Here is a 140,799-nt window from a genome sequence, read left to right as displayed (position 1 = left end):
CCTCATCCTCCTGACACCCACCCTGCAGATATTTAGAGGCATTTCTAAGGTCCCCTCTCAGCCTTCTCTTCTCCAGGCTGAACAAGCCCAGCTCCCTCAGCCTCTCCTCGTACGAGAGATGTTCCAGTCCCCTCCTCATCCTCGTAGCCCTCCACTGGACTCTCTCCAGTAGCTCTTCATCTTTCTTGAACTGGGATGTCAGCGTTGAAGCTCTGACTTGGTTTGGTCCAGCTCGAATACCTGGGAGGGGCAGTAGAGGTTCGCAAACGCACCCTCCCCTTCACGCGACTGATACGGGGATGCTCCCGGGGGAAATAACTGGTTCCCCAACCCATGGGAACTCTGTGCTTTGCTCCCAGAAAGCCTCAGGGGCAGCGTAAAAGGAACGTCTCAAACCCAGCCTGTGTTTGTGGAGCCTGAGGAGGGTTTTCAGGAGGTGGCTGGTGTTCGGGTCCCGGTGCCCCATCGGAGGCGGCAATGCCGTGCTGCCCAGGACTGGGTCTGAACCGTGCTCTTCAGCTCAGCCAGCCAGAGCTTACAAAACTATTGGCAGTTTATTCTAATGGGAGAATTATGCAAATATTAAGCAAAATTGGTGTTCGAGTACTTCGTAGAAAGTACTTATTTTGCCAGTTCATAGTGAGAAAGATCTTAGAGGAATCAGAGAAGAATAAAACAAACCAAAATAATTAAAGCAAATATGCCACTACGTTGCAAATGAGTCTGCAGCCTGGACCAAAGCACTTTTAATTGGATTCTGAAGTCCCAGGGCGCACTCAGGAGCAGCTGGGGAACCTCTTTCATTAACTTTGCCTGAATACAAACAGTGAGAAAAGAGGGAAGGGAGCGGACGGTGCTGGAGGGAGGAGGTGGAGGTGAGGAAGAAGAGGAGAGCAAAGCACCTGGAATCAGCGAGCAATCCCGGTGGGGCGGTGGCTGCTGGTATCTCCTCCTGGCCGGGATGCGCTGCTGTGGGTTGGGCAGTGACTGTTCCTGTGGATGGCATCTCCCTGCTCCGCTCCATCGCTTCCCTGAGCACCCGGGGCAGTTCCTGGCTCCTTCCTCATCTTCATTTGCCATCCCCTGGGGAGGAGGTGCTGCAAACCATTCGTGTGCCTTTCGCTTGTCGTAACTTGGACCATTTTGGCACTGCTGAGCGATCCTCCTTGCCGGCTTCACTGGCCGCAGGGGCCAGGCTGGTAGGCAGGGGAGGGATGGCGAGCTGCTGGGGAGAGGAGCAGGCTTTGCAGGCTGCCTGTTGGCACATGAAGGGTCTTCTGAAGTGCTGGGCTGCTTTTCTATCAGCTACGCAATGGCAAGAGCAGCTTTTGTGATCTCCAGCTTTCCGTGCCCAAGGCATGCAGAAATAAGCCCAAGTTCCGCGGCAGTAACGTGGCCGTAATCCTCCAGACCTGCCTTTTGCTAATGGGCACATCAAGAAGAGGCAAAGGCTGTCAGAGCCATCAGATTTTTTCAGGAGCTGCTCAGTGTAAACACAGATTCTTGAATATTGTGGGTGGTTTTGCTTCAGACAGCTTGTGGCATCTCACTTTCCGTGACTTCTTAAGAGATTTCTCTCCTCCTGGGAAAGGAATATTGCTGAACAGGCCCTCATCATCCTCCCAGGGCGGCCGACGTGAGATGCTGCTGTGGGAGTGCAGAGGCTGAGCTGAAGCCGTGGGCTCACCACGTACTCGGACCAGTAATTCCTGGAGAGCTTGGGTGGGAAAATGGTTTCCTGTGGTCCTTCTCCAGCCAGATGCTTTTAGTCCTGAATTCTAGAGCTCCTGAGCTGCCAGATCAGACTTTTTTTTTCACAGCTTGCACTAATACAGCCTGGAGAAATGTTTTGTCAGCTCCTTTGGGGTTTTTGCAACCTGATGCTGATCTGGACACCAGCCCTGTTCCCACACCAGCCCTGCCAAAATCTGCCTTCTCCTCTGGGGCTGTCAGTGGGAAATGACAAAAAGGGATCCTGGTGTTTCTGTCCCAGCACTGCCAACACAATCCCGATACCTTTGTAGCTTTTTACCCCTAAATATATAACCTTTTCTGAGGGCTGTTGCTGCATGCACAGAGATGCTACAGGAAACAGTAAGGCAGAGAAATAAAAAAATATGGTCATGGCAGGCTGGCCCCGGCGTGGGGCCAGGCTGGATGATGATGGGGAGCTGTGCTGGGACTGAGCTACTGGGACCCAGTGAAGAAGCGGCTCCTCACCGAGCAAACAGCAGCTACCGGTGACCCGCGGGGTCCCTGAGCCAGATGCTGGGAGCCCTTGACTTCGGCAGTTCATCTCAATGGCAGATGCTTTTCTTAGCCTCTGACAAAATCGTCTCAGTGCTATTTCTGGAGATCGTTAGGAGCGCTTGGAGTTTGGCTGTGTCTCTCAGACAGCCTGACTGAGGGAAACCGAGGGAGACGGGGCGGGATGGAGTCATGCATGGGTGCAGGCACGCACTTATCAGCGTAAACGCAGTGTATAAAATTTAGATTGATCCAAACCAGGCCACAGAAATGCAAATCAGCTGTGTCCTGCCTCATTAGCATGCTTCAAAACCTGCCTGTGCACCTATCAGCGGGAGCAAGGGGGGAAGCACGCGGTGCTGCGGTCCTGGCGTGCAGCAGGGGCCGAGGCTCCACGGCTCGTTCTGCGGCGAGTCAGACTCTGGCCCGGATTGTGCTTTGCGATGGAGTCAGGGGTGTGAAGTCAGTGACTGTGTCACTGCGTGTGGGGGAAATTCCTGCCCGATAAAGACCCTGCTCGTGTCTCTGGCGATGCCCTGAGATGCATCTGCTCGGGAGTGCTGACTCTGCTTAGTGCCGTGCTCCTCCGGGCTTCATTCCTGTGTATTCTTCTCACGGTGTTCTGTTTGCTGAAAATAATATCAAAAAGAAGGAGGAAATACCCCCCCAAGCTCTCTGCTGTCCAGACGGGATCTGAGCGTTTTAATCCCCGTTTTGGAGTCGGACGGTCTCTGCGGCTCCCTTCCCACCGCTTTCCCTTCCCAGTCCCCCGGGACCCGACGTCCCCGTTTCTGGAGAGCCTGGGCAGCGTTGCCTCCATCGCAGGCTGCCTGGTGCAAGCCGCCTTTGCGCTGCCCAACCCAGCCCCGCTTTGCTGATGCTCCTAAACCAAGCAATGCAGAACTCCTGTGCGATTGCGGAGGCCTCTGGAAATTCTGCTTTTTCTTCCCGAAATAGCAGAAGACAGTGTTTAGCAATAAGAATGCCTTCTGCAATGGGAATGACTGACAACAGCATCTCCCGGTGAGAGATACGAGCGCCGTATTTCAGACAAAAGGAGACATTTCCATTCCTTCAAGAACTGCAACCTGTATTTTGCAAGTGAAATTGCTCCGATCTGATTGAAATCCGCCCGGCGACGTGCTCGTTATTTAGTGACACACTGCTCCAAATTACACACCTGATACTTTTGATATTTCCCAATTACTTGCATATTAGAAATTAATCCTTAAGAAGGGCAAACACTCAGCGTGCTGACAGCCTCCGAGTTCACCGCCACCCCCTTCAATAATTAAGAACTTTGCGGCGTAGCGGGAAGGGGGAGCGCAGGGAAGCCTTGAGCGATGCATTACCCTTCCCGGCGGTTCAAGGCTGCCAGAACCCAGGGGAGCGTGCACAGAGGAAAACGACTTTTTTGATCATCTGGACGTGGTGATTTTTGTAGCGTGGGTGGTGAGTGAGCGTGCACGGGGCTGGCAGCGGGCGCGGAGGCGGCGGAGAGCCCTCCTCCATCTGCGCTGGATGGGAGCCTGGGGGTCTCTTCCCAGATTTTGCCGGCAGTGTGTCTCCCCAGACTCGCCAAGGCAACAGAAGGGAAAATTAATCACGAGGAAGGCTTGTTGGAGCTGTGCTGGAAAGCAGGCACAAGCCATGCGCTGTGTGTTGGGTTCATCTGTACAATCTCCTAAACTGAATTTTAACCGCTTCTGTTACCTTTTTATCTCTACTGCAATTTGGGGTAGATCTACCCCGAGGCAGGGATTGCAGCCCATCCACAGAATCACACAGAATCACACAGAATGGTTGGGGTTGGAAGGGCCCTCTGTGGTCACCCAGCCCAACCCCCTGCCCAAGCAGGGTCACCCAGAGCAGGCTGCACAGCACCGCGGCCAGGCGGGGCTGGAATATCTCCAGAGAAGGAGACTCCACAGCCTCCCTGGGCAGCCTGGGCCAGGGCTCCGTCACCCTCAGAGGGAAGAAGTTCTTCCTCATGTTCAGCTGGAGCTTCCTCTGCTTCAGTTTGTGCCCGTTGCCCCTTGTCCTGTCGCTGGGCACCACTGGAAAGAGTCTGGCCCCGTCCTCCTGACCCCCACCCTGCAGATATTTATGGGCATTACTAAGGTCCCCTCGCAGCCTTCTCTTCTCCAGGCTGAACAAGCCCAGCTCCCTCAGCCTCTCCTCGTAGGAGAGATGCTCCCGGCCCCTCCTCATCCTCGTAGCCCTCCGCTGGACTCTCTCCAGTAGCTCCTCAGACTTGACTGAGTCCCCCATGTCCCCACCTCTGCCAAGCAGGATCCTGCCTGGAAGCAGCTGCAATTCCGTAATTCCCATCTTCTCCCCTCTTTTGTTACCAGTTTCTGGTGCAACCAGAACCCTCTGGTGCAACCTTCTCCTGGGCATCACCTCTGTAGAGCTACCAAAAAGGGAGGTTTGTCTTTGTGCCCCGCTTATGTCCCCTGGCTTCCTGGTGCTTGCGGTCCCCTGGGATGCTCCTGGCCAGGAGAGCACCCTCTGCAGAGACAGAAATCCCCGCTGACAGGCAGCAATAAACATGTCCTCACTCTGCACTCTTTTCCAAGAGCAGCGATCGTGTCGGGGCATGGCAGCCCCAGTTGCCACCAGGTTTTTGGGTGGAGAGGAAGTTGTCTAATGTCTTACTGCTGCCATTTAGAAAATTGCACGTGGGGAGATTGCCAGCTTGCAGCTCCCAAAGCCCTGGAGGCAGCTTTTTTTTTTCTAATCAAATTTGAGGGTTTTTCACCCCAGCGTGTGCCTGTGATCTAGAGTTTTGAGAAACTGCAGAGTAACGTGGTGCTCAGCAGATGCCTGGAAGTGCTCGATGCAGCGATCCACCTTGCCGGTGCTACTGGAATCTCATGAGATCACTGAAAATGGGCCAGGAAGGGATCTCACCCACCTTTAATTTCCTTTGTTAACTTATTTATTGCACGGGAACTTCACCCTTGTTTTCTGTATCATCACTTTCTGACTTACTGCGCCAGAGTTTGGCTTCTTGGAGCCACGGATGGGTGAACCATCGGAGCTCGCAAGTCCACTCATTGCAGCACAATAAAGAAGCCCAGTTGGACTTGCCCAGTATACTGATTTCAGCAGTGACTGCACCAAGAGACACCTGTGGAGAAAGCACCGTGCTGCTGGAGAGGAGCTACGTGTGGGGCTGGGGGTAGTGAACCAAACTAGAAGGTTGCCTGGTCACTGGCAGGAGATGTGCTGGGCTTTCCACATGGACCTATCTGCCCTGGTGGGCTCAGTCATTGCTATTAAAATGAGATTTAGCATTTCTCTCACCTCCTGTAGTTTGATTTGAGATGCGCAAGACAAATCGGGAACAGTTGGCAACTCTCTGGAGGGGATCTGCCATTGAGAAATCTCAGTTTTGAACGAGAGGCGCGCATGACAGCTGCCTGTCTCCGGGTTTTATACAGCTGCTCATCAACTTAATGGCAATAAATGAACTCCCAGGTGGTCTTCATGGTGTCTCTGGGATGTCCCTGTGCTTCGGAGCTGCTTGGGTAGCCGGGTTTAGCTCTTCTTTTCTCTCTGCTTCGTGCTCAGACTTTTAAAATAGCCTCAGTTTGCCCTTCAGCTCCAAGGCTAGAGGTGCCATATGGTCCCTGAGCTTCACTGTACGATAGTTACAGCTCAGTCACAAAGGTAGGAAAAAATATGTCTAATTAGCAAATGCATGAGCCGTAACTGTATAGAAAACCTTCACCGAATGTCGCTCTACGTAAGCCCTGCTGTGGTTTAAGCACGCAGGAGTTTACCTGCAGCCCCCATCCCATTTGGGCTCGGGCTACATCTCGTGGCAGCATCCCTTCAGAAACGCAGGCTGGGGACTCCTGCGGGAGCACGGAGAGCCCTGTGTGGGGCAAGACCCCCCAGCTTGGTGGGTTTTTTTTGGAGGGCATCTCTCCCCAAGCTGCCCTGTATGCTGGGCATCGTGCTGGGGTGTGGGGCTGGGGTGGGCAACAGCCCAGCGCCGCTGGCTGCGGGTCGCGATGTGCCGAGCGCGGCCGTGCCCTGCGATGCCTGCCGGGAGGAGCAGACGGCAGCTGGAGTGGTGAGCAAAAACACAGCTCCGGCGGGTTGACTCACGCCTGGTGGTGTTACTTGCCGTGTGTTATAATCACCGAGAAATGCTTTGCCTGTGGAGTCGTTTGCTTTAAATATACCATTAGAAAAAATGACAGCCCAAATTGTGGGAGGATGCTAATGGCTCCGGAGTGGCAGACAGATTGCAGAAAATAGTTCCCTGCAAACACGTCGCAGGTGGGAGCCCGCAGAGGAGGAAAGGAGCCGGGTCGGGCACGTGGGTGCGAGCAGGCAGCGGTGTGACGATGGGGCACGGCCGCTAGCCTGGCACCGGGACAGCCCTTCCTCATCCCACGGCCTTGGAAAACCCTTCCCTGCCTTTCTGCTGCTTTTCAGGGGATTGTGGAGGGAGTGGGGTGAGGAGGAGGCGGGTGCCCCAGACTGGGCTGTGCAGGCTCACTGGAAAGGTAAAATGGTTTGAACACCGAGCGCTGGAGCGATGCCTTGGCAGAGCGCGGCCAGGACTGGGTTGTCCCGTGGCTGCCTGCTGCTCGGTCCTGCGCGCCCAGCACAGGGTTTGTGGTCCTGGCCCCCTGTCACACCTAACAGGAGGTCTGGGGAGGAAAACCCTCCTCCTCCTCCTCCATCAGAAAGGCCTTGTGGTCCCCAGGACTGCCGAGATGAAGCTCCCGGTGTGCAGCGTAGCACCAGGTCTCTTCCCACCCCTTGCACGAGCTGTGCTGCCACCGTGTTTTTATTGCATGGAGAACAGCAAGGAACAAAGTGTGTTTTGAACTTTGTAGCTCTCATAGTTTGTTGTTTTTATCACTCTTCTGTCCTAAAAATCTTATATTTACGCTACATCTCTGTAAGAGACAATAAAAAAGAATGACGTTTAATTTCCATGCGGCAGCCGCAGTTCCCGGGGATGCTACACGAACACCATGTATCCAGGTGGATAAAGGTCTTCTGCCTTGTACTTCAAAGATATCATGCTTTAACTCGATTGCACTTTAATTTTTATTGAAATTATTCCTCTCCAAGTGTAATTAGCAATGCGAGTTGCTCTCACGTCAGGACAGCTGATTGCCCCAGCCCACACGCTGCTCAGATCAAACGCCGAGGGCCACGTGGAGCCCTGCGATGCCCTTTACGTCAGAAGCCTGGTGCGGGGAGGGGGGCTCTTTTGAAGGAAGACCCTTCTGGAAATGGTGCTTCTCTAACTAAACCTGCAGCTTTGAGCCTGCCTGGGAGTGAGGATGGCTGGACACTGCATCATTGGGAGTGCTGAAGCCATTTCTGACCATGGCACAGCCCCGTCCACCGATGGGATTTGTCACCCCACTGCTCTGATGCATAAAGCCCCATCTCTCATCCACCTTCGTGCTTCAGCACACTCAGCTCTCCTCCCTTGGAGGATTTTCCCTTTTCTTCTGCACTTGTAGCAATCAATCCGGTCTCCGCTCATAAAAAAAGTTATATTCACTCCCTCTGCATTTAATTTCTTGTTTTATGCCTGGCTCTCCAGTTCCCTGCTCTGCTGGGGACCTTTGTGGTGCCTGGGGAGGCTTTGGTGGTGCCTGCACTGCAAGGATGTCCCCCCTCCAAGCCTGCGCCCGCATGGGGGGCTGCACGGACCAGATGCTCGCTGCCATCAGCCCCATGGCCCCGCTGCCCTTCACCTCCGGCAGCCCAGGAGGCATCTGCCACCTTCCAGACCTCCCTGGTGCCACACGGAGCTGCCGGCAAGGCTGCTGGGCTCGCTTCTGCCGGCTGTATTTCCTAAGGACTGAAATTACTCTTTATTTTCCCTTTTCTACTGCTAAAGAGCCACCGGGAAGACCTGCCAGTGGCTTGCCGTGAGGTGGCCGGGGAGGGATGGGGACTGGTAACAGGATCAGGATGGGTTTAATGAGCTGTCAGGTGTGAAGTGTGGCAACTGGATCCCCTCCGAGCGAGGTGCTGATCTGCGGCACCTCTTCTGCTCTTATTTCCCCTTACATATAATTAAATCACTTTCCCTTTCTGGCAACTCATTTCACTTGCAGAAAAGGAAAACCTTAGGGCTCCTTTTATTGATTTTGAGGGCATTTTCTGTGCTACCTTACCCTTTCCTTTCTGCTTGCCTGGTGTCACAACCGGAGGAGCCGCACGCATTTTTCCGTGCAGCTGCGTGCAAGGTGGGGGCCAGCTATGAGATACCCGTCCCCAGGCTGGTGGCACCGTCGGACACGGGGCTGCCCTGGCTTTGGCTCTTCCATGGGTTATTTTCTGCGGCTGGATGAGTCTGTAACTGTTAGTGGTAGAGCTGTGGTGAGCAGGTCGTGTGTCCTCCAGCCGAGCCTTGGTACATACCTGCAATGGCCATAGCTCAGCATGGCTTGGAAACGCTGCAGCTGGACACAAAAATCACTCCAGCAGAGGAAAATTGCCTCATTTCTCCAGAACTGGCCAATGCAAGAGAATCACTGGGAAATCCCAGAGTTTCCCTTCAGGGAGGTGGAAATGGTGCCCTGTCCCTGGCTCCCGAGGAGACACGGGGACGTGCTGGTGGGGTCTGGTGGTGGGACCAAGAGAAAACCCGGTGCTGAGCGAGGAGATGGCAGTGGTGGTGGGGAGATGGTGGCTGTGTGCAGCACAACTTGCAGCCACCCCAACCGAGCATCCTGGCCTCTTCCAGCCATCCCTTTATCCGCTTCAAGTGGGAAACTGCTTCCAGCTCTTGTATCTCCGGGTGGTCTGGGCAGAGTATTTCATCGCTGCAGCGTAGGCTGAGAGCTGAGAGGAATGGGAGGGGGAGCGATGCACCTACCCAGGAGGTACTGAAGGGGTTTATTTTTAGTTTCTGTAATTATTTCTTTGCATATTCACATTTCTGAGAACGTGACATTGCTTCTGGCGCTGATCTGGGACGAAGGGCAGATTTAAGCCTCCACTGAGTGGGATGCGGCCGTGCCTTCCCCAGACGTGTCTGGTTCTTGGGTAGGAATATTTATAACCCCCATGCCAGCTGCACTATGTCCTTGCCTTCGATGGTGCTACAGGGGTTTCCAGCTCTCCAGTGAAAAGAGGGACCTGCCGCACCACCTTCAGCATGGCAGATGGAGAGAAAAGGGATTTATTTACTATGAGCGAGCTGGGAACATCCCCAAACACTCCCCTCTGCCAGCAGCGGCAGTTGGGAAGGGAAAGCACTTAAAAATGATGGAATTTGTTGCCTGTCATTAATGTTTTATCTCCTCCGTGACTGCTGCGTGGAAGTGTTTTTCCTGCTAGCGGTGCTCCCGGGCAGGGAGTTTGCGATGGGATAAATCAGATCCTATTCCTGACGTAGCACCCCAAGGAGACACTGTGGCCAGTTTCTCAGCTTTCTGTTGTTTCTTCCTTCAGACTTGGCTCAATGAAATGAATTTACTTTAAAAAGAGTTTTCTTCTGAAGCCAGTGGGAATTTAACTGAAATGGCACTGAGTCGTCCTGGTGCATAGAGGAGGGATGGATCCATCACAAGGAAAGTGTTTTCTTTTCAAGGGCTCATCAACAGCCTGTAATGTGAATAACTCCACACATTCGAGTAAGGCTTGACCCTCTGAGAAGTTATTTAAACATGGCTCAGTGAATTAAATCACATTTCTATAAAACTACAAAAAAAAAAAACAAACAAAACCAGTGTGAATCTCACGTTGCTATTCAGAGAGTACAAAAGTTGTTCTGTGTTGAACAAAATTTGAACGACCTGAAATGGCTGTTCAGGAAAAACGGGTTGGCTGTTTGGAACTGGCTGGGAAATGATCAGGGAGGAAGGGTCAGTCTGTCCCACCTGCGCCGAATTCCTTCTGGCTCTTCTGAGTTGGTGAACCTGGAAATAATTACAAGAACTGTGAAAAGCTGATGCTGCGAAGCAGACGGGGTAGGTGACCTGAGAGAATCTTCCATCCCTTGAGACTTTTCTCACCGCGCGGGTACGATACGGCTCTGGTGAGAGAAATGTGAGCATGGGAAAGCTACCTTTGCCTGAGCTATTTTTACACGCATTGGCTTATGAATCTAATTCTACCTTAATTTTCCTTCGGCAGTTCTTCGTGCTTGGCGTTTGATGTCGGAGGCGTGAGATGCTCTTTGACGCAATTACAGCTACAAAGCGGGAGCAGGCTGGAATACCTGATTTAGATTCCGAGCCTACTGCGAGACAGATGAAAGCAGTCACTTGGATAGCTGCCGGCTCCCGAGTTTTGTCTCTGCTATCAGTGCACGATCTCCGATTTGCTCCTTGGCTGGGTGATATCACCACGCTCCCAGCTCAAAGCTGCCTCATGGGGGTTTGGGGTTATTTTTTTCAATCTTTTTGCTACTTAACTGCAGTTGAAAAGCGTCCAGCACTGTCTCTGATCAAGGGACAGCTGGGTTGATGAAATGGGTGTTCTTTTGCTGTTGGGCAAGTGTCATTTGTGGCAGCTAGTGAAGCTACACCAGGTCACTTCATTAGCTACCCGAGGGCAGGAGAAAGCCAGAAAGCCAGGTGGGATATGAAGTTGGTTAGTTCTGCTCTGAAGCTGAAAGGAAAATCTGCAACAGGGGTTGTTTGGTGGACAATCACCTCCACGTGCAGTGCTCATCCTCGAGGAAATAATGTATAATTGAAATATGATTTGCAGCTAAACTGATGATGGCCTGATTATAGCCTTCAGTTCGGCTTTCCCTGCTTATTTCATCCTTCACCTCTTTAAAAGGTCAGTAAGCATGTCAGGTGATTTGCTCACCCTCCAGCTGTGCACACCAGCCCTCCTGCTCAGTCTGTGTGTGCTCCCCAACCTTCCTCCTCCTCCTCCAGCTGCTGCACGAGGGACTCGGCTTCTGGCAGGACCAGACGTGCTTCTGGAAACCTCTAGCGTCTCAGCTACTGCTGATGTCTCACCATAGTATGTCTCCTTTCATTAATTGTATAGCTAGGACTGATCCACATGGTTGTCAAGAAAACTAGGGATGGAGGAGGTAGGTAATAGTAGAAAAAACCCCTCTTGTAGGTGTAGAAGTTCTGTCCTGAAGTTCAGCCATCTGGCCAGCATTAACCATATCTCCCATTGGTACCTGACATCTGTATGGGATCATCCTGCTAAGACACCTCCGTGTTGCAGGGACACAACAATGTGAAACAATTACTGATTAAAGCAGTGTAAGAATGTAAATAAGGATGCCACAAAACATGGTGGGGAGACACCAAAAAGAAGTCGCCACTCCTCGTTTTTCTCTAGTCTCGCCTGTATTTCTAACATCTCAAACTTCACAAGTCTTTAAGGCAGGGCTGAGTGTATTCTGCTGAAACCAGCAGGACCGTGGGAGGCCCTGGGATCGGCCTGGGGTGACCCACACCTCTTCTCACCCCACACCTCTTGTCGAGTCAGAGGTGCTGCCCTGCAAGGGAATTCCCCCTCCAAGGCGAACGTGCCTGCTGTAGCTCTGATTTCGTATCACCCTGAAAAACAAATCAAAGAATCCACAAAATGACTCACCGAACTGAGGGCAGGTCGAATTACATGTTATCCTATGCCTTGCTGAGATGTTTTGAATTAACAGAATTAGCTAATTGGGCAAGCTGTCGGCTCTGTCCTGCAATTAGCAGCCCCAGGCGCTGGCGGGTGGGAGCAGCCTGCGGAATACGTCCTGCTCCCGAGTCCGGAGGAGCCGTGGAAGTGACAACAAGAGACTCCCACCAGACATTGATGTCTGTGCGGGTCACGAGGAGTTCTCGTTTAAAAAAGGCAAACCAAAAATAAAAAACCCACCCTGGCTTACATCTGCATGGAGAAGAGCAGATATTCAATTAAGGTTCTAATCTCAATGTGCAATTACTGTGGCGAGAGCAAACTGCCTGGTTATCTGTAAGCGTTGATAACTCGTCTTGCACCTCGCAGGCAAATTGCCAGAACTGGGGAAGCTGTAAAAGCTGCTGCATCAGGTCCCGGGCTATGCTGAGCCATGCGGTGCTGAGCTCCGCTTTAATCGCCCATGGAGGCTGCTGCCTGCACCGTGGCTTTGCCCGGGGACCCCTCTGGATGCCCCCGAGAGGAGAGAACCCCCAGCAAAGCGCGTGGTTTCCGTGCGGAGGAAGGCAGGGCTGTCCGGAGGAGACGTGGGGTGGAGGGATGAGCGTGGTGGAGTCTCCTGGACCATCAGGGTGAACTGATGGCAGAGAAGTGTTTTGGGCCACTTAGTGAAGGGTGTAAACAGACAGAAGAAATTAGCTGTGTTCCTCTAGGAGCTGCATCTGGCACACAGCACAGCTTTCTGCAGCGGGGCGTGAATGAAGAGGGCATCTCCCTTCACATCTCACGGTGAAATGGCCTTCTTGAACGGCTGTGTCTGCCCCAAGCGGTGCCCTGAGCCCTGTCTAAGCCTAGGAAAGGGGTTGGGGAGAGGGAAGGAGGGCAGGAGGAGGATGCTCTGAGGGGGCTCATGGCTGCCCGTGCTGCCAGACTCTCCCCAGCGCTGCAGAGGGAAGAGGCTGTGCAGGTAAACCAGCATCTCCTCTGCCCTGCAGTGGTTTCCTCTGCGCTATCCTTCGTGCCGATGACTGATGCCGGGATGTAACTCGTCCCAGTGTGGCTCTGTCTCAGCAGCTCCTGGCCTCTAATGAGAGCTGCAGGCTGTGGAGGTGCCAATTAGGGGCTATTTATAGAAAGCCATTCCCCCGCTCAGATCCACGGGGAATTGCTGCTGGTTTCTGAGGAGGGTGGGAACAAAGCTTGAGGGGATCACAAAAAGGTGGGAGTCACCCAGGTCGTTCTCTCTCATGGAGGCAGTTACTCCATGAGACCATCAGGGGATGAACTGAAGTCCTGCTGAGGTCCTGGTGACTTGCTGCAAGCGTGAGGAAGCTCTTGAATCTCGCTGAATCAATGAGCAACTTCTCCCGTTTCCTTCTAACCCATAAACAGGAGGCGAAACCTCCCTTGCCCTCCGTCCTGGCTGAGCAAGGCAGCGATGCAGCTTGGATGGAGGCTTGTGGGAGCTCCCAGCCCTGCAAGAGCATCCAGCTCAGGCAATTTGTCATTATTATTGTAACAACTGAAAAACGAGCTGGCAAAACTCGCCAGGAAGGAGATTTGCCTCCTCGGCAACAGGCGGAGAAGGGATTCGCCTCATCTGTCTGTTCTGGTGCTCGTCTCCAGCAAAGGAGCTGGGATTGGAAGAACTGCTGCGCTCTGTGGGGTGGCTCTTTGGAGAAGGACAGTGGGAAAAGCTTCCCCTAGACAAACAAGGTCCTAGTCTGGACACTCTGGACTGACTCCTGGTTTGGCGGCGGTTTAGGGACAGATCCTGCCCGAGCAGGGCAGCCCTGGGAGCCGGGTGGGTGCTGGTAAGAATGGGTCTGTGCTCTTCTGCGCTGGGCTCTTCCCTAAAACCAGCTGGTGATGGGGAACTTCTGCTGCCTCTGGCTGTGTAGAGCAAAGTATTCCTGTTTTAATACAGGTGCTTTTTTTTTTCCAATTGCTCTTCACTAAAGAAAGCATTTTCCTGCCTCTCCAGGGTGACTATAACATACCATGAGCCGCTGTGAGAAGAAGTTATGTTCTGTGGCAAATCGGTTCTCCTGTGTCCTGCTCCCACCTGCAGCAGCTCTGCAAGCCGGCATGGGCCTGGGGAGGAAAGCAAGGCATCAGCCATATGGTCCCACGGGGAGAGAGGTGCAATGCCAGAGCTGCTGGAAACAAAAATGTACCTTTTCTTCGCGATACGTCCCCGTCTGCATGCAACGGTGAAGAGCTGACGAAGCGGGCAGGGTGGGAAGCAGGGTGAGAGCGGGCTGGTGAGCTGCTCTGCTCCGCATCACCAGCAGCCTGGCCTGGGGGAGTTATTCCTGACATATTTCTGGGCTTTCATTCAATTTGCAAATTAATTTTACCGTTCTCAATCGCATGAAGTGACTCTGGCATGTACCTGTGACTGAGACCAGGGTAACATCCAGGTACTGAAATTGTGAAATCCCTTAAGCTTATTAGTGAGTAATGGTGTCAGCTTTCCATGCAGCAGAGTTGGAGTAGCAATAGCATTTTAATTTTCCTAAAAGGTCCATGTAACACAACGCCTGGCTTGCTTAGTATAGTACGAACAACAGAGAACTCCTTGCCAAGGAAAGCTGAAAGTTGTTTTCCAACAAACTGACTTTTTTCTTCATTATTTCTTCAACTCTTATCTCTGATTCCAGGCAAAGGGATGCTAAACTTGAAATATTTGAAACATTAAAAGTCGCGAGAAGCAGTCAGAAGTGGTCCCAGGATATGAGGTGCGGACGGTCGTGTGTGTCTGCAGGAGTTTTATGGTAATCGGGGGAGATATCGGCTGAAATAAACTTTATTGGTGCATTGCTGCGTGGCCTTCCCATGGAAGCTGTGCTATGAATCAAAAGAGCAATGAAAATTTCAAATGTCCCCTCCAGGTCCTGTAAAATGACAGCAGATTCTTTGGGTCTCGCTAGCCCAGGCTGCAAAGTGCCTTTCTCTCGCTGAGCTGTCGTGGCTATAGCGATGCTCCTGCCACAAAGTTGGGATCATTTTGGGACTGGGTTGGAGACTTTATGGTGGGAATCACTCGTGTCCCAGTGGTTCTTCTCCAGTTTTGAGCAATTTCAATCTTTGTGGGTTTGCTGGAAACATCTCAGCCTACCAGCTCTGCCCTCATCTGATGCAGTTGTGATCTGAGCCAGCACAGGGAGAGCTGCAAATCTCCCGAAGATGTGCAAGATTGAGATTTTCCTTTGGCAGAAGCTCAGCCTTCGACTTCTGTGAACGCTTCTGCCAGGAACAGAAAGGCCAAATGGAAACTGCGGCATGGGGGGAATTCGCTCTCCTGCCTGCTTTCACCTGAGCTTCGTGAGTCAGGGGCTTGCCTTTCAAACCACAATAATAACCAAAGAGAGTAAATACCGGTAGTTAAGAAACATCAGGGTTTGGTGGCTACCAGCAATAGCCTCATTTTTCTGGTTTATTAGAAGGATGGAGAGGGTGTAATTGGGAGTGCTGCTCCTGCCTCTCCCCTGCAGTGCCTTTCACTTGACAGATTATTAAGCAATTCAGGGAGACCATGCACAGGCTATTTGTTTTGCTCTGGTTTTCCCACTCTTTTTATTTTGTTTTTATTTTGTTTTTTACATGAACCTTTGGGAACATAGTGCTAAAAATGTTATTAAGAAGGCATTGACCATACATTCCCTGCAGATTTCTATTGCTTTAGCGAAAGGAAGATTAAATACAGCCCAGCTGAAAATATATTCCTGGGAAGAGTGGGTGAAGTTGCTGCAGAAAAGACCTTTGGTCTCTTAGTGATGTCCTCTGTGGCTGGCATGATCGCTCGAGGACTGCAGGGACACCAGGCTCCCCTGGAGAGCTGTGGCTTCGTAGAAGGCTCTCGTCTGCAGAAAGTGGAATTCGACGAGAACATTGTGGCCTCAAAGCTTTCTGAATAACTCAATGCATGCCCTATGCTGCAAGATGTTGCCTGGAGGGCTCATGTCCTGCATGCCTCAGGGAAAGGGTGATGGGAGACCTGCTGCACAGGAGGGTGTTGAGGCCAATGCCAGCAGGGTGATGGGAATGAAGGTAACTACAGCTGGACTGCAGTTAAAAGAGTAGCTAACTCTCGTCTTAACAGGAAAAAGGGTGTGACGTGGTGACCTGGGAACAAGGAGTCTGCAGCATTGTCCATCTAGCAGAGATGTCCCCTTTCCACCTCCTCGCTGGCTCTTAGGTAGCTTGGCTTTCCTCCTTGAATGTACCCAACCCAAATTTTGTGATGTTGGTGAGTAGCTGAATAACTAACTGCTGGATGCTGTCCTACCCTGGAGCGAGGTGTGCTTGACCACTGATGAACAAGAGACAGGCTTGCACCGCACCTCCCAACCTCCATAGCATTGATCTGCTGGCTGTCGGTGCGCGGACACCCTCTCTGGGTTGCAGAGCTCTGCGGATGGAGCCCGTACCCTGTTGTGAGCACTGAGAGCATGTTTTCTAATCAGATGCAGAGCCCTCGTCAGCCCAGAGCTGGTCATTTAGCCCATGCATTTAAAACAAGCTGCTCCCCGTTTTAGTTCATGAGTATTACCATTCACACATTTGAATAGAGAAAAATCCTGCCTGAGCCGTGCATGGAGTTTCTGTGGATGGAGTGATCTGTGCAAACACAAGGGCTGAGATGCATTACCTGATCATTAGAAAAATGCAATGAACTGGATAAAAAAGCTCTGCCTCTCTTCCAGGGGGCTGCTGGATGCGTTTCACCAAAGCCTGGAGTTGTTATTTTCCTCTCTGGCTGTAAATTGTTCTGAGCAACAGCGTATGAAAGACACTATATCAAACTAAGTGGAATCAGATAGATAACAGGCCTTCCTGGGGAGCTGAAATTACTTGGTGTTTGACTCTGTGGCTCTCAAAACTCATGAGGCATCTTGTGTGTCCTGGGTACCAGCTCACCTGCTATGTCTCTGTGCTAATCCAGTCCTATCCCTCGGTCTGGACGTATCCAGGAGCAGCGTGATTGAAGTGCCGGAGCTTTTGGTGTGGTGTGCGGTGGTGACATTCCCTCGATGTCACAGCTGGATGTGGGTACCCTTTTTCCCCCTCCTGTGGATGGGGATGGAGTATTCACCCTCCTGGTGCTGGAGGATGGAGTATTTTTGGGGAGAAGATGCACAGATGCTGCTCAGATAAGCACCTGTGTGAAAAGCAGTGCCAATCCCGGCTCTGAAGTTGTCCCCCACTGTGGTGGGAGGGGGGATCATTAACTCTGATTAGAACATTTGCGATTCCAACGAGGCCGTTCATTTACATCCTGGCTTCTGCTCTGCATATTTGATGCCATTCTCTAACGAGAGAGTGCAAATGTTAAGATGTCAGAATAATATTGCCCCAAGGTTCACACACCAATGACAAGAATTATCACCATCTGAGTAGCTCAGGACTTAACAAAAGGTACAAAACAATTAAGCCGTGATTAACAGTCAAGTGTTTCTGTAATTACAGAGCTAGATTTTGTGATTCTGTTTACTGCCTTTTCCAAAACAGAAGAAATCCAGTTGCAGAGACTGGTTTACTTTAAAAAATCCAAACCCACCAGTGATACATGGAAAAGCAGAGACAGTGCTGCTGGCTCCTGAGAAAACCCAGCCCTGCCTTATGGTGTAGAAACGGGGCTCCCAACGGGATGTGGGGCCTCATTAATGCACATTGATGAGATGATTTGGTACCTTGAGGTGACAGATTGTGTTGCAGTGCCAGGGACTATTAAATGGAAAGAAAAGCATTAAAAGATGATTTTTCTGATGCCCGACATGGCAGAGCCTTGTAATCTCCCTTCTACCCAGCTCTTCTTGAGGCGGGATCCACGCCTCAGTATCTTTAAATGTGAAAGGATGAATTATTTATACATGGGGAAACAAACTCACTGAACAGAAGAGAGTGTAACTTGACTTTTTACATACAAAGACTTCTGAAAGCAGTTTTCAAAATTAAATGAGAGTGAGGGAATTAGATTAGGCCAGCAGGATAGAGAAACGAAAAGGTTTAGATCGAAATCATGATTTTTCTGCGAAGAGGGAGGAAGCGGGGTTGGAGGTCGGTTCTGCGGGGTGCTGGGTGCCCTTTGCTGCCCGCGCAGCCGGGAGGTGCCGCAATGTAAATGTACCGGAGGGCTGGATCGGTTGCACCCCTTTAACTTGTCAATCTATAAAGATCTGTCAAACGTATGGAAGAGGAAGCTGGGATAAATCACGAACAGTTTCATTATCGGGCAGTGCCATAAATATTTCCACTTGCCTACTGGGGATTAAAAAAGGTCTTGTTTTCTCTCTTGCCAGCAACAAGATAAGAGGCTGAACAGATCTTCCTCAGGCTGAAGCTCCAGCCTGGCTGGGTTTTGCCCAGGGACTGGCGAGTCCCGTGGGATGAAGGGGAATGCGGCAGCTCGGCGCGGCTGTGTCACTCCCAAGTCTCGCCTGAAAGCTCCCGAGGTCATTGGTAGGTTATTTATAAGCAATCAGAAATCAGGAGTGATTTGTTATTACTGAGAGATGGTAATTCAGATTCTAGAGGGGATTCATTAGCTGAAATGGCTTTACTGGATGCGAGTTGATAACAGCCTTCTGGGTGCAATGCTTCTGGCTTCCGAGGGGTCTCTGGCGGCCGTGGGAGCAGGAAGGAGCCCGAAATAGAAGCACTCTGGTACCGATGGTTATTTGACTCCCCCTTGCCATTTTTTTCCCCTAGATATCTTAACGTGGGGTCAACGATCCCAGCTCATCCTGGGGTCTCCCGGATGGCCCTCGAGGAGGGAATCCTGTCTCCAGAGAGGATGCTTCCCTGTCATAACCTAACCCTTTTCACACTGTATTTTTAGCCACCAAGTGCCACAACAAGGCTGTGGAGTGCTTCTTGCAGGAGACAGCCCCACCAGTTAGGAGCCAACTGCAAGACAAGGGCAGAAAAATGCATAAAGTAATGAAATATATAGGCAGCATGGCTACAAATGGTTTTGTTCCTCTTGGCAGAGGAGTTGTTAACTATTGAAGAAAATTGGGCAATTGGTGTTGCTGCCAGCTGTACAGTGCTTTTGGACAGACAACGTGGCAGAGCTAATTTTCAACCCTGCTGGGATGGAGAGAGCTGTAAATTGCAAAGGGTGGAAAATGCCACAATAGTGAGACTAATAGAAGGAAAAAAACCTGGTTTCTTCCCTTGAAAGATTTCTAGTGATATGAAAGAGACCTAGTTCTGAGCTAAAAATGGACTAACCATCCTACTTGTGTTTCACAAGTGCTCACTTACAGCTGGCACAAATAAAGCAGGCACACCTTATTGCTGAGATACACCGGAGAAAGGAGAAAAAAACCCTCTGCCTTTATTTTGCCCCTTCCAGTTCCTTCCCGGTGCAGCTGGTTTCACTGACTCCTCCATAGGATCAGCCCATTAATCAGCCACTGCTGCTCTTTCTGTAGGTCATTCGCAGAAAGCCGCAAGGAGAAGAAAGGTGGATATAAAATGGGGCTGTCAGGGGACGGCAGAGCAGAGGGGACGTCATCTCCTGTGGAGCTGGGACCTGCCAGGGAGTCTCAGCTCTGCCTGCCACGTCTGGGATGCTTGCAGCATTTCTCTCCCTTGTTGATTCCCTTGTGTTTGATAATAGGGTTGAGCTTCCATTTGGTGGTGGATGTTAGTGGAGGCTTCCTCCTCTATCCAAATGCCTATTTTTGTGAACATTTTAGGAATGTAATATTCTGGAGGTTGTGATTCTCTTTTCAACTGAGGCTGACATTGTACCATGTTTGAAAGAGTTGAGTGCGTGCAGCACGTCGTCAAACTGCCGACACCATTAACCCGTGCAAGCACTCCAGCACGATGTCCCGCGGTGCAGCTGGAGCAGCTCGGCCAGCTGAGTGGGCATCGATGGCCGGAATGTGGGGTTGGATCAGGGAGCTGCTCCCATCCCCAGGGCTGGATCAGGGAGCTGCCCCTGTGCCTGGGACCAGATCAGGTAGCTGCTCCTGTCCTTGGGGCCAGTGGCCTGGAGATCAGCCCCTGCTTGCTCACATCTCTTGTACCTCCCTGGCTGCAGCCTGGCTTGCTCTGACTAGCAGGGTGTTAGAGATGCTCCTACCCGCAAATAAAATCCTGCTCCATTTGCCACTTTAAAAATAAATGGAGAGAGAAACACATGTGAGAATGAGAGTGATGCTTTCAGCACTGTTTTTTGTTTAGTGCGAGCCCTGTCCGATGCAATTGGGCGATGAAGCATGCTGCATGGCCTTTGCTTAATGTTTGCCCGGCTCTTAGGAGATGAATTAGCTCAACATAGATGCAATTATTCCAACAGGATGATCACTTGTGCGAGGCTCCAACTGAAATTTCTCTGATGCAAGGACTGCAGGGAGAGGGGGTGAGGCAGGAGTGTGAAGGTGATGGGCAGCCCATCACGTTAACGAGCCTCACAACGCCGAGGGAAGAGCTCAGCATTTCAGTTTGGCTGGTGGAGGGGGGGCTCATTTGTTCCAATGGCTTTTGGCCCATGAACAGCCTCTGAGGTAAGCCCAGCTGGAAAGACAGATACCTGGGGACTTTCTGTAGCAGAAATAATGTCCCAGGCTTGGGATGCTGTGGAAGCTGAAGAAGTGTTTTGCTCCTCTGAAGCCTTCCCTGCCCCATTTCCAGGTGAGATTATTCCCTGTTCTGTGCCAACCCTGGATTATGGCTTGAGGGGGCATGTGGAGAAAGGGAGTGGATCCAGCTTGGACTTCACTAAGAGAAAAGCTCACTCACTTTAGTAGAACTGGGGCATTTGTTTTGGAAGGCATCCAGTCTGGTTTTAGAAACATAAAATGTTCGTGAATATGCCATCTCTCGCAATGACTTGTTTTACTATTGAATTATCTTGAATGTGAATAAAACCTTGGTCCAGGTGTGTTCCGATTGTGCCAGTATTCAAACTGCACATTTGAAAAGGCTTTCCTGGCCTGTTCTTGAGTGGAAAGAAAAAGCACAGCAAAATGCGTCCCTACTGTTCTTTTGGTGCTATAAGTAATTACAGAGTTGTGGTTCATGCCCGACTGTGCCATTTCCACCCCCCAAACCAGAGGATGTCCCCAGGAGCTGCCGGTGGGAGTCTGGCATGCCAGGGGCTGGCAATCCCCCCTTGGGGCAGCGTGACCTTGATGCAGGTGGGAATCACTGAGACGATGTGTCCTGTAGGGACCCTTTCCTCCAGGAGCATCAGGACGGCTTATTTTAGGGCTACAAAATGATCTGAGGGCTGGAACACCTCTCCTGTAAGGAAAGGCTGAGAGAGTTGGGGCTGTTCAGCCTGGAGAAGAGAAGGCTCTGGGGAAACGGAGCTCTGAGCAACCTGGTCTAGTGGAAGATGTCTCTGCTATGGCAGGGGTGTTGGAACCAGATGATCTTTAAGGTCCTTTCCAACCCAAACCATTCTGTGATTCTATGATTCTGTGAAATCTTATAGTAGCCTTCCAGTACCTGAAGGGACCTGCAAGAAAGCTGGAGAGGCACTTTTGACAAGGGCATGGAGTGAGAGGACAAGAGGTAATGGCTTTAAACTGAAAGAGGGGAGATTTAGATTAGATATAAGAAAAGTTCTTTACTGTAAGGGTGGTGAGGAGGCACTGGCACAGGTTGCCCAGAGAAGTTGTAGATGCCCCATCCCTGGCAGTGTTCAAGGCCTGGTTGGATGGGGCTTTGAGCGACCTGTTCTGGTGGAAGGTGTCCCTGCCCATGGCAGGGGGGTTGGAACGCGAAGATCTATAAGGTCTGTTCCAACACAAACCGTTCTATGATTGTATGATTCTGTGAATGAAAAGCTGTTTGGGAATGTAAAACCCTTAAAATAATCAAAAAGATATGAGCTACATCCAGCAGCTGGGCTGTTGGTCACCATCTACCAGCATGCGGTGCAGCCTGGGAAGAGGCTCTGATTCAGCCCGCTGGCTCCAGCACGGCTGCGGCCAAGGGCATTTCTGTTTAACCCCCCAACACTTTGTTTCTTTCTTTCTTTCTTCTGCAGTGAGCTGGGCTATTTATGGAGAAAATAAATGTGATGTTTAAAAACATTACAGAATGCATGTGCTCTAAAGCAGGCGGTGGGGAATGCAAGAGGCATCTGCGAAGTGCCCATCTCCGAGTGCCTGGAGCATGTCCCCTCCGGTGCAACGCCGGGCTGCCTGGCTGCTCAGGACACAGCTGTGGTCATCGCTGGAGAGAAGTAAAAGGTTTCTGTTTATCTTTGAATTTGCTATTTTGAAAAGATGACAGAATAAATACCAGTCAACAGAGCTTTTACCTCTATGCCCGTTGTGTAATGCACAGACCATGTGTGATTAATAAAGGGTGACCTCAGCTCTGGAGAAGCTGTAATTAAAGCCATGCGAATAATGCATTATTTTTTCTGCCTTTGTGGGTGGCTCCAGAAGCATCAAGTGCTAATTTCGTTTGGGGTTTATTTACAAAGATAGGTTTTCTTAAGTTTATGTTGTTTTTTTCCTCGTGTAATGTGAAAGAATGACCTCAGCAAGGAGATGGCTCCAGAAGGCCACCATCTTCTGTCCATTACAAACCCTACCAGTGCAGAAAATACCCACCTGATTTTGGCAGGGTGTTTGGAACACTGGCCGGAAGGATGTTGCTGTACCCACCTCGATATTTGTTTTCTGGAAGGGGAGTTAGATGTTGCTGTACCCATCTCGATATTTATTTGCTGGAAGGGGAGTTTGATGGAGCGTTCATGTGAGGGGTGGTGGGCACTGCACACCCCTGGCGTGACAAGCCCTGAGAGGGCTGGGGAGCTGCAAGGCTCTGCTCTCCTTTCCCTTGGAGCAACCACCAGCATCCCTGAGCCGGTTCAACGCCTTTTCCTCCAAAACGCTGCAAAGCGAAGCCCTGCCCTTGGAGAGTGCTTTGACAGCAGCACGACCTGCAAATTTTGTGCTGTCACCTCCTCACAGAAGATAAAAGCCCGAAGGCAGAATGTGACTTGGGGTTTGATCCATATTTCTGGTGTGTCTTTGAGTTCCTTTGGAGCACAACAATGCTTCCTGCTGGATTTCTGGGTCCAAACCTTCAACCATTAGTGTCAGCTTTTAGTGCCTGGAACTGAAGGCCTTGCTGTAGGATGAAAAAGCCACACTTTGGAAATGATTTTGTTGCAGGCAAGCTATTAAAGATTGAATGATGGCAGAAGATGCCTTGAAAGCAGAGCGAATAGTTTAATATAGCTATAAATATTAAAGTGTCAAGGGAAAGTATGTAGGAAAGACAATCCCTGAATGGTATAAGGACTAATAGGTAAATATTCCATTTGAGTAAGTTCACTTAAAAGGATTCTGCCAGATTTAATTCAGACCTTACACTTAGGTGTATGGGGAAATAATTGCTACCAGTCATCAAAAAGAAAACCGTTGTTTTTTCACTTTTTGCCCCTGAGTTTTTAAAAGTAACTTGCGAGTTACTTTTATGGGTTTTATCCAGTTTGCCTTACTGGATGCTGAACACGAGCGAATAGCAGGTGGGTTTGGAAGGCGTAGCGATGCTGTCGGGACTGTGCGGAGGTAATCTTGATTCCCACAAGGCAACTCAGATGGTCAGGGCTGTGCTGCTGCACCAAGCACACGAATTTTACCCTACCTGTACCTTCAAACTAAGTCTAGTTGTTTTGGAGCACGTAGCCCTGCCTAGTAAATAACTAGTTATTAAATTGTGCAACTTCCTATTCCTTTCAAAGGCTGATGGCGGTCAAGGATGTTGGAGTGAAAGAAGAAGGTCTCGGGAGGAGGCTGGAAGGATGGAGGGATGGGAGCAAGGGGATATGATTGCATGCAAGCCCTGCAGCAGGGAAAAGCTTTGCCGTAAGAGCATCGCTTCCCAAACCGGCACTTCAGGCGCAGAACCCTGAAGTCTGCAGCTGGGCACTTAAAAACCAGGGAACTGCAGAGTACCTGAGCTCTTCTAAAGGGGACATTTCTAACATGAATTTTGAAAGCAGATCTAATGGGTGTCAGCGAGATAAAGTGCACAAAGATGGGCAACAGCTCTGTGGATCGAAGAGCCTTACTCTGTGCATCTCCTGGTCCAGTCCCACCGCTCCTGCAGAGCTCAGGCTGCCCAGATATGGCACACGCTCGGGTGAGGCTCTTTCTTTACTGATGGAAGCTTTGGCTGACCATTTTGAGAAGTACAGTGTTTTTTTGCTTGATGTTTAGGAGTCTGAAATTTTCCTTGTCTCCTGCATAAAGCAGCAAACATTTATTCATTCCTGGGCTTTGACCTAATTCCTGGCCATAAATATTCAATTCCTGCAAGGGAGCAGAGAAGAGATGATAAAGCAGAAGCCCTGATCAAATGGCACAGATGTGATACAGCCTTTAATTGATTTGCTTTTGTCAGACATAATGAAGTCCTGCATTTCATTGCAGTCCTTGGCTCACATTCAGATCTCAAGAAGTCTTTGGTGATAAGGAGTATTTTGACTTCAAATGAGACTGATGGGTTCTTGCAGTATCTTGCACAGGAGGCATGGCATTTTATATTGTATTGGCTGAAAGTAGAGCCATGAGGCACAGCCAAAACCCAGCTTTTTGATTGCAATGTAGTGCCAAGATGTCACTCCTCCTTCTGTGCATCTTGCTTGTGTATTCCTTCCACTTCTGTGAGAATCAGTTGTTTTGCAGTTTGTCAGCTCAGGGTGGGCTCAGCTGCCCACCCTGTCTGGCAAAGCTTGAATATATTTGCTTAAGCACATACTTAAATCTCACCTAGATATATTTTTCCTGGATAAAGATGGACTTAAACACATATCTAAGTGCTTCATTGAACTGGGCCTCGTGCTGTGTTCGCATAGCCCATGCCAGCACACCCATTATGTTTTGCTGGGAACAGTAGCAGGAATTTAGATTCCTTTATGCTGCTCATTGTCCTCTTGAAATCAGCAGTGCCTTTTCCCTGACATATGAAAGAAAAAAAGCAATTCTGCACTTTAATGAAGGAGTTGGATCAATGGTTTCAGTGGCAAAACCCAAACCAGTCCATATTATGTTCTATCAATCAGCTGTGGAGTAGGGTCCTGGTGGAGCTGCCTAGGAAGGCGGGTGGTGAGCCTGCGTGGGGAGTATTTGGGCCAGCTTCGTCAAGAGGCTGAAGATATCCAGGGAGCTTTAGATGGGAAGGCTCCTGTAAGGTTTTCATAATACCTGGCAAAGAAAAGGGACTTGAAAATGTTCCTTTGCCTTGCTCTCTTTCTGTCTATTGTATTATTTAATCTCACCTTCACTCGGTGGAGTTCTTATGTGCTGAAAGGAAATGAAATCTCTGCTGTGTTATTATTGCTCTCTGCTTGGATAAATAACGTTGTGCTGAATTCAGAGTATTGCACACTGACTTTTACCTTCCAGATGCGCTGCTCTGGGGAAGTGTGGCTCTAACAGGTGGGAAGTGCTTGGAGGTGTTACAGAAAAATCCTTAAATCCCCACCTTCAGAGCTGGATCCTTTAATAAGTAAACAAAGCTACCGGATGTTTTGGGTGAGAAGGACTCCAGGAGTTGTCACCTACCTGGAATACCCCAGCAGAAACTCAGTTTTGATTCAGCGGGGTTTTAACACAGACACTTTGTCTTGCTTTTTGCCTGCTGGGCTGAAAAAGCCTTGTTCCAAAGGAAAGATGGGTTGAATCCCCAAGTCCCCATTGCAGCGGTAATGCCTGGACCTGCAGAGACTTTGGGTTTCACACAGCCCGAGGAATGTCTCTGTTGCTCTGAAAGCAGATATATCACTAGCTGTGGTAGGAAATGTTCTTGTAGAATGGTTTCCCATGCCCCCAGAATGAGGACATCAAAGAGAACCAAGCGTAAGCTGAACTTCTCACTGCATTGCTCATTGCGGATGATGTTCGTAGTTCAGCAAGCCTGAGAGCTCTCTGGTACATGAGATGAAGGACCATAGCATCGTTAAGGTTGGAAAAGACCTCTAAGATCATCAAGTCCAACCGCCATGCCTACTAAACCATGTCCCAAAGTGCTACGTCTACACTTTTTTTGAACCCCTCCAGGGACGGTGACTCCATCACTGCCCTGGGCAGCCTGGCCCAATGCCTGATCACTCTTTCAGTAAAGAAATTTTTCCTAATATCCGATCTAAACCTCTCCTGATGCAACTAGAGGCCATTAAGTTGATCCCATTGAGGATGGGAGGAAGGACAGGAGATTTGGGGAGCGCCTTAGATGTGCTGAAGATTAGGAGGAAGCTCAGACTGCAGCGTGGGTGGTTGCCTTAAAATGGAGCCTAGAAGAACTTGAGGATGGAGGGAGAGGGAAGATGGTTTGGTGTTTGATTGTTGTGGGTGGCTGTGGACTCTGCCTGCTGGTGACTGGTGCTGTGATGGCCACATGCCCTCTACAGAGGTCATGAAAGAGCCTTGACAGGGTGGCTATCAGCAGCCGCGGTGCAGTTTTTCGATTGACCGCTGCATCTGGACTATTTCTATTTCAGGACATCATTCTCCTGGGGTCCTGCTAGGATCTGAGAGCAGATTCAAGTGACAAACTCCCCCCGTAGTCTCTGTGTCAACCTGGCCCTCCTGATGGTTGGCTGCTGATGCTCACTTCCTTTGAAACACGCTGAGAGGCTGGTTGTGTGCATTGACTCTTTCCTCTTTGGCTGCAGGGGGGTGTTTCATTCTCTTTTGAGACTTCTTTGCTGCTTTTAAGTTTCCTGCAATGTCCAGACTGGTTAGGAGCTCAACAAAGTGTGGAAAAGAGTGAGTCTAATTCACCTTTTTATTAACTGAAGGAAAAAGAACACATCTCTATCCTAGAGAGCATCTGCCACTCTGTTTATTGCCCCCCTGCTCTAAACAGTGATGCCTTTGGAGAGAGAATGTTATCTTCCACCGAGAATTTCCTTATTCAGATTTAATTTCTGTCCGAGGTGGGGGGAAAATTAGAAGTGGCTTAAGACAGACAGGTAGGTACAGAAATCTAGAGAGACCTAACTCCTATAAATAACTGCTTGCTCAGAAATGTAGTGGGAAATTCTGGGAAGCTGGAAATATTGGGAATCACCCACCTGGGAAGGGAGATTGCCATCTCCAAGAGCAGGGACTGCTTTGTCCGTCGCTCTCTCAGATCTCTTGCTTCATGCTGGAGGATTGAAGAAAGAGGGTGGATGAGTGTGTTACCTAACGAAGCCCAGGGAGATGGGAGAGGGTCCTTTGCCAGAGTGGATTCTGTTCCAGCTGATGATCTGCAGGAAGAAAACTGCTGTCATTGCAGGGGGCACTGAGGGTGACTTCCACTGGAAGTCCTGTGCAGCCAGAAATTAAAAGACCGTAAGGGTTTATCATAATAATACCTAATAATTTTTGAACACAAAAGGTATTTTGACCAAAACAAACCCCAAGCCTATTCTGGATCTAGTTGCTGGTCAGGAATTTTGTGGTTGCCTAGGAACCGGTGACGAGAGCCTGATTACATCCAATATAGGCTGACAAAGGGCATTTTCATCAATATCATCATTTTTTATGGCCACACAGTCCTATGGCACCTTCCAAAGGGCCGACTGTCCAGAGCTGGGGAAAATTGAACTTGAAATTGTCTGGGAGCTAAAATACGGCCAGAAAAGGGTAAATGAACATTGGGAATTTTTAGGAAGAGATCATCACATGGACAAACCCGTCGATTTCATCGTAAAGAGATGTTGGCTTTGCCTCGAGGATGTCCCAGATTCAGGAGCAGAGTCAGAGCAGATATTTAAAAAAGAAAAAAGCAGTAGTTTGAAAAAGGAACTAGATAGCAAATGATATGCATCAGAAATTATGAAGCTTAGCCAGCTGATGAGGGACAATTATTAAAAGAGCTTGAAATCTGTGGCTATCAAGAGTGAGGACAAAAAACTTTAAATATCTTTAAACAGAAAAGGATGGTGCCAGCTGGTGGGTTCATCACTGGATGACATGGTTCAATCAGCGCAATAATATCTGGTCAGTATTTCTTTGTGGCATTTGGAAAGGCAAAACGATGTGCTTTGTTTCCTTAATGGGAGATAAAATCATTCCTGTTCCATCTCTAATCAGCAGGGTAGTAAATTATATCTGTGCTGTCAGGGGGTACACTTAGAAATCAGTGTCCATGTAACTTGTATTTGAGAAGCTCAGAAGAGCTGGCTCAGAAGATTGAGGTCTGCAGACACTGATTTTTAATCAACAACAGAAAAGCTGGGAAAGGGCTAGTTTATATTTTAAAAAGGCTACCTTTATGTCCCAGATAACTACGAGCTAGTAATCCTGGACAACATAATGGTATAGGTGAAAGGGAACTCAAACGATGAGGCATTAAAGGCTAGGAATAAAACTAATGGGTTTATGAAACATAGGTCTTTTAGAAGAAGTCTGAATTCATTAGCTTAGTCATGGTTATTAGGGAGCTCTAATACGTCTAACGTTTAGCAAAGCATTTGACATAGTTTCACACGGCATTTGGATTAGGCCACCCGAGGAAGCACACGGAAACAGTGGTGGAAGCAGGCAGGCGCAGGGCTGGGGGATCGCTACCCAACAGTGGGAGCTTTGCTGGGGGATTGGCAGTGGTGAGGGCTTGGCACGTGCCTCCATCAGGTCCAGCACTGTCCTTTTCAGGACACAAAGCCTCTTGTTGTGCTATTTGTTACAGAATTGAGCTTTTTCTCTTTTTTTCTAGGATGTGGTAATCTGTAAAAATTATGGGTGAGGGTGTGATCCAATTGAAAGAAACATTTTTAGAAAGAAAATTAAACAATAAATGCTTAAAAATTAGTGATATAGTCTATCCAAGTGGCTATACCCCATCCAAGAAGACACTTCACAGAATCACAGAATCACAGAATCAGAGAATCACAAAATCACAGAATGGTCGGGGTTGGCAGGGACCTCTGTGGGTCACCCAGCCCAACCCCCTGCCCAAGCAGGGTCACCCAGAGCAGGCTGCACAGCACCGCGGCCAGGCGGGGCTGGAATATCTCCAGAGAAGGAGACTCCACAGCCTCCCTGGGCAGCCTGGGCCAGGGCTCCGTCACCCTCAGAGGGAAGAAGTTCTTCCTCGGGTTCAGCTGGAGCTTCCTCTGCTTCCGTTTGTGCCCATTGCCCCTTGTCCTGTCACTGGGCACCACTGAAAAGAGTTTGGCCCCATCCTCCTGTCTCTGTGCGATTGACTTAACCCAGCTACAAACACTCGGGTATAATCTGTGTCTGGAGGTATCTGCTTTGCAATGCCCAAAGTAACGCTGCAGACAGATGGCATCTTCCAAAGCTGAGAGACAGGATCTTTACCTTGCTGTCTTCCCAAAGATGCTGAGGGCTCCTTGTGTCACTGCAGATCTTGTCCGAGAGGATCAGCTGAAGTTGTCAAGGGACTGGTGGGCCAGGAGATCTTTGGACTTGAATCAGGGCTGGGAAACCACTGCCTGGAGCGAGACAGGTTTGGAGAAATGAGGTGTTTGCCTTTGCTTTCCATCTCACCATCTGTTTCCTGACACCTCGAGGACAGTGTTGGTGCATTGGAACAAACGAGCTGCTGGAGTGTGCTGGAGGGTCCCTGCCTGGCCATCCCGATGGCTCCCTGGGCACTGAGGCGCATCCCCACCAGCTGGAATAAAGCCCTCTGTCCTCGGCCAGGGCTGTGCCAGGCAGCCTGGGCTCCACCACGGGGGTCTTGGTAAGGTCGCTTCCCCCTCTCCCCCAGCCCTGCTGTGCTGATGGGCCTGGCAGTGCTCTCCTCATGCACACACACATTAACCAAACCTGAAGGCACTCTGCATGGGGTCGCTTTGACTCTGTGAAGGTAGGCTCCAACCTGGTTTAGAGCCATCCTGCCTGTGCAGTTCTTCCTTCTCCAAGGACTGCTCCCATCTGTGGGCTGTTGGAAGCAGGGACTGATTCTGCCCAAACCTCACTCTTCCTCCCAGCATTGTCCTGGCTATTAGCAATAACCCACAAGCAAGCCATGAAGCCCAAGGAGAAACACAAATTTACCCCAAAAGAGGACCCAAGCTATTCGTTCTTCTTGTGTTTCTACTTCATTTCTAACATTTACTTGAAAAGAAGCAACGCTGCTGTGAAGGATACGCCAGGAGAGCTGATGAGCCAGGCAGAGCCTCTCTGAGTTGCTAGGTGACTGCTGCCCTCAGGGCACGATCCCCCAATACCACCCGCTCCCAGGATGAGTAATGCATCTCGATTGCATCCATTGGACAAAAATGCTGTCACTTGGGTCTTGCTGGTTGAGTCATTCCCGCTGGGAGCAATGGGTTACGTGGGTGGCCAAAAGAGGCTCCTGCCAACCAGGAAGAGCAAACCTCTCCCACCAGGGTGGGGTTGGCCCCAGGGAGCATCCTGGTCACCTGCCACTCCGTGCTCCTATGCCAAAGAGCTACTCTTGGCACACAAGCACAGCAATAGCAACAGAAAGCTGTGCCCATTGGCCAACACTCTTTGACTGATAATCAAAGACCTTATCTGAATTTTTTTGGACTGTCCCTAGAGGGTAGAGAAGCCTTTCACATCCTGACTGGAAAGATGGGGAGAGCAAGATATGGGGGGAAGGTGAAGTGACCTGTTCTTGGTGCAGCCGGGACTGGGATGCAGGCATTGACCCCTCTGGGTGTGCAAGCAAATGCTTGCGACATTTCTGTGGACTTCCAAAGTTTTTAATTAATTTCTCAAGTTAAACACAGTTATAGCATAACATAAAATGGTTGTTTGGTTTATCTTCTCTCTGGTTTCAGTAAGACATGATTTCAGGTTAAATCCTGTTTTGGCAGTGGCCCAGTGATATTAGCGGTGAATCAATGAACAAGTCTTTTCAGGTCACTTCTTCCAAGAGGACAAATGAGTTATTTTAGTCCATGGTAGCCATTGATTTTAATGCCTGAGTGGTGTCTCTAAAGAACTTATTATAAAGTACATGGAATCTTGTTTTAGTGACAATCCCTGTCCAAGCTGAAAAAATTATAAACAGTCGTGTTTTCAACCTGTTCCCCCTCGTCTGTGCCATCAGAGGGGTGAAGTGGTGGTTGCAACTGAAGTGGTGGGATACAGCTCCCAGCACTTCTCGTACCGTGGCAGTGTCCAGAAGGCCGGTCACAGGCCAGACCGGGGCAGGTGCTGCACAGACACAAGTTGAGCAGCAGGTCATTCCTCGAAGAGATTGTAATTAAAGCTAAGGGGAGAGGAGTGGGAGAGTATGAGGAATCATTGGCAAATATGAGCCATTATTTTCAGCAAAGGTGTTGGACATGCTCATATCCATCTGGGTTTGGGAAGCTTTTGTGTAGAACATGGAGTAAACACATACCAAGAAGCAAAGGGAAGATTTTTCCACCGGGATTTCTTTGCTGAAAAAAAGCTGCTGCAGATGAGCTGGGAAGCGTGGCCTGGGAGCAGAGCGTGGGCAGCAAAGCGAGGACTGTCCTGTAGCAGGGCTTGGGGGTGGGGGTTTCTTCCACAAAAGGTCAGGAGGTTTCGGAAGCCCTCGGTGAGCTGTTGGTGTGATCTGCACAAGGGGCATAGCTTCACACAGCTAACAAGCTCCAGGGCAGCTCATCTGCCTTTGATTTCAGGCTTTTCTCCAAGTGGGGATGATAAATTGCAGGCAAAAATAATTCCTGTCAAGGATCTAATGATGCTCCGAGTTCCTGCAACCTTTCAGATAAACAGGATGGAACAGTGCAGTGAATTTTTGTAAGAAATCTCTAAAAATGTGCCATGAACATAATGGAGTAAAATTGATCCATTGTTTTCCCTTGGGAAACAAACACTGCACAGGGAGGCAAAAAGAAGACAGGACATTAAAATACAGCTGTACTTTCAAAATGAGTCAGTCATGGGGACAGCAGCTGTCCTCAGACATTATTGTTTTCACATAAAAAAAGGAAAATTTAGGAGCTGTACTTATGCAGCTGCATCTTAAAATCTGAGGATGAATTCCTCCAAAGAGCCAATCTAAATATTTAGCTCAAAGCCACAGAAAAGAATGATCTGAAGAACAACCTTGAGACATGTGCACTGGCCTTGCTGAAAGACAGGAGTTTGGAAAAGAGAGCATGATTCTATGATTCAGAGCTGAGCGAGATTCACTTTGCACATAAAAGGCAAAACCAGGAGTTAACCGGGAAAAAAGACATGTAGCACATTTCAAGCGCGTAATGCCCTTGAGGGGATGAATAGCAAACTGAACGAAAGCAGCAGCTGCTCAGCTGGGTTGGGAAAAGCTTAGAGATGTCCCTCAGCAGGGCTGCAAGTAATGTGTGATCCCAAGAAAATTTATCTTGGGCATCTTCGTCCCTATCTGATTCCCTCCCTGATTCCCAGGTAATCAGTAGAATAGCCCTGCTCTTCTCCAGGGGTAAGTGGGCTCCCAGGGCAGCAAGTCAGAGCTGATGGATGGGGCCAGGCCATCAGTGGGTACATCCCAGGGTCCTTAACTGGGTCTAAGACAACATGGGTGGGGAATGGGTCTTTGCTTGCTCCTTAGTGGTCCGTGCAAATGCACTGGGTGGTGGTGGGTTCTGCCTTTGTAAAATTTCCAGGGTTCTCCCAAGGCTTGGACCAAGCCAGCTTCCTACTGCAGGCTTAGGGGTGTCCAAAGGGGTGAGCCTGACCCAGCAAGAGGGCTGGCAGTTGTGCAAGGCTGATGTTACTGATACACACGCGGGCTTATCCGGACCCTGCTGCCCCTGAGGCTTCTCCTATTCCTACAGGGTTGCACGACTGGTTGTGTTTCCTCCCAGTCGTGAAGGTCTGCCACAGCAGGGACCAGGCTTCTTTGCAAGTCTGCAGAGAGCTGCACACTGCTGAAGATGCTGCTTGGAGGTGGGGAGGGCACAGCCCCTGCCCCAGGCACTGACCCACAGCCTGAGGAGTGACCTGGGAACTGAGGAATGTGGTTTCCTAAATGACTTCCTTAAGGCTTTCCTGTGCTTTTTAAATATAGGGCTGTGACAAAGCAGAGACCTGGCTGGTGGTTTACTGCACGCAGGGTGGAGGCTCAGCAGTGGCAAGGGGACTGCTGAGGATGAAGAAGGCCCTTGTGCCATTTTGGGTTGGGAGGAAGAGGATGATGCTGGCAGACCTGCACAGAAAGTGGGAACGCTTCTGCCCATAGCAAATGATGGACTACAGAAAGGTTGGGAGAAGATGGATGAATGTAGACTTGCAGGGGGAAGAAGCTGGAAGTCACTGCTGTGTGTGTTTGTGGCAGTGCTAGCAGGGCTCACGGTTATCGCAGCATGTGTTTACAGCCGACTTCTGCAGCTGCCATCAACGGTTTCAGCGTTTCGACTTCACGGCTGGCCCTCAAGAGCCCTTGGCTGCATCGCGTGGGCACGGGCGTGCTCCCGGCGCAGGCAGCTGCCAGCCCTGCTTCTCAAGGGCTGAAAGAGCAGAGCTCTCCTCTGGCTTTGGAGAGCTTCACGTACCTGGTCCGATTCCCACACGGTTTCGCTGTGTCTTGTTGTTAAGGAGCAAAAAACCCAACAGCCCCCCAGATAACTTGGAAATGATTTTTCAACACTCTCCTTGAGGACAGCAGCAGCACCTGGTATTTCTTAGAATGAAAGCAAACATTTTGCTTTCTTTCTTTGTTTCTTCCTTTTTCCTGGAAATTAATTTTCAATCATGCCATCTGGTTGCCAGAGGTGACATTTCCCGCAGCTGAGGTAGCCGATGTCATGGGAGGACGCCGTGGAGAACTCGGAGTGTTTCTGTTTCGCATTTCTTTTGTTTATTTTCCATCAAGGTCACTGTGTCCCTTACCCAGCATTTGGCTCTTGCTTTAGCTGGAGCTTTCAAGAAAATGTTAGAGGCATCATTTCTTTCTGGGAAAAAAAGCCGTGCAAGTTTGATTGAAACTGCAGGAAAGTTTGGATGAAATTCATCTAGGATTGAGCGAGGAATTAAAAGGGGGTATGAAAGTTTGCGTTGAACTTGTGGTCTTTGTTTGGATCCTCGTGATGCACGTGCTTTCAGGAAAACAAGTGCACATCAACTGAACCAAATCCTCAGGGGAAGGAAAACAAAAGGAACTGAAAGCCTTTTACAAAAATATTCATCAGGCAAAACCTTTAAGCCCAGTACATTTCCATGCTGGAAATAAAGGCATCCTACAGACCTCCAGCCTACCGGATTTTGCAGTTAGCTTTAGGTGGAAGGCACCTGGGTATGGTGGTGAACTTCCTTAGCGGAGGGTGGCTGGGATTTGCACAGGTGAAGCAATGAGGGGTACAGGGACTAAAAGAACCCCTGTGCGAATCCATCCGATCCAGCAGGACTGGGTGAAAACGCGTGTGCACACACCCTCTGCCTACCCACCGGTGCGCACAAGCTTGGCATCAATGTGTTGCAGCCCCCAGTTCCCAATTTGCACCTGGTGTTGGAAACCTCATACACAGAAGCTGGGGTGTGGTGGAGTCACTGGCCAGTTTGCTGGTGTCCACTTCCATGCTCTCCTGGATGTTTGGGTCTTGGTCCCCACCAAGTGGGGCAGGACTGAGGGTGTCAAACTCTTCCTGTGAAATACCAAAGATTATTTTTTCCCCTTCAGCTACTGAAGTTTGGCAACACTCGCAAATGTCGCTGTCTGTCAGGGAGATCTTTCGCATTTTCCATCCCCTGGAGTGGAGGCTGCCTACCAAGTGTCTCTTCTCCACGGTTTCTCCACAATGTTTCTGCTGAAGCTACTGATTTGATTTTTAGATTTTGTCTGAACAGAATTAGCACGTATCACATGCTTGAGCTGCCAGTTAAGGGAAAAGCCAGGGAATGGTCAGGGGAATAAAACAAGTTATCCCTCCTAAGCCTGCATCAGTAGGCCAAGCCTAGAAGGCAAAAGCCATTTAGTCCACGGGATCCCGCTTTGCACATCACGTGGATGACAGTGATGGAAGGCGAATGACAAGGGGGGCATTGGGACAGGATCTGCCCTGATTATAAGAGTGAATATTTGCGGGGTGAGGATGCCACCTCATCGGCCAGGCTGTGTCTGCCCTTGGTGGCACTGATGGGTATCAATCAGTGTGGAAACGGGGAGGACAAGGTGGCGGCTGCACATCTGGATGGGGCCGGGGCTGACCAGCTGTGTGCATGGCTGGCTGGGGATGCGACCTGAGCAGGGGCTTCTGCAGGCATCCGGGCTCCAACGCAGTGGTGGGGTGCTTGAGAAGGGTGGTGGAGCATTTGTGTCTTTCGGGGAATGCTGGCAACAGCAAGGGACTCTGCTGATGTTTAGTGATGACATATCCATTTCTCCTTCATCTTTTTATCTAATAAATATGATCTCTCTCACACGCAGAGATCTCAGCTGAAACATTTAGATGCAGAATTAACTCGAGCACTAAAAGAAAAAACAACCCAGAGAGATGCTTCTGTAGCACTGCTAACCCTTGCAGTGTTCAGGCTTCAAGGGAAGACCATCAAGATGATTTGCTAACGAGACTTGCGAAGCAGTATGACTCCCATAAACTGATGATGATGTATGCCTTGGAAAAGAAAAAGCCATCTCTTCTTGCTTTAGACAGGGTCGTTTACTGCGCTACCTTTTGTTTGCAGAGGAGAGCACTAGAAGTTAGTGAGACGCGGAACATGAGTCTCCGCTCCCAACACAGCTGCTTCCCGCAGTGCTTGGTCCAACACCTGCAGACCTGCAAGGGGACACGTGGTGACTGTCGTGCACCGGGAATGTCAGAGCAAGGTTGGGAAAGTGCAACTTTGGGGCTTTGCAAGTGCTGCGAGAAGGTCAGCTCAAGGAAAGCTTAGACCCCACTAACCTTCCACTAGAGAAATGTTCCTATTTTCTTTCAGGTGTCCTCGCTCCATCCTAGGTGTGAAACAGCCCATGTGCATTCACTGGAATTGAAGAGCTGACTAGACAGTGAGAACAAAGCCATATGCTACATGTCATCATTTATATCCTACACTTTCTAAATCCCCCACCAAGATCACAGTATTTTTCTCACTTACGAATTTTGTGGAAGGAAAATAGAAGCCTAATAGAAGACAGAATGAACTCCATGTTTTCTGCTTCAGCATCACCTGCTGGTTCCAATGGGATTTGCAAACCCATGCAAGAGCTTAGGAGGTGTTGGGCTGGAGGTGCAAACCAGCCCATTTTGCAGGCTTTGGGGTTTTTAATGGGACGCATGGGTGCAGCTCTGTAATGGCTCACTACCCGAAGGCTGAAATGAAGAAAACAAGGGCAAGGAGCACAGTAATAAGGTAGGGTTGTTGAATCATTTAAATTTTACTGTTGTACTCTGAGATTCACAATAAGGAGGCAATAAAAGGCATCCTTGGGCATCATTTAACAACAACCCTTAGTGACTGTGGCACTGAACTTCTTTAGTATCTAGTTTAAAGTCAGTAGAAGCAACTCCGAGTATATGGTGAAATCTAACCCATCTTGTCTGAAAGATCAAAGTCTGCAGGAAAGCACAAATAACAGCCTCCAAAAGAATAATTGCCCCTGAGCTCCAGGATCAGTGTTAAAAATGCTGTTTCCCTTCTTTTTCCCTTTCCTTAGCCCTCATTTGGATTTTCATGAAACTGACAGATAGCATGAGATGATTCTCCAGCTCGTAGAGTGATCTCATACAAAGATAAGATCTCAACTGAGCTTTATAATTTTTGGACTTTTAAAATTTTTTTATTTCAAGAACAGAGTTCTTGGAAACTCTGGGAGAGTTTTTTGTTCTTCAGTCTGTCTTCTCACCTGGACTGACCCTCAAGGCAGAATGGGGACCTTATCCATCTGTACCAAACCTCAGCCATAGGGAAGCCTTGGAAAGAACTTGTAGGAACATCTTTCCCAAACACCCAGTCCTGGGGAAATACTGATTATGAACATGGAGTGAAAGTTCAGGCAGCAGCACATGGTGGCTGTTCAGAAGTTATGGGACAGAGGGTGATGGGGCAGGGAGGAGAAGTTGCTCCCAGGATTGTCCCTGACCAGTGCAGCATTTTTATTATGTTAGAACTAGAAAGCTTCAATCACACTTCAGGGGTGGTAGGTGGAAATGTTCAACATATACAGTAATAATAAAAACATTAGAGATGTGGCAAAGTTCTCCGAAAGTGTCCTCAGAAATTAATTCAATGAGATCCCAAAGGAATTAGACATCTAAGACTCTTTCTGCATTCTCCAAGGCAGCTCTGTCACTACTTTATCATTCCAAAATGTGGAGGTTTGGTGCTCAGGTGACTAGATGAGACCTGGGGAAGGATAAGTTTCCTTTCCTACATAGCATGCTGAATGGTTAGAAAACCTTCCTTGCTTACTGGATTGAATCTGAGACACCTCTAGGTAGTACAAAAAACCCCGAATTAATAGTAAGATTTCATAAAAGCGTGTGAAATTTCCCAGTTTCATGTGTCACAGCTGTTCCATCCTTTGATGTTGCTGATATCTGAGCAACATGATACCTGGGCACGTCCGTGGTCTCAGAAAGCTTTAGCACTTGCGGATGCGATCAGAATTTCTCAGCAATCTGGGATGGTTTCCAGGGGAAATCTGATCTGGTTTGTATGAGAGATGGACTGTTTGGAGCAGAGCAAAAAAAAAATGCCTTGAGAGGTTGTGATGTGATGCAGGGGGTGTGATAAATGGGAAGGGGACTGGGGGTCCTCATGGCTGTGCTGGTGCTGGTCAGGGGATGGGTGGGAAAGCCATCAGGGGTGGGTGCCCTCGTCTGTCCGACTCACTGGTGGGACATTGCTTTCAGATGACAGTGCCCTTGATTTGGATAGCTTTCATGACTGCATCTCCTCTGGCAAGGCAACAGCACTTTGCAAGGGTGAGACATTTTTATGTCTCTGGGATGTGCCTTTATTCTCACCTCCTGTATTTTAGCCCCAGGCTCCTGGTATCTCTCCCCCTCCATCCATCTTGTAAATGAGTTTGCAGAGTTTGCAGCACGGTCTGGGCTTCTGCAGGAGAAGCACGGTGCAAAAAGTCAATCCTTATTTCTGTGATTACTGTAGCTGGCAGATCCTGCCTCCGGCACTGAGCTCATGCTGCTCTGGGAGATGGACTCAACCTGACACTGCCTCAGTGAAGGTGATGGAGGGTGCAAGTCTAGAAAAAGCAGAAGATAAGAAGCAAAATGGTCCTGAGGACAATTTAGGGGAAGTAATGAGAGGTTCAGAAACCAGGACTGAGCTGGGGACAGGCCTGGCAGGACCATCTCCCTGTGCCTGAGGGAGAGGATGAGATGCCGAAGTGCAGCTGTACCCCGCCGACCACCCAGGGTACTTCTGAGACATGCGGTGGTTCGCAAGCGATCTGACCGCTTCTGCAGCGGGTCACTCTCCAGGAAGGTCTCAGTCTCTTCACCTCTGAGAAGCATCTCATATGACTCCTCTCCAAGGGTGGCTCGCTCTGACTGGGCACATCTTCAGCACCTCTCGCATCTTCCTGAACGACTTGCTGCTCCTTGGGCTGAGCCAAAGGGGAAGCAGGGGACAGCACAGGGGAGCAAAGTAGGGTGTGAAATGGCTGATGTTGGAGGGCTGGGTGCAATGCTAGGGGCTTGTCTGTCCCTTCTCACTGCCAGGAACCTTTCCAGAGCACCGTTCTCATCCCTCCCACTGCCTCAGGTCCCTCCTCCAGCGCTAACCTGCAGCACAGCACAGACCTGATCAGGGCAGATCTGCTCCTCGCCCCAGCTCCTCTGTCAAAGAAATCACCCGAGAGCGCAGGCAGAGGCCTTGCAGCCCTTCCTCTCCCTTCTACTGAGCCACTTCTCTCAACCCCCTAACCGGGTGGTTAACCAGCTTTGCCAGCACGTCTGGTCTTGTTCATGCTCAGCGCTGGCATCCCCTTGGTCCTACAGCCGCTCACCCTGCACAGGCTGCCCGCCAAAGCGTGGAGGGAGCCGTGGCAGGGACCAGAGCTGGGCTCATGATTCCTGACCTGGGATAATGCACACACACAGTGCAGGGGTTTCAACTGGGGTTCCCAGTTCCCTTTGACTTGGGAGTTGGGTCCCTACACACACCCCAAAGCATCCAGATCTCTTGACAAGGATGCCTGGGAACCTGTGTGTGAAGAACCAGGTACTCCCATGCCACCCATGATTTCCCAGCTCTGTGGCTGTGTCCAGCTCTCATTTACTCCTCATCCCAACCCTTGAGTCAACCACAGCAGAACTGGATGCAGGGCAACGCTGCACTGAGGGCTGCCCTGTCACAAGATGACCGCTAAGGAGCTTTATGCCTCCTGGTTGGAAAAGACAAAGAACAGCCCCAGATTTGTTCCTTTTGTGTTTCTGAGAGCCCAGTAGTGAAAACTGTGGTGGGGTACGTATTTCTTAAAGAACTTCCACACAATTTTTCACATTCAGAAGAGGAAATTGTAGTAGGATGTGTGTTTCTCAGGGACTTTTCACACCATTTTTCACATTCAAAAGCCTGGCTCAACCACACATGCCCAGTCCCAGCATCGGTGCTTTTGCTGAACCAGGTCTGAAAACCTCTCACGGTTCCCAAGCCACTGTTGCACTATTGGTGCACTGAGCTTTGCCAAGGCTGGAAGATCCTGTGGAGATGAGCAGACCCAGGAGACAATGATTTCATCCCATGATGAGCGCAGGTGATGCAGGTTGGGGGGCGAGGGATAAAAGGACTGTGTGGGGCTGGGGAAGGGGGTTTGGTGGTGTGGAAGGTGAGGGGTGTGTGGAAGCAGATCAGCCCTGGTGGGACCAAGCAACTTCTGGGTAAGACTTTGGCTTGGGGCAAGGTAGGGGAGGTTCTGGAAGGAGGTTAATGATTATTTCTGTAGGGGAATGGTACAATTTCCCTCACTGGGAGGGAGACCTGAGCAGCCTGGGGTGCTGGATAGCCCCTCTTGTGGTCACCGGTGCATATGTGCTTATGGTCCTGTGGGCAGGCATGGCTGGGCTCAGTCATTGGCATCTCTGCGATGCAAATTTAGAAATTATTTCCTATTCTGTCAAACCTTCAGGCCCTGTTTTTTGGCTCCTGTGAAGCAGCACAGCTTTGCTGGAACCAACTTGTCCCAGCAGGGCCGTTGACTCTCAATCCCACATAAAATTATGAGGAGCTGGAGCGTATGTACAATACTTCTGGCATGGCTCTTTGCATGACATCTTCAGAGCGAGCATGACAGCCGCATAAATAGCATATGTGAGGAGATATTACATATCTGCTGCTTGTTGCATATTATTTACATACATATCCTCTACCTAGCTGATGGTTCTTCCCAGTTATGGATTTGTTGTCTGGAGTCTTTTCAAGGCAGATATTCAAGCCTTTGAAAAACGGATGGGGATATATTTCCCTCTACAGTTGCTTGAAATTTTCAGTAAACGTCTATTGTTTCCTTTTGCTAAGAAATAGAACAAGGGAAGGCTTCTGAGACTGCGTTTAGGTGAGTTAAAACTGTGAAAACAAACTGTCCAAAAGCAAGTTCTCAGGCATCAGCTTCTATTGATCCAAATAACAGCAAAGTCTTGAGTGACATCTCTCTGGGGAAAGCAAGCTCAGAGGGAAGCAAACAGCAAATGGACACTGAATCCCTTGGTGCTAGACTTTTTTTGCAGTGAATTTGTTGCTCTCAAAGCTGTTCCCTATGTAAAATGACTGCAGCACAGAGGTGAGCAGCAGATCCTTGCTTTGAAAGACCTCTGTGAAAATCGCCATCTGAGCACAGAGATGTTTTCCTCCCTAAGGGATAAGAGGTTAAAGTGCTGTGATGGAGCTTGAAGGATCAGAATTCATCATCTGCTTCTGTTTCTTACTGATTACCTGTGTAAATCACACAACCATCGTTGCCTTTCCCTAAATAGGAGACCCTTCCTCTCTCAACATCTGGGCTGTGGGGACACCCAGATAGTGAGCTTTGGATGCTGGGTGCCCATTCCCAAAATGGCAAAGAAAATCAGTGCCCTGGGTGAATGGAGAAAGGATGGGTTTTTGCCTTGTGAGAGCGGAGGGATTTGCTCGCTTTAAGGGCGATGGGTTTGAGGTGCAAAGAGTAAGACTGTAAAAAAGAATATGGTCTTGCAGAGCGGATTGCTAACGGCCTCATCCACAATCACCTAAAATGATCAGTCCCTGGAAAATTGCAAATAGTGATGGCAAACAATAAAATATCAGTGAAGCGGGTAGCATTGTGTACTCTCTATTTTTCGTGTTAGAGCGTGAGGGATTTTGCTCTAAATGAGTTTTTGGTGAAAGCAGGCTCCACTCTAATTATTTTGTAAATAGTAAGGATCAGGCTCACCACTGCACGTGGTATTCTTGAAAATGCAGGCAGCTGCTAGCCTTAAATGCATCTGGTTATTCTCCTTACCGTGGACTTTGTAGCCTAAGGGGGTGTGGGACCTCTGATCTTGGTGGCTGCTGTCCTTCGGGTGCGACTGAAGTTCATGAACAAGTCATGGAAATGGGAGAGACTGGAACGGGACGGAAGCGACTCTTCCCGTGAGGTCAGGCTCAGGTTTTGGGAGCTAAATGGCTGCTCTTCTCCCATTTTGTAGTCCCAGGGAATGTAGCAGGTGCTGATGTATTTCTTGGCGTTGTAACTCCATGCCTTCAGGAGCTGGCGTGCAAATGGAAGGAAGAAGATGGGTAGAAGAGAAGTGATTTCCTTTGTATTTGTGCTTGAAATGGGCATGAATTATACTTGTTTTGCTGTCTTGCTATTTTAGAAAGAGGAATCAATTGACTCCAGCTTTGTTAGCTAGGTGCCCCTGAGGATCAGCTGTGTCTTGCATGAAATTATTTTATTGTATAATATGCTGGTTCCTACGGATCCGTTCCTTGCTTGCAGCCTCAGGAGTGGGCAGGGAGGTACCCAGCCAGCAGTGAGGTCAGGTTTTCGGGGTACAGAGGGAAGCAGGCACTGACCTGCGTTGAGAGCAGGGAGGTGGAGCTGCCTTTCAGGGCCCTGGGGATGGATGAGCTCAGCTGCCTTTCGCTGCTGGCTTGAGCTAAAGGCTGGGAGCAAGTGTTTGGGCTTATATTTATGGCTAGGTCCAAGAGCAGATGGGTTGTGATGGGATCAGTCACCTGTGATGTGGACTGGACCCTCACCATCATTCTCCCATGTCCATCTTGAGGTCTTGTTCTTCCTGGGAAATTCAGTGATCATGGAAGGGAAACAGGGGCTTTGAAAGAGGTGGGAACGTGGCCTCTGACATCCTGCTGGCCTCATTCCCCTTGGTGGGTCTGGGTTTGAAGGAGTGTCTCAATGCCAGCTGAAGTCAACAGGAATATTTTTTTCCACTGTGTGTTTGTTCCCAGACCCCTGTTTGCTCCTTGTGAATAGTTATTCTGTTTTTCTTTCTTTGTTCTGGTGCTTAGCATTGCAAAAGAGGGTCTGCAGAGATTTCTGCTGTCTCTAGAAGGAGTCTGATGGAGCAAATACAGAACCTACAATGAATATTTATTACTGAAAATATTGAAGAAGCCAATGTCCCTCTTCTTAATAGATGTTATTTCTCATTCTTTGAATAAGTCCATTGATGATGGAAAGCAGATAATCTGCTTCTGGGATCTCTCTTGCCTTGCATTGTTACTTATAACAGCACACAAGGAACAGAATTTGTCACCACTGTCTCTGCGAAGGACTGCTGAATCCCCTTGTAGAGGGGACTCTGGGGAAGTCAGTTTTTGGGCTTAAAGGATAATTTTTTTCACTTTGTTATGACTTTTCGTTCATTTGTTCCTGCCAGTTTCTCTGATGCTGCCATTTGATGTTGTTTGCCATAGGTCTGTGACATGATGTAAAGCAGTCAGCGTGTTTGTGTACTGAACCCAGCATTTCTTGCTCTGCTGAAGCTGGTGCAGGGCTGAGCAGTGACTTCCCTGTGCTCCTCCATGGCTCAGCCCCCTTAGCCATCATTTTCCATGTCTGTTTTGCCAGTTTTCCAGCTCTGGAAAAGAGCTCTTGCTCTGACTTCACTAGCTGTAATGCAGATTTGCTCTCTTTTTTTTTTTTTACTAAACCCTAGTACCAGCTCTGGTGCTTTCCTTAGCGTTTAATGGCTTGCTGGAAGATGCAGTGCCTGCTGGTGCTGCTCTGCCTGCTCAGCTGCAGCCACAGCTCTTGTCCCTGCTCAGCATTGACCCAGTAAAGGGAGCTGTGATGCTCAGGGGCCTCCCAGTGCTCGCTGGTAACGCTGGCTTTGGGGAGGCCCTGGCTAGCCTGAACTGCTGCTGGGCTTTCCTAGACTTGGACGTATTCTTGACAAAACCAGAAAGCTGGGAGAGGGTGAGCAGAGAGCTCAGGGAAGCACCAGTGAGGCCAAGGCTGGAGAGGGTGAAATCGGGAACCAGAGGGAATGCTCCTTGGATGCAGTTCTTGCTGGAGGGGTGAATCTGGGGGGGTTTGAGCAGCCAACAGCTGACTATTGAAAAGCACAGACAGCTGATCAGGAAAACAATACCTTTTGTGCTTTTTTTGCACAAATATTTAGCAGCAAGTAACAATTCTATCTGCCTGTTGCATCTGTCTCTCGTCCTTCCAGACAGCTTGAGCTCAGTTTTAGGATGCTAGAAATGAATGGGTTCACCAGTGGCAACGCACTGCCAGCACCATCAGCTTTGATGAGCGGTGGGGGTGTGTGCTAACCGCAGATGTTTTCAGTGTTTTTGGTGTGGACAATGGTGGGACAAATGAGGCCATGTTTGTGCCTGCTCTTTGTTGCTGAATTTGTGTGGTCACTGATGGCCAAAGCACAAATTTTACCCATCATCAGTGGCTGTGGTACAAACTTAGCTAATTAGCCTTTGGCACTGGTTGGCAGGTGCCCATCATCCCCCAGGAATGCTGGCTGCATTTTTGAACCTTTGCTTTCCAGCCTCACCGGCACACTCTGCATCCCCCCCCAGCCTTCCTCCCTCTCCTCTCCAGCCCAGGTGCTCGTTCCCTGCGTGAGAAATGATTTCACATCTTGCAAAATTAATTCGCTGCTCATGATGGCCTTGATTAAACAGATTGGCAAACTGTGCTAAAGGTGGCAAAACAGCTCTGACGTGCAGACGTCTTCACCTCCTGAAAGCAAAGGCAAAAAACCGTGGGCTGCTGCTAATAGGAAATGCAGGTGGCTGTGGGCTGTTTTCTGCAAAAGCAGCAAAACCTCTTTGCATTTGGCAACAGCATCTGCAAAGTTAACCTGCCTGAAACACCAGTAGATGTAATTATTGGCACTAGAACTACATTAGCATGAAATAGATAAGGTTTGTCCATCCACAGCTGGATAGCCTGTACCGATGCTCCAGGAGTTTGGGGATGGATCTGCTGCAGGTGTGCGGGGGAAGGCCAGGGTCCTGCCTCTGCCAGGATTTATCCATTAACCAAGCAGAGAACAAGCCTGCTTGGGCCCCAGCTGTGGTTCTTTATACTAAAAGCCTCTGAAAATTTGCAAACAAACTCCAAATATGCACAAAGCTCATTTTCAGACACGTTTTAATTTTTTAATGGATATCCTCATTATTTGCCCAATTCATCAAAAAACTTCTGTATACTTTTGAATCTTATTTTGTGGCTATTTAATGGAAAGTGGGATTGAGGGGAAAAAGGTATTTTCACCATGGATGTGCTCTGGATGCTTTCTTGTAAATCCAGCGTCTATTCGTGGTGTGTCACCTGCTGCCTTGACACCCACTTTCTGGGCAATCATTGCCTGGAAGAAGGGTGGCATTTTTGGCTGGTTCTTTTTTGACTTTGTTTACCTTGCTGTCTGCATAGAAACCTTCAAGCAGAAGAGCTGATCTGCTTTTCTGAGAAATGGACTGGGAAATATCCTTTTGGGTCATGCAGACGAAATCTTGGTGGTCTGCCCTCTCAGCCTTGATGCACAGGCCCCAATGACCATGGGGAAGACTTCTGATGAGGAAGAAATCTGGCCAGTCTCCTGCTCCTGAGATGACTGTCCTCTTTTTGTCCGAGGCATCCTGAGAAGAGTAGAAGGTCTCTTCATGGTTGAATTAAGCTTGGGGTTAAAGCATGGGGAATCGTGGGCTTGGGACTGAAGGTGAAGCATGAACATCCTGGGCTTTTTCCTGTGGAGGAGGACAGGGCTGAACAGTGTGAAGATGCTAGATGGACAGAAGAGGAGAGTTTTTGGAAGAGTTTTTGTCCTAGACACAAAACATATCTTGGCTGTCAGTAGTTCAAGGTGGCAATCCTGATCCTTTTTACAGCAGTCATTCCAAAACACCAGGCTTGAAGTCAAAACAAGCACCGCAACAAGATAAATAGGTGAACATGCTGTATTTGCTGCACTGAATTAACATAAAATGAGTATGTGAAGGGCTAAGTGCATTTATTGGGGTGGGAGCCAGCAGAGAGGAGCAGAGCTGAATTTGCAAACACTCTTATCCCATAGACTCCTGGGCTGTCCAGCCAGGCTCTCTTATGCTGATTTACTGCTGTCCTTCCTTCAGCCTTTGAAAATCAATCCATTAACAATTAAAGTAATGTCTAGTCTAGTATTTATTTCACACTCTCTCGTTAATGGACTGACAAAAAAAAAACCTTCTTCAAGCTCTAGGACTGTTTTATTTCACAAGCAGGCTGTATCTCTGGGTCATGCTTTCTCCCTTGTTCCCTGTTGGAGCTGAGACCTGCTCTTATGGAAGCATTCAGGAAGATGACCATGCATCACTATACCATACCATCAGATTTCATGTGAAGAAGGTGCAGCTTCTGTGCTAAATATCCCCAGACGTAGATCAAAGCAGAATTAGAGCAGGAAGGGCTAGCCCTGGATGTGTCTGCTGGGCCCGAGCAGCTCTGCGTTGGGCTCGCTGTGGGCTCTGGAAGAGAAGCAGCGTTTGAGGCCCAGGAGCCCATTTCCCTTTTCACCATCCCCTGGGCAGTAGCAATGTGCCCTGAATTGGATCAGACCCCTGTGTCTCTGCTGCTGTCCCCGACACAAACTGCTGGGAAACAGCATCTTCAGGGGAGTAACCATAGATGGCCACAGGCGCTGGACCATGAGTTCTCTGTAGTCCATTTGCCCTGGTCTGAGATCAAGCTGGGGATGGACCCCAAGAACCTCTTTGCACCCTGTTTTGGGGGTTGGCATGCCTGGGGGGCTCTGCAGCTCTCGGGCAATGAGTCTGTCAGGGTGGGTGTCCCCTGGCTAGGCTGGGGAGGGCAGGGACCTGGGGGGTCTGCACGGATCACCCCACCCCGAGGTAATGAATTTCCCACTGCAGCTCCTTAAAACAAATGCTCCGCTCTAACTCTGAGCCGAAGCGCAGGATGTTACAGAAATGACCTTTAGCGAATGCCACTGGAAGAACACGAAGTAATAACAATTTTCTCCCCCGAGTTCTCAGTCCACCTTGTGATTTTATCAGTTTCTAGGTCAGATTTCCCGTTCTGCATCTCCTGCGCTGGCACAGCCTTCAGGCTGCACGATTGCAGAGCAGGGAGGAATCCTCCTCCTGAAGCCCTCCGTCCCCGCTGCCCCGGTCCTTCCCTTCCTCGCAGTGCGGGAGCCCACCCCAGGTAGGCTGCGGGGCCCCTCTGATCGGGGGTGTGGGGGTGTGGGGGGGTGGTCCTTCCCCTCCCCCACTCCGGGGGCGGGACGGGGGGTCCGCGGGGGTTGGACGCTGCCCTTGGGCTCGCAGGTGTGGGCTCGCTTTCCGTTTGGTGCCTTTGCTTATTTATTATCCCCCCCCTTTTCTCCCCCCCCCCCCCCCCCCCCCCCTCGCTTTTCTCTTACGCAGTGGGAGAAGCCAGGCAGCCGGGGCTGGCTCTGCCCAGCCGCCGTCCGTCCTCCCTCCCTCTCCCCCATCCCTCCCTTTGCGTTAAAAACGTGGGCTCCGGGGTGCAGCCCCCTGCGCTGGCAGCATCCCTGCCTGCGAGGAGCAGCCCCTCGTCGTGTACCCCCCCCGCCCCCCAACCTCCTCCGAAGCGGAGCCCGGCTTTGTGTGTGTGTCCGTCCCCCCCCCCCAGCCCGGGGGTGCCTGGATGCGGCCCCGGGGTGCGCAGCCTCGCCCGGAGCTGCGGGGCAGGGAGCCGCGCTAGAGGGGGAACCCGCAGCCAGGTAAGCAGCTGGGGTTTTCAGGCTTATTTTCAACTTCGGGCTTTTCCTGCCTTTTTACCGGGGCTGCAGCAGGGTTAGGGGCCGCGGGAGGTGGGTGGGGGGGTGGGGGTCGGGTGGGGGGGGTCGTGCCCCAGCCCCGGTGGGAGGCTGCGGGGGGTCTCGGAGGAGAGGTCTGGGGGGGACTCACTGACCCGGCATGGGTGGGAGAGGTGGGTGGGAGCATCCAGCGTTGGGCAGCCCGCGCTGGCGGCGTGGGGGTACGCTCAGGATGCACCAAGCTCGCGGGGTCGCATCGCATTCAAATGCTCTTGGGGAGGGTGGGGGGGGACACACACCGTGCTGTCCCCGGCCATAAATCACCCTTCTCCCCCTGTGTTGCTCACGCACACGCTTTTCTGCGGTCCCACGCTACCCGATTGATCGGTGGCTCGTAAAACTGTCTCTTTGGTGCCCCAGGTCCTTGGCACGGGCTGGTGCTTCAGGATGGACCCGCTCTTCCCTGCCCATATTTTTGAAGACCCTGACCTGAGAAAGCTGCTGAACGACTCCTCCATGCTGAACCTGAGCTTCCTCCCCAGTAACTGGTTCAACAACGGCACGGGGGACGGTTTCCTGCCGCTGAGCATCAAGATCACCATCGTGGTTGTCTACTCCATCGTGTGCATTGTGGGGCTGGTGGGCAACTGCTCCGTCATGTATGTGATCGTCAGGTAGGACGCGCAGGCAGCACGCCGGGGAGGCTCGGGGAGGGCGGCGAGCGGGGCAGACCTGCTCCCCCTGAATCCCTGCTGCCGGTGAAGCAGGCAGGCACTTCCCTGGTCGTTGCGGTGTGCTTTAGAGGTGACGATGTGGCATTTGTTTTATTGTTTTGGTTTTATTTGTTTTTCTCCCTTCCTAGGCTGTGATGAAGGTTCCCACCAGCTTTCAGCTGCCCTCTGGTGCCTCCTAAAGTTTAACCCAGAGAATGGAACAGAGTGATCAGATCTGCTCAAAAAATGGGACTTTTTTATTATTATTATTATTTTTTTTGCAAACAGCCAGGCAGGGAGCTGGGTGTCCCCGGGGAGGGCGATGAGCTGGGAGCATCCCGCTGCCAGCGTGTGCTGGGTCTGTAACGGGACCTCTCCCTCCTGCGCCGTGTCCGGCACCGCAGCTGCGGCTGCAGGTGCTGCTCCATCTGGGAGCTGGCGCTTTCCAAAGCTGAGCGTAGCTGCAAGGAGAAGAGCCTGCCGGGAGGCTCAGTCTTACCTTTACCGGGGAAAAGTCACGACTGTAGCTCTGCCAACTCTTTGGAAACTACAGACATAAATAAGATGTGACAGGATGCTGCGGTGATGAGGGCAACTGCTCTGGCTCCTCACGCTGAAGTCGAGAGAGCAGGGGGACCCTTGCAGAGGGGCACAGCGTGGAGCCTGCCCCGCTCCAGCAGCACTGCCCAGCCTCCCTGGCATTTTAAGCATCCCTGTCTGGTTCTGCTGTGCTCCAAACCACCCCATTCCCTGCAGCCAGAAACCTTGTTCCCCCCTGTAAGTACAAAATAAGTTAATGCAACCGTTAGGGCGGTGATTCTGAGTCAAATGCCAGCAATCCCTGTACGCTATATGTTAGGCGTGATCTTCCATTTTGTACATGTCTTGGAGCAGAATCCTGGTGCAGGTGGATGCTGCCAGCACAGAAAAGACAGAAGCAATTTGTTTTCTCCTCCAACAGAGGACGAAAATATTTAGCAGGTATTCAGGCACTGATGGGAGGAAGTCTCGCTCCTGCCAGGAGCCCTGCTGCTTCCAAAGCATCTTTCCCTTGGACACACACAACTCGGCTGGGGGAGATGCTGCAAAATGATGTCTTCGGTGTCGCAGGCCAGTGAACGGCGGCGAAATCTCTGCTAGGAGGGCAGAGTGACACGGCTGTTCGCCAGGCTGCCTGTCCGTGCTCCTCCTGCCGAGGAGTTTATGGCAGGGAGAGGGGATCACGATAGCCCTGGGGAGTCTGGAGATGGAGAGAGGTTTGCAGTGCAGCAGAGTCGTGCTTGGAGAGCTCGCCTTTCTGTTCAGTGTAGTAGCAACCATTTGAGTAGGCACGGTGTTTGTGGGTGCGTGTCAGCGTGGGGAGTAGCGAGGCTCTGGGAGTGAGAAGTCCTTGTCCCACGCAGCGATGCAGCTCCCTGGCAATGCCAGCGGTGTGCGTGCAGGGGGAGGGAGCCTGTGCCCCGTGCGTGAACCTTAGGCGTGTGTAAGAAGGAGAAGCCTTGGCAGAAATCTTCTCCCTTCTCTGCAAAGGACCCTGCTGGCCCCTGCCCAGGGCTGTGACTGGTGTGTCATCCTGAACCTGAATGTCCCAAACCGGCATCCTGGTCAGGGTGGACATCTGCTGTGGCTGTGCACGGCCATGCTTTTAAAATGGTGGCCTCTGTTCCGCTCCTTTTTGGCTTGGATACCTTCCACTTGGAGAAATGGGACCCAAGAAAAGAAAGTGGAATTTGGCACTGATATTTGCCCTGGAACTTAACTTTCTGATGTGTCCTCTGGTTTGAAGCAACTGGAAACTGAGGACAGGTGTCACCCCCGCCTCCCCCAGCCCTTTTCCATTTCTTCCATTTCCCCTTTATCCAGAAACCCTGATACACACAAAAAAGCCAATAGAATTTTTAATCATTTGGATACTCCTTTGGGTGATTCACCTATTTTAAAAAAAAAAATTCTCCGTGAGCCTGGAGTGGCCCCTTGAATAATGTGTGCCCGGGAGGTTATGACTGAGCTGGAGCATGTGTAGGAGATGAGCTGCTATTTCCCCCTGGTTCTCCCCATCAGCATCTCCCAGGAGCTCAGTACTGAGCTGAGACTATCACTGCATTCTACCCAGGGAAATTACCCTTGGTTTGGTGGGTAATTACAACTTCTGGTTACTTCTGCCCAGGATTTTTGTCTCCTTGCTCTCTCTGAGGTCAGGAGCAAGTGTGGTGGTAAACTGGACTCAATATCTCAAACTCTTGACCCTGGCCATGCATGCAGATTCAGGCAGAGCTGCCAAATCAGTGGCCGTTGAAGGACTGGAGCATTGGTGCTGCTGGGCTTCGTGCCTTAAGCAGCATCTTCAGCAAATTGAAAGTTGGTTGCTGGGAAGGCAACACGGGGTTTTGGGACTCTTAGTGATTTCTCTCTTCTGTTAATGGAAAAAAGACTGGTAAACCCTCTGTGCTGCACCCCTGTCATCTGTCGGTATGGTGCACCCTACAAAAGCTGTTTTTCTTCTTTCCATGCTTATATTTCACCAGGCATAACTAGACTTCTACATTACACAACATGTAAGAAAACAGTGTACTATCTTCCAGAAAAAGAATGGCACGGTGACGTAGACAGTAATTGTTTCCTGTTTTTGTGGGAGTTGGGAAATATAAAGACTCGAGTATCAGCACTCGAGGAAATTGAAGGCATCAGGAAGGCTTGTTTTTTGTTCCTCTTCAATGAGCTTTTTGCAGCATCGAGGGAAGAGTTTAAAATCTCCCGCTATTTCACACAAATTCAAAGCCTCCTCTGGGTTTTCCCCTCTGTTGTAGAACCCACCCTACATCTCTATTATATTTGGAGTGATTTAACGTTTGGAATGGTTAATTTATAGAGATGGTCATCGTGTGACTGTCAATCCCCTTGTAATGCTGAGCAGCGCTAATTGGAGAAGACCGAGAAGGGCTCTCGTCAGGAACGTGATTTCCTGGACGGTGAAGGACCAATTGTGGAGACCTGCCGTGTCTGGGCTTTGTTCTGCTTGCTCATTGTGGAGTTCCTTGCCAGGGGAGATAAAGCCTCCCCTCCCTCCTTCTACTTCTGCTGTTTGCTCTCTTCTGCATAGATTTCCTGCGCTGCGTTTTAATGAATGCGGAACAAGGAGCGGAGCAGCACGAGGCAGAGAGGCTTTGGGGGGAGAGTGGGGGAAACCAGGCTGCTGAGGTCCCTCGTATCTGTTACCTGAATGCACCAAGGCTGGATGCCCGAGAGCTTTGTCTTCAGGCAGAAAAGCAAAGGTGAAGGGGGATGTATTGTTCTTGCAATGGCCCTGGGGGTGGTTGACCCATGGGGCTGGAGGTGATGCTGACCCAGGCGTTGCTGCATGGGGTGTGACAGGGACCCTCAAGCCTCCACCAGCCACTGGCGTGCCAGGGAAGGGACCAGAGCCAGTGCAGCTTCTGGCCCAGGAGGTCTCCTGGACCCTCAAGCCTCCACCAGCCACCGGCATACCAGGGAAGGGACCAGAGCCAGTGCAGCTTCTGGCCTAGGAGGTCTCCTGGACCCTCAAGCCTCCACCAGCCACCGGCGTGCCAGGGAAGGGACCAGGGCCAGTGCAGCTTCTGGCCCAGGAGGTCTCCTGCTGTCCCCAACTCCATCACACCGCTGCGATGCTCAGCAGGGGTGGTCTGGAGGACTCCCTCGGTGTTGGCTCTGCTCGCCTGGATCGGGCCCCGTGGGGTTGGTGCCTCGTTTCTAGGGTACTGCTCTTTGCCATGGCAGCTCTCTGCTGGGAGCCCAGCAAAGTACTGGGGATGCCCAGCTCTCACTATTGAAGAACACTGTTTCAGAGCATTTTAAGCAGCTGTTCAGGCAGATTATGGGCTGTCAGGCTGCTACACTTCCATTTGCTGCTTCCAGGTGAAGCTTTGGGAGGAGGGATGTGCTGGGGAGATGCCTGCATCGGGTGGCTGCCTGGGGGTGGCTGTGCTGGCCGTTATTCTGCTTGAAAACTGCATTGATCCCTGAGAATAGGGGTGAGGGCAGCTGGCTGTGATGAGATGGAAAATTAAGTTAATTGTGGCATTGCAGAGATGCTGATTTCTTAACAGAAAGCTTTCTCAGGGAAGAGCCTCAACCAGCTGTGTGTCTCAGAGTGGGAACTGAGTGACTGCTTAATGCGGTGTGGACCCAGTGGACACCGGTGAGGCCACCTGAGACCTCAGGTCTCTCCAGATCTGCCTTTTTTAGTTTCTCCTGGCCAACAAAAAGAAGACAAATGTTACAATTGGTAAAGAAGGGGAACCCATGTGAAGGGCTGTGCTCTGCAGAGTGATTGGAGCCGGCGGAGGATGGCAAGGAGAGCAGGAGGGGGACCCACTGCAAAGGGCAGGTCTGTAGATCCCCAATTTCCAGGCTCCCATAAGCCCAGGTGAGCTGGGCTGAGCCACGTGGCTCGTGGCAGCCATGTGTGGCTCCTGCTAACACAGCTCCTGGAGGGCTGGAGGGCTCTTGGTTTTCCCTGGCTTCGGTGGGATGAATGGAAAGCAATTACCTGCGTGTGGCACTAATTTGGTGATGCTTGATGTGTTGACATGGCTCCCAGTGCTTTTCAGGGACTGGGCAATTCCCAGCAGCGTTTAGGACATGAGCAGTTCAGCAGAGGCAGATCTGGCACACCAACAGGGATGAGAGCATCTTGCTGCAGGACGGGTGCTGGCGAATGCCCTCCGTAGACCGAAGCACCATTGCTGGTGGCCACGTGCCTGCTCGGGGTTGCGTGACCATCCCTGCAAGCCCCTGGGTGAGTTACAGAGGCTTCTGCAGCAGCAGCCACCCAGCCTCTGCCCTCACCATGGCAGCGATCGGGGACATGCAGCGTCCCCGTCCGCGGTGGTCCCTTGAGGATGGAGGGCACCAGTATCCCACAGACACGGCAGTGAGACTCAAAGGGCAAGAAAATCATCTGCCCAGAGCATTGCTGCTCGCCCTGGCTGGTGGCAGACTCCTTAACCCCTGCTAATCAGTCACTGTCCTCCCAGGTAATTAATAGGCTTTTACGTGCCGGTGTTGCTGGCTGCTTTTGCTGTAGTGTCTGGCTTCATAGTCCAAAGTGATTTAAATTTGTCCTTCTTAAATTCGCCGTTTTTTGTGGCCTGTTGGACCTTCAAGAGTAAACTGGCTTGAACTGGGTAATTTCAGGATGAGGGGGCTCGGAAAAGGTGATCAGAGCAGCAGGGACACGGAGAGCCTGGTGTGGGTGTACGGCTGGGATGACACGAATCACGATGGTACGTGCCAGATCAAATATCAGCTTCATCCAACCTGTGGGCTCAGAGCAGGCTGGGAGCAGAGATGTCAGTGAGCTGGCGTTGATTTCCACCATCAGAAGGTGGAAGCAGCTCCGCAAAAATCCTCCCTGAGTCTTTGCTGCTCTGTTTTGCTTCCTTGTGCATGTCCAGGGAGGGTGGCCAAGGCTGTCACTAATGCCAGGGCATGGGATGAGAACGGAGGGAGCTGCTCAAGGTGAACAGTGCTGTCTGCATCCCAATTAGCTGGAGCTATGAATATCAAAATCAAGAGGCTCCAAGAGGCAGAGAGCTCCTGGAGATGATGTTCGTGGTTCTCCAGGGCTGAAGTCTTTGCCCCGGTCTCTCTGCCTCTGGTGTCTGCAGCCCCGTTTAGGGTTGTATGTTTGCTGCAGCTGGCTGGTCCTTAGCTCTGGGGCCTCCAGAGCTGCTTGCTGCCCTGCAGCCTTGTGATGGCTGGGTGGAGAGGAGGGAATGATGCTAAAACAACAGGCTTGCAGCTCACCGCGAGGCTCAGCCAGGGACAGAATCCATCCTTGTGAGAACAGGACCTCAAAGCCCAGTATGTGGAAGGGCTGTTTCCCACCCATCTCCTCCTCTCCCAAATTGTGGGTGGCCCTCGCTGGAGCACAGCTTTGTTGCAGGTAATGCTGCTTGAGGTCTCCTTAGCAAAAAGGAGGGGGAAGCTGAGTGCTGGGCTGGTGTCCAGATGTTTTTCCTCTTAGGCTTCAGCAGCCAGGAGAACAGGAGAGCAGAGCAAAGCGATTATTTTTGTGACAAAGGTGGACCTGGATGGAGAGCAGAGAACCACCCTGTGGGAGATGCTCCATTAGGAAATTGCCTTCGTGACCGAGTGCAAGAAAGTGGCTCGGTGGGAGTTAATGTCATCTGTGGAGGCCAGAGGCTTATCCGCATCAGAGCTGTGCCGTGGGGGGGACCTTAGGTGTCTCCTAAAGCCCGAGAGTTTCATTTGTCTTTTTGTGCAGATTAAGAAAGAGAACACTCTCAGTTCCCGGAGGAAAAGAAAAAGAGGTTAATCCACTGAGAAGTGATTAATTGATTTTTGCTTGTACTGAACATTCTGGAAATGTTTAGGAACATTGGTTGGTTGGGATAATGGCTGTTGGCTCTCAGCGTGCAGAGAAAGTGGACCAAGAAGTAATTAATTAGGTGTAAATTAATTTCCCCACCTTTCAAGAGCACAAAACCAGCCTTAAAATCCACTTGAAGGTGGGTTGAAGGAGGTAGAGGTGGGCCAGCTTTCCCAGCATGTCCCCGTGCTGGAGGGAGCGAGGGAAGGCGGCTCTGCTGTCACCATGGAGGGAGTGAGGGCAGGGGTGGCAGGGAGGGACCCATGCACCGGGGGAGAGAGGATTTTGCAGGGCTGGGCTGAGCAATTGTCCCTGGACGTTGAGTGCTTGCTGAGAAGTGTCTTGGAGGAGAGGAACCAGCGAGGTCCCCTGGGGTGGAGGGGGGAGCGAGACGGAGCTGGAGGTTTGCAGTCTGCACACCACGAGCTCTGGGCTAGCTGAGATGCCCCAAACTTCTCAACATGCTGGGGCCACAGGACTGTGCATGGAGGCAACCCCCATGGATGCTGGGTGGGTGGTAGAGGTGGGTGGATTGCTGCTTGTGTCTCCCACAGGCATAAAAAAAAAAACCCCCAAACCCCACACTTTTATTTTTTTCTGTTTCACAGTGGTGAAGTTGCCCATCATGGTTTGAAAATGCAGTTGTTACTGCCTCGAGTTATAACATCAGTGAAAACACTCAGGGTTAGAGGCATGTTGATGGATTACCTCCAAGTCCAGTCCTCCTGGAAGGATGGACTGGAACAAGCTTGACCTTTGGGAAGCTTGGGTGAGCCCAGCCGGGTCTGTGCTACACAGAGGAAGACTACAGCTCCCAGGAGACCTTTGCTAATGCAGTCTTAGGTGACTGAATAATTTCCTGAAACCTATGCTGACAGTACTTATTTTTGTGTGGGCTGATAAAGAACAGTGATTGAATTTCTTAAATTTAATTACCCCCCCCCGCTAACCTAGAGGGGAAAGTGTCTGAATCCATTCACAGACTCATCTCATGCTCCTGGTGTGCGTTGCCTCATTTATGCCAACTGCAAGAATTCAAACAGAAAAGCAAAACTCACCCACCCTGAGATGCTGCTGCTCTGGGGTTCACAGCACTGCAGTCCTTCTGGTTCTGTGTAATTCTGCTTAGGAAGTCCCAAAGCTTTAAAGCCCTGGCAGCTGCCTGGTTGTGTTGGATTTGCAAAGTGTTTTGCTTGTTCATCCCTTCACGACTGGAAAGACGCTGGTATTTTTCCTCTGCTGCTTTTGGTTATATAAGTTTATCTGATCTGGGCTGGCTTTCTAAGAACCACGTCTTCCTCGGCTGCTGTGATTTCTGGGCCAGGAGGAGCCTGACTCAGGCTTATGTGGGGACTTCAAGTGCTTCCATCAACGTTCACCTGCTCCAAAATCTTCCCTTGACTTTCAAGGTCAAATGTAGGATAGTTTGTTCTTGCTTTCTGAAGCCACTTTCAAACATCTGACTTTTAGAGCTCTAAGAGGGGTTAAAAAAATAGTCTTTGTATTCTGGATTGTGGATCCATTTGCTGTTACTCTTGCAAACCTGGCTATGTCACCATGTGTCTCAACAGAGTTCAGAGTGTGGTACTGATAATGTTCCTCCAAGCACTCAAATAATTTACCAAGAGCTGAAGCTCAGGTCAGCCGGGGCGGGCAGGGTACGGTGCTGAGGAGTGCAGCTGTGGGTTTGCTGTTCTGAACCAATTTGACAAAAAGAGCTTTTTAGGTCAAATCAGACTCCATAATATTCCAACACACATGAAACTGCAAATAGTGCAGTAGTCCGTGGGTTTAAGCGTTACCCTCAAATGAACTTGCCCTCCACTAATAACACATGTCATTGTCTGCCATTTCTGGCAACATTTCTGCAAAGGCCATTAGTGTAGTAAATGATAGATGAGCTGTAGTTTTAAAATTATACCTATCTTAGCTCTTATTTTGCCCATGAGAGGAACATCCTGGAGATGAAATGTTAGATTCAGTCACAGAGCCAGTCACTGTTGGGCTTCCATTTCTGCAGGCTCTGCGTATGTCCTTGGGTAGGCGATCACATCTTTCTTTGCATCATTTCCAATGTGTAAAAAGGAGATGATTACCGTTAAAGAAAGGTGAGTCTTCTTTTGGGGCAGTCAGGTCTTGTGATAAAAGTAATACAGAAATGACAAACCTTTGAAGTGGAGTTGACTCATGATGTTACCTGGAAACTACTCCTTTCTTTAGAAAGATCCACTGTGATATTTTGATTTCTGAGACAAACCTCGTTTCTCACCAGTTTTTAGCTGCTGCTGTCCATCTTGCCCATTTTGATTTGATAGCTCACATTAGCCATAGTCTTAGGCTATGAGTCCATACAAAATGGCTAATCAACTTCCCCCCGGACCATATGATGCCTTTCAAATCAGCTTACTGGGTAAAGCTCTCACCAATATTTATAATAATGAAGCCGTATGTGATTAAATCCTAGATTAGCCTTACCGAAGTCATTTTTCAAAAAGCATGGCTGTGTGTTGACAGCCTCAGGCTTTCATGGTCCTCGCTTGCAGTCTAAGGGAATAACCTTCTCCTGCCTGTGAAACTGATTGCGAAGGCACCATTTTTATTGTTGTAGGAGCTGAGCTGAGCTGCGTGTTGATAAGCACGTGGGAGATAGAAAGGAGAGGGTGGTGTTCAATCTCTTAATACATAAGAAAAATACAACATCTCCTTCCGAAAGTGACAGGATGCTCTCTTCAGTAGCCTTCAATGTCTCACCCATCATAGTCAGGTGGAGCTCTAACCATTGCTCATTCCTACATTTCAGATTCACCAAGATGAAGACAGCAACCAACATTTACATCTTTAACCTCGCTCTGGCTGATACCTTGTGTCTGATGACCTTACCCTTCCAGGGTACGGACACGTTCCTGGGCTTCTGGCCCTTTGGCAATGTCCTCTGCAAGATTGCCATCTCTATAGACTACTACAACATGTTCACAAGCACCTTCACCCTGACGATGATGAGCGTGGACCGCTACATTGCGATCTGCCACCCTATCAAAGCACTAGACATCCGCACTCCCCACAAGGCCAAAGTGGTGAACGTCTGCATCTGGGCGCTGGCTTCTGTCTTTGGCATCCCAGCAATGGTGATGGGATCTGCAGAGAACGAAAACAACGGTCAGTAAAAATGCATCCAACGGGTGGGAGGTGTTGGTGGCCAGGGGCTGGGGGAGCCATTGGAGCAGGCTACCAGTTTCATCAGTATGGTGAGCTCACTGCTGTAAAGCCATCTTAACTCTTTCCTTTCTGCCCTTGCCTCTTTGCATCACTGCTGCTGCATTTCCAGCATTCAGCATGCCTGAACTAAACTGAATGTGAAAATCTTTTTCTTCTTGATACGAGTTTGCTGAACTTCCTTTCCTTTTTATTTTTTTTACTTGCAGAAATTGATTGTCTAATTAAACTCCCTTCACCCGTGGATTACTGGGATCCTGTGTTTGGCATCTGTGTATTTCTCTTCTCCTTTATGATCCCTGTATTGATCATCACCATTTGCTACAGTCTCATGATCAGACGACTCAAGAACGTCCGTGTCCTCTCAGGCTCCAAGGAGAAGGACCGAAACCTGAGGCGCATCACCCGAATGGTCCTGGTGGTGGTGGCAGTCTTCATCATTTGCTGGACTCCCATCCAGATTTTTGTGCTGGTCCAGTGCTTGGGTGCCAAGGCAGAAAGCGAGCTCGAGCTGGCCATCTCCTGCTTCTGCACCGCGCTGGGGTACGCCAACAGCAGCCTGAACCCCGTGCTCTATGCCTTCTTAGATGAGAACTTCAAGGCGTGCTTCAAGAAGTTCTGCTTCCCCACTGCCTTCAGGACCGAGCTCCAGATGTCCAACAGAATGTGCAGCATTGCCAAGGATGTGGCCTATGCCTGCAAGAACTCAGAGGGGACTAACAATCCGGCCTGACTAGGCATGGAAATTCCCATGGTGGCTGTTGCCCAGCAGAGTCCAACCACCCCCACGTCAGAGCTAACTCAGATAACGGCTCTTTAGCAGGACCTCAAAACTGAGAGGCGAGAAAGTGAGGAAACAATTTTGGGGGTTGGGAAAACCGGATACTGCAAGAGCACACAGAAAAAGTGAGCCCATTTGATGCATTTTTAATTCCAGTGCACCCCGCACTAAGGAACGTGTTTGGCATCAGCCCTTTGATTCCTGCAAAACTCTGGTGGTTTGCGATGTTCTTGAGGATTCAGGAATTAGGGGTTCAAAATAGGGATTGCTCTTGGGGCTTACAATTTTGCTGCTTGGGAAACAGAAAAAATCTGAACTATTCCATTTCTTTTTTCCTCCCTGAGTTGTTTAAGCTGCTAACAGCTCATGTGGCTCACCAGGCGCCCGGGCGCAGGTTTTCTTCCTGCGGTATCACTCTGAAATTAGACTTTGCTGAAGCCAAATTGGGCAGCAGCCGTCAGACAAAAATCCAAGATCATCTCCAGTATGAGTCATCCCGAAGGCAAGGATGCGGAGAGGGAGAGAAGGGAGCTGGTGGAAAGGGAAATCCAAACTGCCCCGCGGCTGGGAGCCTGGGGAGGACAACATTGGGGTCTGCAGTGAACCCCTCCGCCTCGAGAGGGGTGCGGGGTGGTGAGAAGGGACTGTCAGAACTGTAGCTCAGAAGACGAGGAAGGAAGGACAGATGGAATGAACACAAATCCTTGTTTACATGCTGCTACTGCTTTTTTTATTTACTCTGTGTTTCCATAACGGACAGAATGTGTCTGTCTATGCGCCTCTGTAGTGCTGTAGGTACAGCTACGTCGCAGGATTTCGTCTTGCCAAGCATGCCTTGGGAATGTTCCTCAGTGAGAGGAGGAAGGAACAAAGTGGCCTATATATACGTATATTTATGTATAATGGAAAGCCATTTTGGAGAAGTCAGAACGGCAGCTCCTCCAGAAGACATGGACATTGCTGGTAGGATGGGCGGCCTCCAACAGTCCCACCTGCTCCACACGAGATAAGCGGTGCGCAAACCATACAAAAGGTGGTTTGTTTATAATTTTTTTTTTTTTAATGAAATGAGATCCACAATGCTGACAGAGCTTGGGAAACGCTGCCGAGGTACCACTCCTCCTGCCAACTGCAGATGGATGTTCCTCTCCCAGCAGGCCAGAGCTTTGTGTGAAATGAAATGCCCTGTCATTTCGTTTGACGATGAAAGCCTTCCCGAAGAGTTTAACCACCGAGTGCCCTCCGTGCTGGCAGGGACAGCAGATCTGTGTTCTCCCTGTAACACAACAGCCTGGGGACATCTGGGCAGTGGTGGACGGTGGTGTTGATGGGGAAACAAAGCAGCGACCTCTGTTTGGAGATGGGAGGTCAGCTCCAACGCGAGAACCGGCGGTGTTGTCTGGACTGTACAGATTTCATGTGAATATATTTCTTGTGCTCTGGTCTATGAGATTCTGTATTTTTATTGTATTGATTTGCCAATATTTTAGTGCTGTCACGTTCTTTGTATATGCTGTATAAAAGGATCCGATGTTATATTTCTATGTAGAGTGTTTCCCTTATGGTTGGGCTTAAAATATAGATGCAATTCCAGTGTCCCGTGTATAGGACCCAGATCCCTTGTAAACTGCTCAAACTGGGAGGATTTTTATGCTGATTAGCACTTGATTGGGAATCTGGAGGTATACCAGAGCAAACTTTGCAAGTAGCACTTCCCCTGAATAATGTAGGGGGAGGAGGAAATCTGGGCACTTTAAGCACTTTGAAATGGGTGTTTGTCCCCAAGCACTCACCAGGAAATCTCGTACAACCCCCAGGCATGCTCGGAAGAGCTCCCCGAGAACCGCGCTGCTGGCAAGCTGCACCCATGCCCTGGAAAAAATGAGTTGGGTGGCCGGTTGTGTTTGTGGATAGAGCAACAGCTTTGTCCAGTGAGCAACCCTAAGCCTTCTCGGCCCGTTGGCTGCTGCGTGGTCTGACACGGTGCTGGGGACAGTGGTGCGTGAAGCTGGGAGCGACTGCTGGGCTTTTCTTGCAGTTCCATTAGGGAGCAGGGGAGCATTCAGTCGTGGCTGGCTAAGGAGCAGCCACCCTCCCTTTGTAGTTCTTGGGTGAGTTTTTAAATAGATTTACGTCCTCTGAAAAATACACCGGTGTTTGGCATTTTTTAAATAAGGATTTTGTTATAATGACTATGCTGCAACGATCTTACATACTCAAGCACTCAATAAATGTGTGTTTACGACGCTTTTGGGTAATTCTGTGGCCCTTGCAGTGAATGTGTTTAGGCATTCTGTTCAGTGCTCAGTGGAGTTTGCTATAAGAGGAGCAACAAAAACCTGAAAGCAAAAGCTTTATTGTACTGTGCCTATGGAGTTGAAGGCTTGCGATCGGCTGGCCGGCTGAAGCGCGGGCTCTTTAATTCTCTTCTGAAATCGTTGTGTTGGTATGATTTTTCCAATTACCGCAGTGTAAATGACAATTTCCTAAGTGGCTGCTTGTGTGCTTTAATAAAGGAAAATAAATCCCTCTGCACTTTGAATGGAGTCTGAAAGATGTAGCTGTGTGAATCAGGGGCTTGTTTCAGCCCCGCTGCTGCCCGATCTTTGCATATGGACTTCTTTTTCTAGCTGAAACCACTGCTGAGCACGTGCACTAACACCAAAGCGTCCGATCCCTTTTTACTGAGGGAACTTCTGTTACGCAGGCAACATTGTCTGCAGGCAACCTGGAAACAGAAGATGTGAAAACGCTAGAACATGGGCGGCTGGAGATGTGTGCGAGGTGCCCACACCCTGCCAGGCTCCGCGGCTGCGCTGGGTCTCACCACAGGCAGCTCTCACACGGGCAGGCAGCGATGCGGGCAGCTGCCTGCTGGTAGAGGTGAGGTCTGATGTAGGACTCTTCCCACCTACTCCCTACACGCTTCCCAGGGGTTATGGGGTTAGGTATGATCATGGAGAATGGTGAATTACAGAACTGCTCTGAAAATAAAGCCAAAGCAGTATTCTGTAGCCAGGAAAGATGGGTTAGCCAGTGAGATGTGCAATAAGGAAAGCGCCTTCTCTCTGCACAAAGATCAATATTCCTACCCAGGCAGGTAAATATCAGGAGAGGTTTTTCTATTAGCAGTGGTGATTTTCTTCTCTTTAAAAAAAAATTAAAAAGAAGAAAAATAAAGATGGTGAGAAAAAAATTGAGATCTTTATTTCTTTTCTAGTTCAGTTAGTTATAAGTACCCAGGGGTGAGTTCTTATAGCAAAGCCATAAAAAAAGTGCTTTATTCAGCATTATAGGAACTATTAATGTACTAAGTGTTGTCCCTGCTGCTGCTGGCTGGAGACCACTGCTGGAAAGGCCAAGAAATGGATGAGCTAGGGGCTGAGCTCTCCCCCAGGAATCTCCATGGCTCACGGCACTGGCACATCTGGGCAGATGTCTGGCTTTGGAAGGATGCCTTGCTCTGCCCGTGCTGTGTCTCCCTTCCCCTCCCCCTGCCCAGGCTGTTCAGCCGATGACTTTCCCCCCAGCACGGATCACAATTTCTAAAACTAGAAACAAGGTGCAGACTTTACACCCTCGCTGAAGTTTGAATGGTTTGATGCCATGGGGAGAACTTACCCGGGGAGCTGCTGAGTTATACTTCACCAAGCTACAGGTCAGACTGAGGTTAGCTGGTTTGGGAGGGTATTCGGTCAAAATCACCCTCCTCATCCCCGCTGCCCATAGGACCCGGAAAGCCTTTTGCCCGCTCCGAACGCCTCTGGCTCCCACTCAGCCTGGGCCCCAGTGCCAAAGCCAATTTTAGCAGCTGGAAGAAATCCCGACTGCAGAAAGACAAAAGCTGCGTTGGCCCCACGTGGTGCCCGTTGCTCTGCAGCTCAGGACTTGCCCTGGCGAAGACACTATCTGATGCTGAGCAGCTGCCACATCAATATTTCCCAGGTGTTTTTGCGAGGAGCTAGACTGTAAATACGTCTTCTATCTTTTCCCTTTTCTTTCCTTTTTTTTTTTTGTTTTGGCCCCCCCCAGAGTAAGGTTTGTTAACTCCTTTAAGAGCTGTCAGAGGGCTCTGATCTCTCTCTGGGTGCTTTGGGATACCATTGCTGGGTAGGACAACGTGTGCCCGGAGAGGGATGCCTCTCACCCTGCAGTGCTTTATAGGGAAGGTGGGTGCTCGCCGTATAGTTATAGCCACTTTTTTTAAATGCAAAGGATCTCCAGGAGCAGCTGGTGCTGGTGCAGCCTTTGCTGCCTGCTCAGAAGAGGGACTTCTAGACTGGCAACAAAGCGGGCTCTGCCAGAAAAAAATCCAGTTTGCTTTCCCACTCATTTCCCTGTGCTTTCCTTCAGCTATTTTTGTGGATATTTATACATAAGCAGTTTTCCTCTTCCTTCAACAGAGAGAATCTCCTTCAGACACATCCTGAGCTGTAGCCCTGTTTATGCATTCGTGGCCTCACGCTGTGTTTCCATGTCAATCTCTATAGCCGCAGAGCTCCATGGCTGGGACTTTGGAGTCAGCTGGTAATTCATATCCCTGCTCTTCACCTCCCGAGCCCTGCCCAGGGCTGGCTGAAGGACCAGTTCTTACTCCCTTGCCTTCCCCTGTGTTGAGGAGAACCACGAAGCTGAGATGGGAGGGATAGAGGATTGCAGGAGCAAAAACTGTCTCAGCTTCGTGGTGAAAAAGGCTTGTGAGGTGGTGAGGCTGGAAGAAGAGAGAGAAAATGGGGGGGGGACCTGAGGCTTCAACGTCAGCCCAGAAGCCAAGAGTCTTGGTGCTGCCTGAGGAACAGAGATGGACTATCAGAAAGTAGAGCATACGCTGTGTGATGCCAGTCGGTGTTTGGCGTAAGGTTTTTCTGGGGGGATGAAGATGTGATGTTGCAGGATCCATAGCCCCTCCTTGCCACGGCTGAGCTGACACACACCTGTCCTGCGTGGCCCACCGTGCCTGCATGCATCTGTCTTCTTGCCCGTTTAGACTGGGGCTACATGCCACCTTTGCTCCGAGCATGTGATAACAGACGTGTTAAGGCCATGACTCATTCTGAAAGAAGGAATTTTAGGATTTTTCCAAGCAAGGGGAGCGCTATTGGGGTGGGTACATTTTGGGTCAAAGAGCCCCGCAGCTCACAAATTCCCTTTGTTCCTTTTTTCAGTACCCTGAAGCCTGGATAAATGGGTGACAGAATGAAATAATCAATAAAGAGAGCAACATGGCTATGTATCTTGGCAACGATGATGGTAATCAACCATGTAAACTGACTTTGCTCGCTCTCTCTCTCCCTTAATGCAGTGAAATCCCAGCTGTCTGCAGTAAGGGAGTGATGCTGGCTCTCTGCAGTGCTGGGGACACAGACAGCCCTTTCCCCCACCTGCTCCTCTCCTACTACTTGCAAGGTTTCTGCTTCAGCAACCCAAAAACTCGCTGGGGTGGAAATAATATCCAACACCAGCTGAGATCTCCTTTTGTCCCCTGAAGAACTTCTCTCGTGTTCAGATTCTTGGGAATTTAGTCCTTCTGTGGTTAAGCTGCTGGAAAGAGCCTCTGGGAGCAAACCCCATCGCTCCATGCTGGCACGTGGCATCACTTGGGATCTTCCTGAGTGAAGAGCAGGTTGGATCATTTGTGGCTCTGTAGTGCGGTGTTATACATGTCCTTGCCTCTTGCTCCTGCTTTGCTCTCAAATCCCTGTGCCTTTTGCAGTAGATAGGTGCTGGGTGGGAAATCCTACCTGCAGAGCCCGTGCAGGCGGCTGTTACTGGGAGGTCTTATAACCTGTGCAATCAGCCCACTCTTGCAGTAAAAGATGTTTTTCCTCCAGTCTACGTTGCTGATGTGAGGGGATGTAGCTGGTGTGGGGATGGAGGGCTCCCGCCTGCCTGCGGTGGGTAGGGAGAGCTTCCGCCGCTTCCCTCCCCTCCGGGCCTGCAGCCAGGCGGGATGGGCTGGAGCCAAGAGCCGAGCAGCACCAGCCCTGCCAAACAGCAGGTTTTCAGCGCAGCGAAGGGAAGGATGAATCTGCAAGAAACCTAGCAGGAAACTTGATTTTTTCCAAGGAAGCCACTGACAGAATGAACATCTTCCCACAGTCTGGTTTTTGGTTGCATCGGATCACCTTTCTCCTGGCCATGGAGAGGAGACCAGGCAAAGTTTGAACCAGCTCTGCCTGCTCTACAAACATTGATTTCTCTGGGTGTTTTCAGTCTGCCATGTGCAATGAGTGCTCCGGAAAGCTCATGCCGTGCTGATTCATTCAGTGATGGGGAATAAAAACACAAGCTATGTAGTCAATATGGAATCAAGATTAATGGCTTTTCAACTTCATTTCCTCTGTGTGAAATGAATCCCGTGTTGTGATTTGGCTATTTAATGTTTGTTCGATGTTAGGCATTAATAGCAACTTCTTTGCATGCACAGGTCATTTGTTCACATATTTTGGATTTTCCCTCATCTCAGCCTTGCTTTGCTTAACCACAGAGAAAATTCCAGGAGATAATCACTTGCCTCCAGGGATTAAGTGTAAAAGAGCAGAAAATGAGCCCAACCTCTGGAGCTGGGGTTTATCCTTGCTCCCTGTATTCCTGCAGTGGCCTGAAGGTGGGTATGGAAAGCCAACCAGGGCTGCTCTCCACACAGTTTGCTTTGGCATCTGCGCTGGGGCTTGGTTGGAATGTGCTCGGCTGGAAAACTGCCTCTGGTCTTCGAAGAGTGTGTGTTAGCGATGCCACTGAGCCCTCCTGCCTCAGGGCGATCCACCGGGATGGTGTACGGTGAGCTGCTGGCTCTGACCTGCCCCGTCCACCGTGAAATGATGGCTATCATCATCCTCATCTGCCCGGCTCTTGGTCAGCTCGGAAGGCAGGAGCTCATCCGAGAGTGATCCACGGCATGGAGGAGCCCGCTGTCTCCACTGCACGGCTAAGAGAAGTGTAATTACATCCGTAGCATTTCCATCAATACCAAGCAGCAGCAGGCTGGGTCTCAGGGGAGGATTTTCGTTGCGTTGAGATCTGACTTTATTAATTACCAGCCTCTGATCTCATTTGAGGGTGAAGTTTATGAAACTGAATCCTTATTTCTCTGCTTTCCTTATTCAGCTGCCTTATTGAGTTTTGTACAGTGGATGGTGTGGACCTGAGGAACTCCCCAAGAGTCTTATTCTTCGGGCATGAGCTGTGCTGGGGAAGTGGTGGAGCAAGTGGAGATGATGGAGATGTACAGAAGTCCTGGTGAAAGACAGAGAAACAAATTACATCTCCGGAAAATTGAAAATGGGGACAGTTGCCCGCTGTTGAAGGTCTTACTCCCAAACTAGAGTTTATTTTCCCCTTGCTGGGAATTCCCCTTTCCCACGTGGGATGCTGGTGGCAGCACCCAGAGCCCCCACCCCTGCCCAGCAAGGGGACACGGCGGTGGGTGCTTTAGCAGAGCCACCAACAACCCTCGCTGCAGCCTGGGCTGCTCACCTCCTCCCGGAAAAAGCTTTCCATCCTCTCTGTGTATCCACACTTGGCTGTAGGCACTTACGGGAGTGCCTCTTTGTTATCTAGACATCAAATATTATTTTTTTTAAAAAGGGAAAATAGCCACTAAACAGCCCTTGAAGCTTTGGGCTAGTGTCTAATTCCACTCGAAGAGCTTTGTTAGATAATTGTAATACTTTTCTGAGAGAAAATAGAGCAATTGAGGCTCGTAATTAAAAGCTATTCAGACAGCTTTGATCTTTCCCTCTGCGTCTTCACTTACCAAATACAAATGCCAACCAGAAACTCTTGGCAATATTTACTGTCACTATTCTTGGCGTTTGCATTTAGATTAGCTCCTCTTCCTCCCTTCCAGCAAAAGGGAGGTGGAGGAAGAGACATGCAGCAATGTGGCAGGTGGCTTTGCAAGAGGGGTTTCTTTGGGTGCCTGGTGTCCTGTCACTCCATGATAACAAGTATGGAGCTCCTCTGGAGGCCTCAGAGCTGCCCTAGATCTAGGCTTTATCACCCCATAACCAGCTCCAGGCACAGCCTTGGCTGCAGTGGTGGTATCGATGGGGTAAGACCCAACACGATCTGGCCCAGGCGTGGGACAGGGAGCTGCCAGACCCCCAGAGAGGGTCCTCAGATGAGCTCCTGACTCACCCTGACAGGGATCCCAGTCTGAGGAATCCCCTTCTCTTAGCAGCAACTGGGAACATCAACTCTTGAGGTGCTGAGACCCTCTGAAGGCACCAAACCAGGCTCATTTCTCCCAGAATCAGCAGTAAGAGATCACCATTTCCTCAGGTTTGCAGTGGGAGCGTCACTGGCACATTAGGACCTGATCATCCCAAATCGAGATGACACCCAAGGGCTCCCAGCGTCGTGTAGGTGTCAAGGCAAGTGCTACAGATAGGTGAGGCTGTGCAGAAAAGGGATGAATTCTCTCTGTAGGGTTGCTTTTAACAGTGTCCTCTAGTGATGCTTCAGGTTCATAGCTTCTATATGCCAAGTTTTTGGTTTTGCTCCTCCATTTTTAATCTCTCTTTTCATTTTTGTCCCACCTAAAGATGATCGTGAGAGCCAGACCTTCATCCCTCAGTGGGGCATTACTTCTTTTCTCACCTGAAATCGCGACCAGCAGCGGGAGACAGTGCGAGACTGCGTGAATACCGGGGGATTATGGCTTCGTGGGGGAACAAGCCGCAGCGCAGCTCGGATGAGGACAGTTGATCGAAACAGCCATCATTACCTGCTGCAGCACGGAGATTTAAAAAGCAAAAGTAATTTCCAGTCCCCACCTCTCAGCTCAGATGCCCGCGTTTAAAGCCTGCAGTGGGAATATGAGCCCTGTATGAGCCCTAATTCCTGTTTCTGGAGGGGAAAACACCTTCTTCTCCCTCTCGCAAGGATGATGAAGCAGAGTTGTCCAGGGCTGTCTGTCCTCGTGGGTGCAGCCGGAGCGGGGAAGGCGATGTCCTTCCCGGAGAGGATGCAGGCAGGAACACGCTGCTTTCCTCCGTGCTGCTGCGGTGGGCAGGAGCAGGCAGAAAGCCTCCGGCTCCTGCTGTAACCAGGGAGCTGCGAGGTTTCCAGCACCTTTGCACTCATGAAGACATCCTGGGCTGTCCCAGGAGGAAATTTGCCTGGCTTTGGGGCTGAGCTGGCTTCCCCTCTCGATGCATGGCCGGCCGGGAAGGGGGTTAGGATGGGAAGGAGCTGGGCGAGTCACTGATTCAGCATCCTGCGACCCTGCAGACCCTGGAAGGGATGCTAGGTTTGGAAGGGGATTTATTCGGTGAATTATTAAGGGGATTTATTTCCCTGCTTCCAGCCTTCAATTTGTGGCTAATGTGGGCTGGTGTGATCTGCAGCAAGCCAGCCCCAGCAGCCTGATGAAATTCAAACGAATGAGCTGGCGTGCAGGTTTTCTCTGGGGAGAACTTGTGCAACGAGTGGGCAAGTGCCTCCTCGAAGGTGGCTTCTGCTCTCCCAGAAGCAGCCGTAGCAGCCTGGCCTCGGGTGCCGTGCTCAGAGGGTCGGAGTTTGCAGCCTTCCCCGCAGCAGCACGGTACCAGCGTGTGTGCGAGGCTCAGCAACGCTGTGGGAGATGCGGCGATGCCGAGATGAAAGCAGAGAGTGCCGCTTAGTGCTGCTGGGCTGAAACACAGGGCCCCACCGGACACTTGCCGGACGCTTGCTGGCCAGCTCGGTGCGCCCATGGGAGCTGGACCCCCTCCTGAGCACGGGAGGAGACCTTGGCCAGAGCAAGCCCCTTCTCCCCTCGTAGCCTTGCACCCCATGAGAGCAAAGAGGAGGTGACGCTCCCATCTTAAGCTCTTTACATAGCAAAAAGCACAGATGCAGGTAGGATGCTGTCAGAAGAGGAGATGCTGAGAGATGGGGCTGTTCATCCTCGGGGACAGAGGGCTCGGGGGGATGTAAGCCATGTCTGTAAATGCCTGATGGAGGCTGCAGGGAAGAGGGAGCCAGACTCTTCTCAGCAGTGTCCAGTGGCAGGACAGGAGGCACAAACTGAAATACGGGAAATTCCATTGCAACATAGGAAAAAACTTTTACTGTGAGAGTGGCAAAGCACTGGAATGGGTTGCCCAAAGAAGTGGTGGCATCTCCATCCTTGGAGACGTTCAGACCCATGTGGACATGGTCCTAGGCAATCTGCTCTAGGTGACCCTGCTTGAGCGGGGGGGGGGGTTGGACTGGGCGATCTCCAGAGGTGCCTCCAACCTCAGCCACGCTGTGATTCTGTGACAGTCGTGACATTTGCTGCAAAGGGGAAAAGCTCCAGCAATGACACTGTTGGGTCTGAAAACGGGTGATTTACACTCAAAAGATACTTCCCACCTCACGAAACATATTAGATTTTCCACCTAATGAATTGTATTGCGTTTCCTACAGCCCTAACGCCAACGAGCGGTGGCGTTGCGGCTAGCTAGCCAATTTGTGTGTGAGGTGGCATCAGCTGAGTCAGTTTTCTGCACGCTGAGAGGTTTTTCCTGCTGGGGAGCCCATTGCCAGCAGGTGGCAATCGCGTTAAAGCGGTGCGTGCCCGTGATGCCCGTGGGCATGGGCTGGCTCTGCTCCCTGGCCGTGCCTGGCTGCTCCAAGGGGTCGTGCGACACCTCTGCCTCCCTCATCTGCTGCTGGCACCTGGCTCCTTCCCGGGAAGGTCGGTCAGGACCACAGCAGCCAGCTTTCCTTCCAGAATCAGCCACACGTATGGTCCCCAGTTCTTCATCTGCCAGGTCTTCCCCCTCTTCTCCAAAGTCTTTGAGATATTTGATACCTCTTGAGAGTCATCAGCACCTTCTAAGCAGAGCTGATCTCTTCTCCAGGTGCCTCCCTGTTCCTCCTCGTGTGCCTGGGGCTTGCCAAGTGATCACCTCACACACCTGCACGTGCCAACACACACACACACACACAGAGTCAGGACCGGGTTTTGAAAAATCCATGTGTCTTCTAGTAGCTGCAGGGTGCAGCTAACAAGAAATAGAGACGAACCTTGAAACTTGGCTCTGGGAACCTTGGGGGCACTAAGTCTGGGGGATTAAGACTATGAGACTGAGGACCCACCTCTCTGGTCTGTTACTCATGAGGCTGGCTGAGACAGGGGATTCACCACTTGATCTTTATAGCAAGTCAATATTACAGTTGGCATAAAAAATGAAGTTCCTGGAGAAGTTTCACCTGGAAGAAGCCTTCATTGTTCTTCCAAAGTTAACACCTTTAATACTGAGAAGGCAACACAAGTGACCATGTATTCACAAATCTCTTACAGTTTTCTAAAAGGGAAACATGAACTTGCCATCATGATCTACTGGAGGTTGTTAATTTTGGTGTCAGAGCCCTGAGGGCACTGACAGGACTGAATTGCCGCGAGCGACCTCACCTGGGACCTCCACCCATATCCTCACCCACTGCTCCAGGAGTTTACACCGAGCCCTGCAGCCTCCCTCCCTGCTTTTGGGAAGGATACCCATTCCCAGCCCTGCCTCCTGGATGGACCTTGTTGTCATGTTGCAGCTGTGTCTCCAGCCCCATTTTCTGGATAGACTTTAGACAACTGCTCTAGGTAGCTTGTCTGCTGGATGGGCTCTGGTGTGTGCAATGCACAGGTCTCTAGTCCTGTCTCTAGCCCCTTGTTCTTTGGGTTTACCTGTCCTGTACGTTCCTGGTGGAGTTTGGACAGGAGAGAGCCCAGCTTGGTGCTTGTGGGGAAAGCTGGAGAGGAAAACTTTAGCTGAGACAGACTTCCTTAAACCAGTAATACAGATAGCTGTGGGGATTAAAATTGTGAGAATAAGCTTTTCAAAGACCTCCAACTTACTGCAGCCCTGCAAGACAGCTTACTGCTGTACTCCGCGGGGCATCACCCTCCAGGACAAGGGCTGGGGGCAGGCTGGGTTTTGCAGAAGTGACGAGGAGAGGTAGACTCTGGCGTTGCTTTGGCTGAGAAAGTCCACTCCCATTTAACAAGGTGCTTTGGTGGCCACCATAGAGCCAAAGTAAGGGAGCCGTGGCACGTGCAGTATCCTGGCTGTGGTCAATCGCTACGAAGGACTGAACGTGGCAATGAGCCCTGCTCACCTCCGTAGGTGGATGGTGGAGGTGAGACTTCGCCATCACTGTGAAAGCTGGGAGATGCAGTGTGCTCATCCCACTGTCAATCAGTGAGGGAGAGATCCCCTTGCTGGGAGAGGGAGGATGAGGTTTTAACAGGTTTATGGTGGTTCTTCAAGCTTTCGGTGCTGTATTTCTGTTTTCTACACCCTTCCTCTTGGCCCTGGTTCTGTTGAAGTATTTTTACAATTTACCTGTTACAGAAGAAGCTTTATCTGCAGTGCTTGCTCGCATTTTTCTTGTGGCTTACAAAACACCTTAATTTTGTTACGAATCTATGTTTTTTTATTTTACTGCACGTAAAATGCAATATATATAACAAAGACATGGGACAAGTAATGTACGTTTTGTCTGGTGAAAGAAGGACCAGTCTCTTTTTTTCCCATGAGGTTTATTTCATTAAGCACTCTTAAATAAATATATATTTGACACTTAACAGGAACAATTAGTTAAATATAATATCTAACACAAATTCCCACAGTTGCCACAGTATTTGTATGGTGTATTGTTCAACACTATTATTGAGACCCGAATCTTGCTTTTGGTTTAAATTTAACTTGTGTTAACAGTTCAGGAAAGGGGGAACGTTGAATGAGGGTGGAAAAGAGACATCCCCCAAAACCAAAAACAAAGCCAGAACACACATATGCGCATACATGAGCATGATAATGGTTAATTTTCTCTTCCAAATACTCATCTTCCATCCTGTGTCGATTTTATTGATATGTCCTTGAAAGCGCTTGTTAGCTCTGCTCCATGGAACAACCCTCCAGGTAACGCAGCTAGAAAGAACTGAGCATTACACGAATCTTCCCGCTGGGCTCCAGCTCGTCTGTGCTGTGCAGCAGATGGCGATGAAGGACTGCTACACAGTAGTACAAGCACACCCCTGAAGAGGAAGTTTTCTGTCCTATATGCTTCAGGGTGTGTGAGTTAAAAACAAGAATACAGAAACGCAACTTTGAGAAGTTGGTCGATGCAGAGAAGGAAAATGCAGGACTTTCAAGTAAGCAGGACACACCATGTGAATGATAATGATAAACAGGCATATATGTTACATGTAAATGAAAGAAAGAACATTGTGCATTCACTAGCCACCCCTTCAGTCTGCAAAACTGCCCCTGAAAAGCCATGGGAGCAAAGGGATCTGCTAGCCCCAACCCACTGTTTAAGAAGTTCTACATTCCAACATCTTCCGGAAACTTTTCCGAAAGCTGTCATCCAGGAAAGCATACAAGAAAGGATTCAAGCATGAATTGGCATAGCTCAGGCTGGTGATGAAGTAGGATATACCGATGACTAGGGACGTCTGGGGCAAGTCAGTGGTCAAAGCCACAATGGTGGCCAAGTGGAAGGGGGTCCAACAGAAAAGACACACAGCCAGGACTATGAAGACCATAATAGTGACTTTCTTCTTGGCTTTGTCCAGGGCTTTAGCATTTGTGTTCAAGTGCATGTTCCTTAGCTTGTAGAGCATCATGGTATAAAGGATGCAGATGGTGGATACTGGAATGGCAAAGCCAAGGATGAGGGTATAGATCCTGCTGGTTTTGAACCAAAACCTTTCAGGCTTGGGGAAATTCAGACCACAACTCTTGATCTCGAGGTCATCTATGTAGACATTGGCAAAGATGACGAAAGGGAGAACTATGATGGTGACTAGGATCCAGATGCACACACTGACAATCCTGGCTGCTCGGTACGTACGATGTGGCATCCTCTTGGACCTGACTGTAGCCAGTACTACCAGATACCTGTCTATGCTCATCACTGTTAGGAAATAAATGCTGGAGAAGATATTGTAGTGGTCTATGGACAAGATGACTTTGCAGAGGATTTCTCCAAAGGGCCAGTAGTGGAGGAGGTGTTCAGCAATATTAATGGGCAAGACAAGTGTGAACAAGTCATCAGCTATAGCAAGGTTCAAGATGAACATGTTTGTCACAGTCTTCATCTTGGGGGCCTTGAGGATCACGTAGATGACAGCAGTGTTGCCTGTGAGCCCAACAGCACAGATCATGGAGTAAATCACAGGGAGGATGACATAGAAATCAGCTGCTTGCTCTTGGAAGGTTAAGTTGAAACTCATGCTGTTGTCCAGGTAGCAGCTGTTGCCTGCGTTTCTGCAAGTGCTGTTCAGATCATCCCAAGGAGAGCTGTTTCCCATGCCTGCTGGCCACAGACTACCCTCAGATGTCATGGAAAACCTTGCTAGCCCAGAAGGAAAAGCCTTTTTTTTTCTCTGTGGGAAGCAGCTGCTATCTTATTTAGAAATGGGTTATTTCCAAAGAGTCAGTTGTGAGGCAGTGTGGATCACCTAACTTACCTCTCCTGTCCCCCACCATTGGAGAAGTTAGATTTTGAAGTGGTCAGGGGGGGGAAAAAATGATTGAAAGACACGTAAGGCTCCATGAACAAAGCAAAGAAGAGAATTATAGCTTCCTATGTAAGGCAAAGAACTCTTGTCTCTAAGAGCATCCCGGTGAGCTGTGGCTTTTCTCTGCTGGGGAAGCCAAGTGGCCCCAGTTCAGCTGTCTGCAGCGAGCGCGGCTGTTGGGGCTGGCAGAAGCGAGGAGGGCAGAGGAAGCTCTGTGCCTGGTCGGCTATTCACAGCCCTCGGAGGACTTGAAGGATGGCTGCAGTTTCACTTGCACAGCGCTTGCTTTTCCATGCTGGAGCAGAAGCATAGCAGTATTTAATTAGTGCCTTTCTTTGTGTTGGAGTTCAGGCTCTTTTCATTGACTGAGATTTCACGAACAATGAAGAAGTTTCCGACACAGCTACTCCCCGCTCCCGGGGTCCCCTAGCAAAAGAAGGAGGAGGGGGAAAATAGAGATCAAGGAATATTTCCAAAACTAAGGGTAAAACTAAGGGTTAACCCACAATTAAAGTAACTCTTTAAGCAAGAGTACGTTACGATCTTGTTCGAAGTGAAGACCATCCCCATTGCAAACAACTGTGGCAGCACACAGAACTTCACACAGATGGACAGGCAAACCTGTAAATCTCAAAAGTTCAGGATTATTCGGGGAAGGGAGGGAGAGAAGTACCCTGAAAGCAAATCTGCTTTAGAGCCAAAACAAGAATTACCCCATCTGTTTACATCTCTAGCAGTTGCCACATCCATCGCTATCGCCTGACCCAGACTTCCAAGAATTCCTCCGCAGCGAAGTGAGCAAAAAACGGACCCCGGAGAATATCCAAGGTTTGGCGCCCGGTCCCCAGGCTCTGCGAGGAGAAGTGCCTCGCTTCACTCGCATTTCGTTGTCCCACGGCCAGGAAGTGAGCAGGAAAGCTGGGACTGGGAACGGAGGGATGAAGTGCCCCTTACCTGGTGAGTGGCTCCGGCTGCCTCCTCCGGCACCTGCTGCTCGGCACTGTTGAGCCTCTGCTCTCTAATCCGAGCTGGAGGAGGGTCCCTGGGATGCTGACGTTACCCGGCTTTGCAATCATATCGACATGGTGGCTCTGTGTCTGCGTTGCATGTCTGGGCAATTAGCACTCGGTCACACCAGGGAAGGGGAGGGGAAAAAAGTTTTCTCTCTGCAGGGCTGGTTAAATAGTAAAGAAGGTGGATGCTGGTGAGCGGCTGACGCTCCAGGGCTGTTCTCTTCAGGAATGAGGGAGATGGTGAGGGGCACAGGCAGCACCCAGGGCTGGCGAGCTGTGTCTGGCTGGATGAGGTGGGAATTGGTGTGGGGGGGAGAGGGGAATGTTAAACTGCTTCATTAGGGAACACTGGCTCGTTTTAACGAAGGAAGATGTGCAAATGGGGGGGGGGGGGAGAGTGGGAGGAGGGTACACAATATTACAGTGCTCAGAATAAATAAATAAACAGATGTACCTTGCCAGATCTGTGCTGGTTTCAGCTGCTCTGGGGGAGCTCAGCTGCTTTTCCCCAGCTGGGTCTCTGGGCCAGCTTTGGAAATGCAGTGAAATCCTTCAGCGGTGGATTACAAGGTGCAGGAGTCCTGTGAAGCTCGACAGAAACGCACCCTGGGTTGTATAGCAAAAGCAACAATAATGGAAGATTGCTTTACCTTCATGTCCCTATAAAAAGAGGAAAAAGGAAATCAAGGGGGTTTTGATTCTCCTTTGGTTTTCTAAACGTATCCCCCAGCTGCAGGTTGCCTGACCTTTGTTTCAATACTGGGCGAGAGAAACTGCCGGCATCCGTCGGTGCCATGCCTGGCAGCGTGCGGCGTCATTTAACCAAGCAGGTCACCTCCGTTAAATGAGCCGTGTAGTTAAGAGCTGTGTTTGACTTTTTGCTCCTCTTCTGGGGATGTTTACCCTTTTCTGGTAAGATTACTGTGCTCTGGTAACTGGGTAGGAAGAAAACGCTTCCTCGCGCTCAGGGAGGTAACTCCTTAAGGCCATGGGTACAACTGACTTATCAGCAGATGGTAATTTTTTTATGCCCACTGTACAACTCTTACAGATATTTTCTGTATTTCAGCCAAAATCTGACCAGCCTTTAGGCGTAAGCAAAATTAAACAGAAATTAAAGATTGCTCAAGAAGATGCATAGGAATGATATGGATGATATTCCTTCAGATGAAAGACCCCCCAGAGCCCTCTTCTTACTTGTTTTGGGAAAGCTGGCACAGTTTGTAAGCAGTTGTAAGGGAAAAGAAGTTTTGATAGGTCTGCAGGGGGAAGGCAGTTTTCTGAGAATCGCTGTTGTCTTTGCCAAAGAGAAGAAAACACTGGAAGACAGAGAATTTCAGGAGAATGTGATGTTAAATTTACTGATCAGTTGCTATTCCCTAGGGCAAAAGGGTGTAAAAGTATTTTGCATAGAAATTTCTTCCATTGTGGCTTTCTGTTTTTCAGCATAAAGCCCAGCTTCTTGGGTCTCTGGGCCAGTTTGAAGCTGCCCTTTCACTCTCCAAGCTCCGTTACCTCGGAATCGGCCATCACGCTGCCTTGGCCAGCGGCTGCGTGCCCAGGTGCTGTGTTTCGGGCCATACCCATGAGGGGGTGGGAATCTGGGGGGGCTGCAGGGCTGGCTGCGCCCGGTTCCGGGGCCGATCCCTCCCCGGCTCTATGTGCCGCCTTACTTCTCATCACCCGTAGCGAGCGCGGTCTCCTGCGTGCCTTGGTTAGGATGTGTTTGATTAAAACCACCTTGTCAGAGATGAGATGGAGACTAAGAATTTAATCTCGTTGTCAGCTGTGAGTAGAGGGGCTTTTGTTTCTGTTATTATCCCCAAGACAAATGCACGGCACCTGCTTTCTGAGCTGTGCTCTTTGCCTGGTTCCTCTAGCAGGTTTGCAGTAAAACTTACCTGCTTTGGGGAGAGCAAAGGAGAACCAATCTAAATTCATGCATGAAATTGCACTGCAGCAGGAGCACCTCCATCAACAAAGAGAAAAACCTTTCCCTCGTGTCTGCTCTGGATCCGACCGCAGCTGGTGGCTGAGCGCAGAGGAGGCACGCTGTGTGTGCTGGCAGGAGGTGAAACGGGGGGGTGCCTGGAGGGAAGGCTAAGAGGGTGTTTTATTCATCCTCTTTTCTCTGGCTGGGTGTCCCTTCTACTTGATTATAAAAGCTACGGTGGCACAAAGCCCTGAAAATCAAGCACTAATTTGAAGTTGCTGCTATTAAGTTGCTTTAGCCTGAAGAAGAGAAGGCTGAGAGGGGACCTCAGGGTGGGTGTCAGGAGGACTGGGCCAGACTCTTTCCAGTGGTGCCCAGCAACAGGACAAGGGGCAACGGGCACAAACTGAAGCAGAGGAAGCTCCAGCTGAACCCGAGGAAGAACTTCTTCCCTCTGAGGGTGACGGAGCCCTGGCCCAGGCTGCCCAGGGAGGTTGTGGAGTCTCCTTCTCTGGAGATATTCCAGCCCCGCCTGGCCGCGGTGCTGTGCAGCCTGCTCTGGGTGACCCTGCTTGGGCAGGGGGATGGACTAGATGACCCACAAAGGTCCCTTCCAACCCCGACCATTCGGTGATTCTGTGATTTATGAAGGACACCAGCTGTATTTTCCCTCTGAGCCACTTGGACCTATGCAGCTCCATCGCCAGCATGGTGCAAGAGGGCAAAGTTTCTGTCCCTGGCAAATCCATGCCATGGAGGTGGACTTTGCCTCTTGAAACCCACGTTCACGCTACGCAGCTCGAGCCAGCTGTGCAAACAGAGAGACAAGGCAGTAAATTAGGGAGGGGCAAATCCCTTGCAAGGCTATAGCAATGGTGCTTTATTGCCTGCATAAATTCAAGGGGCTGCTGACTCCAGACAAAGGCCATCCATCATTCTGGAGTTGCTGTGCTGCTGGCAGTGCTGGGGGATATCGGGAGTGCCCAGCATCAGCAGGGCTGAGCCACAGCAGCAGCTCACACCTTGCTGGGGACAGGCAGGGCAGAAGCTTTCTTTGCCTGGGTTGCTTTTGGAGAGCACTGTCCCATATCTGCTCAGATGATGGGATGATTTCCCCACCAACTGTGTGAGCTGTGCTGTCTGAGCCCTCTGAGATGCTTCAGCCCTCCAGCCAGGGCACACTGTCTAAAGGGTTGTTGTCTAAGGCAGAAAGCTGCCTCCTCTAACCAGGTTTCAGTCCTCTGGAGGAGGACTTCTCCAGGTCCCCAGGAGTGAAGCCTACCTCCCCTCCCTTGTTCATCCACAGACTCAATTAAAGCGGATGAGTTGGTCTGGATCAGCCCCTGAGATGGACCTTCTTTTCCTTCTCCTTTTTCAAAGTCTCAGCTGGATTTAATTTTGAAACTTTGTTGAATTAAGGCTGCTTTTTATTCCATGCTGGAGCACCAGGGGAGATGAAGCTGGGCTTGCTTGAGGGGTGAATTCAGCGGGGAAGGGAATGAGTGTGTCCTTCCTGCAAGGGCTCGAGCCACGTTCAGCCATTTAAAATGACAGGAATGAACTGCAGGAAAGAAAACGGAAAACTGACTGTGCTCTGCTCTACCAGGGCTGGTAATGCCGGGAATTTTTAATGCACCTGTGCTGCTGGTGCCTGAAGTCACAGACCACTTGCTGATCAGGCAGTAGCTTTCCAGGGCTTCTTCACCCCCTGCTTGTCTTTGGGGCAGAGTTCAAGGGCAGCCGCTGAATAAAACCAAATGATGCGGCTCTGAGCAACCTGGTCTGGTGGAAGATGTCCCTGCTCATGGCAGGGGGGTTGGAACCAGATGATCTTTAAGGTCTCTTCCAACCCAAACCATTCTATAATTCTATGATTCTATGTTTGCTTCTTAGTCACCCAGGGTACCCCTCAGGGTGCACCTCGCTTTTGGCTTTCTTGCTTTGGAGACAAGGTATGACTGGGTCCCCGTGGTCACAGTGCTGGCAGTCCTCGTCCTTCCCTCGGACAGGCTTTGAGCTTCGCCTCTGCATCTCTGTGACAGTCGTCCTGGGAAGATCCACTGACAGTTTATAGAGACAGAGCAGAGGTTTGACTGAGAAGTTGGGGCTCAGAGAAGGGTGTAATCACACGAACAGGTCAGATCCGGCTTGGGATTGCTGTTGCAGGACTCTGGCTTTCCTGGACACCTGAAGGGATTGCATTTCCCTCCGCTTCACTCCCCAGCGTTGGAGGGAGGGGTTGTGCAGTGCTGGGCTCAGCAGCCCTCCCGGCAGCTAAGCCAGGGAGCAGCAGCCCTCTGCTTCACAGGCCCTGGGCATGACCGTGGAGCTCCTGCAGCCCCAGAGAAGTCCCGTGACGGGGTCCAGTTTGATAAGACTGCTTTGCTTCACAACTCCCCCCACCCCTGAGGCATTAGCAGGGGAGATAGATAGTCCTGTTTTCTTGGTCTCCAGCAGCTGTCAAAAGCCAAGTTCATCTCAAGGACGCAGATACACAATCAATACTCTTTGCTCACCAAAACAAAATGTTCTCGGCTGACTATCTTGCAGTCGCAGGTTATTAGGATGATTTATTTGTATGAGGTGTTCAGGCTTTTCAAAAGGTGGGATGGCACTGCAGGTTAATACCCAGAACCGATTATGTCAAACGGTTTGTGAGTGATGGCTTTTGGCGAAGAAAGCCAGTGCGCCTGGTCAGGTTATTTATTGTAGGGTAGCAGTCACTGTGCTGTAACCTCTGCCCTGGGGCTGAGTCTCCCCTCAGCTGCTCTGGTCCCAGCCTGGGGATGCAGAGAGTTTGCCCACCGCCTCCCCAGGAACCCCCTGCTCCTCCTCAGTGCGGTGCTGGCTCAGCGAAGGAGCCGTTTGTGGGTGTTGGGGTGAGCTGGAAAGGGGAAACCTGAGATTATTGATCACCTCTGTGCTGAGTGCTTCCCCCTTTGCCACAAGCTGGGACACCTCCTCCTGCTTCCTCACCCTTCCCAGCCAAACTGAGCCACGTTGGCTTAGGCAGGTGATGGTGCTCACCTCGTGGGACACCCCTGGGAACCAGGAGAGAGGTGTAAGTGCTGATTTTTCTGAGGGGTGAGGATAAAGCAGATGTCTCCATCAGTGAATTGGTGAATTGTTAGTGAAGAAAATGCCTTTAAATGGTAATAACAATTGCAATGGATCCAGCAGCCAGTGACGCATCCAGCCCGCCACAAGCTGCAGGGAAGGCAAAGTGGTACTGGAGGTGCTTTAAAGAAAATCAGAGTAATGAGTCTTGCTTATAAACGGCCTGTTTTTGTCAGGCAAAGGATGTATCAATAACTGCCCCATCTCCGCCTCTGCAGGGGAGCAATCAAGACAAATGCCATGTGAGTAATTTCCTCAGACCAGAGGTGATGGGGAGTAAAAGCTGTATCACCGGGAGGTGGTGGGTGGGTGGCAAAGCCAGGAAGGAGGTTGTGAAGCTCCTGCAATGGGTCAGCGCTCGTTCCCAGCAGCTTTTGGAGACCCTGGCTCTTCTGCAGGACATCCACAGGCCCGCGGTGCCAGCACAGCCCTGGCCTGGGCATGTTCCCAGAGGTGCGATCCAGCTGCGGAGGGTCAGCAGCATCGCACGAGGCTGCCTGGCTCCCGGCAAGGAGCCCGGGCTGCCAGAGTGCCTCTGCCATGTTGGCAGTGGTGTGTTAATTAATAGAGCTCTGGCAGCGTACCTGTGGCCGTACGAGCAAGGACACAGTGATGGTCTTGCTGCAATTTATATGTATCCATGAGGATTTAAAGAGTGCAGGCAGAGCACTATGCAGCTTCTTTAAACGCCTTCATTTCCCCCCACCCCCTTGGTCTGGTTTCAAACAGCCTTGTTCCAGAGGGAAATTAAAAGAGGTTTCCATTCCAGGGTGCTTTTATTCTCCAGTAGTTTTTCATGCTTTTCCCCAGGGCTGGAAGTCAGCCTGCACTTTGCTTTGCTTTCTGCCCTGAGGCAGATGAATTTGTCCAGACCAGAGCCCTTTGGGAGAGAAAAGTTTCTGGAAGGGGGCTGTCACCCTTTTCAGTGCTGCCCATCTCCTTTGTGGGGTTTGCGGGGCTCAGGGCAGCTGCTGGAGGAGCTGGGCAGCAGCCAGGGTCTCCCCTTGTGTCGGTGCTGCCACGGGCAGCAGGCAAGGGCTGTCCCGGTGTGTAAAGAGACGGCTCTGACTGCTGCGGAGATGCTGCTGCCCCATCCTCCTCAACTTTACCTGGAATCGGGGGAAATCAATCTGCTCAGTCAACCTGTGGATCAGTCCACGGAGCAATTTGTCTTCTGGGCTTTGAGATCTTTCTGTTCCCTATCCTGGGTTTCTTCTGTCAGCCCATGTGAGTCATGGCTTTCATGTAATCTGACTACAGGACCCGTGCCTGTGAGCAAAAAGTGTCACGTGTGACAGCACCTTATGCTGCAGTACAGTTAATGGCTTACTTTTGCAGCTATCTTGGAATACTGTTAACTCTTGAAACTATCAATGACCACTGAAAAATTAACAGGCTTCTGTTTTCCTGCTGGTTGCCTTTAGCAGATGTGCATGGCATGGCCACAATCCAGCACAGTTGTTGGATTGCAGAGGTAACAAGCAAGACAGAAGGAGGAATCCTAGCTTAAAAGGATCAGAGTAAAAGAGAAATATAAGAATGTTAGCCCTAATTAGGTGGGAGGGGGATGGGTGTGAGTCAGCAGGTCGAGACCTGCTCTCCTCCTGGGTCCACATCCACACTGTGCTTTCCGGTGCCGTGCTGCTGGCAGCCGGGAGCTGTGTGGGACGCACGTGCTGTCTAGTGCTGCAACCCGTCGGCATGCGATGCAGGAGCTATACGTTATTTAGCTGCGATTAAACTAGTTATTCTACAGCTGCTGGGAGTCCTGTCCTTGGTGTCTGTGCCACTTCCAGGTGATACAAGTTGTCATCTTGACTTTTTTTAATGACACCTAAACTGTTGCTTCTGAAAAGCCACCGTTTCGGTCAGTGCTTGACCCGCTGTGAAAGCTGCGAGGTTTCGCAAACACCGGCGTCGCGATAGGGTTATGGTGAGTTCCTTGGAAAAGCAGCACGGAGCCCATCAGGGATGCACACTGGGGAGCAGGGTCTGTGCAATATATTCCAATATCTCTCAGCAACAGCTAAACGTGTCACCTCGTCTGCTTAAGTGGCAGAGCTCATCTGGCCTAAAAGCCTAATCATCGGAGGGTTATGGAGTGCAAATTGCTACTCAATGAATTTGCTGCTTGGTTCACCCCAGTTCCCCCTCCCTCCTGTGTTGTGACAGTGAAATGACTCATCGTCACCTTAATAACATGTTTTAGAAAAATGTTTTAATATTTTGTGGAATGTTCATTGTTAAAAAGGAAAAACCAACAACCAACACTTAAAATCTGTCTTCTGGCACAACACATTCCGGTGCAATTTTAAAGAGCTGGCGCCTTGCTCCGTGTGCTTGTTAGGTCAAAAAACATCACGGAGTACAAGGTTTATGATACTGTCAATTATTCTAAGGAATTAAGGGAAACATAGGAGGCCTGATCTGAGCTTAGCAAAACTAGACTCTATGGCTTTGGACTACAATGACTTATCACAGTTCACTTCGGCAGTGAATGCCAGCCTGACCTACTTAAATAGGTCTCCGTAATTCACGTGGCCAAATATCTGCTCAGGAAAATTCAGTTTTAAGAGCATGATCCTTGTTGGATGTGTCAGCGTGATGGAGAAAATGAAAGCTGGATAACGGAGGTGGACTTCGGTAGGAAATGGTGTGCTGTGGAAGACAAGGCGAAAAATAAAAGGAAAAGGGAAGGGAATTCGTTGCTGCAGGTGAGGTTTGTGGCCGGTGCTGTCCTCTCAGCTGCACCCCAAGGTCGTGGATATAGCTGGGACATTTGGCTCTGAGCAAGTGACAGAGGGAGTGGATTCAGCACGTGCACCAGAAATACCCAGAAGAGCAGCAAAAATCATTAGGACGTGATTCTTCTCCCTTTAAAAACTAATTTGGACCCCATATTCCAGGCAGACCCAAAGAAAACCCCCAGAATTGAATTCCCTGGGGAACTGAAGCTGCCAGGTCACTGACTGGGGTTTTCACAGTGTTCCAGGCAAAATGAGGTCCCCATCAGAAATTCCCTTGATGCAATTTTAATTATAGACAACGTCACCATAGAGAAGATATTTCAGATGCTTGTGGAGGAAAAGCAGAAAAATAAAAGACAGGAAATACACCTCTGGGTTTTCTACTGGGAATAATTTCCGAAGCACAGCACTCCCTGTGCCCTGCCGGGCCTCCTGCCAGGGGAGTTATTTCAGATAAGAGCCGCCCGAGCAGGAGAAGGTGTTTTGTGTTGGAGGGCTGAGTTATGACCAAATAAGTCTTTCCACTGCTAATACCAGTGATCCTCGGTAATATCAGTGTCATTTTATCAATAAGGAGCATGCTCGGGCTCCTCCATCTCCACTTGCTTCTCAATTCCACTTGAAGGCGGAGAAGAATGATTTCCTGGTAATGGCCCATTTCCACTGACTTCTGCAAACTCTCACTGAGGCTCCTTGCCGGGAAGTTGATTTCTTTTTTTTTTTTTTGTAATAAGAATTGCTTTATTCTTGTAAATGCCAAGTGATGCATTTCTTCGCCGGGGATGTCAGGAGGTGTGGTAGCGCGTGCTGTACAGAAACACTCCCCAACTGCATCAATAACCTGTTTGTGTTGCTTAGTGAGTCCCAGACAACCGCGGAGTAGTTGCGGGTCTCTGCAGGTTACCTGGCAATCAATCACACATCTGTCCCCCGATGCATCCTAATTTACAGGGAGGGGGTGATGAGCTCCTTACTCTGCCATCGGGCGCTGGCAGTGCCTGTTCTCACGCGGGTTTATGGGCTCAGCTGAACAACGCTGTGCTCAGCAGCTGGGCTGTGCAGAAAGCGGTGCTTTTTGGTTTTGGGACTGAATCTCCCTGTTATCTGGCCAGGGTTTAAGGTAAGAAGAGCTTTTGGGCTGTAGCAGCATCTCCCTGTTCTCCCCATGCGGCTCTGCAACAGTCCTGCTTGATTTGCTCCATATGGTGTGGAGCAGCCCGGATCCTTCTAGAGCCCTGCAAGGGACAGGGGATTTTCTGGGTTGGAAAGAAAAACATCCACGGGAGAGGCAGAACGTGGTGCTGTTACCCGTGACTGGTGTTCCCACCTCCGCTCTCAGTTCTTCCCTTCCTTGCTGCCCTGGGGCACCTGAATAATAGAGATTTTTGTAGTTTCTCTGACTTTGTTGAAATCGGTAAAGGAGTTTATGGGCTGCTTTCCAGTGTGAAAGCAATCTCAATTTTACCCATTATATAAAGGAAAAATGATATCGGGCTGAAAACGATGAGAAAAAGACAGGCGATCAGCGGATCTTTTTCATGTGGCTGCAGGGAGGGAAAACACGATTGCGGTGTGTAAGATGCATCATTAACGTAAAGGGCTACAAGGATGATGAGGGGACTGGAACATCTCTCCTAAGAGGGGAGGCTGAGGGAGCTGGGCTTGTTCAGCCTGGAGAAGAGAAGGCTGAGAGGGGACCTTAGAAATGCTTACAAATATCTGAAGGGTGGGGGTCAGGAGGATGGGGCCAAGCTCTTTTCAGTGGTGCCCAGCGACAGGACAAGGGGCAATGGGCACAAACTGAAGCACAGGAAGTTCCGTCTGAACATGAGGAAGAACTTCTTCCCGAGGGTGACGGAGCACTGGCCCAGGCTGCCCAGGGAGGTTGTGGAGTCTCCTCTGGAGATATTCAAGACCTGCCTGGACAAGGTCCTCTACAACCTACTGTAGGTGACCCTGCTTGGGCAGGAGGGTTGGACTAGATGACCCACAGAGGTCCCTTCCAACCCCTACCATTCTGTGATTCTGTGATTCTGTAAAAGCAAGGAAAGTGACCCAAATGGCAAGCGAGCATCGATTGAGCTGGCATCATTTTCAGTAACGGAGCATCTCTGATCTCCGGCGGCCGGGATCTTGGCCACCGTGCCTGCTCCCTCGCCTGCCGAGAGGCTCTTGTGTTGCGGCGGATTGCGCTTGTCCTTTACCTTCTGATTGCACAGATGGTTCTTAGGAAACAGGTTGGCTTTTTTAACTCTCTCGAGCATTCAAGTGAGCCCAGGAGATGTGGGGATGGGCTGGTGAGTGGGTTTGTATGGTCTCGGCTGGTAGGTGTAGCGCTGCTTCCCTGTGCTCCGAGCAATTTGCTCGGAAGCAATCCCAGGCACGCTGCTTTTGTGGAAGAGCTAACGAGAAAGGCTGGAAATTACCCGTTCTGGGGAAACGCAGTCATGGCGAATTTTCTGAGCTCTTTCTCTGCTCCTGAGCAAAGACGGAGCCTGAATGGGGACCTGCTCCCGTGAGGGTCATTTCTGCTCACTCGATGCTCTCCGTGCGTCTACGGAGGGTGATCACCCCACGGGAGCAAGTTCCTCCAGGAACCTCCTGCCGGGGGGAGGTTTGACATCGCAGCCGCACAGCTTCGCAAAGACGTCGAGGCAAATTTTCCCTTTCATCTCCCTGTCTCGCTGGGAAAGCCAGGACATCTGCCTGCTGTATTTCACGAGTAGGAAATCAATCACTGAGGGATTCCCGCTGGGAGATTTGTGCTTTATGAAATTCGTGCTGGGGGGCAGAGAGGCAGGCTGGGGAGCTGGAAACGGCAGCTCCGTCTGCCTCCCCTCTGCTGCTTTAATTGTTTGTAATGACTTAATAAGCAGCACTAAACAGGGAAGCTGATCCTTCCCTGTAGCAAACACAGGCATGTGGAATTTTATTAACTTTTCTAGGGCCTCTGTTTGGAATGTCTTTGCTGTATTTTCTTTTTTATGGGCTTGATCCAAAGCCTTGGAAGATTAATAAGAAAGCTGCTGTTGACTTTGTGGTGTTAAGGCTCTGTGTGTCCAGCCAGCACCAAATCCACACAACTGTCTGGGAAGAAAATAATGTGGAGAAATGGCATAGTTTAAACAATGAAATGTGTTTTTTGCCTTGGCACCCTGGGCATGGAAATGCACGCCAGGGAGAGGAAGAGCAAACTGGGTACCAAGAGACATTATTTGCAGAAGAACGATTGGAAATAGCTTGCCATTTAGGCTGGAAATGAGGAGAAACTTTGTGCCCATTAGAAGGGTGCAGACACTGCCCGGCGACTGCAGGCAGACGGAGAAGCCAAATCCCAAACTGAAGACTTTTAAGGTGGAGATTTTTGGATGTGGGAGCTGTAGAGGCAGATCTGGAGTCCCATGGTCGATGCAGAGAGCATCCCTGCCCCATGGCTGGGGAGATGCTGCTGGTCTGGTCCCGCAGGGTTGATTTAAATAACAGCTGGTGGCTCAGCCGAGCTTGGAGAAATACCCCAGCATCTCTGACTTGCTTGGATCTGAAAGGTGTTTGGGTCAAACTGATGCATTTCTTCTCTGAGGGGGGTGGAATCTTGAGTTCTCACTGGTTTTGCTTGAGTACAGTGGTATTTTTCCAATCTGCGCCCCCAAAAAACCCAGCAGACCCCCTGGTCCTCCCATTCTGTCTTTCCCACAGCTCTGGTCCTCAGAGTTTTTTCCCTTACTCTAGAAGAACTGAAAACTAGATGTTTTTTACTGCATCTTGGTACTGTGCAGCTCAGGGAGAAAGAAACTTCCTCTTCCTCACCCTGTTTTTCTGCAATAAAGCGTTTTGCTCCCCCCTCCAAAGAAGCAGGAAGAAATGCTTCCTTTAAAGCTAATGAAGCCAAATTGAATTCACTTATCATTTGGAACAAAATAACAAAGTTATTTATGCTAAAAATAACTCCAAATTTTTGAAAAGATCTTCCGAGACAATATTTCTCTTGGTGACTGCTTACAGGTGGGTATGGGAAGCAGCTCTTTGCCTTGAACCACTCAAAGCAGTAATTTTTTCCAAGGAGTAGATGTAATTACATTTTCTGGATAAAAAAAGATGTAGAGGACCAAATGAGCTTCAAGCAGATTTTTTTTTTCTTTTTTTTTTTTAGAATGTTAGGGGTTGGAAGGGACCTCTGTGGTCACCCAGTCCAACCCCACTGCCCAAGCAGGGTCACCCAGAGCAGGCTGCACAGCACCGCGGCCAGGCGGGGCTGGAATATCTCCAGAGAAGGAGACTCCACAGCCTCCCTGGGCAGCCTGGGCCAGGGCTCCGGCACCCTCAGAGGGAAGAAGTTCTTCCTCGGGTTCAGCTGGAGCTTCCTCTGCTTCAGTTTGTGCCCGTTGCCCCTTGTCCTGTCGCTGGGCACCACTGGAAAGAGTCTGGCCCAGTCCTCCTGACCCCCATCCTGCAGATATTTATGGGCATTTCGAAGGTCCCCTCTCAGCCTTCTCTTCTGCAGGCTGAACAAGCCCAGCTCCCTCAGCCTCTCCTCGTAGGAGAGATGTTCCAGGCCCCTCATCATCCTCATAGATCTCCGCTGGACTCTCTCCACCAAATCTTCATTTACTGTCAACGGCTGAATTACAGCACATGGTTACTACCAGCTCTGTCAGACAAAACGTTGCCTTTGGGTTATTAGGGGTTTTGTCAGAAATCTTTGTTGCATGAATAGTTCCTGTACTCGTCTATCTATTTGCTTCAGCCGTTCCTGCTGTCCATCACACCTTTCATTGTAAGGCAGCTCATTTAATTATGTTGTCCTTTAATTCAATGTGCAGCATTTTCTACTTATAGCCTCAGTTTTCAGCTGGACGGACATTTTCTTATCTGTGAGTGTACTCAGTGACAGCTGGGCAGGCGAAGGGAAGGAGTCGGCAGGGGATGATTTATGGAACTTTCCACAATAGTCGGAAAACCAGCCTTTGATTTCCATCTCCTTAAAAATCTCTGTTGTCTTTGTTTCTTCTACTGCTCTTTACGCCTCTGTGCTTGTGGTCTTTGTTGCTGGTCTGAATTTACTGCTTGGAAATGCAATTATATGGCTCCCAATTATTTCTGCATGGAAGAATCTTGTACATAAAATGAAACAAATTTAACCTTCTGGTATTTTGAAGTCAGATTTAAAACTTACAATGTTTGGGATTGCCTAGTTTTAACTGGGCAAGTTTTCATTCATGCTTCATGGCCTTATTTTCATTTATTTAAACAAAAAAAAAAGCCATGCCCAGCAGATCCCTCCCTGACAGAAAATGATGGAGGACGAGGCATTGCCCATCACCCTTCCAAGGCTATAAACCTTTGCCCTCTAATTTGTTCTCGGTAAGGGACTTGCAGGGCTCAGTGATGCATGGATACTTCTCTCTTATGAGTGGGCATTTATCACTCAGGGATTACCCTGCAGCAATGATGTGGAAGAAAAGTATGATGTAAAGTAACTCATTTACTGTCCTATATACCATAGGACCAACAGTCAGGCTCTGTTGGTTGTATTTTCCCTTTTCCAAATATTTTTTCTAGCCCAACAGACGTGGATGGAGGGCAGAGGAAGGAGCAGGCATGTTAGAGAAGGGGATCCAGATGGGAATAATACTTATGGGAAGATTCCTTGCACCTTGGCTCTGCCACTGTGTGAGCTATTGGAGTGGATGGAAGTCAAATAAATAACTTTTCACTTCTTTTGATGCTTCTTTTTAAATTTTTAAGCCCCTATTTTATGTGTTATCCCCTGTTTGTTGGTGAGATGAGGGATCGAGGAGGTATCAGCACATCCTGAGCATCAAACAAACCTGCCTATATGCAAAGTGTCTGACTTGCTGGAAGGGAGCTCACGGTGCATGAAAGCCATCTAGAAAAGAAATAATTTGGTGGCAGAGGAAGGAGACAAGAAGGCTGGGGAAGAAATCCCTGCCTGGTTTAAGTGGCGTAGTGCCTACTCGACTGCCTGGGAGCCTGCTGAAGTGCCTTTACATCAGCTGGGCTGCTGCAAGGCCATCCCTGTCTGCGGGGCTGTGAATGTGCTCTTGCTGGATGTGATCGAGAGCGAACGGAGCTGGATCCCCGTTGTCCCCATCCCACTGAGGGCAGGTTGTCAATCACTCCTCTTCCTGGGGTGTCCCCATCATCCTTGGAGGCAGAACTGAATCGGAGGGAAACCGGAGGACGGAATTGTCCTTCCATGGAGAGAGAAGGAAGGATCTGCAATTAACTGAGCTGCTGCTTGCAGGAGGAGAGGGATGCTGGCAGGTCTGGGGCTGTTCCTGCCGCAGTCCCCCCTTGCTGCAGGAGCTGTGCCTTGGGGCAAGGCTTTCTTCTCCCCCAGAGCCCAGCACTTGGGTCAGGCTGTTAAGTGACACCATCAGCTCCACTTCATGATGGAAATATGGCAGTTTGACATCCAGGCAGCTTTGACATGGGGACCTGGGAGCGGTTACTGCCTGGCCAGCTTCAGAGCAAGGAGGTGATCAGATTTAGCTGAAATCTCTTCCACTGTGAACTGAGTAAAATTGTCTCCTATTTCCTCAGCTCTAAAAATCCATCAGAAGCTGACTGCCAAGCCCTGCTGTGGCTGCTGGGTAATGGGATAATCCCCTGCAACGGCACCACGGAATGGGAGACTGGGGTAGAAATATTAAGAAATGACATTTCCAACCGTTTGCGAGCTCTGACATTCTGATGTTGGCTTGATGCTGTCAAAGGGGTTGATTTTAATGATTGTAGAGGCCTTCACTTCAAGGGCAGCGAAATACACCTAAGGCAGCAATTAGATCTCTGAGCTCTGCAGGCACCTCCTTCTCCCTTCACGCTCCCCAGCACTGAAATCCTGTGAAGACCAAGCAAATCTGGGGCTCTGGGAAGACTCTGCAGTGCCAGCTTTTGGAGACATTTGAGGTAGGGCATGGCAGCAGCAGCAGAAGATGGTGTAACCCTTCATCCCTGTGCTCTCCTGCATGCTGGTGCAGCCTGAAGGAGGCAGGGATTCGGTAAAGCCCCTTCTGTAACTCCTGGGGCAGGGGGAGGGGAACAAGTGGCAAAGCCCTTCATTTCTTGGAGCTTCAGGCATGTGCTGAGTGGAAGTGCTGCACCCCAGGGCCCAGGCTCTGCTGCTCTTCATGCTGGCTGGTGCTTCCAAGCTGTCTTCTGGGACTTCATTTGCAAACCGTCTCTCATAGAATCATAGAATCATGAAGGTTTAAAAAGACCTCTAACATCATCAAGTTCAACCATCCACCCAACACCACCATGCCTGCTAAACCACGTCCCGAAATGCCGTATCCACATGTTTTTTGAACCCCTCCAGGGATGGGGACTCCACCACTGCCCTGGGCAGCCAGTGCTACCAGCCTGCACATTGCTTCAAAAATTCAGTACCGTGTCGGCAGCTGAATGGGCCCCAGAACTGGGGAGAATGATTGGAGATATGATTTGTAGTGCAGACTCAAAAGAGGGGAAATGCCACGTTCCTCCTGTGCCCAGAGCTGTTAATCTTGTTCTGAATGTTGAAAACCTCTCCAGCTCCTCTCGTTATACCTTAATTTGATTATTGCTTTGACTTCACACCCACCCCTTTCATGCAGGCTTTTCCTCCCTCCTTGGCTGGAAATGTCAGCCCTAAGAAGAGAAATTTTGCTGAGCCTTGGACTTGCACACATCGCCCATCCCTGCTCCTAATGTTGCTTTTAATTATCCTGGAATCTGAGCATGGGGGGAGTTGGTGGTGACTTTAGAGAGGGGAAGAATAAGGCACACAGGCAGAAGTGTAAATGCAGCGTCTGGGTTACTGTGGTCCTCACCACCATGGGGATTCAGACTAAAGGGAATTAATGCTTTTCTCTGAATTGATGACTCCTTCTGGGTCATCTCCTTCTGAAATTCCTACGTAAATGGCAGTGGGATGTGAACATGTGATTGCAGGTGGTGAACTGAGCCTGAAGAACAGCACAGTTCATCCCTGCCCTGCGTCCGCAGGCGACCGGGAGCAGATGTTCCCTTCCCGGCATGAGGATGAAATCCTGCCGGCACAGAGGAGCATGTCCTGACCCAGGTGTTTTTAAAGACTTATCACCTTCCTGGCCTTGCCCATGTGCCTTTAATGCATCCTTCTTTTTGGAAAGTAGTTGAAATGTCTAAACATTAAACAAGTAAAAATACCTGGGCTGTTTTCAGCTCATCCCGTGAATTATTCCAGAGAAAGTTTGGCTCTTTTTCTGCAGATGAAGAGTTACTCGACATTTTTGGCATGACTTTTTCTTCTTAGTGAAAATATTTCCTGTCTTGGACTCCTGTCATCCCTCTTCTGGATGCAGGCAATATGCTGGGACCCTGTGCTGGGGTCCCACGGGGGTCCCTGCTGTTGCCCCTTGCTTCTGCAGCCAAAATGCCCCGCAGACAGCAGTGTTTGTGCTGCTGAGCAGCCTTCTCCTCCACGTTGAGAACAGGGCAAAATCCAGTTGTTAAATGGCTGTATTTTGTCTTGTATGCTGTAAAAATATATAAAAATCCCACATTTTGCAGTCAGCTCTTTGTTCTGCTGGTATCAAATGGCAAACCCCTAGAGTTGTGCCATTTTTGGAGAGTGACCGGAGCTCGCTGAGGCACTTCAGCTCCCGCTAATTACCTGTCATTACAACCCAGTCACTCGCTGATTTTGAAAAGCTGTGGGTGGCTGTGCTGGGCAATGAGGCCGTCCCCTGCGGCAGAAGGGCTGGGGACCAGCGATCAAGGGCGATCTGCCACAGTGCTCCTGTCCCCAAGATCTGGTCCCCGAGGAGCTGCCCTGGGTGGTTGCAAGGGATTGCTTAAAGGAAATAAATTTATTTCAAAGTCATCAGGAACTGGGATGGGTGTAAGTTGCTGTGTCAGGGAGCTCTGAGCTAGCTCTGCTTGAACTAAAGCATGTCATGCAAAGAAGCTCTGCTCAGATGTTAGTTCAGATCTGAAGTGCTGTAACTGGGCTCATCTCCTTGCCATGGATCTGAGTTTGGGCACAGCATCCCGTGGACACACTGCCTTGGGTTTTGGCTCCTGCACCAAGCTTGGAGCTGTGGTGCCGCAGGGGCCTCCTTAAGGAGCTACATCTCTGCCCGGGCAAACAATTAATGACGGAAAAACTATTGTGGATCTGGTCTGTTTCTATACATTCACAAATTACTCGCATGCCAACCGGTTTCTACTTTGCTGCCCAAAAGTAATATTCCTTGGGAGAAACACATGTTGTCCTGGGAGCAGTCCCAGAGCAACTGCCGGGGTTCCAGGCAGGAGCAGAGGTGGTAGCAGAGCAAGGACAGCCACTGCTGCTGAGCAGGGACCCACGTCAGGGCTGAGCTCCTGAAGGAGGAGCGATGGGTTGTAGTGAACTGTTAGGTAGAAGTGCCCTTGGAGAGTAATTCAGTGTAAAGCAGTAGTCCAACCCTGATGTTCATTCTAGCTGATCTGTCACATCTGTCTCTGTGAGATTTGGGGGTCATAATTGCACTATTAGTTGAGTTGAGTTGAGTTGGTTCCTCGGGTCTTGGCAGAGTCCTCTGGATCATAAACCAAGAAAAGACAGTTGGGTCAGCTGGTGATGTAAAACATTTTTTTAAATGTACACCTTCATCTCTCTAAAACGTAATTATTATTCACTTATTTTCGAATAAGGTGTTTGTTTGCTAGTTTAATGGTTTGCTGAAAAGTTGTTAGAACCATATAAAAGCATGCAAGGTGCAGGTCCTGCACCTCATTGCTGCTGTTTCCCCCGGGAGACCCCCAGTTCCTCCAGCTCCGTGCTGCAGCGTGGCTGCATTCCCTGCGGAAACCTCATCCCAGCAGCATCGTGCTCGGGCCAGGTCCCACCTTGTCCCTTGGGTGCTCCTGGCTGTGTCTCACCCGTGCACCAGAGCTTTTGCTGGAGCTGCAGCCACGCGAGGTCCCCACGGGGCTGCGTGGGACCCGCCGTGAATCGTTTGTTCACTGCTTTTGACAAAAAGTTGTGACATGCACCTTGGTGTCAACAAGGCGACACTTTAATGCTGCTGCTGTCGGCTTGTCAGGCAGTGCCCACACACCGTGTCTGAAGACGACTCCGGAGGAGAAGGTGAAGGAAAGCCGGGATGGAATGCCACGTGCCGCTTCATGCTGTCAGTAATGCTTGGGAGGGAGAATCCTGAAGGGACTCAGGAGGACTGGGCAGAAGGGACAGCTCTGAGAAGTGCATGGCACATGGGTGACGTGCTAATAATTATCTTTACACAGAGGTGAAAAGGTATCAGTTTGCGTGGCCTAAATGTCTGGATCTGAAAATTCACACCGAGCGTTGCAGGAGCTGTGATGAGCTCATATTGCCCTGAAATATTATCTCTGCATTTTTAACAGGAATAATATTAAAGTCCTGAACCTACTAATAGAAGTCAGTCATAATCCAGAAGCAAACTCTTGCAATTAGCATTTGTGGCAGATGAGACCTAAACCTCTCATTAGGTTTATTGTTGTTCTTAGAGAATGAATTCAGCATTAAACACCTCTCTCCTTGGCATTAAAGTGCTCTCTCCTTGGTTTCAGCTATGACCCAGACTATCATTGCCAAGTAATTCGTTTCTCCGTGTCGTTGCTGGTGGTGTGTTCTCCCCCTGTAGCTGTCTGCAGGTAGGTGCTAATTAAAGATGTGCCTGGGGGTTCATCTGTTTTGGTGCCTGAGCAGGGACCGCAGAACAAGGATTACAAGCACTGACATTTGCTGTGGTATAAAGTCCTAGGAGCAAATTCATCCCAATTAACTTCACACTTCTAGCTTGGAGGATCAAGTCGTGTTATGCTTGTACTGGAGCCTGGTGACAGGGGTGGCCTCTGCGGGGAGACTCGGGCTGTGTCAGACCTGGCAGTGCTTTTTCCTTCCGCTCCGTACCGACAGCGGTGAGTTAGATCAGCGGGAAACGGAGCTGGAGGGTGGCAAATAGTATCAAAAACTAAAAGGACAAGTGGTAGCTTCAGACCCAGGTTTTTCTCTCTGAGCTGAGTAATATTGCCTTATTTTTCTTCTTGCTTTGGTTTGCCATGCTGACCTAGGTTTTGCCTTTGGAAAAGGAGCTCGGTGTAGAGGCTGTTGTCTCCTTCCTTTGTGCAGCTCTGAGCATACAGAGCCTGGGCAGGCTGGTGGGGGAGAGAAAAACCTGCCAGTATGTTGGTGATCCTGAGCCCAGCTATACCTGATGATGCAGCTAAACCCCTTCAAATGTCATTTCCGCTAAGCCAGGCCTGGTTTGCCTTTTCTACAGTTTGGCATTGTAAACCTCACCAGTCATTTCCTTACAAAGAAAAAAAGAAAAAAAAGACGACATTAGGTGCTGGTATTAATTGTGTGGGTATCACAGCCTGCAAATGGCTGCTTCCTGCAGGATCATCTTGAAAAGCCGTACATACCAGCTGCTCAAAAATAGACACGACAGGAGAAATACAAAAAGTGATACATGGCGAGTTTGGGGGTGAGTGGCTCCGCATTAAGGTGAAGGATGGGCTTAGGGTGGGCTGGATCCAGCACTCCTCAGCCCCTAGACTGCTGTTTGCTCCTGATGGAAGACTCTTGCACGACCCCAGGCCCTCTCAGTGCCATATAAATCATTCCCGGAGCTCTCGGTTGAGCTGCTGGTATTTCCAGAGTGGGATTCAGGCACAATCCTGCTGGCTGATGAGCATCCATGGAAGGTCCCGAGCTTCTTCACCTCAGAACCATGAGACAGCTCAGGCTCTCCCTGAATCAGGTCTTCACGAGAGGTTTCTAGTCTGTCTGCAAGGCTTTTTCTTCCTTCAACAAGCATAATTTTATTTATTTACAGTGATGCATTTGGGTTTCTTTCTTTATTCATATGTGCCTGTGAGTAATCAGTCATGCATACGGGTTATCCTCTGCATATTAAAACATATTCCTGGCTTGTTTAAATTCACTGTCACTCAGATTAACACGGTCCTCTTCTAACCGGGCAAGAAATCTGCAGGAATTTTGGCTCAGCGAGGAGCACAGAGCACATTTTCTCAACCAGATGCCCAGCTGCTGTGGTTTCACCGGCAAAACAACGATTCCAATTCATTTTCCTGGGAGGAATGCAAAGACTTGTCCACAGATCACAGATTCAGCTGGCCTCTGATTTCGTGTACCTCATTTCACACATCCAATTTCAAGGGCCATTAAAACAGGCTCGTGTTTGCTTTGCTACACAGAAGTGCCGTAGTTATGCACAGGAGAGCATAACTTCCATGAGAGCTCTCCTGGTCACGTCCCACGTACAGATACCCTGTGTGGTCACACGGTAGCCGGACCTTTCTGGGGATGAAGAGGACCTCAACTGACTGCGGCTGCAAATCACAGCGGCTGCATCACTGCCACAGAGTGATGGTGGGTTTTGGTAAGTGAGAACCGAGGCTGCTGAAGTCCCGGATTTTATTTCCCTGTTCAGTAAGCACGCAGTCCCCACCTCAACCCAACCCCCAAACTCTGGCTCTTTGGTTTTGGAAAAGCTTATTTCAAAGCAAACTTTTCTTTGTGAGCTTGCTCTTTGGCTGAGTGCATGAGGACAAGGTCAATTGTCATGAATTGTCATAGTCTCTCCTGGTGCTCACCCCTGGTTTTCAGGGACCTCTGCCACCCTGCTGAGATTACATCTCGTCTTCGTGAGGGTAAAGCTCAGGGCAGGCTCTTGGCCGTGCACCCAGACCTGAGGATGACTGCGTTACCTTTCCTGCTTTGGAAAATCTGGTAGAGTGGCCATGACACCTCCACCCCTTCTGCCATCTCGGAGATAAATCCCGGTCCCAAAAGCTGCAAACGTCAGAAGGAATTTATGCACAGCCACGGACGAGGCCGTGTGTTTCCCTTCTGACGTTTCCGAGTGCCCCAGACCACGCAGCATCCAGCCACCGCAAACAGCTACACAGTGACAGCCGGTCACTCGCGGCGTGGCTCTGCGTGCCCCGACACCGCTCCCCATCTGCTCCCATCACTGCTTTCATGGCCCAACATCAATACAGCAAAAGTCCTTTAAAAATAAATTGTCGGGAGCGAAAGGAGTGCTCCGACCTGGATATTGATGGACTGCTGCCAGAAGGTGCTAGGCTTGCCTCCCTGGGCTGCTTCGAAGGCTGCTTCTGGACTGGGGGGCTGTGACTTTACCTCTAGTCAGAATTAATAGGTTTCTCTTCCATACACTTATCGTGACAAATCCCAGCTCTTTCAGACCAGTAGTTGTTTTCCTCCCAACCTCACTGGTATCCACATGAGGTACAACAAAGATCCTGGTTATTGCATCAAGAGCCCCATTGCGTTTTCTCATTGTCAGCAATGAAACCAGCTATTAAATCATTATTTGCTGCTCATGATTTATTTTCTGCTTTATACCCACCCTGTATCTAGCTTCCAGTTACCTCCTGTCTCTGCAGATACACGAACGGTGTGCCATGGCTAACTAAAGACGAAGGGAGAAACCTGGTATTGCGATGTTCCGTGCAAACAGGAGTGGGGTGGTGATGGAGTGGGAGTCTACGGTGCAGAACAAAAAATACTTCAGCAGAGATTTGCGGATTGGTTTTGACTCCAGGTGTGCCCCTGGGAGATTTTTGGGGTTGAAATCCGAAAGGTGAGGCAATTTTTCCTCTGCCCTCTGCTACGCTGTACGGGAGGTGGGAATGCAGTCGCTGCATCCTGGGAAGCAGCAACCTGCCACCAGCTCGGTACCTTTGGGTGAGAACCACAACACGATTATCACGACTCCGTGAGCAAACGCAGCTACTGCGTTTGGGGCTGGGTTGCAGCTGTAACAGCCCAGAAAGTGGCAGAGCACTTTTATATTATTTTTAGAGGTTTGAAAACATTGTTCCAAAAAACAATCTCCCTCTCCTGTCTTCTGTCATAAATTGTGGAACAGAGTAAAGGGAAAATAGCAGCGGTTTGATTAAATTGGCTTTTTTCAGTCTTAAAATAGTGTCAGCTTGATGCCTGGTATTTTAGAAATTGGATTTGTAGCGTCTATTTCATCCCACCAGAGAGGTGGGATTTAAGGCTTCCAACAACAGAAAGACTGGATACGCAAGAGCAGAGTTTTTCATCGCTGCCGCCCTGCTATCTCGTCGTGCTATTTTAAGCAGCCTCAGCCAGATTTATAAATACACGGCTACAAACAACAACAACAGAAGGAAAATGTTCCACCAAATGGGGAAAACATAAGAAAAGGGGGTGGCAGCCCTTTCTGAAGAGCTCGTGTTTATTTTGCAGAGTTGGATACAAACAAAAGAGGGTTTGGTATATCCCTTTCCTTGAAAAATGTAGGTATTTAATGGAAATGTATCTCTGAGGCCGCGGATAAGTTCAATATGGTTTTAGGTCTCGCAGGAACAAGGCAAACATTCTGTTTTTTCTGAGATGTTGCCTTTTCAAGTGGAGATGACAAAGATCCCATGGAGTTTGGCAGTGTAGACCTGAGCAGCACCCTGCCACGCGCTCCCCTGGGTGCCGAGGGACCTCATCACTTGCGTTTCATGGGGGCTTTTCCCAAGGCAGCGAAGGAACAGCTGCCTGTATGTGACAGGCAAAGAGGGTTGGCGCAGCCGTAGCTGAATTCAGCGGAGCTTTTTCCTTCTGCGATCATTTGTAACGGGTGGCGCTCCGGGGCTCTTGAACTCAGCATCTGGGGAAGTTAATCAGTGTAATTAGTGATAAATGAACCTGTTCCCTTCCCCTCAGCACGGGTGTGATGAGCATTAGGTAACCCTGGGAGCACTTGCCAAGAGGGGGGCTTCTGCTTTGGCAGGGAGGAGGAAGAAAATATTGCTTGTAGTAAGTAGGGCAACTTGGCTTTCCTGGGAAGAGGAAAAGAAGCAATTAAAGATGTGAGCGCTGCAGGGGATCATTTGCATCATTAGCCTCAGCGTTTGCAAATGAGGCAGCTATCTTGGGCTCCCCAACACACAGCACGTCCCGGACCTGCCATAACACCGGGCAGCAGCTGCCATCCCAGCTCATTGCGAGCTGAGCCGGTGGAGAGCACAGGTCTAAAACTGTCCGTGCAGGAGCGAGGGAGACAGCTCTTGTGTTTTCTGAGATCCTTTTTCTTTCTCTTTGCTTCTTTCTCCATCTCTCTGAGATGTTGCACTACCCAGACATGACCCTGCTCTTCCACGTAGTTGTATCTTGGCTGCTATGGAGCAATATTTGCAACAAGCCATGCTTCTCCTAAGCTTTACTCTCAAATTTATGGATTTCTATTTCATAATACCAGAAACTGTGGGTTAAAAAAACTCTACCAGGCAGGGGATGGATCAGATATTGAGGAAGCAGTGCGGAGGCATTTTTTCCTTTCTTCAGTCTGCCTCTTCCTTTTGTGCCCCTTTCACACGTTCACACAAACTCACTTCACTTCTCCTGTTCTTTGGAGCACATGCTTAGCTCTTCCCTGATCTCCCTGGGCTTGGTTTGGCTCTGGGTGTCATGCTCACTGTTAGTTGATTTTTTTACCCCAGCTACCTATGTGTTTCTTTAAATTTTTTACCTTCATTTTCCTACTTATTGGAGTGATGGATTTTTCTTACCTTTTATTACTTACTGTTTTTTTTTTCTGTATTCCCTTTATTCTCTGAATTTGACTTTTCACTTGCCTTATGGCTATTAGGTGCCAGTTTTGCGAGTATTAATTCTCTTACTACTGCTAGTCTTAACTTTCGCAAGGAGGTGAGTAGCTCTCTTGGGGTAAACTCGTCTCACTTAAATGCCTTCCTTGATGCTGCCTATGTCCTTGTGCAACTTTAGTGAGACAGATCTCCATGCGGAGATTATAGATGTGTGAAGTGATGACTTTTCTAGAGAGGACCAGAATGCTATTATCCAGCTTCTCAGGGAAAAAATCACCACCTCATTTTGGGGAGCAACTGGTTCAGATCAGCACAGAGGTGCCCACTGCAGGTATCCGGGCTTGGACGGGCAGCAGCAGCTCCTTGGGTCTGTGTCTTTGTGGCACCGTAAGCTTCTGTGCTGGGATGCCGGGGCAGTGGGAGCACACACCCTTGTGAGAAGCACATAAGGAAATGGGGTGTGCAAAAGGGTCTGAAAATCTGACCTGCTTTGCTTAGATTGCTAAGGCTTGCATAAGAAAAAATGTTTTCACAGATATTCTGGACAATTTGAGGCTCCTTCTCATATTCTTTGCCTGCCAAATCTTCCCCCTTTGTAAGAAAGCTGGAAATCCAGAGCTCATGTGGTAAAAAAAATCCCTTTTTATTATTTTTTTCTTTCTTTTCCTGATGTTTTCATCACAGCAGAAGTCAGGTTAAGAAGATATGTGTAACCTGCCTGCCTCTGTCTTAATGACAGTAATGGTGACATGGGGAGGCTGGTCAGAGCAGCGTCACTGCTCTGTCCTTAATTTTCCTAGCGCAGATGATGGTGATTTAATAAATGAGGCACAGCCAAGACCTTTCCCTCCTCTTATGCTCATCAAGCAATCACTGCCCGGTCATGCTTCGGCTTCAAATACCTCATTTGCATCTGGCTGACCTTGGCTCTCCTGCTCGGAGGGGAAGGTGAAGAGGTGGGAGCGTAAAGGCTGGGGGCTGGCTTTGATGGGTGGATTGTGAAATAGTGGCTGGTGCAGGCTCGTGCACAGGAGGTTCTGTGGAAACATCGTGTGCTGTACTGTACAAGATGATAGTAAAGGGATTAAACAGGAGATTAAAAGGGGGAGGGCACCTGGTTATCTCATATTAAAGAAAATGTAGAGAGACAAAAAAAAAAGTAAAAAAATATGCTGGAGACCATCATTAACTGCATGGCAGGTCCATGGCTGTTTTAATAATTGACTGTGTAGTGAATACTAGAAGTGATATAAAAAGTCCTAAGTGAGTGAGGTCCTTTAGTGAAGGGTTGGGTGAAACAAAGGAGTACTGATTCTGGCAGAACTTTTATTCCAATTTAAGAAAGATCCTTTTTCTGAGATAATGGCCACTTTGAATACTCTGAAATATCTTCCCCATTAGCTCTGGTAGGAACTGGGTAAAGCTCTCATTCAGGTAAGCTTTAATCTGACGTGTGTCTGCATAGTAATATGTCAAGTAGGAGCCATCATGCTGTTGTAGGGGTGAGGACAGTGCTTAGGGCTGAAATAACTACCTCTTGTGCAAGGTGGAAGAGTAAATTAGGAGTGGACGACCCATGAGTTTTAGCACAGCAATTATAATTTATGCCAGTTTAGGGGGAACATTTAACTAAATTAAGCTAAGGGTCTGTCTTAATTGCTAGGTAAGATTTAAAACAGGCGTCTACTAAAGAGGACTTAGTAGTCCTGGGCTCCAAACAGACCCTTAGATCCAAGTTTTCTGTGGTTTGAGAAAGCTCAGGGCTTCATCAGAATTTTCTGCCCTTGGTCTTGACTCTTGGGCTGTAAAAGCTCCTGTAAAATGAACAGCGAAGCTGTGACTCCCGCAGATTTCTACAAACTCCAGCAGAGAAAGGTCCACCTGGATTTTGGGGACAGGATCTCGGAGCAGAACAGTTTCAAGTGTTATTAAACTGCATTAAAACCTCTTTTTATGGGGGAGTTAATTTCAAACACCAGTTTATCATCAACCTGACACATTCTTTGAGAAGGAACAAACTTTACAAGACATTTAAAATAATTTCACTGATAGGCTCATAGCTGTGAGAACATTAATAAACTGAAATGGCTGTTCACTGTGCAATAGCCAGCAAGCAATTATGTTTTGTCTGTAGGCAGCCTAATGAAACCAGCTGTTAACAACCTAATGAGAATTTAAACCAGCCCACTGCTCCACTAAGACATCCCTTTTCTGTCCCTGATTATTCTGCATCCAGAGTTTTCCAGAGGAGTTTGGTGCTGCTTGATGTTCAGGTGAGAACTGCCTGCTTTTGTAGCAGTGCTGCAGATTTTCTGAGGTGGTGTTTCACACGTGTGTGCCCAAATGATGCCACATTGCGATCACATTGCAAAGTCCAATGTTTCTGCAGGAGCTGGTAAGGAGGGAGATGTCTGTTAGCACATCATGGGAAAATCATGGTGGGTTTTTCTTTAAAGTGTTTCCCATGGGGCCAGACAGCACCTTCATATCCCAAATAAGGCAGCAGAGAGCTAAGGGATGTGTCAAGGAACAGGAGGGGGGTGCAGAGCCTAAATGATAACCCACGGAAGCCCACCGTGCCTTGGCTGCTCCCAAAAATGATGTCTTTGGAAAGCGTCCACCTCTTATTTTTGCACTGCCGGAGTGCTCGGAGCCCCTTTTCTTTTGTACGAGGCAGCCCAAAGGGTCACGCTGCTAACAAGCAAACTTGTACAGTCCTGCTCCAGCTCGTCAGTGAGGAGAGGACAAAGTCATCAGCCATCTGCGCAGGGGTAATGAAGCAGCGCAGCCCGGCAGGCAGCCAGGGAGCGGGCAGTGGGCTGCCGGACGCTCTGCGCAGGGCGACTGATGCTGGTTTTCTTGTCCAAGGCACAATGCAGCACTGGCAAAGGGGCTCAGGATGTGGAAAGGCCAGTTGTCTCCTCAAGAGCAGGTATTGTCCCATCCCACCAAGCCACTCTGAGCTCTACTGTGGGTATGAAAACTCCCAGATGAGCCGATGGCGATGAGCATGTGCAAAGAAGGTGCTGGATAAGAATGGTCGGATGAGTAGCAGGTAATGCAGTCAGCGTTAAAGAAGAGATATGCCAAGTCACTTCAGCACCCGTTTTGAGCAGGGCAGGGTCAGAAGCTGAGGAGACTGGGCCATGTGGCAGCAAACTGGGTTTTGCAGACTGCAGCTCGTGCCAGTATGTTTGTGCTCGGCTCACCCTGCCTTGCACAGGAGCCTGAGCAGAGCTGTGCGCGGCGACCGCAGGGACGAGCTCAGGCTCTCCATCGTCCCTCTCTTAGCTGCTGATGGCACCAACCTCAGGTCGCAGGCTTGCATCCTTCTCTGCCCCAGCTCAATGTGGATATCATGCTCGCTATATGAATATCTAAGCCTTTATCTATCGTATATTGATAAATCTTTAGAACAAAGATAAGAAATTCCTGTTTTGGTTCTAATTCTAGGCTGCTTTCAATATGATTTCCTCCTGACAGTTAATGTATTGTTTTTTGGTTTCTTTGAACGGTCTGTCATTCTTTTGTCATGTAATGAATAGCAGCATCTATTTTACCCTCATTATACACATGATTATATGATGTCTAGCCTTTTTAGGTTCTTTCTTCTCCAAGTCCTAATTGCTACGTTCACTCCTATGTGCTTTTAATTATTTTTGTTGCCTATTGGTGGACTTGTCAGTTCTGCCACCCACATTTTGAGCCAGAGGTGTCCGTGACTGCTCCATGTGCTAGGCATCAGGTCAGTCTAAAGAACAGCATTAGGGTGTATTCAGTCATGTTTTCTCTTCCTCCCTCTGTGTACGAGCACTCTTGCTTTCTGAGCTCTCTCGTGGCTTGATCCTTTTCCAGAATAATCAGAGTAACGTCAGGATTTAATCCCCTCTCAGCTCTGAGGTCTGGCTTTTGAAGAGCCTCAGTCACACTCTCCTGCTCATCTCGTCATGTCCTTCATGGAACTGTTAGGCCTTCATGGACCATTTTTCAAGTTTGTGCGTGCTGGCACTGCCTCCCAAGGAAGGTTTTTGAGTCTTTGAAGGGTTTTCTGGTGTGGGAATGACAATCCTAATGCCTGATGGGGTTGCAGTTGCCTGACTTGTGAAACCTGCTGAAAAACGTTGTTTCCTTCCTTTCAGGTGACTGTTTTTATCAACAGATATGAGATTTTGGGATTTATTTTCAAAGGGAATTTCAATGAGTCTCCATTTTGGGTTTCAAAGGCAAATGACTTTTGTTTTCACCAGCACCTGCTTACAATCCAATTAGCTAACTGTCTTTGGTAATTAACCATAACATGTTTCAGGAGAACAGAATAACAACAGGACAAAATCAAGTAGTGACAGCTCTGTGAGAATCTTGGCTGAATTTGGACCCACCCTTTCCCCGGTGCAGGATCCTGGACAGCCCTGTAAGTCACCTGTAAACTCCATTGAGCTCTGTCACACAGTGCCTTGAAATGCTGGGAACAAAGAGCATCCTGTCACTCTGCTCTGGGTTCACGCCTGCCCAATGATCTGCAAACCCAAAGAGGCCAGCGGACATTTCTGCCCATGGTTCGTGTGCCTGGGCTTTGCACGCAGGATCTTTTCTTTTGAAAATTTGGCCAGCCTGGCTGCTAGGGCACAGAGCGCTCTGGCTGAGAGCCTCTGGGTGCCCTTCTCTGCAAGAGCCGCTTGCATCTATTCCTTCTTCACCTGGGTTTCCCCCTCATCTGAAGGTTCCTTGGTGGAAGCCTTTGCAGACAGGAAAACATGGCAGGATTGCTAGGTTTGGGGTTTGGTGTGATGTGCAGTGACAGGCTGTTAGGTAGTTGATTCATCCATTGGCTGCCGGGGGGCTTAAAAACTTATTAAATTCTACAGCTGATCTCCTGTTGTCTACCTGGGATTGAGAATGCACTGAGCTTCTGGGCCTATCTGGAGTTAGCTGAACACGCTGTTGCACATCTAGACTGTGCACATCAGTACTAACCCCAGGCTTCACCCTGCTCATGACAAACACGAGTGGACGGTTGCTTACACTGGTCCACTCCACCAGTCGAAGAGACGCATTTAAAGAACTGGGTGCCCCATAGGTATCTGGTTATTAGTTTTCCTCAAAAACATGGTTAGAAGAGGTATGTGGGACTCATTTCTTTAGAAGCACAGGAGAAACAGCTGATGCTCCCTATGATGGGCCTCACTACCTCACAGTCTGGCACAGATGTGCTTCCAAAGAGCTTTATTATTTGTCCTTATTATGTTCTATGTGTGATTTAATGAAAGAATTTTTAATGAAAGACCCTTTCTGTACTGTAATTGAGCTCTTAATCTTATCTGAAAAGCAGAACACAAGCCCTTCAGAAATGGTGTTTGAGTAATAGCCTATTTGCATGTCCTGCACCATGGTGTCGCTCACAGGAGCCGCTTGCTCTTCATTTAAGAGCAGACAATAAGCAGATTTCTTTGAGTCAAAAACACATCAGTGATGCCATATGGAGTACGTCTGAGAAGCAAACTGTCTCACTTCCCAACTGAGCAAGCAAGACCTTCCCTGGTCCTGGAAAGCAAGAAGTGATCTTTCCCTCAGTGAGCACCTGAGCCTTCCTGCAGCTCGGTGCTCAGCAAATGGTACGTGGAGATGATGGCTGTCAGCAAAATGACTTACTCTGGGCAAGTAAAAGTTGGCAGGAGATAAAAGTGGAAACTTCAAAACAACAGGATGCTGAAATAAGAGTGAGAATGGTGATGTGTTCAGTGAAAATCTCTCCTTCATCCTGAACCTTCAAGAAAACATTTTTACAAAAATCCACAAAGATGTCCTGCTTTTGAGCCATCTGATCTTCCTAAATAGCATTTCGCAATAAGAATTATGAGTTAAGAGAGTTTCAACAAGAAGGCTTAGCGCAGGATTTTTCATTGTGACCTTTTTAATGAGCTGTAGCTTGGAGGGAATCCACAAGCTCCCACTCCAGGCTGTTGAGACCCTGTTGGCCTAAGCACTGAAGGACACTCTCAAAACCTAGTGTTGGATTGGCCCCAAACCAGAATCTGGATGGGACTATGTGAAGCACTGAACACTAGAAAATACTTAAAGCTTGATGGTCTTCTGCAGTTCCCACGCCAAAACCACAGGCAATGCAAACAGTGACCATTTTGCTGCCTGCTCTGTGCAGAACTGGTGGTCGAGAGCAGCAGAGCCATAGGATAAATCAGCTGTTGGTTTTCTGGGGCACGCAAAACCCTACATCCCTACTGCTTTGGTCCACAGAGCAGAGAGCATTTTATTAGACAAATACCCAGAGAATGGGAAGGATGAAGAGGCAAGACTTCCCCTGCCACTGGCCATCAGCTGATGCTGTGCTCATTGCAAACACATGAGTTAACATCTTGTACAAGTCCTTGAAGTCAACGCAGAGGATTCCAGGCTGAGCTCAGATCAACTGTATCATTTACCAGGTGGGTGAGAACTAGACTGTGCACCACACTTCCACAGCTGGAGGTGAGCGAGTTGAATTGCACCCATTGACAAGATGAGAAATGCATCACGTTTTGTCTTGCCCTGTACAGCAGATATCCTAATTTAAAGCAGCTCTGTTTTCTCAGTTGCTGCCTCCTCCTTTGCCCACTTGCGCTGATGCACACCTCTAGTGAGAAGACCCATCCATTTCAGTCCCGTCACTTCATTTCTTCCACCCATGCTTCACTTTGTACTAATCCACTCATCCCTGAGAAGATCTCCATTACTGGAGTAATAGGCATGACTGGGTCAGCCTTTGATGTGATGAGCAGTGGATTTTTGCAGTCAATGTGTCAATTTAAACTGCTAAAAATAAAAGATCAATTCCCTCTTTCCTGGAGAAGAAATTCAGGAAAAACCTTTTCATGTTATGAGCCAAATGTACAAGGCTGAAGAGAGTGAAGGTGGAGATGAGGTGGTCTCCTGAGAGGAGTAAATTTGTCAATTTAGCAAATTAGAGGGAATATGCTTGCACCTTTTAAGTAGTCAGGTAGCAAAATAATGTCACTCTGAGCAGGCAGGGCTGGGGTGGGAATCGCTCACACTGCGAAGCAGAGCCGTGGGTTTTGACAGCTCTGTTCACACAGGAGCCCATTTGCTAACGCCAGCTCCGCGCAGCAGGGCCCGGAGAGACGGCTGGTCAAGGATGATTTCTCTGCCTGGTTTTACATCGTGTTGCTACAGGGCTGTTTGATGGAGTGTTCCCTTCCCTTCGCATCTCTGCGGATGGCATCCTCGGTGAGATGGTCCTGCCACACGCTGGTGGCACCAACGTGGCTTGCACGATGCAGCAGTGTCTGCGAGGGCTCAGTCCCCTTCATTCAAAGCTCTGACAGGTTAGAGGGAATTTGATTAATTATTCGGCAGCATCAAAGGCCCTGTGAGGAAATAATTAGTGGCCGTGGTTATGTGAGGTGAAAGCGGAGGATTCCACGTGTTTTGGCAGAGGAGTGGGTGCCGCTGCAGAAGCTCTGATCCAGGGTGCAGCACCCGGGGACATGGTGGAGAGCGGCCAGAGGTCCCCTATGGCACCTCAATGCCACCTGGCACAACTTCCCATCCCAAACCAGCCCAGGCCACATCCCCTCCTGATGCAAAGAACTGCTCTTTGTGCTCTCTGCCAGAAACAGGAGGAAATGGGGGGAAAAAAATCCCAGCAGAGCAACTCTGACGGCAAGAGCTCAGTTCTGCAGGGATGCTGTGGAGGGGGCTGGAGGCAGCACCCTGCCCATGCTCATGGGTTCTCACGCAGCGCGTGCCACCTGGAGAGTCCCTTCAGCAACAGCTAACGCACTCCTGATTATATTTAATTAATTAGCAGCAGGTTGAGATTCTGGAATCAAAATTGTGCCGGTGGAAGAACATGAAACAACATGTTCTCTTGGTGTTGGAGCTCCTCTGACAGCACCCGCGGCTGCATTCGCCAAGGTAACGGGGGGCGATGACTCAGAAGGTGCGCAGGCAGCAGCTGGCAGCACAGCCTGGTTCCACGGAGGCTGAGCGCTTGGATTCGGGGCTCCCGAGCACGGACCTTGTGTCCCTGCAGTGCCTTTCCACCCAGGAATGGTGTGGAAAAGGGTGGCGAGTCCCCAGGGACGTGGTGCCAAGAGGTGATGCGATGAGATGAATTTCCCACATCAGCCCTTTCTCGCTCTGCGTTCTTTGCTCCCCTCGCGAGATGATTCACTGGGATGCTTTCTCTTTTCTGCTCCTTCACTATTTCACTCTGGAAATCCGAACCTAAAAAATACACTCTTGGGTTTTCGTTCTGTTTAATTATACTGACATGTACATCAGGAACATCTAACTTTCAGTGGGGTTTGAGGATTTTTCTGCTTTTTGGCCCTGATTTTGTGACCGGGCAGGCATGTACTTAATCTAAAAAATGTGGGCAGTCCTGTCACCCTCTCAGGAGCAGCTCGCATACCTGAAGTTAAGTAGGTTTGTATTGTCTGGGGACCTACAGCTTTAATTTCAATGTAAAATAATTTCCTTCTTTTCTGTTTCACGAGACTGAGCTGTTCTTTGGTTTCTGTTACCTCCTTAGTTTGGTTAATTCCTGCTAGGCTGCTTCATGTCCCTGTGAACGCTAACAAGAGACCACAACTAAATGCTTGAAAGCATCAGAAAAAGGTTTGGGGATATTTAAAAGCCATCACTGTTTTATGGCTCTGTCCTTCCTCGGTTAAAGTTCTTTCCATTCTGGGGGTCGATTTTTTTTTCTTTTTTTCTCTTTTTTTGCTAACTGTTCTTCTGCTATCTCCCTGACAAGCTCACAAAAGAAACCCAAGAAACCAGCCGGCCGAGCAGATAAGGAAGCAGGTGTTGTAGAGCACAAAGTCAAATAAATACAGACAGCTCAAGAAAAAGGGTTTGCAAAATGATGGGAAGATGAATAGGTGAAAAGGAAGATTTTTTTGGAATGGATTACAAAGGGGAAACCCTTTTCTACAGAGGAAAAAAAGCACTTTAGCCTCCAAAAAGTATCTCAGTGAATTCAGGGTGGTAGAAGAGAAGGAATAATAGCTTGCATTTTGGTAAATGCAAAGCCCTGCCGGGCTTGTGGACTCGCTTCAGGAGCACACGCAGCCTCTGCAGCCCTGCAAACCTGTGCCTTGTGCATTTTGTCTCTGATTTTCTCAGCGTTTTATAGCCTCTGCCTCAAGAGGAGTAATATGGAAATGCTCCAGTCTAGGAAAGCATTTAACATACTGTACTAAGTAGGACTTATCTGTACCAGTCTAGCTGGCTGCTGACCTGGGATTGTTGCTTTACTCCGCTTTTCTGAGTAACCTAGCTTAATTCTGGCTTATTGGGAAAGAGACAAGTCTTTAATTAAAATGCAGTTAATTCCAGCCTTATTAGCCTGAGTCGTATTTCACTGTTCCTTGTATTGTAGGCAGAGATGGGACTTGTACTTATTTCATTAAAAATGCAAAATGCCACCAGGTGGTCGCTCTCCGGTACAGGCAGTGACTTCTTCTACAGCGTTTGTCACGGTCGGCCGCAAACCGGGACCCAGATCCATCCTAATGACTCCGTCAGCCCAGCCTGGTACTGGTGACAGGGGGCACTGCCAAATGCCTGGGTCTCCTTGTCCCCCTTGTAGCCTGGCCGTGTACCCTGGCAACGCCGATCCCTCCGCGCGATGCACAGCTCGCAGCCCTGGTCCAGCTCTCCCTGCAGCGCGGGAGGGATGCAGAGCTGGTCTCACTCAGGTCAGCTCCCACCAAACCGCAGTGCTTGATACCTCCCATGGCATTTCATCGTGGCAATAAAAATTAATGAGCAATATAGCTCTCTTCCTTCAATTATTGAACTACGGCTGCGTTCTGAAATGGTGAAGCACAGGTCTGGGCTGCTAAACCCACGCCAAAAGCAGAGTAATGTTGCAGAGGTGAAATGCAAAGGGAGATTAAAACCACCTGTGTTTGCTATTTAAATCACTTCAAACATCAGTTCTGATTGCCCTGATAAAGACAGGGCAGCGTTCAAACCGATGCTGAACACGATTCCTCTGGTGCGTCTCTGGGTAAGATTACAAAGAAGCTGTTGTTCCTTTGTGGCAGCTGAAGTCTAAATCTCAGCAAGTGCCGCTTGGAGGGTGAAATATGTGTTGGCACTGGGGGGGCCACAGTGTGGGGTTTGTTTTCAAGGAATCGGGAAATGCAGAGAGAGAGGTTCCTGAAAACAGCAATTCTATGTACAGCCCACAGCGAGGCATCTGGGAAGGGGTTTTGTATTCAAACACAGGCAGGGAAATCTAATCAGGACTTACTAATTTTCATGAAGTCAAACACTTGGGATTCACTTCAGACTCGCATTTTCCTGGAATAATTCAACGCAGACACTGTATATTTGTACATGGACACTTGACTTTTCTGTTGTTTGGTGAGACTACAATTTGTCTTCCTCTTGTGGTCACTGCCATCTTTCCTCTCCTGTGGTTTGTCCTCCTGCCCTCAGGACTAGGCATCCGTTGTGCTCTGCATCTTGCTCGTTCTTCAAGGGAAAGCAAACAACGCTTGCTTAAGCAAGCCCACTTTGCAAGCAGATTTTGTTGGACCAGGTCCTGCATAAAACCAGAATCCAATCTCATCTCCATTGTCACATATCTCTATGATTTTTCCCCTCAACGTTGCTTTTCCATTTCCTCTTTCTATGCAGTTCTTGTTCTTCAGCAACATTGTTCAAAACTACGTAGAATTCAGACACCGCTTCTTTTATACTCGTATCTGCTGCGATACCCGATCTCAGCTAGATTTCTGTTTAACATCTGGTTTTGCCTGGGCTGACAGATGTATTCTTTGAGCTGTAAATATTGCAAATTGGAGATACAGCAATTTTCTTACCCTGTGAATCTAGTCAAGATTCTTTTCTAATACCTCACTGAACATCTGAAGTCTCCCTTTCTTCCAACAACCTCCAGAGCTGCTTTTGGCTAAGACAGAGCAGAAAGTGCTGCTTGGATTCACTCCTTTGCTGTATTCCCACCTCATGCAGCAGCAGGGGTAGGATGTCTGGGCAGGCAGCCTTTGCAGACCGGTCTGCACCTTTGCCTGCTGGTGTCCAGCCCAGACCACTGCACGCTGGATGCCACATGGGACCTTTTCTTCACCATGGACAATGACAGAGCTGGTTCCTTGCATTTTAGCTGAAGATGTGGTCTGATTTGAACTTTGTTTTCCGAGAACTGGAGGCTCAAGGCATTAAAAACCTGTGCAATTAAACCGCTGCTCATCTACGAGATTTGGGCTTGCTGTGGCAGCTCTCTGTGGTTGATTGGAATACCCGACTGCTGGTGGCCATATCCTGATGTGCTGGGCCAACACAGGTGCCGACCACAGGACCAGAGACCACCTCGAGCTGAGGACCCACCCAGCCTTCTCCTGTTGCGACACAGCAGCGTGGTGATGGCAGTGGCGTCGGTCAGGATGAAAGCGCTGATGATGGTTTCCAACACGATCTATGGCCTCTCTTTGCTGTCTGATCAACCAGAAGACCATCCCAGGGGCATACTGGTGCCACAGTCATGTTTCTCTGAGGACATGGGGGATTCACACAACAGAAATGGGGGGTGTGACCTGCAAAGCTGAGCATCAAGCTGGGGAGAGCGCGCTGATATCTCTCCAGAGGCATGGGCTCTTTAGCCACCTGACTGTGATGGGTTTCAGGCGGTGGGGAAACCCCCCGCTATGTCACCTTGGAGATCTCAGTGCCCTGCAGAGCTCAGTGTCCCCACAGCAGAGGCTCTGCTGCAAAACCTTGTTCTGCTCATGAGCATCCCAGCAAAATAAATTGTCTGGCCTGGTGCCTCAGACCCTGACCCCATGCAATGCCTGTGTCCCCAGCTGCCCACACCGTCCCCAGGACCACCAACATGGGATGCCCCAGAGCCCCCACCACCCATGGTGACCCTGCATGCACCAGCGATGAAAAGCCTTTGCATTAGCAAACCCCAGGTGTTGTGGCGGTGACATTTTCGGGAGGAACACGCAGGGAAAGCAGAGCTGCGCACGGCCAGCTTGCCGTCTGTGCCGGCGTGAGCACCAGGGTGATGCTGAGCTGCTGAGCCGACGGCCGGCACCGGTGCTCGCGCGGGCTGGGACGCTGAGTTGAGGATCTCTGCATGTTTGCACGCACACGTCCAGGGACGGACGAGCACGTGGCATGGGAAGTCCCTTTGATTCCTCAAGCCTGTGTTTATGGCCCTTTTCATTGCATGGCAGGTAAAAATATGAAGCAGCTGAGATGTAGCTCAAGCAGGAAGAGATCTGGGGGCGGGGGGGGGGGGGGGGGGGGGAACAAACCCATGGTCAGTTTGAAAGCAGCTTCGAGTAGGGGTAAAACTTGCTGCCAGGCTTCCCTCCGACAGCAAGTCCAGTCTCTTTATCTCTTTCTTTCTTTCTTTTGGTGCTGTGTTATTCCTCCGCGGCCAGGAGGCTGCAGGCATTTCAGTTCTCTTTTTCAAATCCTTGTTCTAATTCTCTTTTCCAATTCCTTGTTTCAAAAACGGCCCAAAATACGTTTTCTTCTAAGATGCAGCAAACGGGGAGCGCACAATGCAGCCGTCTCTCAGCCTCTCTTCTCCCGTCTCACAGAGAAAGGAATGCACCAAGCCCTAGAGCCTGACTCACTCGCTGCCTGAGCATGAATTAACCAGGAATGTTCGAGAATTATTCCTGAATAATTCATGAACCTGAATTAATCATGCATTTTCATGAATTATTCATGAATAACTCATGGAAATGCAAGGTTTATTCATGCTCCAACAAACCCAAGGCTTTTCTCTCCTTTGCTGCTCTCTGTCCCTGTAAGAAACAGACCTGAAACAAGCTAAGGAAAAAGAAATATTTATGTATATGGGAAAATAACAGGAATAATAGGGCTGAAACAAAACAACCAGGAAAAAAGAAAGCAAAGGGTCTTTTTTTTTCTTTGCAGTGGGGACGGCAGGTGGGAGCTTTCTAAGCCAGACAAAGGAGACCTGACAAGGAACTGTGGTGAAGGGACAAGCCCAAGGCAAAGAAGTGCCCGGTCACCTCCTCTCCTGGAGCAGGCAGCTGAGATCTGGATAGACAGGAGACATTTTGCAAGACTCAACACTTGGAGCAGTGCTAACCAGGCAAGGACCGAGCTGTATTGCTGTCAGGATTGTGATCTCTTTCTCTCTCTCTCTTTCTTTCTTTCTCTCTCTCTGTGTTTGTGCATTTGTGTAGTTTTGTTGCATTCGTTAAGGTAAACGAGCAATTGGTAAGTGGGGCAGGAGGGAGCAGCAGCAGCTATGAAGATCAGTGTTATTTCTTTAAATGTTAAAAGAAGGAAAAGCCCTCTAGAGAGCTTTCTGGGGCTGGGGTCGTTTGCTGTTTGGCATATGGAGCTCTTTACAACAGAGCTGTGTTTCTGGGTGGGAGAGGTCTCACCTGTGTGTTTATCCCAGTTTCTTGGTCCATAACATTCCCCGGGCTGAGGAGAAGGCTGGGGCAGCCGCCCGCTGCAGAGCATCTGGCAGCAGGGAAGGGGTGCGGGGAGCCAGGCAGTTACCACACAATTAAATTGGATATGGTGATTCGTTGTGAGAATAAATCCCAGAGCATGTCTCGGCCGAGAGAAAGGATTGGAGCGAGCCTGGTGTGAGCCCGTGCCAGCAGGGCAGGCTGGCAGGGTTGGGGACAGTTACAGTTCCTGCCAGGAGCTTTGCTGAGGCTGATGATGGTGGAGGGGGAGGAAGGAGAAGTTGCAAGTTCTGCAGGGTGAATTGAACCTCCCAAGAGAGAGGAACCAAAATCAGGCTTGACTTTAGTGGGGGAGTGGAGGCAAAACACGAGACTGCAATAAATTGGGTCGTAGCTGCCTTTCCTGCCAGCTTGTCCCTGCTCCACCTCTCCTCTCCATGCCCCAGCTCCCTGCCATCACTTTTGGACACCATGACCATTCTCCACACAGTGCTCAGCACAAGGGCTCAGCCCCAGCTGCCAGAACCCTTCTGCCAAATCCTGCTGCAGAGCAGAGCAGGATGGTCTGGGGTGACACTGTGCCAGGGCCCTTAGGAGCTCTGGCAGGGAGTATCTGCCTGGTTTTGTCCCCATCCATGATGTGTTGGTTGCAACTTGGAAAGAAACTGTCCCTGAGATGAGCAGCCCTCGGCTCCTCAGCTGCCCCTGTGCCTCGGGAGGTTTGGAAAATCACCACTAGCCTGGATGTTGTTTGATTGCGGAGCATTCTCATTTCTCCAGTGATTTAAGCGTGCAGCTCGAAGGGGAGAAATATGGTATCGGAGTGGGCCAGGACCAGGAGACCAGCTCCTTGCAGCTTTGATACTTGGCTGCCTTAGAAGCGTCTTTCACTGGTCTGTGCCTCAGTTTCCCCATGTTTGAAATAGATGTAATTTGCTGCCCTCCTTATCAAAGCACTTTGACATTTACTGGGGAAAATAACTGTACAGGGAAAGGAATGTTCATTTCCTGGAATACACCTGGGGCTTTCTGAGCCTCTTCTCTGTACTGCCTTGATATCACACAGGTACGATCCCGCGCTGTGGCAAACTGCTGTAGACCAGTTGAAGTCAGTTGATCTGTGCTGGTTCACATGGGCAGAGGAACCAGTCTGTCTCTGCTCAGTGGCTCATCCAGTGTCTGCGCAATGCATCATGCGTGAGAGCTGGTCCTGCCCGGCCCCAGGTGCCACATGTCACGGCTGGAGCTGCAGATCCTCCTCAAGTTAAACTGGGGCATGCTAAAGGCACGTGGGGCTGTGCCCAGGTCAGTCCCGGGACAAGCTCCCAGGCAAGGATTTTAGGATGAAGCAAGCACAGAAGGGCGGGAATGGGAAAGGAGAAATAACTGGTAGAAAAGATGCAGGGACAAGTATTTAATATCTGCAGGCTGCGCTGCCTCAGGTAGAGCACCATTTGCTAATCTTCCCAACCATGGGAGAGCACAAAGCCGTGCCGTGACGCTCCCTTCCCGCTCCCTCCTCACCAGGTGGGCAGCCCTGATGTCAGCCAAGCTCTACGTCCTCATCAGCTGGCCCGACGGCAGCCGGGTGATCAACATTGAGAACATCAAGGAGCCCCGCAAGCCCTTCCACCTCTATGCGGTGGGCGAGCAGGTGCTGGCCCGCTGCCCTGGCTTCAGTGGGCTCTACTGGGGGATGGTGGAAGGCATAAGTGGTGAGTGACACCCCTCCGTCCTGGGCTTTGCAATTTGGGGCTGCAGCCTTTACAGAAGGAGTTCAGTGTTGAAAAGTCCTCTCTTCCTACAGAGCATAAAGATATTTTAGAGAAGAAGTTGCTGGAAGATAGACAGCTCCTGGAAAAGTTAAGTGAGTAAGGTCTTTGAGGATCGCACCTTTCTACTTCCGTTGGGCTTTTGGGGTGGGAGGATGCTGAGAGCATGGTAGTCCTGACATAAATTTCACAGCCCTACAATCAGGGTACAAAGAACTGAGTGGGAGGTGGGACATACACGGCGTCGATACCCCACTGCACATCTTGACTGTCTGCCTTGCTTTCAGAAGAAGAACCGGCCGTCCACAGCATGATGCCACCCCAGCCAAAAAAGTCCAGGAAAACCTTCCCAAAATGGACCCCGGGGAATGCATCCAGGAAATACCATGGTGACAGGACCTACCCTGCCAAGCCGCTGCTGCGGGCAGCCGAGGCCAGCCTGCCCCATGACGCTGGCAGCTCCTCCATCGTCAAGGAGAGACATGCCTTGGGCAACGCAGCAGGAAGCCCTCGCTCACTGGCAGGTCCCCCACCCCCAGCCAGTGCCTTCACACCCCCATCCACGTTTGTCACCATGGCCATGCCAGGGACTTCCCAGGGTGAAGAGGGCGGTCCAGCTACCAGAGGTAACCCTGGCTGTAAATTAGGACATTGGCTTTTAGCTCTCTCCTGGTTCATCCTGAACACGGGTTGGGATGGGGGCCTTCAGAGCTGCTAGGAGACCTCTGCTTTGTTCCAGGGCTGCAAAGGTTAGAGATGGAATTTTCTGGTCCTTTCCACCTGGCAGATCTCCTCCAGGAGGTCTGTCGAAAGGGAGATGCCTGTGTGACAGCACATGCTATCTGCTCTATCAGGCACCACTGTGTCTCCTGGGTGAGCTGTTCTTTCCCCACAAGCCAAAACCCACTCCAGCTTGCCTGAATAACTGTGAAATACCTATAAGCCTTGTGTCTCCGTCAGTCAAACCTTCTCAGTTTTGCCTCTTTCCCTGCTTTTCCATCCACTACTACATATATTAAACATACTTGTAAAAATATGCTAGTGCGTTATCTACCTGCTGACTAACGGCAGTGTCCAGAGGTGCATTGGCTCTGCTTGCCTTGCCAAGTCTGTCTTTTGTGATGGGAACAGAAGAAGCCTTTGAGACACCACCTCTTTCTAATAACAAAATCCCTGTTGCTCAGCCCTGGAAAGCATGCCTGGATCACTCTGCCACGCAATCTAGGAGGAGTGCTTAGGTAGTCTGCTAGGGAGACAGAGGGCTTCAGGACCTTTGCAACAGCTGGTTTGTTCAGCTTGTCTCCCATGCCTGCCTGTAGATTACGTTGCCCTGCCGATGAAGAGGAGGTCAGATGGCACCTTGTCCCAGTGCCAGCAACACATCTGTCTGAACAGGTAACGCTTGAAAGCGCAGGGAGGACCCTGACTGTTTCACACTGTATGTATTCATTTCGTAGTGTGGGGTCTGCCCACGCTGTTTCCATGCCCTGGTTGTGCTCACTTTGCATAGATGTTAATGTAGACTTAAAGACAAAGTGCAAAAGGTAATGGGAGTTTTTGGGGGTACATACTGCAGAGCAGTTGGGTCCCTTGTGATGTGGGGTCCTGATCCCGTGGTGGGTCAAATGGGACGTTCCCCCATATCTGTGTGCTGGGGCTTGCTCTGCATGGAGAGGGGATTCACAGGAGGTTGTCCACATGAAGAACCGTTGCTATTTCCTCTCAATCCAATTTATTCTTGCTGTAAATGAAAACAGGTTTGACTTTGCTTTGAATTCCAACCTTTGAATTCCAGACAATTCTCACCAGGAATGAACATGAATATGAACATGAAGCATCATGTGGCAGTGCTTTTTTAGCTTCCTTGTTTCTTCTAGCTGTGAAGAGCGAAAGCTTGACGCTTTGCAAGAGACGGATGACTTCAAGAGTGTTCAGAAAAATTTTGGTCCTGGTGAAGTGGAAAGGTAATTAGCAAAAGAAGGCACTTGTTCTCAACTGTATTTTCCTCCTCACTACGAGAATGAGCAGTGAGCCCACAGCTGGGTGACAAAATGGTGCAATTTTAGAAACAAGAGCTGCTGAATCTCTATATAATCAGAGCCAGGTGTTTATTTCTGATTGTAGGACTTGGATTTCAAGATGCAAGGAGGCTCTAAAACAGTGCAGAAACCACAAAACTTTTGCCTATGACGATCAAAATGACGTCTATCATGTTTGAACATTGCTGTGTGTTGCTTGCTTTATTGTCCCCTATTTTGATGACAAGTATCTAGTGATGCAGTAGCTGCTAGGGACAGTTTTACTGCCAAGAAGTTGGTGCCAAAAAATCGTGTTACAGTACTTGCATTGTCATTTCCTGCATGTCTGTTGTTTCATACCACAAACACGTGCCTCCTGGGACTTGCAGGACAGGACTTATACCTTTCCTTAAAACTGAAAAGAAAATTGAGCATTAAAGTTTCCATGCACGCACAACAAGGCGGGGTTGAGGGTTAAACTCTGAACATTTCTGAGCTACTGCAAAGTCCAGACCATGCCGTTCTTCTCTCCTGCCTTGCTCCTCACCCAGGCGTAGCTGGATGGGCTGATGCTCTGGCAGAGAAGTTGTCCTGGCCCTGCTTGCAGGAGGCATGTAGTGACTGCTTGGGTGGAGGTGCTACATCATTTAGCAATATTCACAGTGAGGCCATGGTATCTTCTTTCCTATACACCTGTAATTTTAATTTTTCAGGGCGGAGAAGATAGAGCAGTTAGAGAGGATGGTGCGGGACCTCCAACAGGATGTCCTCTCTCTGAAGAAGAAGGTGCAGAGGCTGGAATCCCTGTCCTTCCAGGAGGAGGTCCACCGGCAGCCGTGCGAGATGGTAGAGCTATTCAATGGCTACACCAAGGAGCAGCTCAAAGAGACCATCCGATTTGACCAGAAAATCAGCACTGCTTGCAAGACACTGCTTTACAAGCTCTTCACCTCCGACTACATCCAGAGCCACTCCATTACAGGGCGGAGGGGCAATACTTTCCGAGAGGCAAAGCCAATGATGGATGAACGCTGCATCAAAATAATTCGGGTGCTGTTGAAACAGAAGTTTGGAGATCACCTCAGTGACACAGTGATCACGGAGAAGATACAAAACGTGCAGAAAGCCCTGAGGCAGAAGTTTAAGACCGAATGTCTCTGATGCATGGGGGTCTTGGTGTCTCTTCCTACCGTGCTCGTCGGTGTACCTGAGCAGCCCTCCCAGAAAAGACAAGTCAGATCCGCTGCTGTTCAGCTGATTCCTCCCAAGGAGCCAACCCAAGTGAGCCATGTGCTAAACACAACTCAAATCTTTCACTGCCAAACCTCTGCCTGCATTAATCAAGTGGGAAGTCGGCCCAGCTTGGCTAGGTTTTTGCGCATCTGCTAGTGCTTTACAAGTTCCTTTCCATCCAGTCTCTGTGCAAACCTCACTGCGTGGTGCATGTAGATCTCTGGTCACGGTCAAAAGCTTGAGGGTTCCTGTTGGGTCCAAGTAGGGGTCAGTAAGCTACCTTTGTTCTACCTTGCAGTGGGTTAAGGAGAAAGACTGACTGTGGGGTAGGGAGTATAACCCCAAAGAAAGTGGGAACTCCAGCTGGAGATGGACTTTGTGTCACCCAACACGGCCTTCTCTCCACATGCCTGTGGTTGCCCTCTGCAGCCTGTGGGACAACAGTTGTTCTTTTTTCTCCCAGTGAATGCGTTTTACAATTTCCTGCAGTAACAGAAAGGCAGACTCATTAAAACAACACCATAAAACATTCAGAAAAAGACAATTCCATTTTTTCCTCTGTTTTAATGTAGCTGTATGGAAGAAGTGTCTTCACTAAAAAAAAAATCCGCTGAACAAGAGAAGAAGTGCTCACCCATGGAAATTGCTTTACATTAATTATCCTTTCAAAACCAGATTATTTCCACAAAGAAATCCCGAACATTTTCATGACATAAGAGTGGAGGACGAAGGGCAAAATGTGTCCCACTGCAGCTACACCTTTCCTTCAAAGATCACGCATATTATGAGCACAGTCATCATAATTTAAATAGACTATTTATTTCCTAGTTAAGAAATTCCAGGTACAGCCAGAGAGTTTTCTATGTGAGAGGCTATAGAGAAGGGCTAGAAAGAGATATCTTCTTCTAAATAGTTTAGAGCTGGAGTCTGGGTGGCTTAAAAGCATTTTTAATATTAAAAATATAAGAAACTGACACCAGTCCACCTAAAAGAAGTGCGACAAAATACCAAAAATTTCCTTTTAAAGAGGCCTCTCAGACAAGAAATTGGCTTTTTAAGTTTAATTTTTAAATTCCTCAGGAAAGGAAATGTCAGATGGTTTGCATTAATCAAAACATTTGGTTTAATTTGTATGTTTTGTTCTGTTTTCAAGCCTTTAATTTCTTCACGGCTACATGACAAATAATAATGTACAATAAACTTATTGAAAAACAAGGAGCTGTTTTGAAAGAAAAAAAAAAGGAAATGTGTTATTTTCAGAATTTTCCTCCCCTCTCTGCCTTTTTTTCTAGTTGAAAAACTGGATCATTAAAGTAAGGTTAATGCTAGGAAGCATTTTGGTTTTGGTGGGAGATATGCTTGCCAACTTTTTCAGCACTATTTGCTTCAGATGTCTTTAACAGTCATGCTAAATTGCCGTAGCCAATAACTAAAGATATTCCTTCTATTTTCCCAGTGCAAATGCTTTTCCTAACTCTCTAGTATGCAAACATGCCAGTAACGATTTCGTGTTTGTATGGACCTTGACTGGAGCAGCAGCTGGAGCAGGTCGACTGTGATCGCTCAAAGCCAAGAGTGCAGCCAGTCCTTGAAAACACACTCAAACTGAGCAGAACTGCCCCAAAACCTCTTCACTGCAGAAACATCCCTTAAAATCCAGCTGCCGTGCCAGAAACATGTTACCTTTCTGCTGGCAGCAAGACCTTAGGTTGGTATCACTGCTCAAGCAAACACCCCAGGAGATGTTTTCAGTGTTGACTTACCAAAGAGAAGACTGAGGCACAAACAGCCGTATTCTCTGGGCACTTGCTTTGGCATCAGCGCTTGGGGCTTTTTCACACCTTCCCTACAGATTCTGCTTCTCATTTCCCCAGCGACATCGCAGCCAGCAGCACGGCAGCAGGGAGGGATGGAGAGGATGGGTGCCACAGACCCCCCCCCAGCCAGGGGCAACCATCACCTCCTGCATGGCCAGGGCTGCATCCACGTCATTTCCCTGGGCACTCGTTTTCACCTTAGTCTTCTCTCCTGGTGCTTCATCAGATCCCTCGCCAAGCTGCAGCCTTGAAAGCCAGCTCACAAATGTTCTTTATTAAAATACGTGCTGCTGCTGTCCTCCCCTGCCGAGCCCCCTCCGATGAGCTGCAGATCGTTACTGCAAAAGGAGGGAGAAAAAAGACCGAGAGGACGGACTTGCTGTGGGGAGTGATGGTTCCCAAAAGAAGTCGTCTCTAATCAGCTCCTCTGGAAGCAGATGAGCCGGGTGACCTTTCTGCTTGAAAGACCCTTTGGTGGCTCCCTCAGAGGTAAACCTCACAGCCCAACGCTCTCACTGATATTCAGCGAGCGCTCCCGGGAAGCGAGGGTGGTGGCATGGGCTGATGGATGCTCCCCGGCTCTGTGCACAGGGCAGCCACGGCGCTAACGAGCCGACACGCAAACAGGATCTTCTCAGCAATAAAAGTTGTCGTTAGCGACTCTCAAAGGCTTTGATATGGCCGAGAGGGCTGAAGAAAGACAACGCAGGCGGCTTTTCGTTAAACTTCGGTTTTAAGGTATCTGTGAACTGGAGGCAGCACTTCCAGGCTAATTGGGAGCACTCGCAGACACCGATGATCAAACGTCACTGCGAGGATGCCGATGCTCTCACCTCCCTGAACTCCAGCTCCGGCTAATCAGCCTGGAGAGGGAAGATCACACAGCGCTGAGATGTGGCATCCCTTCGGGGATGAAGGGGTCAGGGAAGATAGAGGAGGAGGAGGAGGGTTTCTGCCAGAACCACTTCACTTGGGGATGTTCAAAGCCCGTGTCTCTCTTTAAGGGACGAAGGGCAGCTCCACTGAGTTGCGTTAACCTCCCACTTTAAAGGAATTATTGGGGGAAGCTGGACAGGTCTTTCTGTCGAGATGAATCGCTCCGCTGAATCTGTAGCATCTCGTTAAAAATGATGCTCCTGTTCAGCTTCTGGTCCCTCTGGGTGCAGGAGGATGTGGGCAGTGAAAACTAGGGTTAAATCCCAGGATGGTCTTCTAGGAATTTTTGCACTTGGTTCAAAAGCAAGCAGAAATGGGACTTGTCAACCTTTGCAAATACAGGACAGGCCTGAAATATTCAGTCCTCCCTCCTTTCGGGCAGAACGAGAGCAGCAAAGCTGTCCTCAGTAGTTTGCGGGATTCAGCCAGCGTGTGCAGCAGCTGAGCATGGACCTGACAGGGCTCTGGGGCTCTTTGAGGGTCCTTGGCCCCCAGCACCCCCGAACACTGCAATGGGGCACTGCCAACCACCACCCACCGCATGGTTACACCTCTTGTTTCCTTAGGAATCAGCTGAAAGCTGTGCAATGCTCACTGGCAGCACTGCTGCCAGCAATACACAGGTTTTTAGGGAAAAATGGGAGCCTTCCCAGCCTGCTGTGTATCAGCCTTTACACTCCAGCTGGGCCACGGCGTAAGACATCTGCAATTTCCAGTTGCAATGCCATTTTCAGTGCTTGAATAACAGGAGCAGCAGTGGACAGGGAGCCCCATCAGTGGGGTCTGGATGGGGCTCTCCGCTGCCCGTCTCCTGGCCCTGCTGCCGCACCAGGCAGCAACACAGCTCAGCCTAAAACTAAAACTAAAAACCTAAAACTCATGGTGTTTAGTTTCTGGAAGCTGCGGTTTGTGCACCCTGGGGTTCCCCAAAGCAGTCCCGGATGGGCATTGGGGAGATTCGGGCAGCCAGGTCAGGGCAGCTGCAAGGGCGGTGCTGCTGATGGGATCGCTGACTTCACGTGGGAAAAACCCAGCAAAAACAAGAGGGGAATTGTCTGATGTTAAATTCCATTTATTTCAATTTTATCTCCTTGACTCTGACAGGGGGATTCCAGCATCCAGCTCAGGCAGATTTTAATTTGCCTGGTTTTTGGCTCATAAGAAACGCACACCGCTAAGTCTCTTAATATCTCCACCTTGTGAATCCCCTAGAAACTGTAACGTGTAAGTTATGCAAATTGTGAGTATCGGTTAAAGGAGTAATGTTAAAGTGTAACTAAATCCCTTCCTGGATTTCAATCAAGGCTTAACAAAGCCTGGCTGCCTTTCCGTGAGTCCCAGACAGCCGCCACCGAGGCTGTCCGATGCTCTGAGCTCACTCAGTGTGCTTGGAAACATCTTCTGATGCAGAATCAGTGGTGCAGCGAGTGGTGGAAGCATCTTGTGCTCGTGGCTTCAGCAGTTTGGAGATCCTCTGTCACACAGCTGGAGGAACAGGGATGCAACCTACAGAGAGCTCAGCCGTGGGGCCAACGAAGGAGTAAAAGGACAAGCCTTGGTCTGGATGAGCTTGGAGTTGTGTGCCGTCTCCCGCTGGCAGTCAACACACAAATACGCAATGTCACGAGAAGGTTTTTTTTTTGTTGTTCTGGTAAGTCTTTATCTTATTTGGCTTCAAAAAGACAGTGAAACAGAGAAAATGCACATGGGGATGCGGTCCCAGAGATGTGAGTGTGTATTGTATTTGCACTTTTAGAATATTTTTTGAGAAAAAAAAATTTCTAAATCATTTTACATTTTTCTTGAAAGCATACCTGCATATTTTTTTGATAGTGCATACGCATACCTGGTAGGTGTGCAAATGTATCAGATTTTATAACTTCAGGCAATCTATCATGTCTCTGCTTCAGTCACATATTCATTACACATCATTTTTACCAGTATTTGTCTGTCTGCAGTACATGATTACATTATTCCAGCTCATATCTCTCTATCTATCTCCCTCATCTATTCAGAGTCAAATGGAACTGGGGAGATCATTATTAAAACACAGAAAACATAGAAATAAAATTAACCATAGCACCAGTTCTCTGTGTGCTGAATACACTAAGGAAATAAAAGGGCCTTCCACTTCTAATGAAATCTGGATATGAATTGCCTCATAAGAGCTTAAATGAATTATATTCAGAGGCCAAAAGGAGAGAAAAGAGATAGCTCAGCGCCCGCTGGCTGCAGGATGACTGCTCTTGTTGCCTTGATGTGCAGCACATTGAAACATGCCATGAAAGCTTTGGACCCAGGTGTGATGTTCTGCTCAGAAAGTGAGCTTCAGGACTTGTGCATACACTTGAGTCATGGGTCCAAAGGTGGTTAAAGCCCCCCCCAGTGAAATATAAATCCCACTGAGGTTGTCAGAGCTCTTTCCACTGCCTCCTGAGGGCTCAACCATCTCTTTGATTCTTGCCCAAGTCCCTTGATAGCGGAGGAAGGACCCTGCAGAGGAGCAGTGGTTTCTCATCCCTGTGCTTGCCCCACTCCAGTCCTCCCAGGGTCCCAGGAAGTATCTGGGGTATGAACATGGTTTTTCAGCTTCTTCGCCTCGGCACTTGTCCTGGGTTCATCAAGATGAGGGCTGGTGAGGAACATGCCCCAGTTCATCTTCCTTGCAAAGCCCCAGCGTCCCCTTGTCAGCAGCACGTCCCAGGACACGTGGCTCCTCATGGGACACGGTTTGGAGACATGCTTTCTCTTAACCAGATGTTTTACTGGGTGGGGTTTTCTTGTTTGGCACAGGGAGTTAGCTGGAGCAGCAGGACTGCGTGCCTAACTCAGTAACGGAGAAATTAGCACCCCACAAAGCCTCGGACTGCATGGAGCTTATTGATCGTTTCTCTGAAATACAGGCAGTGTAGAGTAGAGTGTCAGGCGTCCGAGAGAAGAGGAGGCTTCAGAACTGATGTACTCCTGGTAATGAATAATCGTTAAACACCAAAGAGTTTATTATTATTACCATTAATTCTAGCTGTACCGTGCCCAGAGACATGGAAGGTGGAGACAGAGGAGTTCATGACCTACATATTACAGGCTAGATTTTACCCTGGTAATATGAGAAAATCGATCATTTCTTAAGCGAGAAGACTGATAAAATCATGAACTTCAGAGGAGCAACGTTGTTGCTATTGTTTATTCAGCAAGCCCAGGGGAATGGTGCTGGAGAAGGGTCGAATCCTTCTCCTGTCTATCTTAAATCCAGTTTGCCCTCTGTTTCTGGGAGGCAGGAGGGAAGCAGTTAACATAGCAGGATTTTTCCTTCTTGCTAACCTGCTCCTGTGCAGGTTGGACATCTCCCCATCCCATTTATTGTCCCCCCGAGGTTTTTCTTACCCTGAAGTCACAAGAAATTGCCAAAAGTGAGGGAAAGCCATAGAAAAACCCCTCCAGCCATAGCACCGCTGGGCCAACAGTCAGAGGTTTAATGTTGTTCCTTTGAAGTGGGTTGGACCAAGAGTAAAATACTGTCACGATGTGGGAACCCCACTCTTCTTCACACTCCCGAAATTACTCGTGTGTGTTCCTCTGTAATGCACTGTATTGTGGAAATGGCCTGAGCAGGAGGACTCATTCCTCTCCTGCAAGATGGAAAGCAAAAGTAGCTGTAAAGTACCCACAAAAAATGTCTGCCGCAGTTTGTCCAGACCTAAAGGGAGGTGCAAACTGCTCTCTGATTTTTGGGTCTTGGAGCCCTGGCCCAGGCTGCCCAGAGGGGCTGTGGAGTCTCCCTCTCTGGAGATATTCCAGACCCGCCTGGACGCGGTGCTGTGCAGCCTGCTCTGGGTGACCCTGCTTGGGCAGGGGGTTGGGCTGGGTGACCCACAGAGGTCCCTGCCAACCCCTGCCATGCTGGGATTCTGTGATTCTGTGTTTCCTGATTCTCTCCTGAGCTGAACCAAAAAGTGGAGTTTGCTTTCTACAGAAGTACTGCCTTTCCTTTTGGAGATGTTTCTGTATTGCTTGGCTCGGAGTGGAAGAAACGAATATCAATGTATTCATGACCCTTCAGTGAGACCATTAGGGTGAAAAATGAAATCAGTCTGTGTAAAGGAGTTGTTTTGGTACGGAAATTTTACAGCTTATTGGAGTCTTGCTGTTAATTCAACTAATTCCTACTTACACAATACACACTGCTGGTTTAGTGTATGCTCTGGAGAGTGGGTTAGGAACACGCATTTTCAGGAGAGAAGGCCCTTCCTGAGAGACCCAGCAGCCCCAGGGGCAGGGCTGCTTTCTGGCGGATGGTTTGAAAGATGAGACTGCCTGTCCTGCATTTTTTCTGTCATTCCTGCAGGCTGTGACTTGCCCTCCTGCGCCTGCACAACTTAGAGGGCTGCGTTTACAGGGCCACTGGAGAGCCAGCAACGCAGACCAGAGTAAGGTGGGCATTTCCAGAGCATTGAAACACCACAGGGACCGAACAGCGCCTGCAAAGCTCATTTATCATGTCTGTATTGTTTTATATGTTTTCAGATGCTTTTGAAAGCCCTGTGGGTTTTGAGAGCCAAGTCCACTCTGCCAATACAAGAAAACGATCGTTTGCAGGTTCTGATGTTCTGATTTACCCACTTCTAACAGGAACTTGCAGCAGGCTCAGATCTGGTCCCGTGTTCATTCAGTGAATGTAGAGAGTAAGGAGAGTGGAGAAATCATCACCAGTGAAAAACCTTCTTTGCAGACAGCTCTGGCGGAGAAGGTTTATTTCCACGTGCTCTGCAGATGAAGGCTGATGTTCAGAAGTGCTCAGGAGTAACATGGAGCTGCCTCTGACCTGAGCAGCTGCCAGTGAAGGGTATTTTGCAGCTCCTGGATGCTACAACTTTGTCGGGGTCTGGTGCAAAGTTGAGTGAAGCCAATGTCAGCAACATTAAATATCTCCTGCTGGTAGAGTTCAATTGAATGTGATCGCTGGGCCAAGAGGGATGTCTACACACTGTTCTCTAGGAAAAATAACCCACTAACCCTGCCTGCCCCTGCAAAACTCTTGTCATAAATCTGGAGTGATCTTTGATGACAAATGGCCTGGAAAGTGGGAAAGGAGGAAGCTCCTGTTCTCTTGTGAGGAGAAAGAGAAGTTAATTTTCAATTAGGAAAGACAGCAAATGGAGGCACTTCCAGCTGCACGGACGCTATTCTGACATTGTCTGTTAAAGTTAAATGTTTATTAATGACTGTTACCATGAATTAGCTACAGAATATGGTTTATTGTGTTTTGTGGTCCCAAGAGCTGACATATCAGACACTTTTAAAGAGAATAAAAACATAGAAGAGGAGGCCTCTATACAGGCTCATTTTGAGTTTGTGATGCTGGATTATTAAGAATATGTCACAGCCAAAAATCACACATGATACCCATATGGTACAGATTCAGCTTCAGTGTGCTCTGCCTTTATGAATAACAACATGGACAAGTGGATGGGTGGATGGAATGACAGACAGAAACATACCTGAGCACAGGAATTGTTTTTTCATTTTCTAGGCTGAAGGCTGGGATGATGTTTTTGGTAAGCTGACGAACTGTCAGCTCCTCCCATCTATTCCGCAGGCTGCCAATGAGAGGTCTGATTTTCATTGCAGAAGTCAGTGTGAGTTTTGCTCAATACCTTCAACCATCAGAAGTTCAGATCCAAGAAAAGAAGGTTATCAGAACTCAGCAGGATTCAATTTTCAGTCCCCGGATTTCAATCTGACAACAACAATCCACAGGAAAAATGCAAATATGATTTTTCCTGCGGACAGAAATGAGGGAGGGTGCTGAGAGCTCTCATACTTGATCACTTTAAAGCCTTGCCTGCAGAAAATTAATTGGCGTAATTCTGCTTGAAATGTACTGGATGCATTTACAGACAAGGAGATGAGATGAGTAAACCTTCCTCAGCTTGGAACAGCCTCCTCCAGACCGTGGTGGTTATCCACTTAAATCGAAGGGTGAGATTTTTTTCTGGCTCATCTGTGTATTCACCCAGTGTATTTCTTGTTTCGAGATACACTTCACCACAAAAAGAAGAACCAAAGAGGTTTCAGCTTTCCCCCACCCCAGGCTTTGCCGTTTTGTAACGTTAGTGGTGATAATACTTCATGATTTTTTTCACAGGCTATTGCTGCTGAAAATTGCTTTGGTGCATTGGGACTTTTATTCGCTGGGTGTATCAAGAGCTTTCTGCAAAGCAAAGAAAGACCAAGGAAGTGTTGTGTTGAGAAATCCTATAATGCTCTGACCTTTATCTTGTCTCAGAATTAACTTTAAAGGAGTGGGTCCTGTCCCCCTCACCAGGTACGTTAGAGATGAGCAGCACAGCTCGCTCCCTTCCTCCCTTGCTTGCCCAGTGCACGATAACTCACACATCCAAAGGCAACACTTTCCATCCAAACTGAGGAGTCATTGGGAACTGACAGCTTTTGCTTTTCATAATTAACACAGCTTAGATCTACAGAATAAAAGGCTGATGAATGTGTTAGTTGGGGTGAAATTAGTTGTGAAGGGAGGCTGGGGCAGCTCTGTGGCTCCTTCCCTGCAAGCTCCTCATGGCTACTGAGAGCGTGTTGGGCTCTGGGTAGGGGAAGGATCTCTGGGATTTGGGTAACCACTATTTCTTTTGAAATGGTGGTAGCTGAGGCATTAATGCACCCAGGAGAAGTGGAAAGGAGTCTCTGATGTACCAAATCGTTTGTCTGGGATGAGTCTGCGACAGAACGAACCCCCCCCTCTACTCAAGGCTCTAGTAAAGAAGAGGTTTTGTATGTGGCGACGTTATCCCCAGCACGTGTGTCACCGTGGCAGGGAGCCGACAGCCAGAGCCTGTGCAGGGAGACGAGGAAAGATAATTTCTGCAATCCTTTCACCTTTCAATACAAAACCAGCAAGTCCTCCAAACACCCCCTCATTGCCCCCACAGCAGGTGTGTGTATGCATACGGACACCGGGATTTCTTTCCCAGAACTTTTGGCTTCTTTCACTTGCTGCAAATCCCCAGTTTTTGTAGTCCCATGGGGGACGTGAAGTAGCAGTGGCTGCAGAGGTGGTGCTCTCTGGCCAGATTCAAACCCACTGGGGCAAGCGGTGCCCCGTAAGTGCTGTCCAAACAGTGAGAAACAGAGATGGCACCACGGAGTGCTGACTTTGCCTTTCCATTTTGGCACTGAGAAAATGCTTTTGGCCTCATCTGTCCTTCAGTGTCTCCCGAGGGGGCTGGACGCAGGTGTTTCATGGCGCTGCAAGAACAAAACACGAGCCATCTAATAGGTGGGTGAGGAGTAGTATCTTCACTGTTGATGTCTGTTTGGAAGGACACTTTAAGGCAGCTCTACCCCAAGCTTGCAGAGGCACTGGCTGTGCTGGGAGGCAGCGTGTGGGTGGCACTGGGGATTTCTGGTCTCACAGTGTACTGTTTCTGAAGAGACAGCAGCTCTGGATATTAGATAGCCTTTAAGGGAACAGGAGCAGCTGCAAGACGGTTTTGTAGACCAAAGGTGCAGCTCTCGCAGCACTAAATCTGAAAGGTCAACAAGCAGATTAAACAGTATGGTTCAGCTCTTTGAGCTGAGATATCCAGCCTGAGGCTTGCCACTGAAATTGGTTATGAGAGAGCATAATTGAAAGCAAATCTGGTATTTCTAAATCTCACAAGGTTTGAAAGCTGCGGATAAACAGAGACTGGGTGATGGTGTGCATATGTTGGTGTGTGTGTGTCCATCCTACAATGAACCACTTAACCTTTCATGTAAGCACCCACAGATCATCTTGTTCAATATTACCATAGTAATTGGCACTTGCTTGCATCAAAATCCAGAATAAGCTTATTAATTATTTGTTACATCTACTTTCCTTTACTTTGCCTATTTATCTGTGTGGAGAGGGGTGAGTGTGTGGTTTGGGTTTTTAGTTACTATTTTTTTCTTCTCTCATGGAACAAGTTCTTACATCCTACAGATGACCAGCTTTCACATTCCAGACTTGGAGAAATGGTGCTCTGAAAGGTCCCTCCTACATCATCTCCTACCAGCTTTGGAGTCTGGCCTTGGTCAGCACCCTGAAGGTTCAGTTCAGCCTCTGAATATTGAGATAGAATCATAGAATAGACAGAATCCAGATACTCTCACTGAGGTTTGGGGGTTTCTGTGGAAAGTCACAGCCCTGCTGTGCAGACGGTGTTTAGTGAAGTGGATTCCAGCCCTTCTTGCCCGCAGCGGTTTTGGGTGCCACACAGCCCTGCACACTGCGGTGGCTTGCGTCGAGGGGGCTGGATTTCTAGATGAAGAAGCACAGCTACGAACCGAAGAGACACAGCTGGAATCAGACCCCAGTGGCTAACTGAGCTGCTGGCTGGCAGCTGGACAGGAGATTAGTGGAGAGATACACCACAGTAATTTTATAAAGAATGGAGACACATGTTGCACATGCAAATATGATTGGAAATCACACTGCAAACCCATTCTTCAGGAAAAGGGCAGGGCAACAGAAAGTGCTTTCCCTTTTCACCTACCCAGAATAGAATGGATTTTGCTCAAGCTGCCAACCTGTATTTCTCAGAAGCAATTTTACTCCTCCTTTCTTCCCTGGACATAAATGCAACTGTTTCGTTTTGTTTTTCAGAAAAAAATGAGGAAGAAACCCTCATTTATTCCCACTGTTCAACTTTGATAAAACTATAGCTTAGAAAACTCTACATATTAATAGCATGAATCACTTAAGTGAGATACATTATGTTTTCAATTTCCGTGATGCTTTTAGTGTAGGCAACTTATCAGGGGCTGCCATTTAATCTGTTGTAGCAATCTTGAACATTAAAGCCAGGTTATTTCACAAAGGGATGTATTTCTTTCCCTGGGGAGGTTAATATCACCCATGATTATATTTGACATTTGGGCCTGGCATATTATTTTTCATACTGTGTCTGAACGCAGCTACCCACTCTTTACATGAACAGTGTTTGAAGTGGGTACATTTCAAATATCTGCACACATCCATAAGTGCCATCCTAACAGCCTCATCGCTGTAAATAAGAAAAGACAATTTAATGAACAAAATGGGGAGGGTGAATTCAGGAAATGAGATTTTCTGTAGTGGGTAAGCAAGCAAAGGAATAATGATGTTGTTGTTGTGCATGCCTGCTGAAGAAACAACAAAAGGGGAGTGGATGCCATGCTCCTTGGAGGAGCATCTCCAGAGCATCTTCACTCAACAGCATCCCTGAACAAATGCTACTAAAACACAGCTGATGTGCAGCCGGGCTTCCCAGCTTCTTGCAGAGGTTCCTTTCATAATATGATCCACAACGTGGCTTAGAGGTCTGCTCCCACCAGAAAACAGGGACGTATCTGAAGGGACAGCTCCAGAAGCTGACGTCTCAGATTGAGCAACACTTCACATCCTTCAAATTCCATGGACTCCAGCTGGGTGTCAGCACAGAGCTGCTGGAGTATGAGCCTAAAAAAACTCTTCAGAGCTGAAGGTGGGAAAATTCATCTTGGATCTCAGTGTGGCCTGGTAAGGATGGTAATTCCCAGTTAGAGTAAGTGCCTTGCATTTAGCAGTCAAGGGAGCCCGTGTCATGGACATCAATGACTCATCCATGTCTACGTGAATAGATCTGCCAACTTCAGGTGTCAATTCTCTGTTTGAACCCAACTTGCTCCCTTTTATCTTTGGTAAGAACAGGATATTGAAGGTGAAGCTCTAGACACCATTCTTGGACATGAAGAACTTGGAGAACTTACTGCCACAAGACCTCAGCAATACTTAGAGCTGAGCAAGATCTTTACAAAAACAGGGCCTTGCTACTTAAAATGTCAGCTCCTCGGTCCCGTTGCTGTCACTAGCCAACTGTTTGCAACGTGTGGAAGCCAGCAGGGCCTTGATGTGGCCTTTGTATGTTGGGGTTTTTTTAAATCACTGTTGTCCTGTTTCTGGCATTGTTTGTTCAGCCTTAAAATCTTAGTTGTGTCTTAATGAACTATGAAAACAGAGTAGTGGACTGCAAGGACAGAATAGGTCATGCGGAGACAGCAGTTCAGGAGAGGGAAAGAGTAAGTGAAATTAAATTACCACCAATATCTGAGGCATGACAATGCATTAGTGGATTTCATGGAGGATTCAAACAACTGATCTTGAAAAATTTCTCTTCCCAAAATTCCATGTCATCAAACATCATTTGCACAGTCCCTTCCTTTGATTTATTTTCAAAGCCAGCTGATAATGCTCTCATAATTTTTTCTGCCTTCATCTTTTATCTGTTCCTAACACTGACACCATGGTGGAGGAGAGACCCCAAACAGAAAAGGCAGCAATGCTACCCTTCATTAAATGCAGTGCAGATGAGACAAATGGGACTGTGCAGGACTACAATATCAGACCTAAACAGCCGACAAAAGAAAGAATACCCAGTTTCCAGGCTCTCTGAGCACTGCCTGGGTGAAGGCAGCAATAGATGGGATCAGAGTCAACTGCCCTTTGCTGCCTAGCATAGCCCAGTGCTCCCTGGGGAGACCATTGGATAACGAAGGGTTTCCTGCAAGTGGAAGCTCTGCTGGACAAATCTGAGTAGAGCAAATCATAATGCAGAGCTTTGTCAAAATGAAGCCATTTGGATTATTGCAAAACTCCCTGAACTCAACAGGGCTAGGATTTCATCCTGAAATTCCCTTATTGCTCTTAGATGTTTATTAGTGCAGTCGTAGAAAATGGGGCTGGGAGAAGGCATCACGACATCACAAAAACCCACTCCTCCATCTGCCTATATCTGATCTATCATTTCCTACCCTGTTTTCACAAATGTCATAAACTTGGAGACTTCACTGTTCCCCAAGCAGTTGGCTCCTTTGCCTCAGTGCCCTTACTACTAGGATGGTTTCTCCAATACCTAACTACTACCAAGTCTGGGTTAGGGGAGATCCTGAGGTGACTTCAGGGTGCAGATAACCTTGCCTATCATTTCAGCAGTGGTCAAGTAGAATATTTTATGTTTTGTAAGATATACCTTTGGGCTACCTGGTGGATTTCTAGGCCTCAACCCAAAATTTCCAAATACACCTGTTTTCACCTGTAACACAGAACTGGTTAAACAGAGCTGTTCATGGAGGACACCAGCTCCAGTCAGGGGAAGCCCCCTTCTGAAATGCACCTCTAGATCCCTTCTCTCCTCCTCCTTGTCCCCAAAAACATATGCATCTGCATTCAGACCTGGTTCCAATGGGGATTACTGTACTTACACTGTGGGGATTTTTATGACTGCAATTTTGTTTAACATTGTCCCTGTAGCGTTTTTCAGAGCTCCAAGTGCAAGAGCTCCTTGAATCTTTCCCCTAAGTGTTCCTATTGTTGTTGGGAAAGTATATTAGAAGAGTGTGGTCCTGACTAGCACTGTCTCATTTGGAGTCTGTGATTCATGTTTTATAGCACCCCGCTCCCATTACCGCCAGCTCTGCTTTCCCGGGGTTCATTCTGCAGCATCTCATACAGCGGGAGGACTAATGAGTTTTTATGTCCCATGGGTTTATATCCTTTATCCCATAGCTATCTCCTTTTATTTCAGTAACCTCGATCCTGTATCGTGCCCCTTGGCCATCCTGTCTGGGCGAGGCAGGGCAGCAGGAGGGCTGCTCTCCAGCTGCAGATGTGGACTGGTCCGGTAACCTATGCTGACTGGCCAGCAGCACGTTGCCAACAGAACGTGCAAGGGATGAAAATTTCTGGATTGTTTCATTTGCCTAACTCGAGCCATACTTTCCACACAACTTATATTTGAGACCTTTCCTTCCTCTCTTCTAGCCATCCTTCCACCCATAACTGAATGATTTTAAACTTTGGTAGTCAACTGAAGGTAAGAAGCAACCAGATCAACCAGCACAGTTGCAGAAACCTCCTCTCCTTTGGAAATCAGGATAAAAATCCAGTTGCAAGGGTTTTGAAAGTGCAGGGAGGGGATTCATGGGCAAATAATGCTACAAATAATTCCTACCAGGGGATGCTTGTGAATGCCGTTTGATTAGAGCTCGTCAGCATTGTGGGGTGGAACAGCTGGGCTCGGTAATGAAAATGCCTTTTCTATCAACATGCAACTATTTTGCAAGGCAGGGTTATTTTAAACAAAATAATTATTTGTGGAAAAGAAAGATTTCTCTAATATCACAGTATCTGATTGTGATATTAGGGAGTGAAATGTCCTTTCAAATGGACTTTTTGGAAGGAAACTGACTATCTATAGGCGTGCTTCGTAAAAAAGAGGTCAGAACAATTGTCTGCATTGAAGAGAAACTCATTAATTTTTTCTCTCCATTCCTTCTGCCAGGGCAAACAGCTGCTCTCGGGCTGTGCTTGCGTTGACCTCTCTGCAGACTGGCAGTGCCATTGCACTGGGTGCAGGCTACACAGATGACAGCTGCCATTGCTCTTCTCGTTGAGAACGGTCCCCATGGGCGAGTGAGCCCTCCAGCCTCAAAAGCAAGGATGGGGCTTTCTTAGTAGGTGGCAAAACCGTCAGACGGATGAGGCCATTAGTTCATTTAAAACTTACTTGGTTAGAGGAGGACACTCTTGAGGTGAGATTGAACTGGGAACCTCTGAGAGTCTCCGATGCTGGTGGTTTCCCTGGGTTTCTGTGCTTGAGTGGAGGGGCTGGATATTCCATCTACAGGGTCCAACTTGGGAGCTTTCCCCCCATTCATCTCCAAGTGATGCCACTAGCAAAGGCTGCCACGCTCCATTGCGCCTGATGCGTGATGTGAGCTGTGTTCCCCTGGACCCGTGCTGTGTTCAGCGCTGCAGGAGCACAGCCTCCTCCTTGGGCATCCTGCCCCCTCTCTAGCTGCTGGTCTCAAAGCAGGTCGCTGTTTTTCTAAGCGCTTTGGTGAGCTTTGGAGTAGTCACGGGCTGAGTTACTGAGAGGCTGAGCTCTGCTTAACTGAGCCTTCCATATTCCGGGAAATGAGATAAATGCTGGCACAGGCTTTGCATTGCTAATTGGCACAGAGTAAATGAGCTGTCATCCCATGCAACGGGCACTGATGATGTGCTAACAACACTGGCTGGTTTTGTGTGGTAATGACTGGGATCAGTTTTACTGAAACCTCTCTCCTGCCTGAAACCTGTCTGGCGTGGAGGAGGCATGGTGATGAAACAGGACATCACCACCTCACCTTGCCATCTGAATAGCACATCCCAAGCTCATTTTCCAGGCCAAGAATCCACAGGATACTTTTCCCATGTATAAGTGCAACAGGAACAGACGCTTTCAGGCTGTGGTGTGGACTCAACTCATCCCAAGCTGGCTCCAAACCATCCCAGAGTCCTGATTGCTCCCACCTCTACCAAATATATTTGTGCCTGCAGCTCAGTTGCTGGGGCTGGAAAGCTTTCGGTGCCGTGCCCACAACTCATCTTGCAGCACAAGTGAAGCCAAAAAGTCTAGTTAAAACATGATGGAGGAGAATGGTCCTGAGAATTCCATTAATGTAGGGACTGGGAGATAAAAATCCAGCAGAAAATGTTATGTACATTTGTACAGATGGTACTTACTAGGTAGGAAAATAGTGTAATGATGGCAGTTTCTTTGAGAATTAATAAGAGCCCATTTAATTGCTCAGGGAGATCTAAGGGTGAGCGTGTGACTGTGTGCTTAAATCTTCACACTGGCTTTTATTTTTCACTGTTCAAACCCAGCACCACTTTAAACAGATTTTTGCACAAATAAGATTGAAAACAACAGTAAGTCCTTCATCGTGGAGTACAGAAACATTATTCTTCTCTCAGGCTTCTTTGTAAGCTATTGTATATCATGGCTGCAAAAGCAAACACCAGTCCACCTGTGTGCTCACTAAATCATATAAAGCTCCTATGAAATACAATGCTCTCTCCACGGACACAAAGTTCTTGTTGAGAAGCCAAAGGATACCATGAATTGACCAAAGAAGCAGAGGAGTTCACATTTTTTTTTAAATCTTTCTTTTTTGAAATACACAAATGGAAGCCCTGTCACTCACTGCTCAGAGCCATCTGCTTCCTATTGCTGGTAAATAAGGTCAGGCTGTTTAGCTCCAGCCTCCAATTTTTCTGTTCATATATGCTGGCTAATCAGAGCTGCTTCACTTGGGAAAATAGCTGTTTCCACATGTAAGCCTGTCCACAGTGTGCTTTGCTCCAAGTGGTTGGCTGGTGTGTGTGCATGACTGCATGCGAGTGCCAGATGTGAACAGCTGTGAAACCTACTCTGAAGAAAGCCGAGTTTTCTTTTTGGTTATTCCTTACCCAATCCTGAAGGTTTGGGTGTTTGGTCACCTGCTGTGTGGGTTGTCTCCTGTGTCGGGTCCTTGGGGCCGTGCCAAGGAAGCTGAGCTGATTGACCCTGTGGATGCTGCGGCTGGAGGTGAGCTGCTCCCTGAGGTGAGAGCTGGGGTTACTTGGAGTAACAGAGGCAAAGCCCAGGCTCGGCTTTTCCTATGGAGAGAAAAGTGTGAGCAAGGCATAGACCAGGCTTGCTCTTCCAGCATTTGTCAGTGCAACTCCATTCGAAAACTTGCTGGCATCTGATAAGTAGATAAGGAAGATGGAGAAAAGGAGATGGAGATCCCTGAGGAGTGGTATCTCAGGAAGAACTTGCCTGTGCTCAAAGACTTATGTAGCTTCCTCAGTCTTGCAGGGAGGTGATGGGATTTGCTTTAACCGCAGTTGCAAATCCAGGCCAGAGCCAGGGTCCTGCTTGTTTGCTGCCAGGCATCATAACTTCAGTGCAGACAAGACTGGTATCTCCTGGTAGCACCTTCACCGACCGAAGAGGAATGGCCCAAAGTCCTCAGGGCATCCATACTAGCAGCGGTGAGGAGAAACCAAGTCCTGGATTCTGCCCTCCTCCTGCCTGGGCATGGCTAAGCTGGGCTCTTCCCAAAGCTGGGCTGGTCTCAGGGCTCCTGCCTCCATCACCACCTTCTCTGAAGAGCTGGATGGTTCCCTGTCCTCCCAATACTGACCCCAAGGGCTGGATACACCATTTCAATCTCTCCCTTCTCCTCTCCTCCCACCTCTGACTACCACTTCTTCCTCAAGAGCTAGGGCAGAACATTAGGACTACAGTTTGCTCCAAGAGAAGAACAATATTTTGTAGATGTAATTGTCAGCATTTACAGTCATACTGCCACAGCACCAAGAATTGCCAGGAAGAAAAAGTAGTTGTAATGTGACACGCTGAGACTTTGTTCAGCTAAAGGAAACCAAAGTTGTTTGCTTTGAGGGTTGGTTTTTTAGGTTGTTGTTTTGGGGTTTTCTTGGTTTTGTTTTTAAGATCTCATCTCTCTAGGCAGGGACCAGAGAGGCTTATCTGGATGTCTCAGTGCTTCTCTCCCCTTGCAGAAGTGCCTTGTAATGACTACATATGGACAGCTTCTGCTGGAGGATTTTGTAGCTGCATTCAGTCAGCACCGATAATTATTACAGCATCTATTAATTCTGTTTAGATGAAAATCTAAACAAACCTGGTGCTAGAACTCAGATTATGTCCCATCTTTTCCTCCAAAGCCCTGTCCCCAAGGCAATGAGGAGACGTGATCTCTCTGAGTAGTGGTGGGGCCTGAAAGGGACATAAATACTCGAGGCTTGTGTAGGAGCCACCAAAACCACTGTTTGGTACTTTTTTTAATGAGGCTTCGCGATGGGAGGCAGCTGAAGTGGAGTGTGGGAGACCGGGGCTCTTTTCAAGGCACATTTGGGTGGGGTGTGTGATGGCTCTCTGCCTCAGTTTCCCCTTTGGGAGAAAAAGTGCTACTAAAAAGTTAGTTTCCCATGAAGTAGGGGGTGAGATATGGCAGTCTCATCGTCCTGGTTTAGGAACCTTATTTGTGGGTGATGACAGCTTCGTTTTACGCGAAGGAGCATTTATTGACTGCATCAGACAAATTCAGGCAGGAGAGTCCTGGGAGGCATCACACCCAGCAAGAAGGGCAGATGTAATTTGTTTTTTTTCCTCTTGTGTTATTCTTAATCCTGCCAAGTCCTAGGAAGGGATAGAAGCAGGTAAAACTTTCTCTGTATGTAGCAGATAGACGTTATCAGAGCAAGCTGGAAATGGTACCTCCTCACCTGTCAATATTTGACTGGAGGTGATGTGGGGGTGGCATCGACTGTGCTTCAGCTTTGATGCAGCGTCACTTTGAAGCACGAAAGCCCCCAAACAGTTCAGGCTCGGCGCAGGTGTTGGCAGGTGATGATAAATCCACGCAGAGATGGGAAAACCCAGTCTTTGGGGACAGCTTCAAAGCTGAAGCTGAGAACATGGCAAATGTTATGAAATATTTCAAAGTCTGTCAAATGGGAGCTATGCTTTTCAGATTAGGTGAAGGAACATGTGGGCTAATTTTGTAAGACTCTCCGACACTTCTTGTGGATTATGGATTCTCTTTTAATCTTTAAATAGCTGCACTTTTCTTTTGGTTTTCAATAAAAAAACTCCCACCTCTGAGAAATCTGACAAAAGCAAGTGCTTCACCATACGCTTAGTCTGAAGGCGACTCCCAAATGACTGCTTTTAGTGAATTATACAGAGCCTTTTACTAACAAATATCCACAAATCAGATTAATGAGGGGTTCTCAGCTTCCCCCGCGTGGATCCTGCACCACTCTGAACAGGGAAGGAACCAGTGCCAGGAGACGGCTGCAGGGAGACCACAGCCTGCTGGCCACTGCCCTCCTCCCCATCATCTCCCGTTTTGCTCCCCTTGCTTATTCCCCTGCATCTCTTCAGCTTGACATTTTCCCAGGCAGGAGAGGGATGTTACCCCAGTTCAAGAAAGATGAGGAGCTACCGGAGAGAGTCCAGCGGAGGGCTACGAGAATGATGAGGGGACTGGAACATCTCTCCTACGAGGAGAGGCTGAGGGAGCTGGGCTTGTTCAGCCTGGAGAAGAGAAGGCTGAGAGGGGACCTTATAAGTGCCTCTAAATATCTGCAGGGTGGGGGTCAGGAGGACGGGGCCAGACTCTTTCCAGTGGTGCCCAGCGACAGGACAAGGGGCAACGGGCACAAACTGAAGCAGAGGAAGCTCCAGCTGAACCCGAGGAAGAACTTCTTCCCTCTGAGGGTGCCGGAGCCCTGGCCCAGGCTGCCCAGGGAGGCTGTGGAGTCTCCTTCTCTGGAGATATTCAAGCCCTGCCTGGACGCGGTGCTGTGCAGCCTGCTCTGGGTGACCCTGCTTGGGCAGGGGGTTGGGCTGGGTGACCCACAGAGGTCCCTTCCAACCCCTGCCATTCTGGGATTCTGTGATTCTGTGATTCTGTGAATACTGCACTCTGTGGGGTTGCAGGAGACAGAGCCAGTCATGGGTAGAAAGGAGCAGAGGGTGTTTGCAAATTTGGCAGCTTTGGAGAACTAATTGTGTTTCAAAATTGAATTTAAATGGAAGATTTTGATTCTCGCAAAACAATCAAACCCTTGCCTGCACGCTCACAGGTCCACAATAGTTTCAGACAAGGTTGCTGAACCAGGATGAATTCTCTGTCACACGGAATTTTTCCTCTGAAGGGTGATCTTAACTGGTTTAAATATCCCTGAGATGCAAAATATTACTGGTCCTGAAGAAAAGAAGAACACCCGAGAAGCTGCTTTTGACCTACAGTTGCCATCAGATTCCATCCCTGGGATACTTACCTGCCAAAAAAAGAAACGACTTTGTCTACGTTCATTTTGCCGCTTGTTTTCAGTACTTGAAAGCATTCATTAAGGCAGAGGTGATGTAACAATAGCTCCTGTCAAACTGCTGGGTTTTTTTAAACCCTCCTCTAACGATTTCTTTTCAAATCTGCAATGCAGCCGGTAGGTAAGTGACTGTCCTGTACCCCAGCTGTGCTAACTCGCCTCTCCTGGTGGAATCAAAATGTGCCTTCGAAAGAAGATAGTTTTTAAATTGTTGCATACATAGAAGGTGGGCAGGAAATAATGCTCTTTCCACGCAAAGACTTCTGTGACCTGCAAAAAAGAAGCCTATTCACACCCCAAAGAGAGTGAAAAGGAAAATCTCAGAAATCATTACTAAGTTACAACCCGACTCCAAATCTTTGTTCTTTCTGAAAAATGCCACTTTAATTATAATCTCTATTTTTAAAGCAAAATTTTCTCAATTTTATGAAGAAAATGGAGAAATAAATACATGATTTTTTAATATTACCTCCTCCCTCCCTTTCAAACCAAGAAAAACTCCTTTTAAAACACCAAGAATTTTGGATGAGGGGGATCAAAAACCCAGTCAGCAGAGTCCCAGCTTCCTATACTGCCTCCATGAAGAGAGGGAGTGATGACACTCTAGTAACACCTTGCTTGCTGCTTGGAAAATTGGATTTTGTCCGACATGGCACAGCACACATCCTTGCATTGCAATGAGGGGGAAGGCAGCGAGCCAGCTCTGCAGCTGGCAAGATCACAGCGTGCAATAAATCTTATGGCAGTAAACGCAGGATCAACGTTTTCCACTTGTGTCTTTTTTTTTAAGGAAACTAATTTTTTGGTTATAGAAAATCTTGTTGACACAGCTTTCTTTAGAGAATTTGGTGTTTTTATTAGAAGTGCAGGGCTTATTGGGCTTAGCATGATCCCCTTCCCTCCCACAGACACACCAGCCTTCCCCAGTGTCTCATCATCAGCTATTGTCAGGTAGCGGAGCTGGAGTATCATATGAATATTTAGTGTTTTTAAAAATTTCTCCAGAATAAATCTGGACATTTCCACAGTGAGACAGGGCTGGGCAATGCTGAAGAGCCAGGAATTGGGTCAGGACTGATGGAGCCCTGCCTGCCGTGGGAAGGGCAGCAGGCTTGCTTCCAGTTCTCGTATGCAATAAAAATTCGTTTGAGTTTTCCTGTTCCATTCTTCCTTAGTTCAGAAGATGTCGGGAACACGTTAACACCACTTGGGTGTCCAGACACAATTTAACAAATGCAGGGCTTTATTACTAGTAACAGGACTGGCAGACTTGAACAATCCTTAGGTGTTTCTTTACCAACCCAAAGTTGCTCGTCTGTACGTAGTACTGCTAAATCCTTCAGGTGAAGGGAAAAAAAATAAGGGTTGTAAATCTTTGTTTCCTTCCATACTCCACCAGCCTGCTGCAAGAATATAAAATCCAAGATCTCCACCAGCCAAAGAACACCTGGGATAAGCTGAGACTAACTGGGACTCTGACGGATGAGGCATGTCTCTGCAAAGGAGGAAGATGAGGGGATGCTGCCCATGGTCCTCCGTGGTCTCAGATGAAGGACATCCTGGGGTTGCTGTGTTCGAGGTCTATGTTTGGTGCAGCCTTTCAGCTGGTCTTCTGGGAGACCCCCAGCCTTGGCAAACAGCTGATGGAGGATTTCCCTTTTCACTGGTGTTTTGCTGAGGTGGTTCATCTCCATCCCTGCTAGGAGTGGGTGTTGAATTTACAATGTGAATTTTCTGGTGGTGGCTTCCAGCTGCTGCTGTGTTAAGACCTTTCTCTGCTAAATTAAAAAAATCCTAGCAGGTCATTGCAGGGGGAAAATAGCCTCTGGTGACACAAAATTTCTTCCTCTTTCTTGCGCTTGCTGAAGAGCATCGCTGCATTCATCAGCCTCGCAGGAGCAGCGTAGACCTTAGAGAGGAGCCTGAACCTTCTTCACCAATGTATCTTCAGCAGAGCTTGTCCCTTACTTATCATAGAATTCCAGAATGGTTTGTATTGGAAAGGACCTTAAAGATCATCTAGTTCCAACTTTGGCTGTGACTCACCCACCTTCCAACCATACCCATCTTCACCAAAATATATTCCAAGTGGCCTGTTTCTTGCCGTGAGTCACATCTGTTAATATTGCTTTTTTTAGCTGCCTCTGCCCTCCAGCCAGATGCAGAACCTGTCTAATTTTAGTCTTGTGAGTCACACCATAGATTTTTGGCAGGGAAATATTTATTGCCTATTAGGTGGTGTAGAAGCCCGCTCCACACGTCCCAGGGACCAGCACGGCTGCTTCTGCTCCGGCTTCATCAGCGGTGTCGGTGTAAATATGTGAACAGCTTTGGACTTGCAGGGAAAGACTCTTCACAGCGTGCATGACCACGGCCAACAGATCCACTAATTAAAGCTTAGTGAAGGAGCGACTGCTAACAGAGTGCCAAGTGAAACACTTCTGTAGCGTTTTTTCCCCCTCCTTTTTCTTTCGGTCTACAGAAAAATATAAGTGGGCTTCTTGAACCTCCTCATTGTAAGCTAATGTGTTACTTGCTTAAAAACCTGTCAAATTCGAGAGGAAAGAATAGTAATTTTGATGTTCAACCGCATGATTTTTTTTCTCTTTAAATCAATGCATTGTTTTGAATTATTTCAACCATCAAAGCTTGTTTAGCGGAGATTACAACTCAAAACGAGTTGAAGAAAAGTTAAAGAACCATTTAGATGGTTTTAATGCCAGTTGTCTTTGTGGGAGTTGGTGCAATTGAAATAGAAAAATTCATTTGGGTATCAGTGGTGGTAGAGAGCAGAAAACTCGAATCTGAGCCTAAAAATCAACATGTACTTATGTAGCCATGATATTTTGTTTTGCAGCAGTACTTTATGACACTTCAGGAGCCCAAGACATTACAGAAATGAAGAAAAAAGAGAACTATCCTGATTTATAGCAGATCTAGTCCTGCAGAAGTAGATACTCCTTCTTTTGAAGGCAGTTTGCAGCATGGGAACTGTAGTTTGGTCGTTGCATTAGCTTGCAAACCTGGTCTTGCAGGCACCTTCTGCATATTTAGGCACCTAAAGATCATAAGCAAGGGTCATTGTGCAGGAGGGAATGAAAAAGCTCATTTGGGATTTCATTTTGCGATAGTTGCTGGATTTCTATTCAGTCAGAAAAAAGCATTTCTCACAGCAGTGAGTCTTGCACTTTTCCTCAGTTTCCAAAGTGAGTTCATGAGCCTTCAATAAGGGAAACCATGTGAATCGCTAAAATATAGTATTTGTTGACGAGTTTCTGTTGTGAAGCTTGCTCACAGGCTGCGAGATCCACAGAAACTCCAAAACAAGATTTTCCCCTGATGGCTGGTTGCAAGCAGAGAGATAACAAGGCTCAGCCTTACTGGTTTCCCTGCCTGCTGGTTGGAGAGGTGGGGAGGAAGTCCTCAGAAAGAGCAGTTTAAATTTCACTCACAACCATCAGGTTCAGGAGATCTGCAAGAGGCTGGTTGATGCTAGTGCACAGAATGGCCTTTCCTCAGCCCTGGAGGGGGAACTGGCTGTACGAGGGGCTGCGATATCGGTTCAGCAGCATCACAAGGTTTCTCCTGAATGTTCCTCAGGGAGGTTTTACAGCTCTTCCCTAGGGACTGCCAGCAACAAGAGTTGTTCCTGTCTCATCTGAGCCAAAAGCAAGCAGCACTAATGCTCGTATTTCTGTTTTGATTTCCTGCTGTCGGTGCAGCCAAGGACCCACTTCAGCAATGCGCAGTAGCTCCGCTCCCCAAACACCCCTGGGTGGGACCCTGGGAGCAGATACATAAAACCAGCCATGGTCCTCTCTGCACCTGTGCAGCGAAGGAGCTCACTCACAGCTAAGGTATAGCAGCCACATACATTCAGATGTAAAGATGCTGGGGAGTTACGGCAGTATTTACAGTGTCAGTATGTGAATGCACTGGGTGTTTATGCGAGGATGCTAACAAGGACATGCAGAATGCAATCTGCAGTGGGTAATATTAACATATTAGGTATTTATACTACAGAGAAACCCCAGCAAGCATTTTCCTCCACTTTAAAATGAAAGCCTTAAGAAGGGGAAAAGGAGAGGAGGAGCTCAGCAGGAGGATGGGACTCAGCCTCCTCTTCCTCAGCCTGCCATAAACATAGAAACCTGCAGTATGGGAGCTGAGGAAAGAAATAAGCCTGGATCAGGTACAGATAGTTAATGAATTAAGTCTCCTCTCCCTCCTCCTTCCTCAGTCTATAAGTGGCAGACGCCTGGGATGGAGCAGAGCTGCTTCTGGAAGGGATGGAGGTGATGGTGAAGCTGGGTATTTTGCAGAGATTTTAGCCAGGGGTCATTTAGGTGAGTACAAGTCAGGCTCTGAAGGGACAGAAGGTTTTTATTATTGCTTTTTCTACCTCGAAGTGCAGCCTCTAAGCCACTAGAAAGGTCTCCAAAAGCCTTGGTGGGAGAATAGGGAAAGGAAAGCCTCTTCTCCTCTGAGCAGTGCAGTCAGGTAATGCTTTCAAGGGTTGCTTGGTGTTAAAGGTCATTATTGTGTGCAGTTTTCTGCCGGGGAAGAAGCATTTTATGGGCTGAAGCTATAGACTACTACAGACAAAGCCCTGCCTTCGCACCTGGAGTTGGGAAGGTTGACCTCTTCTGCTCTTGTCTTGTTTCCCACAAAAGAAAAAAGCAAATTAAATAGGGACTATTCATCCTGGTGGAGAAAAGTGAACGAGCCCTGGTTTTCTTAGGGTTTCTCTGGAGTTGTGTGATCGGCTAATCCAGTCGCTCTTGGAAGGAGCAGGAATTGGGGTCCATGCAGTCCTTTTTCACAATTCTCATTACTAACATTTGTTAAAGGGCAGTCTCTTTAAAAAGATGGCCTTGGCTTTGGTTCTGTTGCTGCTGGC

General features: G+C 49.1%; 3 protein-coding genes across 6 annotated transcripts; 2 read left to right on the top strand and 1 right to left on the bottom strand.

The window, feature by feature from the left end:
* Positions 1–46,255: 46,255 nt before the first annotated feature.
* Positions 46,256–60,527, top strand: OPRL1 (opioid related nociceptin receptor 1). Of its 2 annotated transcripts, XM_075438880.1 has the most exons (5): positions 46,256–46,347; positions 46,569–46,888; positions 47,345–47,598; positions 56,811–57,166; positions 57,433–60,527. In XM_075438880.1, exons 3-5 carry the CDS (start codon positions 47,372–47,374, stop codon positions 57,954–57,956), a joined length of 1,107 nt encoding a protein of 368 aa, XP_075294995.1. In that variant the 5' UTR covers positions 46,256–46,347; positions 46,569–46,888; positions 47,345–47,371; the 3' UTR covers positions 57,957–60,527. The 2 variants fall into 2 exon arrangements, with proteins under 2 accessions (XP_075294995.1, XP_075294996.1); XM_075438881.1 differs by lacking the exons at positions 46,256–46,347; positions 46,569–46,888; positions 47,345–47,598 and adding an exon at positions 54,663–54,853.
* A 9,956-nt stretch (positions 60,528–70,483) lies between these two features.
* NPBWR2 (neuropeptides B and W receptor 2) lies at positions 70,484–73,663 on the bottom strand. Its single transcript, XM_075438268.1, has 2 exons — positions 73,453–73,663; positions 70,484–72,924 (listed from the first exon to the last, which is right to left on the bottom strand). Exon 2 carries the CDS (start codon positions 72,319–72,321, stop codon positions 71,290–71,292), a length of 1,032 nt encoding a protein of 343 aa, XP_075294383.1. The 5' UTR covers positions 72,322–72,924; positions 73,453–73,663; the 3' UTR covers positions 70,484–71,289.
* On the top strand, positions 73,366–116,633 carry LOC142363482 (uncharacterized). Of its 3 annotated transcripts, XM_075438265.1 has the most exons (12): positions 73,366–73,455; positions 74,958–75,073; positions 91,887–91,970; positions 93,277–93,724; positions 94,755–94,951; positions 109,884–111,837; positions 111,923–112,110; positions 112,203–112,262; positions 112,455–112,793; positions 113,487–113,562; positions 114,045–114,131; positions 114,899–116,633. In XM_075438265.1, the coding sequence occupies exons 6-12, from the start codon at positions 111,794–111,796 to the stop codon at positions 115,344–115,346; spliced, it is 1,242 nt and encodes a 413-aa protein (XP_075294380.1). In that variant the 5' UTR covers positions 73,366–73,455; positions 74,958–75,073; positions 91,887–91,970; positions 93,277–93,724; positions 94,755–94,951; positions 109,884–111,793; the 3' UTR covers positions 115,347–116,633. The 3 variants fall into 3 exon arrangements, with proteins under 3 accessions (XP_075294380.1, XP_075294382.1, XP_075294381.1); XM_075438267.1 differs by lacking the exon at positions 74,958–75,073 and having other exon boundaries at positions 73,375–73,455; positions 109,884–110,064; XM_075438266.1 differs by lacking the exons at positions 73,366–73,455; positions 74,958–75,073; positions 91,887–91,970; positions 93,277–93,724; positions 94,755–94,951 and adding an exon at positions 109,267–109,752.
* Positions 116,634–140,799: the final 24,166 nt, after the last annotated feature.

Source organism: Opisthocomus hoazin, chromosome 18 (genome assembly GCF_030867145.1).
Source record: "Opisthocomus hoazin isolate bOpiHoa1 chromosome 18, bOpiHoa1.hap1, whole genome shotgun sequence".
Taxonomy (NCBI): Eukaryota; Metazoa; Chordata; class Aves; order Opisthocomiformes; family Opisthocomidae; genus Opisthocomus; species Opisthocomus hoazin.
The sequence above is the reverse complement of the archived record's forward strand: the minus strand, read 5'-3'. Positions and strand labels throughout refer to the sequence as shown.

Excerpts from the sequence above, each read along its gene's own strand:
- OPRL1 (XM_075438880.1), top strand. The coding sequence starts at position 47,372 with ATGGACCCGCTCTTCCCTGCCCATATTTTTGAAGACCCTGACCTGAGA. Across the intron at positions 47,599-56,810 it reads GTCATGTATGTGATCGTCAG|ATTCACCAAGATGAAGACAG; the intron begins GTAGGACGCGCA and ends CCTACATTTCAG. Across the intron at positions 57,167-57,432 it reads TGCAGAGAACGAAAACAACG|AAATTGATTGTCTAATTAAA; the intron begins GTCAGTAAAAAT and ends TTTTACTTGCAG.
- NPBWR2 (XM_075438268.1), bottom strand. The coding sequence starts at position 72,321 with ATGACATCTGAGGGTAGTCTGTGGCCAGCAGGCATGGGAAACAGCTCT.
- LOC142363482 (XM_075438265.1), top strand. The coding sequence starts at position 111,794 with ATGCAGGGACAAGTATTTAATATCTGCAGGCTGCGCTGCCTCAG. Across the intron at positions 111,838-111,922 it reads TGCAGGCTGCGCTGCCTCAG|GTGGGCAGCCCTGATGTCAG; the intron begins GTAGAGCACCAT and ends CCTCCTCACCAG. Across the intron at positions 112,111-112,202 it reads GATGGTGGAAGGCATAAGTG|AGCATAAAGATATTTTAGAG; the intron begins GTGAGTGACACC and ends CTCTTCCTACAG.